The sequence below is a fragment of the Prunus mume genome, linkage group LG5 (genome assembly GCF_029339155.1).
Source record: "Prunus mume cultivar Tortuosa linkage group LG5, ASM2933915v1, whole genome shotgun sequence".
Classification (NCBI taxonomy): domain Eukaryota; kingdom Viridiplantae; phylum Streptophyta; class Magnoliopsida; order Rosales; family Rosaceae; genus Prunus; species Prunus mume.
The window spans coordinates 19,688,664-19,793,944 of record NC_142702.1 but is presented as its reverse complement, the minus strand read 5'-3'; the positions used below and the strand labels follow the sequence as shown (position 1 = coordinate 19,793,944).

Genomic DNA, 105,281 nt, shown 5'->3' with positions numbered 1-105,281 from the left:
CTCTAATTGTACTTTCTTTTGTGCAGAACTCCTAACTGGTTTAAAAGTTCTAACTCCCTGTTCTTGACCACTCTAATATAATTAGAATTTTCTTGCCCTAGATTCTATGCACAAAAGCCAATGGAACACAAATGCCTGTGAGTTTTTATGGTAGTGGAAGACATTGCATTGTTTGCCAAATGTTTGGGTTGATCAATTATTGAATTAGTGGACAAGAGATTTTTTCAACAGCAAATACAAGATCTGTTTTATGGATTTCTAAAAAAGCCACAAATCTTTCAACAAGGATTTACTGAGTAATGTGATTTTATGTGATGTGCTCCACCAAGTTGTGTTGGGGGAGAAAGAGAAAGAGAGAGAGAGATGTAAGAACCCCACTGCTGAGTAGTAATGGATTCTTAAGGGAAGTTCAAACTTTGATAATGATATCATGATTCCATATTAGTTTGTTGAGTAAGGCATACAAATGTCTTTGTCCTTTTACTTTTATTTATTTTTATATTATTCCATTTACTTAAGTTTATAATGTAAATAAGGAAGTACCCCCCATTTGGATTCAAATAAAAATACTAGAAAATTAAATTCCCACCAAATCAAAATATGAAAAATCAGTTTTAGTGCAAAATACAATTTAGGCTAAAAATGATGGCTCATTAAGTCAATATACACTTCATACTAAAATACCATAAAATCAAGTTTTCTTATTTGATGTGTCAGGAATAAAAGCCGCCAAAAATTTTCTTGAGAAAATGATTATTCCCCAAAACCATTGTTCATACTTAGTTAATATTTTTACATAAAACAAATTTTCATTTATGATATGAATGCATGAAGGGACCTAAGGTCAATCTAGGTAAAAAAAACTTTAGCCTCTGTTGGGATGAGGGAAAATAACTCGGAACTCAGCTAAAAGTTTGGAATTTAAGAGGAGAAATTGACAATTCCCTTGTTTGGCAACTTAAACGCGAAATTTATTAAATGACGCACGGAAAAAATCATGGAAATTGAGGCATCAAATTCCCGAGTTTAATTTCCACCAAAATAGGCGTCATTTAGCAATTTCCATAGTGCGGGAATTCATATTTTCCAATGTGCCAAAACTTACATTAAAAAAACCGCCAAACTTTTCATTTAAAAAAAAAAAAAAAAGTACACGTCTCCGTGGATCAAATTTGAAGGTTAGTCTTCAAGCCTTTCTCTCCTTCAATTTATGTTTTTCTATTTTAGGGTTACCATAGTTTTTGAATGGCTATCAAAATTGGGTGTTTCTGACAAAATTTATAAATATGTGTTGAATGGGTTTTGTGATCTTTGTGGCATTATGGCTGGATTTTGGGAAGTTTTAACAAAATACTCTATGCCCATGGATATTGGTGTGTGATTTGTGTTTATGGTACAATTTTGTAGTTGTTTGCTAGCTTTATCGCTTTGTATTATCGCCTTGTTCAAGTTTTACCCTTCGTTTCTTTACTCTGAAGAAAAAGCCTATGATGCTGAAAAGCTTTTTATATACTCTATAAGGAAACGAAAAGCTTTATTGATTGTTATATGCTGCTGAAAATCGATTTTGGTCTTCTCTCTTTCTTATTTGACTTTGATTATTTGTTTGGTAGTCTCATGACGATGCTAGAGGTTTTCGATTTAATGCTAGAGGTCTCATGCCACTGGAGAGGGTGTTGAAATAGGTGTAGATGCAACTGAGGTTATGACTCCTACTAATGAAGTTGATCATGTTGATTTGGATGGTGATACACAAGATTTAGAAGATATTCATGTTATTGATGATATTTCACCAACCTCAGCAAATGGCCAAAAGAGAAGAAATCGTGCATCAAATTCTTCTGATATTCTTCCTACAAAGAAAAGAGGTTCTATCAAAGACGTTATTGTTGATTCGATTGCTAGAATGGCTTTATCATTTGAAGAGTTTATCCTTGCTGATACTAAGAACCTTGATCCAGTATAGGTATATGTTGAAGTACAAGTAGTACCAGGTCTTAGTGAAATGAACAACTCAAAGCATGTGCTTGGTTGATAGAAAATGACAAACAATTTCATATGCTGAAGGCACTCCCAATTGAGAAAAAAAGAGAGTACGTTGTTGATGTTTATTGCACGTGGGGAGTGATTTGGTTTGCTAATATGCTATGTTTGTTTAAGTTGAGTTATTTAGTTCATCAAACGATGTGTTATTTTATACTTCAAGGAATACCTTCTATGTTGGTAATCATTTTTTTTTAAATATTTAATTTATATCATTTACAAAATTCGACATACATAAATCCAAACACTGAAATCTTCAATTGCCAGAAATTGAAATGACAGAAATCTAAATTCTGTCATTTTAGAATTCTATGTAATTTGCATTTTCTTCATCCAAACGGAGATGTTCAATCCACAAGGAGTTTTTACCCTTTTAAAATTGCACCTCCGCTAAAAAATTCATGGGTCCGCTAGTGTCCACAAGTAATCTAACCTATTAAAACAATTATAAAAAAGAAATGATATGCGGAAAATCAACTTATGCACAACTTCTTGACCAATAATTTCTTTGGAGAATGCTAATTAATAACTTCTTGACCACCCTTCTATATTATTCGTTCTCATTCTTATTATACAATGTCGTATGATAATTAAATTGTTAATTATTTAAGTCATCCTTAAAGAATCATTACTGAATAAACTCAACCAAATTAGAAGTCATTTAAAGTTCCTTTGGAATGCTTTTTTTTTTTTAAATGACTTCTATTCATAAGTGCTTTGACTAGAAGCACTTTTATTAGAAGCACGTCAAAATTTTTAATAAAAATCCAAGTGCATCTCGGAAGTGCATTTCTGAAGAACATGTGCTTCCTCCATAATGCACTCCCAAGTGCTTTTATAACCTAGAGGTCTTTAACTTTTTTAACTAAACATTGTTAGAGACGCCTTTAATTATCTAAAAATGCCTTTAATACCCATTTATAAATTAAACAATTTCAAATATCAAATTAAATTGCAAGATCACAACAAGATGAAAGAAGATAAAAGTAAAAGTAACCATCACTCCCGAATTCTTGCTTGTTCTTCCTCTAACTACCAAAAGCAAAAGGTATTCAAAACCATATTTGGGCAGACATTAAAAAAGTGCTTTTGAAAAAGTAAAAGTAAAATATTGACCTTTTTCATTTTCTTTTATTTTTAAAATCTCCCACACAAAACCCGATCGTTCTCTCTCAAGTTTGACATCCATTCCACCCCTTAAGCTCACAAGCTTGACCTCCACACTCTGCTTCGCTACGCCTTGGCCTATCTTTGGTCCTTCACGCATTGGCTTCAATTTGATCGTTTTCAGTTGGGCAACTGAGGAATTGCTTCAACCTTTTCACTTTGTTGTTGTCTGAGGCTTCAAGCTCTTGGGTTTTCGTGGGTACTCAGCAGCTGACATTTGGGTGAGCTCTTCTCAATTATTGGTGTTTCAGCCATGGACGTTCTGGTAATGCCTTGCTTTCCAATTGTTGTTGTTGTTGTTTTTTTTTTTTTTTTTTCGCTGTTGGTGTTTTCTTTTTACCAAAGAAAATTATGGCTAAAATTAGGCTACTAAAAATATGGCTTAATTACATTTGTGTAGTCTTCTAACAGTTTTATTTAACAAAGGGTCTTTGGAATGTTTACTTATCAGGAATGAGTATTGGAATGAATCCAATATATGCTTCTCCTGTGTTTACTAATGCATGGTATTGGGATGATTCCAATTCCTGATTTTCCGCGTTTACTAACAAATAAGGAATAAAATATTATGCGAATTCCACCGTAAAATCCGTAATTAAATACCCTCAAAATCGGGAATGGTATCAACTAGGGGAAGTAGTTTATCCGATTCCAATACCTTGATTCTTTTATCTAAATTTCCTGATTCATGGCTTCCTCCATTTCCGGTAAGTAAACATGTACAATAGTAATAAGATTATAGTCAGGATTTAGCACACTTTAGTAAACTTTCATGTTACCAACAAATGGTAGTTCTTTCAATTGATTTGACAAAGAATTGATTTTGTGCTCCACTGCAATGTTGCTGAACTACACAGATATAATAGATAATATTAAAACTAGAAAAACCTAATATAAAATAGTTATGGTGCTTGGTTGTGAATCTAATTCTAAGCCATATGTTCTCTTTACAAGTATTTGTTTAATGTTTACCTAAAAACTATTCTTCACTTTTGGTTGAAGTAGTAAAAAGCAAAGATGCACACCAATTTATATATATTAAAACTTTGTGCATCTTAAGCAAAGGACATTACCCTACTTGTTAAAACTCACGTCACTGTCGATACTTGTGAGGATGAAATGAGAAAAACCTCACCCTGCATATAAGTTCTCATAGTAATTAAGATATACTAAAGTATACATTGTTCTAGATTAACAATTCTGTTTATCTGTTCCTTTACTTTGATATCATGCTGAGAGGCATAATTTCTTTGGAAGTTGACGGCTGTACATGCAGATATTAAATAGAATAGTTTATGGAAGTCCAATAACAACACAGCTTGGTGGTCAACAAAGTATATATTATAATTACAATGATTCATTGTTGAATTGACAGAAAAGTAAAATTAAGAAGAAGTTATGGAGCCCCTTAACTTATTTATGCCTCCAAATTGACATGATTCTCTCCGACGATGACACACTAGTTAACAGCCTAGTTCCCTCTCCTCCCTTCTTGGTGTTTCTGTCATCTTTTCCCATGAACACCCACCAAAGCTTTACGTACACCTACTTTTCCTGGTGCTTCTTTCATGGTTAGTTGTTTTTATTTATAATCCAGTCCGAGAAGGCATCCAGCGTCTTCATGTCAGCCCGGTAGTGTTTCTGTGTAAACTCTAGCAAAGTAGGCCAGGTAAAGTCCGGGTACATCCTTGGGCTCTTGGTATCAACCAAACCTCTTGGTGGGGTCACCACCCTGTCCTTTTTGGGACAAAGGAAGAAAGTAAGAGATTTCCTCACAGTTCTGTTGTTTACCACTGCTCTATGCAAGCAGCTCTTGTAAATCCCATTGGATAGAGCCTGAAAAATCACATCAGAGAAAGCACATATTCAAATTCATAAAGAGTGCTTCATATTTTGCGTAGAAAGTCTTCTGAAGGTCCTGTTTTTGTCCCACATGTTGGAGTCTTGTAGACTTTTCGTAGGGGGAAAAACGAAAAAGATTTTCTTTCTAAACAAACTGAGCCTAATTCATAAATGAAATAACTTACCATAAATGTATCACCAATGTTGACAACAAAAGCATCAGGCTTAGGAGTAACAGAGCGCCACTTTTCATCTACAAACACTTGAAGGCCGCCGACTTGATCTTGATGAAGAATTGTTAAGGAAGTGGGATCACAGTGAGGCCCAGTTCCTAGTGTTAAATCTGGTTTTTGGCATCTGGGATAGTAGTTCAACCTCATTATTGAATCGTTTCCTTCGAAGAATTCTCTGAAATACTCTTGGCCAACTCCTAAGCTCATTCCCAGCAGCTCCATTATCCCATTGGAGAGATTGCTCACGGCTTCACAGTATTCTTGGTACACCTTCCTAGCAGGGAAAAAAATATGCTGCATAAGTAAAGGGCTATTGGTAATGTATGAGATCATGATGATTATTTTTTTGGTTTAGTGATTGGTGATGACATAATCCACTTATCTATCATGAAATTAATTTGAGTAGATATATTTCTTTTATTGCAGAATCACAACATTATACTCTTGATTATGTGTTCTTACCCGAATTCTTTGAAATCTTCACCCATTACATTCACAAAATAGTCATTGACTGTGCAGTGGCTGTCGGCACTATATCTGAAAGAAAGTGTTTCTTTCCATGGAAGTTTGGAGGAGAACCTGCCAATGAAGCTACTGGCATATCCGCAGTGGTCACCAGTCTTTCTCTGAGCCCTTTGCTTCTGTGAGAGTTGCATGCCAAAGAACAAGTCCATGTATTCATGAGCTTTTGCTATGAGCTGCGAATCAACTCCATGATTAACAACGAGGAAAAATCCATGCTTCCTGCATGCCTCATCGACTAAACGAGTCGCGTTTGAGACCTCCCTAGTGTCCCCTGTGAGAAAGCCTTTCATGTCAATGTGAGGAACTGGAAGCTCTGGCGGCTCAGGGCATGGCTTCTCGTGGTCGGGCCATATGAATTTGGAGGGTATGCTGGATTGGTACTGAGCAACTGAAGCATCAAAAACCGAAGGGTTTTCTTCATTTTCATTCTTTGCTTCATTTGTTGGTGGGAGATGTTGAGGAGGCGGCATTGGCATGCTTAGCATATAATGCAGCCTTCTTAGTTTTGGAACTGGGAAGCGCACTATTTGTTGGTTGTTGGGTTGGTACTTGTAGTAGAGAGAGAGAGAGAGAGAGAGAGAGAGAGAGAGAGAGAGAGAATAGAGAGAAAGAGAGAGAGAGAGTTGGTTATTGAGGAAGAGTTAGCAAGGAGGACAGAGTTTAAAAGGAAGGTGAGAGGGAGTGGAGAGAAACAGCCAAGACTGTTCATTGGGGAGGTCGGTAAACAAATATTAGAATCTTATTATTTTTACTGTTGCGTCATTCCTCTCTCACTCTGTGTCTCTTATCCCATAGCTATAATACTTTCATTCTAACTTTAACATCCCCCAAAAACCAAACCAACCCACACACATGCATACATACTGTATGAGTTCTAGGTCTAGATCATCCCAAGTCTTTCCCAAAATTTTTCTAGGCCTCTCAGAAATATAAGATAGGTTCTCCCCCGATGCTAATGCCACCAACCAGACATTCTGGAAAGATATGTTAGCTATTTTCCATAGTTAGCTTTCTTTGCAATTGGGTTTGAACTTGGAAACTTTTACCTGCCTATTTGACCCACCAAAAAAAAAAAAAAACTTGCATTTGTTAGAGCTTCTCAAGGATTTTACCTGTGTGATACACTAATTAAAGGTGGAAGGGAGATGAGACAGGACAACTCCTTCTGGTCTTTTGCTCCAAAGAACCCCATTTTGGGCAAGTTGTGATGGGATAGATTCTGTCATTCTAGAGGTCTGAACGTGCAAAAGGGTTTTTTATTTGGGCACAGAATGATGTATGGCCCGTAATCAGATGTGTTGTTTCATTTCATCTTCACACAATATAGCATCTTATATATTATCCTTTGTAATCTGTCTCATTAACAATTAAGCTAACCTGGCAAATGATTTGGATGCAATTAATGGGTAAGTTACTAAGTACTAATAAAGTGTTTTGGGGCAGAAAGAAAAAGCCTAACTTCCAGTGAATACCAGCAGCATTCACACACACACACACGCGCACATATATATATATATATATATATATATATATTCCAATCTGGATTGAACGTGTCCTCAAGGTCACCAAGTTTGTGCTTGTCTTCATCACAAACAGAGAAAAGGGCGAAACAAGCTCCAGCAAAGAGCGTGATCTCCATGACATGACAACTTACCAAAGATTTCAGTGTATGCATGTACTGTCAACGTTTGCAGAAAAGTGGGATCTCTAGTATTCTTCAAGTAGAATGAACTAGAGTTGAGCAATTTTTGATCATGGGTTTGATGGAAGGTGGGCCACATTTGTTTTTTTTCTTGACTCCAAAGCAGTTGAGGGAGGAAAATAAAAAAGTTGGACCAATTAACTCTTGATCTGATGATATTTTTCTTTTCAATGTTGATGAAAATTCGAAGCACGATATCTGTTTATCCGAAAACTCATTCTCTTAATTGATTACGAGGCAGCTAACCTACCTTATCAACATAAAAAATAAAATAAAAAGGTTATAAAGTGTGTCTTAAGTTATCCTTTTTCAAATAATTGCATGGCGGCTTACTTGATTTCATTAAAATATGTTCAAATCTTTCCAATATTGTATTTGTTTATCTATTTATTTCTTATATTAATTTGTAATTTGAAGTAAGAACCAGATGATAAGCCAATTAACATTGTTGTGCTGGAGTGTACGTCCAGCAATAAGTACTGCACGCAAGACAACCTTCTACATCAATTGCTGCAGAAACTGAAATTTGCATGGCTCTGGTTCACCATGACAATATTTTTGTTTGTTTGTTCGTTTTGATTCATTGGAAAGCTGAAAATGTAATCGACAAAGCAATACACAGCTACTCCTCTATTTGATTACGTACATGATTTTCATGTATATCTTCCCTCCCTTTTAAAAATGACATGTTATTAGATTGGTGAAAATGACTGTATATACATCAGTTAAATATAATTTTTTTCGCAATAGACATGTTGGTCCAAATCTCTTATTGATAACTTTTCTTACAATATATAAATACACATAAGTTTTACTGTTATGTGATGAGTCTCACATGTGTATATCACTTTTATAACGAATATTTCTTGTTTATAAGTATTGTAAAACTTTTTTCACGATGTAGCAGATCTCACATACTTATCGTGAGAATGTAATTATGACAATTTCAACTATATATAACTTTTTTCTGCAACATTCATGTCAATTTTGTTGTTATGATAGGTTATGCATGCGTGTTATATTTTGAACTTCACATATTTATTGTGAAAACGATTATTCACCCAAAAAAAAAACACAAACAAAAATAAAAACAAAAACAAAAACAAAAATAAAAACAAAAAGTTATCGCATGCATGTATTGTGAAAAAGTAATTATGTCATGTTTATAAGTTAAAAATAACTTTTTCACAACATGCATTTATTATAACATGCATGTCATGTAGCAGGTTCTCCATGCTTGTCATGTAAAAGGTTCTCCATGCATGTCATGTGTTGAATTTAACATGTTCATTTGATAAAGAGGTTGAACGTTTTAATTTAAGATAAACAGATAGCTGTATATACACACACACATATATATATATATATAGAAAAAAACCAAAATGACTTTTATGTACGACAGGAGTTGCTTGAAATGTTGTATCACATCAATCAACATCCCAAAACAAAAATACCCTGACAGATGGATGAAAAGGAAACACTTGCTTATTGCCTTTATCTTTTTTATATCAATTGTTTTCTAGTCCCCATTAGTGGAAGGGAGAATTACTCAGTTGCAATAAAGATATCATTTGTTATCCGTAGCTAATAATATTATGCTATAAAAAAATATTATCACTTGTGTCATCATAATGTTATTGGCCGGAGATTTCATGGAAGTCTTTCTTAATGGAAGGGATGCAATCCATTTGATAATCATTTCAATTTTAGTTTTTAGTTTTCATTTTTTATGATAGACTAGTATAGAGAAACATGAGAGTGAGAATGAGAGTGATGATGAGATTCAGAGAGAAGATGGGAGAAAAAAGTAATAAAAGTGAAAACAATTTAAAATATATTTCAGTTTTTAGTTTTCGTTTTCACTTTTGTTACTCATTCCTCTCTCATCCCCTCTCATCTTATCTCTTAACCTCATCTTTATTCTTATTCTTACTTCCATTCTCCCTCTTTTTCCTTTATATTTTAGCACAACAAATGAAAACTAGAAACTAAAATTCAAATGGTTACCAAACGGACATTTATATTTTATTTTTTCAATTAATCCATTCAGGATTGGACCAACATATATAGTAAATATTCTAGTAATTCCACATCCTACTCTATATATTCAAGATTATTATAGACTTTTGGACGGTTGAGAGTGATCTTAATAGAGTTTTCATTAGTATGTGACTGTATTAAATTATTTTTCTTATTTTTTATGCTAGGTAATTTATTTTGTTAAAGTAGAAGGTGAACTGAATCGGAGTGGTAATTTCTTTTGTTTGATTAATTTTCAATTCATAACATGCTTTTCGTAAGATCCTTGGATGCAAATTTTTGTTAACAAAAGCCAAAAGGTATGATTATTTATGAGAGGAAAGGAAGTGTAGTTACGACAAAATTCGAGACCAAAAGACAATATTGACCTTAAATTATTGTCGTTTGCTAAATAAAATAAGATAAATTGGCCGGCTATAAGCATGAGACATGAGTCAGGGCAATAGCTAAAAAAAAAAAAAAAAAGGAAAAGCCTAAATTTGTTCTTTAATGGTTTGCATGATTTGCATTGTAAACTGTTTTTGTATAATTTCTTTTAAAAATAGGCAAGCGTGCCTTAACCTTCTCTTTCCTCAGGAAATGTTGTTTTGGAAATTTTCTAGCTTGGTTACAATTACAATGTAAATTTGTGTCTATTTCTCTTATCGCGTAATATAATATTTTTTTCTATAATCACGTAAGACAATTAGTATGATCCGTAATCTATGTAGATAATAATTATTCATTTCTTTGAAGCCTTATTACTCACATGAGCCACCAAATCTCTAAATTTTTCATGTTTGATTTTCATCTGATCACATGGCAAATATTCTCTTTAAAAAAGAAGAAGATTTTTTTCGTCCATTTCCATAACTAGGGGGCTTATAAATTTTCCATTGTCTTATCAGATACTTATATTGATTTGGACCCAAGACAGAAAAAGCTAACAAAGAGACGTATAGAGGTTTCAAGGTGCCAATAATATCCTAGAAAAGGGGCTACATGCAACATGTATCATAACCACCAAAAATTCTTTAATGTATATTAATTTATCCATGTTTAACATAGATGCTTATAAGCTTCTAATTTTGGGGTTTCTAATTTATGCTAAAGTCAAAACTAGAGTTGAGATTCATAACCTCAAAATATACAATAATTAATTGCACATTTTTTTACAAGTGTCACAAAAATTTCTTCGAATAGCAGACATGGGTTTAGCCAAGATATGTTCCTCACTCTGCATCCGAGTTCGAATCCCCATTCCCAAAATTTAGATTAGATTAAAATAAAATTTTGTTTGTATCAACAAAAATTTATTGGAAGCATCTTTGTCATAATAAGAAACGGCATGCACATACATGCAAGTAATTAAAGAATGAAAGAAAAAACAAAAATAGCATCACTAGCGATTTCCACGAAGTAATTGAATCCATAATTTTGGATTAAGAATCATTTAGAAGAAGCATTGTCGTTTCAATGGCTCTAGCTAGCTTAGCTAATCACTTCATCTACAAGCACATTAGTTTATGTCGTGCCTTGTGATTTGTTTAACGTAGACAATGATTGGAAAAACAAAAACAAGTGCCGCAGTTTCATGATTTCTGTTCTCATCTGTGTATGGCATTTAACCCCTTTTCATCAAAATTGATTGGTTCCATATATTTTTGTTATTGCGGTACTCTATATAGAGCTCTTGTTTTATGTTTTAGATCAAGTGTAGGGGTGTTCAAGATTCAATCCGATTTGAAGAAAATTTATATATAAGCATTTTCATTGAGTGGTTTCGAAACGCGACGGACACCCCATATGAATAAAAAATCTCACATTTTATCGATTCATTAGTGCCCTTTTTATGCATTGGGCAATCTATCTTAATTGAAATTAGGCCTTTATTTAAGTCCAACCCAACCCAAGGTTAATTCCCCATGGCATGGCATTCCTAGCCATTGAATATTGAGGATTAGTTTGACCCAACCCTAAAGCCGACCTATAAGTCTTTGTGCCTTCTGATAGAAGACATAAGGGGGCAGAGCCCAACCACAACAGAGCCTACCTAACAACCCAGCCCAAACCCGGGTCAATTCCAAATGAGATCATATCATATGTAATTATTCATTGTCACCAATGTTCATAACTTCTGTAAATGAATCACTTCTACAAGAACGCATGGTTTACTAATACGTAATGGACAAAAAAGAGAGTCAAATATTGTTGTTCTAGTAGTTAAGAGTACTTACTCACACTAGACTCGAGGTACAAGTTCGAATTCCTCTCCCTCAGTGTGTGGAGTAAGCAGAGGTACATTTGAAAAGAAAGCTTCCAAGTTGGCAAGCATGAATTCATTTGAACTTTGGAAAGATTCTGTAGTGTGAACAGCCTTATGGGGGGACAGAACAACATTGTCCAAAGCAAAGAGCTCTTTAGGAACATGAGGCTCATTCTCAAACACATCCAAACCAGCACCTCCAATCTCTCCATGCACCAAAAACCTCACCAATTCCTTCTCATCAACAATAGCCCCTCATCCCACGTTTACGATCACTCCCTCTCTTCCCAGTGCAGATAAGACTTCCTTGTTGATCATGTGGTGGGTTTGGTCTGTCAATGCACAACATATGATGAGGGCATCATTATTAGCTGCAAGTTCATGAACATTGGAATAGAAACGGTATGGCAAAGATGGCTTTTTGCTTTTTGAGTTGTATGAGACCCTGCAGCCAAAGGCCTCAAGTCACTTAGCAACTTCCAAGCCAATGCTTCCTAACTCCTAACTGAATTTCATTACCAGTATTAATTATAAAATGGCAAATAGAAAGTTAAGCAATAATTAGAGCAAGAGTTTTTGTAATTAAGTTAGAGACAATATCGATGCAACTAAAGATCGTGATCCCCTAACACAACTAACATATTCCAAAAAAAAAGAAACAAAACATCAGTCAATCCTTAAAAGAAAAAGAAAAACAATGTTGGTGAGAGACGTGTAGTGACCTTGGAACCAAGAGGGTAATTTCCTTTGCTAGTCCAAAGCCCTTGCCTCACATACCGATCTGCTGCTGAAATTTTTCTCTGCATATCAAGGAAAAAACCAACACCAATATCAGCAACATCTTCTGAGTACACACTTCTGGCAGTGGCTATGGCAATTCCACGCCGCCTGCACTCTACAACATCGATGTGGTTGACACCAGAAGTGCAAGTCAAAACAAGTTTCAGTGCCGGTAGCAGTTGGAGGAGGTCCTCATTGACCTGAGTGGCATGGTAGCAAAGCATGGCTTGGACTGAACCTGCATAGGTGGTCAAGTACTGGTCTAGAGGGAGTGGTGACTCCCCTGCATGGAGGATATGGAACTTTATGGTACAACTCAGATTGGAAATGAGTGAAGAATGCTGAAGGGTGAATAATCAGGAGTTGTGGGAGGTCTTGGGATTGGAATTGGGCCATTATAGTATGTTGGTTTTTTCCTCAAAATATCAACAAATAATGCAAGAGCCATCACATTTTCTAACTACATTAGTTTGATCACATGTCAGTTGATGTTCTAATTAATAATTGATGTCACAAGTCCACATCATAAGTGAATGCCCTCTGTGTACTCAATTTTGATTTCTGATGTAGGGTTGGTGGAGATTGGTTTGAGAGCCTCTTGTTTTCTGTGGTATTGATTTGATGTGTTGCCTTCAGATATTCTGTTTGGCTGACTTTTCTAAGTAAGGTCTGATCAAAAGGAATTTGAAAAAGGTCAAACAGAGATATTACAAGCTTAAGATAATGTTGGAAATAAGAAAACTCAAAACTGCCAATCAAATGAGATGATCATCAGACTCATTGTCACAAATACTAATTCATAGCGTCTTGCAAGCCAGGGAATCACTTCCACAAGAACAGAGTTCAGCCAAAAAATAAAAAAAAGCTACAAGAAACATAATGTCCCAAAAGAAAAAAAAAACCAGTACATAAAATCTTATTTAGTCACCCATTGAATGGAGTAACCAAAGGTTTATTTGAGAAGAAAGCTTCCAAATTGGCAATAACTATTCGATTTGATCTCTCGAAAGATTCTGGAGTAAGAGCAGCCTTATGCGGAGACAGAACAACATTGTCCAATGCAAAGAGCTCTTGAGGAACATGAGGCTCATTCTCAAACACATCCAAACCCGCACCTCCTATCTCTCCATGCACCAAACACCTTACCAATTCCTTCTCATCAATAATAGCCCCCTGTCCGACGTTAACAATCACTCCCTCTCTTCCCAATGCAGATAAGACTTCCTTCTTGATCATGTGGTGAGTTTGATCTGTCAATGCACAACAGATGATGAGGGCATTAGTATTGGCTGCAAGTTCATGAACATTGGAATAGAAGAGGTAAGGCAAAGCTTGCTGTTTTCTCCTTGAGTTGTACGAGACAATGCACCCACAGGCCTCAAGTCTTTTAGCAACTTCAGAGCCAATGTTTCCTAATCCAACAATCCCAATGCCTCCTAACTGAAATAAAAAATAAGAAAGTAGAAAGTCAAGCAATCATTCTATCCCCAGTGCTAAAGAACTAATCAGAAAGTAGCATTACCTTGAAACCAAGAGGATATTCTCCTTTGCTAGTCCAAAGCCTTTTTCTCACATACCGATCTGCTGCTGAGATTTTTCTATGCACATCAATGAGCAACCCTATGGCAATGTCAGCAACATCTTCTGAGAATGCACTCCCGGAAGGGGTCACTGAAATTCCACGCTGCCTGCACTCGACTAAGTCCACGTTGTTGACCCCAGCAGTGGGGGTCGCAACAAGTTTCAGTGCCGGTAGCAGCCGGAGGAGGTCTGCATTGACTCGAGTGATAGGGGGGGAAAGCATGGCTTGTACTGAGCGTGCATAGGTGGTCAAGAACTGGTCTAGAGGGATTTCTGACTCCCATGCTCTGAGGAGATGGAACTTTCGGGACAACTGAGATTCAATATGTGTCAAGGATAATGGAGGGTGAATAATCAGGAGCTGTGGGAGGTCTTGGGCCATCATTATAGTAGCATATGTTTTAGATGGAATTTCAAATGCAAAAGACCATTATAATATTTTCGTGATCCAGAGGTCTGCATATGGTGGAGGCACTCAGGCACCCCAAAAAATATTCTCAATGACCTCAACTATCAAGAAGTAGGGTACATCTTCACTGTAAATTCGCATTAAACACGAACACGATTTAATGGGTGGATGAATCCATGACTTAATAGAGAAGTGTGAATCGTATAAATTTAATGGTTACCATGGACTTGCATTTAACGCGAATCGTTGTTGTAGAAAAATCTAACAAATAGCACTAAATCATCGCATTTTTTAACCACATTAAATGTATTATTGAATAATTGATGTAACGAGAATGCATCATCATTTATAAGTCATGTAATACTTTAGCAATTTCCCTCAATTACGATAAATTATATAGACTACCTTTCATTTGAAGGCCCAGATGAATATTTCACTTTCCATCCTCCTCATTTTAGTAACATGTGGAAAATATAGATGGAATTAGTGAAGTACTGAAAATGATAGGTGAACACGGTGTGATTTGCAATGAATGCCCTATGTGTGATCAACCTTTATTGCTACTGATGTAGGGTTGGTGGAGGAGATGGGATGTGTGGGAGCCTCTTGTTTTTCTGTGGTATAATTCATTTGATGTTATGTTCTGTATTTTTTATTTTTTATTTTCCATTTCGTGGGAGCAAAAATTATAATTGATTGTCGTTTCATTGGCCTCAAGTCTTTTTGCAACTTCAAAGCAAATCTTGAGCGGCATGACAAATCATGAAGTTTGAAAAATTAAGATGTCATTTTTCTTAATTTTTTTTTTAATGTGATAAATTGAAACTGATGTATACGTTTAGGTGACATTTCTATGAAGAAAAAGTGAAAGTGCAATAGAAGCTCTTTACGTTGTAGAAACAGTCATGATTTCTTTACTATTTTATTAAATTTCGTTTTATTTATTTATTTCACTATTGTTGTGCTTATTTAACTATTAGAATTAAATAATTGTATAACTGATTGTTGTTACACCAACAAGAAAAAACAATATCTGACACAAAGACCCATTTCGTTTCTAGTCTCACCTTCAAGTCTTCTGGGTTTTCAGGGTACAAGTTTCGTGCATCAACCAAGATTGATAAATATTTGTGTTTGTCTGTTCTTATTTTGTAGGCCACGAAGTAAAGATCTGATAAACTAGCGTTAATTTCTTCATTTTCCTCCCTGAAGCTTCCTTCTAGTCCTCCCCTATGGCAGCCTTGTCATTATGAGAATCCTCCATAGTGTAGTATGATCGCTAGGAATTGTCTGGTCCTTAGGATATGGCATATAGGAATTGTCAGGCCCCTCAAAATGACTGTAAGAAAAGTCACAGCACGAACTCCCCTCTGTAAGAAGAGAAATGCGACAGTTGCTATAAAGAAATTATCGAAATTATATGGCCACAAAATATTCAAAACCAACAATGGAAGAAAGCACCTCAAAATTCATCAATTTTATTTCCTCCAATATTTTCACTCAATATAGAAAATAATATCATAATGTAGATTTAAAAAACTAATGAACCGTGTCAAATATAGACATAATGCATCTTTTCAACTCATCTTTATATATGACTTAATTTTAATTTTCAAGTGAGCAAAAATTGAAATGACACAAAATATTCATTTCCAGTGTCAGCAAAATAATTGTGATTGTCAAACTGATTGTATTTCATAACAAAAGTGTCTAAGAAAATCCTACAAATAATTTTGCACCTCACATGTCCCCCTTATCTCTTCCTATCTCTCTCCTCACGTGACTCACATGAGGAAATAGATAGAAAGAAAGCGAAGACGTGCAACGGGAGCATAGAACTTATATTCCAAATGCTCAAGGAAGCTGGACAAAAAAGCATTTTATACAAACAAGCATCCTCTTGAGTTAAAATTCAACAATCATTATATTTGGCAAGCAAATCCACACCGTCTGCTGCATGCAAATCATATAACTCTCAAATATATACCAGTAACGATAACACCTCAGTTATTCATCCTTGTATTCTCTAATAGCCCCATTCATCGCATCAATATTTGGTCCCCTGCATCGATAAGTGCACGAACCTTACTAGCAGAAAGATTAGAACAGAAATGGCTGAAGCTCCATTGCAAGTGGTTTCTGTATGAACAATTCCCAAGGGAAACAAAACAAAATGGCATGCAAGATGATGCAAAAAGTCACGGAGACACTAACCTACAAATAGAAATCGATTTAATTATCCACAGCGGGTGAAAGCAACGGTTTATTTGAGAAGAATGCTTCGAAATTCCCTGCTACTAGTTCACACAAAGCCATGAAACACATTCTGGTGTGTAGGTAGCATAATGTGGCGACAGTACAACATTGTCCAATGCAAAGAGCTCTTCAGGAACTTCAGGCTCATCCTCAAACACATCCAAACCAGCACCTCCAATCTCTCCTTTCACCAAACACCGCACCATTTCCTTCTCATCGATTATAGCTCCGCGTCCTATGTTTACAATCACGCCATCTCTTCCCAGAGCAAACAAGACTTTCTTGATCATGTGGTGGGTTTCAGCAGTCAATGCACAACAAATGACAAGGGCGTCACTGTTAGCAGCAAGTTCACAGATATCAGAATTGAAAGGGTACGAAAAGAATGGCTTTTCTGTCCTTGAGTTGTACAATATGTTGCAGCCAAAGGCCTCAAGTCTTTCGGCAACTTCTAAGCCAATGTTTCCCAATCCGACAATCCCGACTCGTTTGCCTCCTATTTGGCATTTCCAATCATAAAAACCACTTTAATTTACTTTAAACAAAAGAGGATTTCAATTATCTGTTGACAAATTTCAACGCGTAACATAATCACGTAAGACAATTAGGATGCTCCGTAATCCATGTAGATAATAATTATTCATTTCTTTGAAGCCAACTCACATGGGCCACCGAATCACTAAATTTTTCATGTTTGGTTTTCATCTGATCACATGGCAAACATTGTCTTTAAAAAAAGAAGAAGATGTTTTTCGTCCATTTCCATAACTTTTGTTGGGGAGGAGGGGAGGGGGGCGTGTTTATATATTTGCCATTGTCTTATCAGATACTTGTATTGATTTGGACCCGAGACAGATAAAACTAACATAGAATAGAGGTTTCAGACAAAACTAGAGTTGAGATTCATAACCTAAAAATATATAATAATTAATTGCACATATTTTTACAAGTGTCACAAAACTTTCTTTGAAGCGCAGACTGGCAGACCCAAGAATTTTTCAGGAAAGGGGCAATATTTAAAAGGCTAAAAGTATGTGAGGGAAATCCAAGTGCAAGGAGTCCATGAACTCATCTACATTAGTCGACAGAGAAGAGAGTAACTTTGAATAAAGAAATGTGAAATCTGCATAAAACAAAATTAAATTATAAGTTGAGAAACTAAGAAAGGACTGATGCCAAAAAGGGAGATTAAAGCTCATGGATATTTATTAAATAGAGATATATCATTACGAGAATTTTGGGAGACAACAAGTTTATGTGAAGCAGAAATTAAATTGAATATTATAAAGTCTCTTTTAGACATTTAATCGGACACATGGTGGGCACCATCAAAAGGGCAAATTCCGGTCACCCCAAAGGATTTTCCGGCAAGGGGAGGTGCAGCTGCACCACCTTGCTCATGTATAGGTCTGCTAGTGAGCGCAGACATGGGTTTAGCCAAAATGTGCTCCATACTCTGCAATTGAGTTTGAATCTCCCCTCCCCATAATTTGAATTAGATTAAATAAAATTTTGTTTGTATCAACAAAAATTTCTTTGAAGCATCTTTGTCATAATAAGAAACGGCATGTGCATACATGCAAGTAATTAAAGAATGAAAGAAAAAACAAAATTAGCATCACCAGCGATTTCCACCAAGTAATTGAATTCATAATCTTGGTTTAAGAATCATTTAGAAGAAGCATTGTCGTTTCAATGGCTCTGGCTAGCTGAGCTGATCACTTCATCTACAAACACATTAGTTTATGTCGTGCTTTGTGATTTGTTTAATGTAGACAATGATTGGAAAAACAAAAACAAGTACCGCAGTTTCATGATTTCTGTTCTGATCAAAATTGATTGGTTCCATATATTTTTGTTATTGCGGTACTCTATATAGAGCTCTTGTTTTATATTTTAGATCAAGTGTAGGGGTGTTCAAGATCCAATCGATTTAATGATAATTTATATATATATATATATATGTGGTTTGAAGTGACGAACAACCCCCATGAATAAAAAATCTCACATTTTATTGATTCGTTAGTGCCCTTTTTATGCATTGGGCAATCTATCAAATAGCACTGAATTATCACATTTTTTTAACCACATTAATCAGGATTCGAATCCTCTAAGTAAATGTGTTATTGAATAATTGATGTAACAAATATGCATCATCATTTATAAGTCATCTAATACTTTAGCAATTTCCCTCAGTTATGAGAAATTATTGAGACTACCTTTCATTTGAAGGCCCAGATGAATATTTCACTTTCCATCCTCCTCATTTTAGTAACATGTAGAAAATAGAGATGGAACACGCTGTGTGATCAACCCTATTGCTGCTGATGTAGGGTTGGTGGAGGAGATGGGGTTGTTGTGCGCAGTGGAAGCGGGTTGCACTAGGTGGACAATACGGAACCGTTGAAACACCAAGACAAATATGAAAATAGCAAAATCCAAGAGACATAAGAATTTATACTGGTTCAGCTAGCCGTGTGTAGCCTACATCTAGTTCAAAGATGACAAGAACTTCCACTGGTATCCCAAAAGAGATTAAACACTCTCTCATAGTCTAGGAATTACAGAGTTTAACTCTCACAATCCAAATCCCAAATACACCCAAGTCACTCACACACATACACCAAAAGAGAAATAGAGGCTACAAAGATATGAAGAATGCTTATAAACAAAGAAGTTCTTCACATCACCATCTCTTCCTCACGCAAAAGGTGTAGCAGCAAAGACACCATGGTGCATACAGCTTGCTCCATGACGAGAACTCTCTCACCTATTATGCTCACCAAAACTACCCACGCCTTTCGCTCTGCCAAGCCTTCATTTTATAACCAAGAACTTGGCCCAATAGCTGCATGAGCACCTTCAAAGTCCTCCACAAAACAAGGGAAGTTAATGCACCGAAACAACTTAACCACCAGCATTGAAAAGAAACCAACCGTTCTTCTTTGGTGCCGCACAGTGCAGCACACCTGCACACACCTCTCTTGCTGCCAACGAAGTCCCTGATTATGCATAGCTCTAGTTGGCTTCTCAAAGAACCCAAGAGCCAAAAGTAGTAGCAATAATACAAAGATTATTCTACTTCTCTCTTCTCTCTTTCTAAAGCTCAAGGCTGCCACTCCTAATCTTGCAATCAATATGATTGCCACATAGCCCAAGTGGCTTAATAAATATAGCAGCCAATCCGTGAATCAAGGGATAAACAATCACATGCAAATAGTGATATGCAGTTAGTCAAACTTGCTTCCCATTTTCCAGCTTGCTTCACATAGCTTTTTTTCCCTTTTTATTTATTTTTTTTTTTACGAAGGCTGACTTCAGCCATCATTCCCTTCCTTTGATAGCTTGCCCATGTGTTGCATGCATGTCTTCTTTTTGTACTTTTGTTAATATAAAATTCTATCAACAAAAAACACTCTTTTTTAATTTTTTTCCTTTGCTTTTGGCAAATGCATGAGAAAGGAAAGAATAACCTCTTCCTTTTTCCAGTAGATGACATGCAACACAACAGAAATAGTAAGCAAAACAATATTTGAGCCAATATTCAACAGGGGTGTGTGGGAGCCTCTTGTTCTTCTGTGGTATTCATTTGATGTTGTGTTCTGGGTTTTTTTTTTTTTTTGTTGTTGCATTTTTGCGTTTTTGCATTTCGTGTCGGTTAACTGTCGTTTGGCTATTGGCCAAAACTAAGGGAGCAAAAATTATAATTGATTGTCTTTTTATTGGCCAATAATATACTAAATCATCCATTGGAATAGAAGGCCTCGAGTCTTTTTGCAACTTCAAAGCAAATCCTGAGTTGGTGGAGAGGGTCTGAGAGCCTCTCTTTTTTCTGTGGTATTCATTTCATGTGTTGTCTTGGCTGACTTTTATAATTAAGGTTTGATCAAAAGGAATTTGACAGAGATATTACAAGCTTAAGAAAAATGTTGGAAATAAGAACAAGGAAAACTGCCAGTCATGAGATAATCAGAGTCATTGTAATTCATAGCTTCTTGCAAAGCCAAGCAATCACTTCCGCAAGAACAGAGTTCAGCCAAAAAAAAATGTCTGAAAAAATTAAAGGAAACAACACATAAAATCAAATTTAGTCATCCATGAATGGAGTAACCAAAGGCTCATTTGAGAAGAAAGCTTCCAAATTGGCAATAACTATTCGACTCGAACTCTCTACAGATTCGGGAGTAAAAGCAGCGTTATGTGGAGACAGAACAACATTGTCCAAAGCAAAGAGTTCTTCAGGAACATGAGGCTCATTCTCAAACACATCCAAACCAGCGCCTCCAATCTCTTCATGCACCAGAAACCTCACCAATTCCTTCTCATCAATAATAGCCCCCCGTCCAACGTTAACGATCACTCCCTCTCTTCCCAGTGCAGATAAGACTTCCTTGTTGATCATGTGGTGGGTTTGGTCTGTCAATGGACAACATATGATGAGGGCATCATTATTGGCTGCAAGTTCATGAACACTGGAATAGAAGGGGCATGTTAAAGACGGATTTTTGCTCCTTGAGTTGTATGAGACAATGCAATTGCAGAGCCAATGCTTCCTAATCCAACAATCCCAACTCGCTTGCCTCCTGACTGAAATCAATTATCAGTTGACAATTAACATTACATAAATTAGCCTCTTCACACGCACTTCGCAAGACTTTTTTCAGAAAATTTTAAATTTATTTTAGAATAAAAAATATAATGGGTAGTTGTATTCCTTAAAAATAGAATTTATTATTTGATTTTTCTTTTAATTAATAATTTATCATATTATCCTCATTTAATTAATAATTTCAATTCTTAATGTTTGAATTAACCAATGACATTTCTGGTATTTTGAATGTTTCACTGCATTTTTCTTTATATATATAAATTATAATAAAATATATAGAGAGTCAATCAATCATTTAATATCAAAGGATCAACTAGGGTGTTTGTGTACTACAACAAGAAATAAAGAACATATTCAATCCCCAATGCTAAAGAACTAATCAGTTTTCGTGAGTTATGGATGTGTACATATTACATAAATTATTATCGTTAATTGTTAATTAACAAATCAACTGCCATCAACTAATGTACATATGTGGTTTAGAAACTTAGTAAATGAGATCTCTCTAGCTAGCATTACCTTGGAACCAAGAGGATAATCTCCTTTGCTAGTCCAAAGCCCTTTCACAAACCGATCTGCTGCTGAGATTCTTCTATGCACATCAATGAGCAACCCTACGGCAGTATCAGCAACATCTTCTGAGAATGCACTCCCGGAAGTGGTCACTGATATTCCACGCCGCCGGCACTCGACCAAGTCGATGTTGTTGACCCCAGCGGTGGGACTGACAACAAGTTTGAGTGCCGGAAGCAGCCGGAGGAGGTCTGCATTGACCTGAGTGACAGGGTAGCAAAGCATGGCTTGGACTGAGCATGCATAGGTGGTCAAGAACTGGTCTAGAGGGAGTTCTGACTCCCATGCTTTGAGGAGATGGAATTTTTGAGACAACTGAGATTCAGCAATTGCCAAGGATAATGGAGGGTGAATAATCAGGAGTTGTGGGAGGTCTTGGGATTGGAATTGGACCATTATAGTATAGCATAAGCATATGTTTTAGATGGAATTTCAAATGTAAAAGTACATTAGATAATGTTTTCATGATCTAGAGGGCATCATATGGCCGAAGGACCCCACAAAAATAGTAGCCTCATTGCAATTTGCAGCAGAGAAACAGTAGAATCAGAAGAATGGTGTATGATTGAATTGAATTGAACATTTTTTTAATGCATAAATAGCACCCCCCTTCTTCTTCTTTTTGTCGACGGGCATAAATAACACTAGATCATTACTTTTTTTTTTTTAAATTTAAAAAAACCACATTAACTATCTGAATAAACGTCCGAATAATTTATCATAATAATTGATGCAACGAGTAAACATCATTATCAATTATCAAGCAATGTAATCACTTTAGCATTTTTCCTCATTTACGAGAAATTATAGATTACCTTACCCAAACAGAGAATGTGGAAAACATTTGAAGGCCTAGATGAATATTTCACTAAATCATGCTCATTTTTGGTACCATGTGGAAAATAGAGAAGGAATTAGTGAAGTGCTACAAATTGTACGTGAAGATGGTATGATATATGCAATAGATTATGAATGCCCACTGTGGCTGATGGATGGGTTGGTAGATGAGCCTCATGTTTTCTGTGGTCTTTTGATATTTCTTTGGATTTTGTCGGTTAAGTGTAATTGTATGGGTGGTGAATTTTCTTTTTCACTAAGTTTAAAATTTTCTTTAAGATGACAACGTGAAATTGAGGTATAAGTTCATGTGACATTTCTACAAAAACGAAAGAAAATATGAAAGTGCAATAGAAGCTCTTTACGTTGCAGAAACAGACGTGTTTTCTTTATTGTTTTATGGAATTTCATTTTATTTATTTATTTTACTATTGTTGTGCTTAGGCCTGGGCTTTGTCCGGGTTGGTTCGGTTTTGGGTTCAACTCGAAGCCGAACTGAAGGCTTCGGCTTAGCTATTTTTGAAACCGTACACCGAACCATAACCAGTGAAACTGACCATTCTGGCTAACCGGAGTTTGTGGTTTGGTTTGGTTCGGTTTTGGGTTTAGGCTGAAGAGAGAGAGCAAGAAGAAAGCTGGGGAAAAAATCGATAGAGGGAGAGATTGAGATAGGGGAGAAAGGAAGAAGAAGAAGGAAAAAAAATAGGAAAAGAAGAAGACAGACAGCAGGAGGAAGAAGGAGAAGAAGGAAGAGGAGAGAGAGAGCGATGGAAAACAATAGAAAGAAGAGAGAGCATGGAAAAAAAATAGAAAAAAGATAGAGATATGAGAGAAGAGGAAAAAATTGCAGAGACTGAGGAAGAAAAGAAAGAAATATGGAGAGAAGAAGGAAAAAGAAATAAAAAAGAGGAGAGATAGAGAGATGGACAGTGACGGAAAGAGTAAGAAGAAGATGGAAAAACAATAAAAAATAAAGAGGTTGGGAAAGGTGAGATATTAGGAGAAGAAAAAGAATAAAAAAATACAAAAGAAAGAAAAACAACATTAATTTCGGCATAGATGCAGCAGTGCATGATGGCCATGTCCACTTGTATGCTCTCATATTTTTTTATAATATTTATTATTCTGAGTAACTAATTATATATCATATTTTTGGAAAGATTACACATAAAGGTTGTTTGCTCCAGTGGAAAGCAAGACCGATTCTTACATGGAGGTGTGGGGTTCAAACCCATTTGTTGCAAAATATTTTTGTAATGTTTGGCTTGCCAACAATAACAGTCTGGTTTGGGTAAACCGGTTCATTTAAAATCTAAACTGTAAACCGGACCGGACTGACCAGTTCAGTTCGATTTGAACCTGATATTAAATAATTAATAAATAAATAACCGAACCAAACCAACCTGATCGGTTTAGTTCGGTTTGAACACTTTCCACTGTCTTCTAAAATCATATCCAACCCATCAATTTCAACCAATGGGTTTTCAAGGTTATTTGGAATGGGATTGAGGTCAACGTTCTTCTCACCTTCTCTTCTCTAAAACCCAGAGACCCATTTCGTTCTTCTCACCTTCTCTTCTCTGTAACCTAAATGAGGCATGGGTACATATTGGTAGTTCGCGCATGACCATCACTTTTGTTGGGCCAACATGAACACTACTCATCCCTACTGTCTAGACACGCCTATATAACCTGTATTTTTAAATGATCTCAAATAAATTTTTAGAATTTTTACAAGTTTTGCATCAACCAAAATTGATAAATATTTGTGTTTGTGTGTTCTTATTTTGTAGGCCAAGAAGTATAGATCTGATAAACTAGCATTAATTTCTTCGTTTTACTCTCTGAAGCTTTCCTTCTAGTCCTCCCCTATGGCAGCCTTATCATTATCAGAATCCTCCTCAGTGTAGTATGATCCCTAGGAATTGGCTAGTCCTTAGGATATGGCATATAGGAATTGTCATGCCCCTCAAAATGACTGTAAGAAAAGTCACAGCACGAACTCCCCTCTGTAAGAAGAGAAATGCGACAGTTGCTATAAAGAAATTATCAAAATTATATGGCCACAAAATAGTCAAAACCAACAATGGAAGAAAGAAAAACTTCCTCAAAATTCATGAATTTAATTTCCTCCAATATTTTCACTCAATATAGAAAATAATATCATAATGTAGATTTAGAAAACTAATGAACCGTGTCAAATATAGACAATACATCTTTTCAACTCATCTTTATATATGGCTTAATTTTAATTTTCAAGTGAGCAAAAATTGAAATGACACAAAATATTCATTTCCAGTGTCAGCAAAATAATTGTGATTGTCAAACTGATTGTATTTCATAACAAAAGTGTCTAAGAAAATCCTACAAATAATTTTGCACCTCACATGTCCCCCTTATCTCTTCCTATCTCTCTCCTCACGTGACTCACATGAGGAAATAGATAGAAAGAAAGCGGAGACGTGCAACGGGAGCATAGAACTTATATTCCAAATGCTCAAGGAAACTGGACAAAAAAGCATTTTATACAAACAAGCATCCTCTTGAGTTAAAATTCAACAATCATTATATTTGGCAAGCAAATCCACACCGTCTGCTGCATGCAAATCATATAACTCTCAAATATATACCAGTAACGATAACACCTCAGTTCTTCATCCTTGTATTCTCTAATAGCCCCATTCATCGCATCAATATTTGGTCCCCTGCATCGATTCATAAAAGTGCACGGACCTTACTAGAAGAAAGATTAGAACAGAAATGGCTGAAGCTCCATTGCAAGTGGTTTCTGTATGAACAATTCCCAAGGGAAACAAACCAAAATGGCATGCAAGATGATGCAAAAAGTCATGGAGACACTAACCTGCAAATAGAAATCGATTTAATTATCCACAGCGGGTGAAAGCAACGGTTTATTTGAGAAGAATGCTTCGAAATTCCCTGCTACTAGTTCACACAAAGCCATGAAACATTCTGATGTGTAGGTAGCATAATGTGGCGACAGTACAACATTGTCTAATGCGAAGAGCTCTTGAGGAACTTCAGGCTCATCCTCAAACACATCCAAACCAGCACCTCCAATCTCTCCTTTCACCAAACACCGCACCATTTCCTTCTCATCGATTACAGCTCCGCGTCCTATGTTTACAATCACGCCATCTCTTCCCAGCGCTAACAAGACTTTCTTGTTGATCATGTGGTGGGTTTCAGCAGTCAATGCACAACAAATGACAAGGGCGTCACTGTTAGCAGCAAGTTCACTGATATCAGAATAAAAGGGTATGAAACGAATGGCTTTTCCGTCCTTGAGTTGTACAATATGTTGCAGCCAAAGGCCTCAAGTCTTTTGGCAACTTCTAAGCCAATATTTCCCAATCCGACAATCCCAACTCGTTTGCCTCCTATCTGGCATTTCCAATCATAAAAACCACTTTAATTTACTTTAAACAAAAGAGGATTTCAATTATCTGTTGACAAATTTCAACGCATAACATGATCATTAAGTGGTAAAGAACTGACGTTGTTAAAATTAATTGAACACCAGAATAGCTCCCAAAAATCATTTTTGTTAAAAGATATTTAATCAAACACTACATTTGTGATTGTTTTCATCTAAACATTGAAAGGGAACGCATAATTAGGAACAACTGATTTCAACCATAACCAAAGAAAACAAGCAAAACCCAGAAAAGATTCAGGCATGTGAGCTAGAAATGAATGTTGCTGACCTTAGAACCGAGAGCATAGTCTCCTCTGGTAGCCCAAAGCCCGTCTCTGACATACCGATCCCCAGCCGAAATCTTTCTCATGACATCAAGAAGCAGCCCCACAGCCATATCAGCAACATCCTCAGTGAAGATTTTAGGGGTACTGGCAATGGCAACACCGCGGCTTCGACACTCGGCTAAGTCCACATGGTCAAGGCCAGCGCTGGTGGTGACAATGACCTTCAAGGAGGGCAGCATTTGTAGGATATTGGCAGTGATGGTTGGTCCATTGGCAGAGGACAACAAGGCCTGAACAGAGCCTGCATGTGTAGCCAAGAACTGGTCTTGAGGGAGAGGAGAGTCCCAAGCTTTGAGGAAGTTGAACTTGTGGGAGTAGTTGGACTCCAAGAAAGTGAAGCACCCAGGTGGGAGAAGTACCAGAACTTGTGGGAGTTCACTGTGATTTCCATTAAGTGCCATTGGATTGGCTTCTTGTTCTTGAGACTTGAGAATTGTTGAGGTGGAGATAGGTTTCAGAAGTGGCAATTGAGAAATTGAGAAATTGAGAAATTGAGAAATTGAGAAACAATTTTGATTATCTATGGAGTATGGACCCACAACTGTCAACTGGTAGATGCTTTACCTGCTTCCTTCGACAAAACGGCATCCAGATGTTTCGTATGTATATACGAGATTTTTCCTATCAATTCAGCCATACATACAGGCAACTCTCAGTATAGAGAACGGGTGAATTTGTACCCAGTTTTCAATTTGCCCTTGAATTTGTTGGTTGCTGGTTGGAGATGGCTTCTGGGGTGGTGGTTGCGTGGGTCAGGATGGATGTGTGGGTCGGAGTGGTGGCTTCATGGGTTGGGGTTAGGTGGCTGCTGCCTGAAACTTAGGAAGAGGAAGGGGAGAGATAAGGTTCAGGAATGAACAATTGCGTCCTCAAACTTGACGGAGAAGTGGATGAAATATTAGGAAATTTGCCGATAGGGGGACACTGGCTAAATAAAATAGTTTAGACTCTTTTGTTTTTTTTTTTCAAACATCCGTAGGGCACATTCAAAATTGAGTACAAGTTCAGAGAGTGCAACAGCTTACTCTCATCATTTTCTGTAGTAGCTTTAGAATAACATACCATTGCATCAAACCTCTTGGGATATCACGAGAACAAAATTTATATAAACAAAAATGTTTTTTTTTTTTACAATGAGCAACATTTAAATAAAGCCTAAGACATTAAACAAGCTATAAACATCACAGAAAGATGGAAAATGGGGCACTCCAGTACTTTACAATCTTAGTTTATTTCATTCACCATAGCTGCTTCACCAAAATTATACTCCACTAGAAAACAATTAAACACCAGGAACGTAGGGTTCAAAGAGCTTCACACAAGGATTTGCATCATATTGCATGATCTCGGCTGCACGTTCAAATTCCTCCCTTAAAACTTTTATGCTGTACTTGTCCACCACTCGACCCAGGTCATGGGATATCTCGAAAGGATCCTCTATGCATATCAAATGCCGATCATTCCCAATCCTCCTTGTCCAGTCTTTTTCCCGCTTGCTGAACAAATTAACATCATAGCTAAGTTCTTTTTCTTTGGGGGGTGTCAAATAATTTTCATGGTAAGATATGCAAATGTTCTCAAAATACTTAGAATATTCCAGTGATGACAATTTAACTGTCCTTCCATTCAATACACACTTAAAAGAAAGAAACTGAACTGGTTAAGTAATAATTATATAATGAATCAATATTTTAAGTTACTTATCTTAATAAAACATAACAGATTCCATATCTCACCTGAGTATGCTTCCTGTACGAACAGATATGACAGAATTTGCATAATCATGACCATATGCCCAGTAATTGAAAAATGCCCACACCAGTTTAGCAATAGGTTCCCTGTTATGGGATCCAAAATCTCGAAGTTTGTCTACTTGATCAAAGAAAGCACATTTGATGTTCTCAACAGTGACAGAGTATGTTGACTGCATTTCCTGAAAGAGAACAGAGGTAGTGCTTAAACACACAAATAGAACGACACTGAATATGACGTCCATATATGCCTTGCATGCCTCTCGTTGAAGCAAACTAGGAAGACATACCTGTAAGCAGGGAAGAACAGCAGGTCTACGCTGTTGTAAGAAATGAATGCACATCAAAACATACCTGAAAAAGAGAAGGCAAACATTTAGATTTTCATGGTAAAGGGAACAAAAGTATCTCCCAACCTTGTGTTGCTAGTGTTGGGAAGGTGAGATTCAAAAGTTAACTTACGCATAGCTGGATAGGGTTCCTTGGTAAGTTTCATTCACTCCTCTTGACTTGGCCCAATGTTTCACAATAAAAGCCAACTGCCGTAATCTTGCATCTATTTTTGCATAATCACGAAGAAGCTTTGTATTTATAACAGCCAAAACATTGTTGATGCATATGTCACAGGAGATACCAGTGACAGGATCCATAAGCTTTACTATGGGAACCCTAGCACGTGTCAACGCCTGAAACAAACAGGAATATGCATAAAGTGGTTATATAAAACTCTTAAGAGAATTAAATCACCAAAAATTGCGTTGCCCAGATAGAAAGGGTTATGCATAAGGTGGTATATATTCATACGTTGTTTCACAAGATCCCTAAAGTAAAACTTAGATGTATGATAACTGCATCGACATGAGGGATACAGAATTGCATTTCATGAACGCCTTGTTACTAATAAGCCAAAAAGCTACCTACACATTTCCTGGATTTAACATTCAAAGATAGAGAATGTCACTTAAAGATTGAAAAAAAAAAGGTGGGGAAGAAGGCTCAATCGTAAGCACACATGTGATAAAGATTTGAAGTCTTGGAGGTTTAAACAGCATTCCTTGAAATTCATGTGGACGAGATATGTGAATCCAACACATAATGCCAAGCAAAGCACGAAAAATTTATATTCCACACCCAGTTGACCAATCCCTAATAATCTTTTTCAACTCTTTATACAATTTTTATGGTAATAAGATATTCGTGAGAGTACACAATACCAATAAATTACTAAAGCAAAACCATAGAGCCCTGTTTAACAACGTAACCACTGGATTTTTATCTTCCTCTCCTCTAATATAATGTTTTACAGTTCATTGCACTCAACACTCAATGGGACATTATACAAAAGAATAATACTGCTTACAGAACCATAAGATAAATCTTAAATTGTAATATAACAGCCCTGATTCTTGCATGTAAGATATCAGAGTCTTGCATATTAAGGTCTAATACCATCATGAATATCAGAGTCTTGCATCTTAAAAAGATTCCATGATAAGAGATATAATTTTCTACCACTTCAATATATCAAATCAACCATCAAGTATAAGTGGCCAAACAATATTTTGCACAGGTAAAGCCCTAAGTAGGTAAAAATATTCCCCTTGTGTTTCCCTTATCAACCGAAAGAAGCACAGTTTCCCATATCATTTATGACTCGATGATATAATTCAGCTTTTGTTTTTCTGTGCTATCAGAGGGTAATTTTTTGTCAGAAAGTTAAAATTTATGCCGTTGAAGAATTTTTTATACCCAAAACTCTCATTGAGAAAAGCACATCAGTCAATACAATGACCAAAACATTGCAAGTAGCATCCATCAACATTTGCCAATGCCCAAATGTAAAGTTTTATCTATCACATAAATTCATGAGGAGAGGCACTCTGATTCACCTGCACATTCTGTAGATTGTCTGATTGCAAAAGATCTGCCAACCTTAATAAGATCTCAGACTTCTTGTCATCTGCCACATCAATTGCAAGACAAAGATCAATATCACTTTTAGAAACTCCAAATGAGTTGCCACACGACCCATAGACATACAGCTGAGCTTCAGGCCATTCCTTGGTTATTAATTTCTCTAATAATGTAAATAATTGATTCTGCTTAGCCTTCTCTTCCTCAGTTGGTATCAAGGAATCATAAATTGCAAGAAAAGGAGCATTTAGCCTGTCTATGTCAAAGCGACATTGCATCTGTCTTCTGAAGATTCTCATTCTTTGGTTAAGTGGGTGTTGTCCTCTGTTATCTGATCTTGAATCCTGATAATGAAAACTATAAGTAACTCATATCTAAACCATTTGTTGCTTTGAATAATGAACAACACAAACACACACAAATGATGGCTTCTTATAAGGACCTGACTTGAGAATTGGTGTCACACCATGTGGTTAGATATGGATAGCTAACATATAGTGTAGATGAGTGTGAGATGCTTCTCAAAAACGATAATCAAGTGAAGTCCCAACAAACTCTCCATTCATTACATAATTTTCTCTCGTGCGAAAGAGTTTGGTATAACCCAGACCGCATATTCAGACATGACTTCACTTTACCAATCGTTCTGATTAACAGTCTGACAACAAAAAATTACTCTGCTTGTGTATCTCCATGTATAACTATGCTTGCTATGGAATGATAGGTATCATTTGCAGAAATTTATTAACTTGCAGAGCAATTACAAATTCACCAAAACAAAAAAGCTTTGAAACAAGCGTCAAGCATAGATTTAACATAGGTAAGCATTAACTTGAATCCAAACAAACAAATTCACTTCATGAATTCTCATAGCATTCAAAACCGTTGTATGTATCGTAAATTCATAATAGAAAGGAAAATAAAAAAAGGTTCAACCTTTTCGCGCGAATTATGGTGTTGCTTCGCCTCATTCTTGTCATCCTCCTCATTCTTGTCATCCTTTTCATGCTGCAAATTCATCATCGACTTTTCAATCTCTGAAGCTGAAGCCGAATGAAGATTGGCGCCAGTGGGCGGACCAGGATCATCAAGCTGTGCACTGAACCCCAATCCACGAGCCCCATTGCCTCGAATTCGACTGTCTTCACTTGCCAATCTTCTCACTCTCTCATCCTCAAAAGAAGCATCCCGGTTCCTCACAAATTCACTTGAACTCTGCCTTTCCCGATCCACATTGTGCTCAAAGTCTCTCCTTCTACTCCCAGAATCCCAATTCCCTCCTCCTCTCGAATTGTTCCCAAACCCAGGCGGTGGAGCATTCCTCTGAAATTGCTTTCCCCTTCCACCTCCACCTCCACCTCCACCTCCACCTCCGCCCCGTCGTTCCTGCTCCCGAGAATTGAAAGTATCAGGATTTCCATGCCGAAACTCATTCGAAGTGGAAGAATTGTTCGGATTCAAATTGAGACTCCGGTCGAAGCCATTGCTGAGATTGGAAACCTCAGAGGATGTGTTGGCATTCACTGAAGGCTCGGGATTTCGGATAATATCGCTGGGCAAGTAACTAAACTTGAGCTTCTGCTGCTCTTGGTGCTGCTGTTTCAGCTGGGCAAGGTTTTGGCTTTGGAGGGCATTATTGCTCGGACTCTGAAACCCTACTAGATTTCTCAAATCGTCCGTAAGGGCGAGGTTTCCAGGGAACTGATTTCCACCAAATTGGGGAAAGGGATTGGGAGGAGAGGGAGAGGGATAGAGGTTTTGGGGAAACCCTAGAAAGTTGAAAGGAGAAGGAGGAGATTGGGTGGACCAGAGAGAAGAAGAAGAAGGGTTGGGGAGCTGAGAAAGATGATCCCGGCCGTTGGATGATGCCCACGGCGGTATCGGCGGGAAGGGGAGGGTGGGGCCCACGGCTGCCACCGCCGGATCAAGCACCGGAGATTGTTGTTGCTGCTGTTGATGTTGCTGTTGGTGGTGAAGGAGGTGAGGCTTCTGTTGGAGCAAGGACAGAAGGAACTCGCCGCCGTTAGACGCCGGCAGAGGCGGAGCGTCACCTCCACCGCCGGCCATTGGGCTGGGCTGGGCTGAGTATGGGCTTCTTCGAATTTTCTGTTTTTGAGCAGTCGCAGACTCCCAGTCTCTGAAGCGACTCCTCCAAAAAATAGTCTGGAAGTGGGGGAGAGAGAGAGAGAGTGCTTTAAGAAAGAATAATAAAAAGGAGCATGTAAGTGAGAGAGAGAGAGAGGACTGTCGTTTGATGTGTTGATACAGTTTAGTTTTTTTTTTTTTTTTTTTTTTGGGGCGAATAACAGGTGAATTCATTTAAAATGATGTAGTTAGGAGATGTTTGTTTTAGATTTGAATTTGGAGAATTTCATCTTCTGCATTTAGCATCGGTGCATGTATATACATTTAGAATAATATCAACTGTTTAATTGATCTAATGAAACTTTTTAAATATTCCACTTCAGCATAATTGTATTAGATTAACAAGTCTGCTTTTGCACTGTATTACTTATCCATCTCTCTCTTCCTCTCTCATGCGGCCTTTCCCCCTTCTCTCCTATAATTATATCATTTCATAATTATGAAAACTTGGAATTTGATTTCCCAAATCAATTCTCCATGTCTCTTACTAATAAATTAGCTTTTTAAATTTATTAATTTGACTTAAATATGATATGTGAATTGGTTCTCATAAAAAGAAAATCACACTAGGTATAGATTATGAATATTAAAATAGCTAATTTGGCTTGGTGTGATTTAATTTATGCTCCTGGGTTCGTCTTCATCTTCTCTTGGGCCCGTTTTAATTTCATCTTGAGTTTAATTTGATGTATTTTCTGTTTGTGGGTTTGATACGATTTGTTTTATTGGTTTCTGCAATTTGGTTGTGGGTTTCATATACGCAAAAGCAAATAAAAAGAATGGAAGAAAAGGGGTTTGATGGGGTGAGGAGGAAGACAGTGGTGTGGGTGGTGCAAAAAGAAGAAAAGAAAGTAACAAGCGAAGAGCAAAAGTGCAGGTGGGGTCGAAGAGGGGAGACTGAGATGAAAAAGTTACAATGATAGAAGGTGCAACGTGAGAGTTTTTGTCTAATACAATTATATTGACGCGGATTACTTAAAATTCGTTATATTAATCAAGTGGTTGATATTCTTTTAAATGCAGAAACTCGAGATCCTAAATTTGGACCAATTTACAAATATTTGTATTAACATTAACTACTACTTACTATTGTCACGTTTGTGCACTTACTGGTTAACTACGTGCATCATGATTCGTATTATATCAACCAACAATGCAATAACGTTATCTTTTTATCATCTCATTAGCGATGGCGTTATGGGTCTCTTCGGTTGCGGAGAAGATGTGGAGCGGCGATCCTGTTTCTTTGTTTGTTTTAGTATATTATTACTCTTTTGGAGTTTGCTTATTTTATTTTAATTCTCAGTAACTCTATAGGAGTTTGTTGTGTTTTGTATTTTAATTTTTGGCTGCGATAGGGATTTGCCGTTTCTGCCATTGCGCAGTGGATCTGTATTGCTAATTTGAGTACAGGAGGGGTTTGAACATTTATTGGTTTAGGCGTAATTCTCGCCAAATCAATTCAATATGTTGTTGTGTTTGGTCACTGAAGATATTGTACCCATTTCAGTACTTTTGTGACTTTGTACTTGTTTTGATCAATAAATATTATTGTTTTTTTCTCAAAAATAATAGCCCTTCAATATTTTATTTATTTATTTTTAGCATATTCTTTAAATATATTGGTTAGTTTAATTGAAGTACTACTTAGACCATATTCAAACTACATTTTAAATGAAGGGGGGGCCATTTTAGTATGAAAAAAGAGGAAGGATAATATGTAAAACATGAAAAAATTGTGGGAAATTTTGTAGAAGAATGAAAAGAGTAAGGATAATATGTAAAAGGAAGGATGAAAAAATGTGGGAAATTATGTAGAAATGCTATTGGTATTTGTAGAAAAAAATTATGAATTTTTTAAAACTTTTTCAAAAACAAAATCAACTTTTTGGATAATAATAATAATAATAATAATAATAATAATAATAACGATTAGTTGACAGCAACATGCTTAAAATAGTCCACCCATGAATCATGCCAAGTTTGGCCCATAACTTGGCCTATTTCAGCCAGTTGACTAGGTGTGACTCAATGATATGGCAGGTTTAGCCCATTTGTTAGAGATGACTTTTGGGTGTGAAAGGGCTAAATTTGTGAGTTAGCTTGCAACTGAAGATGACCTTATACACCTCATATTGTTAATGTGCTCACTTCAACATGCAAGTAAAACTTCACAGGATTTGTATTTAAGCTATTCTTGACTAAAGCTAAGTTAAATTGTCATTTTGGAAGCTTTTCATTGAAGCAATGTTAAAGTAAACATCGACATTTGTTGAGTTTTTTTAACTTTTTCATAAATTTTTGAACTAGTTGTCGTGGTTCTATTCAATAAACAAATATCGAATACACATGAATCTTTTCGTAGCTAGTTAATAAAACTATGTTTGAGGGTTTGACAGCTGATCATTAAAACATAATAGAGGGTTTAGTGACTTCCCATTAGGGTTGGGAAAAAAATTGGTCAACCTAATGAACCGAATTTGAAAAGAAACTGTATTAACAACAACAACAAAATCCAACTTAATCTCAAAAAACGAACCAGATCGTTTTAGATTGATTCCCTTTCCTATTCTTTCCTTGAAAAAATCAGCTAGGCTTAGCTGAATCGGTTGTGTTATTTTACTTATTTATTTATATCAAAATATACTAATAAACTCAATTAATATTCGACTCACATTTTTTTTGAGGATGTTTCCTATTGAGAGGGGCAATAATATACTAAACTTACACATATTATACATATCTAGGACCCGAACCCAGGGCATATACTCAAGAAGCAATTACCCAAAACCACTACATTAGTGGGGTCTTTACTCGAATCACATTCTTAACCTCAAGTAGTATTTATATGTTTTAGCCCAATTAATACTCAAATGTCTTAATCCAATTTTATAGTCAATTAATGACAACTATAACACTATTTTTTTTTCTTTTAGGTGAATTATGGTGATTTTCCTTTTCACACCTCCTTTTAGGTGAATTATGGTGATTTTCCTTTCTTTCTTTTCCACCTCTTTCTTTCTTTTTCTCTTCCTTTTTCTCTTTTGCTCACCTCTAGCTCGATTTGACAATTCAATGGCTCGCCGCCGTCACCTCCAAGGAGCTTCTCATATTCCTAAATTGAAAAATGGGTGAACCAAACTTAAATCGTATAGGTCTAGTTTGATTCGGGTCCTCTGAAAATTATGCATGAATATCGAATAATGTGTATATTTTCTTTTTTGGGTTCCAATTCGAATGGTAAACAGGGCCTGACTGGATTGTGCCCACATCAACTTCTCATCAAACAAATCCATGCTTAAAAAAACTTAGATAATTCGGTGAATAATTTCCGAACAGTCCTTTTTTTGGTGAACTAGGTCTGAGTGCATACTCGATAACTGAGCTCAATTTATTAGGAAAAAAAAAACTACGTATGAACCATAAAAACAACTTATCAAATAGGAAATAAAAACAACAAAAGCTTCCCATAAAATAAATAGCAAATCATTTAAAATACCTTGTCTCAAATGGGTTTGATTGTTTGATGAGATAAAATGTAGTTTCTGGTTCGCGTTTGGTATGACAGTGCCATAAATCATTAGTTTCAAAATTCAAGAGGTTTTCTTTAGCCCAAAGAAAACTGTATTTCCTACAAGTCAGGTATCACCTAATAACCCCATCCCATGGAAACATTCAACAAGTATAAACTTTGCTACCCAAATATCATGGTGACAATGCGACAAACCCTCCTACATTTCCGATAAAACAGAATACTCAAACTCACAAAATTTATCAACTCGGTTGCTGCATGCAAAATTCAATATCCCACTGAAAAACAACCCATCAATTTTTTATCAAAATGGAAGCCATTCTTTCTGCTTCTGGTTTCAGCTAGCTAACCACGTACATTACGTGTACCAATTTACCAAAATGTCCAAATTCGACCCGTACACCCACCTCAACATATCCCACGACCCCGCCACCGACACCCTGACCCGCCCCCCCACGACGCCCACCAACACGGACCCCACCCCGGGAGACCCGGTCGTTTCCAAGGACGTCACGCTCAACCCGGAAACCCGAACCTGGGCCCGAATCTTCCGACCCACCAAACTCCCGTCAAACGACAACACCGTGGCTCGGCTACCCATCATCATCTACTTCCACCACGGCGGCTGGATCCTCCTCTCCGCTGCCGAGGCCGCCGCCCACACCAACTGCTCTCAGATCACCTCCGAGGTTCCCGCCATCATCGTCTCCGTCAACTACCGCCTCGCGCCCGAGAGCCGGCTCCCGGCCCAGCACCACGACGCCCTCGACGCGATCCATTGGGTCCGGGCCCAGGCCCAGGACCCCAAGGGCGAGAACTGGATCCGAGACTACGCCGACGTGTCCAGGTGCTACTTGTACGGCTGCGGGTGCGGGGGCAATATCGTCTTTTTCTCCGGGTTGAAAGCGTACCAGCTCCAGCTCGAGCCTCTGAAGATCTCCGGGATTATTATGAACCAGCCCATGTTCGGTGGGGTGCAGAGGACTAATTCAGGAGCTGCGATTCGCTACGGACCAGTTGCTTCCGTTGCCTGTGCTGGATCTCATGTGGGACCTGGCTTTGCCGAAGGCGACGGACAGGAACCATCGGTATTGTAATCCGATGGCGGACGAAGTGCACAAAGATTTGATCAAACGGCTGGGACGGTGTTTGGTGATTGGGTTTAGTGGGGACCCCATGATCGATCGGCAGCAGGAGTTTGTGACGATGCTGGTGGCTTGTGGGGTCAGGGTTGATGCGCGGTTTGATGATCTTGGGTTCCATAACGTTGACTTTGTTGACTCCAGGCGGGCCGCTGCCGTTTTGAACATTGTTAAGGAGTTTATCATCTAATTTTTAGGTGATTATTTGTGAATGAGAATGTAGGCCGTTTGATAATCATTTTATTTTTTGTATTAGAGTAGAGTATAGAGACAAAAGAGAATGAAAATAAGAATGAGAGTGGAGACAAGATTAAGAGGGAAGATGAGAAATGAGGATAGGAAAGGAGTAACAAAAATGAAAACTGAAACTAAAAACTAAAATCTATTTGAAATTGTTTTCACTTTCAAGTTTTTGTTTTCACTTTTGTTTCTCCTCACCTCCTATCCTCACTCCATTCTCACTCTCATGGGCACTAAATTTCGAAATCTTTTTAGCATATCTTATTAGAAATATACTCACAACACAATCAATTTTCATTCGAATCTGTATTAAATTTAAATTTAATGTAATGTTTAGTAACTTTATTTTTTAGAAATCATCATATCATCACGTGGTGTTACAAATACAATCTATTTTATTTAATTCATTCTAACTTATGCTTTTTTAATATAAGAGATAGTCTAAACTACATGGAAGAGAGATTTCTCTCACACACACACATAACTATGATATTAAGGGGATTCGAACCTGAGACCTATGGTATGCAAATTAAGGCCTTTTCCACTAGGCTATACCCTGGTTATAGTCATTCTAACTTTTTACTTAGGATGGTGTATTCAATTAGGATTTTAATAGATTGTTTTGAAGCTTAAAAATCCAGTGGTATTCATTTAAGATTTTTAAGTAATGAATAAAAGTCTGGTGGTATTCAATTAGGATTTCAAAATAAATTGTTTTGAAACTTAAAAATCTAGTGGTATTCAATTAGGATTTTTAAGTACTGAATATAAGTTTGGTGGTATTCAAAAACTTATTGATTTTGAAGTATTTTATTAAATGGTGTATTGTGTGAGATTTTTGAGTAGGTGATATAAATAACAAGCCCCATGAAAAATCTCATCCTTCTATGCATGATTCTCACTTTTTCTATCTCTTCTCTGTTTTTCTTTTATGTGAGACCTTGCAACCTTTGCGTGGCTGTCACCCCCAGCAATCCATCGCCAAACCCTGTCAGAACCTTGTTTCTGAACAAATCAGGTGACCATTTCCAAACGAACGACCTGAGTTGTTGTGGAAGGAACCAACGAGATAGCGAATAACTGCAGTTTGTGCGAAAGATGAGCGATGGGTAGATGGTCCTTCCAAATTGATTACACTACTTGAATGAAAACAATAATAAGAAACAAGAATAATTTTTGAATTACTTTGTGGAGTATAGAGAAAAAAGCGAACCTCCTATGGAAGAAGATGAAAGAAAGCGATTTGGGTATATGAGAGTGGGTATCATGCCCACCAAATGTTCGATATAGTTCCCCAACCAAGATATCGACATTGGTTCAGTGAGCTTTATTAATGTTCTTGATTAATAATAGAAAACAAGATGGGCTCCCCATATTCAAGGCCTATTTCGATATTTCACTGTCAAATTTCTAATGCAGAGTAAATCCTTCATTTAAAATATATCATTTTTGTTTCCTCTCTTTTTTTTATTTATTTTAAATTTCCTCTCTTTGTTTAAATATTCCTTTTTCTTTTCTTAGTTGGTTATATTACATGATTTTGTTTCATATGAATCCTCCATATAGCAAATCTTTTGATTCGTTAGAGAATACAAAAAAGTCCTAAGTGAATTCAAAATCATTAGTAAAATTTGCAAATCCTACTGAAATCTATTACACTAAAATTTTGTAATTACAATCTATTAAAATCCTAATTGAATACACCCCCCTTAGTCATCACACGTACACCACGACTCACTTTAACCACCATTCCTCTCTCTCTCTCTCTCTCTTCCTTATGCTTTTCTCCCCATCCGAACTCCCTCGACGATTTTCCCCTTCCTAAACTAATGAAATTTTCATTAATATTAGAAGAGATTATAAAAGAATGTTTAAGCTCTCACAAACCCAAAATCTTGTATGCATCCGAATCGTTTTCACACCAAACGAGTCAAATGAACTTTAGATTCTTGCTCATATGGAATATAAAGTATCGTAAGAGTAACTCCATCCATTTGCCCTTAGCCATGGCAAGAGGGGGAGCTAGGGCAGCCACTATTCACGTGAATAGTGGTTGCCCTTGCAAATCAGAAATTTGTGTTTCCACCCGTTGCCCTTGCTAAGGGCAGTTACTATTCATTTTTTTGTTTTATTCACAACTTTTTTTACCACAATAATTAATTTGGATAATATTTTCGGATAAGATTTTCGGGTTCCTACGTGTCAATACTATTCATATCTCATAATCGGACAAAATTTTCAATTTCAAATTTCAGATAAATTAAAAAAATGCCTGGTATTTATAAAAAAAATTCATTAATTTTTGGGTATTTTTAAAAAATTTCAAATTTTTTCCAGTATTTTATTGCAAAAAAATTGGCTGCCGTTGGATTGGAGGAAAAATCAGATCGGAGAGCCCAGACAACACCACGTGGCAACAGGAAAAAAATCAAATCGAAGGTGAGCGACATCAGCGCTTCTGATCACCCCCTCGTTTTGGACCTCGGCGGTTGCCTTGGGCCAGAGTTGGTGGGTCCACACCTCCCATGGGCTGGGCTGTCCGCTGAACACCTTCCCCCACCTCGGGCTGGGCTTACCTGGAGAGGCTCTAAGAGGCCATTATTGTATAACAAAAATCAACTGTTGTGTATATGAAGGGCCTGTTTGGTGGGCCGGATAAATTAGTTGGAATAGGATTCTGAATCCAATCTGGTGTTGGGAGGCCCAAATTGAAGTTGGACCGGATTGTGTGTAATTCGGTCAAAGCCCAAATTAGGTGGATTGTTAATCCGGCTAAACTTGTGGAATTAATTATCCACACGAGCTCGTGCTTGACGCCTCTCACTCACGACTATCTTTTTGTGAGAATGTGAAGGTAAAAAGTCCTTATTTCATGGTACAAATCATGCAACCGATTAATACTTGGCGATGGACAATTGCAACCGATTAATACTTGCAGAAATATATTGTTGGTATGATGATTGAATTGAGTTTTTAGGAATGTCCAACCCACTAATCATACTCAGGAACAAGATAGAAACTGTGTCTGTAGAATTAATTGATGATTAAGGAGTTGTCATTGGGATTTAAAAAGAAACAGAAGATGTGCATAGCCGATTGTTTTTTCCAATCTTTTGCTATGCACCCCCAGATTTCTAATCTTATATCTTCTTCACAGATCCTCAGGGAAGCCAAGATCATGACCATCAACAAGTTTCTCATCAGAATCAGGAACTCAAAGCAAAGAAACTTTCATGCCAAAAGTTGCCGAGATATATGACTCCTTATGTTCCCACAAAGACTCTGCCCATATTACTTCTGAAGCTGTAATCAAACTAAGCCATGTATCCAGTTTCTTCTTTTCTAAAGCTCATAGATCATCCCCACTTTCAATATACGCTTGTAAGGAATATCTAACACTTTCTCACTCTGCGTCAAATTGCTCTTCAAGAAACTGTAAGCATAGTCAATCTCAATCACAATTCTTTTAACCATACCAGCTTCTTTCTCAGCTGCCACACTTTCCAAAATTAAGTGAACAACCCCACAACTGTATGCTTTGTTTATTACTTCAAGCTCTCTGTCTAATAGTTCTTGTTGTATCTCGATCGTCAACTTGCCCCACATCCTGATTGCCATTCTCATCCTTAACCAACCCGTCATCGGATTCCCCCTCCTTGATGTCAAATTACTTCTTCTCTCCACTAGTGCAGTGCTGTGCATAGTACTCCAAGATATCCAAATAAGCATGTGTGTAATTACCTATCCAACTCTTGTATTGGCGTAGTACACTGGACAAGCCTCGTTTCTTCACAAGCATCAACATCTTGTTACTGATACCTTCTACAAGTCCATACCAAGTAAGCTTCATGCACATGCATGAGAGTCGGATAGGTAATACGAGAGTCGGATAGGTAATTGTGCACATGCTGATTTGGATATCTCAGAGAACAATGCACATCATTGCACTAGTGGAGAGAAGAAGTAATTTGACATCAAGGAGGAGGAATCCGATGACGGATTGGTTAAGGATGAGAATGGCAATCAGGATGTGAGGCAAGTTGTTCACTTAATTGGGGAAACTGAAGTGGCAGCTGAGAAATGAGCTGGTATGGTTAAAACAATTGTGATTGAGATTGACTATGCTTACAGTTTCTTGAAGACTAATTTGAGGCAGAGTGAGAAAGTGTTGGATATTCCTCACAAGCGCATGTTGAAAGTGGGGATGATCTATGAACTTTAGGAAAAGAAGAAACTGGATGCATGACTTAGTTTTGAGTACAGCTTCAGAAGAACTAATATGGGCTTGTGTAGAGTCTGTTTTAGGAAAAGAAGAAACTGGATTCAAAGGAGCTTGCAGAGTCTTTGTGGGAACACAAGGAGTCATATCTTGGAGACAACGGAACTCTGATTTTTTTTTTTCCTTTCGCTTTTCTTATCGCACAACACAATAATGTTCAACTCAACTCTTGGAGACAATCAGAATAACAAAAGCAGGAAGAGAAATGATAAAGGAAAGAAATTAGAAAGAAACAACAAAAGCTCATCAACTAATTAATTAATTGTAAAGCTGGATGTGCATGATCGACAATTGCAACCTCGTGAATAGGGGTGGCATCAATCTGGGGGAATCAAATTGTAATTATCGGTTTGGTTTGGTTTTGATTAAAAAGAAAGTCGAACGGTTTAAAACCAACTTGGACTGTATTATAGTTTGGTTTGATTAAATTTTGATATAGAAAAAGTTAAACGGTTTAAAAACCAAACCGGACTGTATGTGGTTTGTTTGATTTGATTTGATTTTGAACTTTTATAAACCAACTTAAACCAAAACAGATCATTTATGCGTATATTTATTATTTATATTATATTTTACATGTGTAATACTCTAATTAGGTAATAACTATATATGAATATTTAAATTGAACTATATTAATAATTAAAATTTGAAATTTTATGACATGTTGAGCTTTAGGATGGTTTTGTACTCTAGAAAATGATTTAAGTATGAAAGCAAGTTGTGAATTTATTGGTTGAATTGAGCTAACAATATTGAAAAAATGCAAAAAAAAAAAAGAATTGGGTTTAATCCCAAATTGGCCGAATCAAAATGTCTTAACTTGGTTTAGTTTGATTCGATTTTCTTCTTGATTTTTATGAAAATCGAATCAAATTAAATTATTATATTGTAATTAATTCAGTCACATACGTGTAGAGATATTAATTGTTGGTATAATGAAGATTGCACGACTACCGCTTTAGGACCGTCCAACCCACAACCATCATCGGTGGATATCTTAATTTGGTAGATCTGCGAAACGGACACAATCAACTTCAACATCAATATCTATACAGTCTGCTCCAACATCAACATCAACTTCAACTTCAACTTAATATTATTAGGAAATACCTTTTTTATATCTATTTTATTTTTGTTCTTGTAGAATTGTTACTTTTCACCCGATGAATATTTGTGTTGTAAACCCCTTCTCCGAATTGCTTGTAGCTCAAGTCCTAAGCAACTCCACCCATTTGCCCTTAGTCATGGCAAGGAGTCATGTGAATAGTGATTGCCTTGCAAATCAATTTTGTGTTTCCAAATTTTGCAATAAAATTATTCATTTTTTTGTTTTATTCACAATTTTTTACTTCAATAATTAATTTGGATAATATTTTCGGATAAGATTTACGAGTTCCTACGTGTCAAGACTATTCATAATAGGATAAAATTTTGAGATAAGATTTTTTGGTTCAAATTTCGGATGAATTTCAAAATTCAAAATTCAAATAAATTTTTGGGTTCAAATTTCGAATGAATTTCAAAATTCAAATTTGGATGAATTTCAAAAATCAAATTTGATAAATTTGGGTTCAAATTTCAAATTCGATAAGATTTTCATCCAATCCAAATCAATAATAAATTAAAAAACAACACAGCAATACTAAACAACACAACCAAAACATAAGAAAACATTCTATGCTCCATCAATCTTCATTCCCTTTCTATAAAATCAAGTCAAGTTGCTTTCACGAAGATTGCTCATATCCTATCTCACACGATCACATCTTTCTCCAATGGGCCTTTCATTTTCATTTATTAGAGTTTAGAATTCATACTAATGCCATTCATCAAACATCTCAATGGAAGAATATAGGAGATGCTTGGAGATGCAAGAGAGAGAAAGAAAGAAGAGAAACCGTAGTGAAATCAATGAGTTGCAGAGGCAAGTCGATGAACAAGTTCTCATAGCAGTGGCAATGGAAGAGGAAGAGAACCAAGGTCGCCGTAGTTCACAAGTCGCCGTCAAGAATGTGTATAGGCATTCTAGGGGTAAGAATCTTTTGGAAGATTATTTTATCCCAACTGCTTTGTACTCTGATGTTGATTTTCGAACGATTTAGAATGCAACCCCATTTGTTCAATAAAGTCATGCATGATATTTGCAATTATGATGCATACTTTGTTCAAAAGTGTGATGCTACTGGGGTTTTGGGCCTTCTTCGAGCAAAAGCTTACAGTTATACGAATGTTGGCGTATGGAGCATCTCGATCAGTGGATGAGGTTGCCGAATGGGGAAGTCAATACGTTGGAGGCTTTGGTAAGATTTTGTGATGCGGTTGAAAATCTGTACACTAGGAATATCTGTAGACCTACTCGAGGACTTCAACGGCTTCTACAAAAAGCGGCTCGAGGATTTTCGAGAATGATTGGTAGCATTAACTGCATGCATTGGCAATGGAAGAATTGCCCAACTGCCTGGCAAGGTGATTACGGAAATAGAAAAGGCACAAAAGTATCATCCTGAAGCCGTTGCTACACATGGGTTTGGCATGCATTCTTGAGTTGCCGGGCCCAAAATGACCTCAACGTCTGGGTTAATCTCGGTCTTCAACGATGTTTTGAGCGGCCAAAGCCCCAATATTACCTATCAAGTTAACAATACAGATCTACGACGGGGTATTATCTAGTGACGGTATCTACCAGACGGGGTATTAAATAAAGAAATCCAATACAAGTCATTAAGAATTACTACTACTAAAATAAAATACATGAAGTACACCAACTTTAATAGAAAACATGAAAAATAAAAATACATAAAAGGTATGCCAACTAATTTAATGGTTTTGATCATTTAACCAATCCGTGTTGCTAGACCCATCATCCTGGAAAAGTCTTCTTCTCATAACATCCCTTCGTTCTAGCTTCCAATATTGTTTTGTATCAGGGGACATATGACTTGTATCCATCGCCATAGTTTCCCGATCCGTCTTCTCCATATCTTTTTTGCGCAAATACTCCTTTTCTCGTGCACACTCGGCTTGAATTGCCACCTCCATATCTTGGCGTTTCTGCTCCATTTCAATTCTTATGGCGTTTTGCCTTGCAATTTCCTCCAAAAATTTTGAATTATGATTGCTTGAATTACCCGCTTTCTTTGCCTTTGCAGCCTTTCGGCCAATGGGCCTCGGTTCCTTTTGGATGGGTGAGTCTTCACTCATAGGGGAATTGAGAGGTGAATCCGATGTCGTTGCATCACGAGAGGCGTCTCGTTTAACACAACGTCGGGACCCGTGGGAATAATTATGAAGCGTTTACAATATTTCACCACCTCCCAACATTCATGATGGGTGAATCTTTTGCCACCCAGGTTGCACCGAACCACATCTGTGCTTGAATGAGCTATTTAACAAAAAAATGGAAATGCAATAAATATTTAAAATATATTGGATATGCAAGTAACAAAATAAAAATAATGGAAATGCAATTAACCTTACAAAAAATTGGAAGTGCAAGAAATATGAAGAAACAATTGGAAATGCAATAAATATTAACAACATATTAAAAATGCAAGAAATATGAAGAAACAATTGGAAATACAAGAAATATTAACAACATATTGAAAATGCAAGAAATATTAAAAAAATATTTGAAATGCAAGAAATATTAACAAAATATTGAAAATGCAATAAATATTAACAACATATATATATTACAACATTAAACTTAATATAACGAAAATTACAAAATACTTATCTCGTTAGTACGATTTTCCCCACTTCTATACAAGTTCATCGCTTTTGTCAAGGCATCTCTCCATTTTGCCATCTCTTTGTTGAGAAGTTTCCACCTACTTGACAATACCATTTCCGTACGAGGCGAGTCCGAATTTTTATAAAATTCGGCATGAATTTTTTCCACATATGGAAAAATTTCATCTCATTGCTGTCACGGGACAATGACAAACTCGAGCCAAGCCTCACACAAAGAAACATCTTCCATGGTGCTCCACGCCCCTCCGGTTTCAATAGAAGAAGCCATAAAAATAAGAAATAAAATTATAAGGTGAAAGAGATGAAAATGTTGAGTGAAGAGTGAAGAAAATGTTAAGTGAAGAGTGAAAAAAATGTTGAGTAATTGTAGAAGTGGAATAAAATGTATGAGAATTGGTGTTGAAAGTGAATGGTATTTATAGGTATTTATAGGAAAAAAAATCAGAATTTTTTAGTATTTTTTTTTAAAAAATTTCAATTTTTTTTCATAATTTTATTGCTGGAAAATCGCCACCGTTGGATGAAGTGTGGAATTAAATCGGAGCGCTGGATGTGCCACGTGTCTTCCAGCCGTTGTGAGTCGCTGACGTCATGCGGTTCAAATTTTTACCGTTGGCGAGTGCATTGCAGCGCCAACGTAAAAATTGAAATCCGCGTGTCGGCGACGTCGGTGACGCGTCACCCCCTGCGTTTTGGACATGGGCGGAACTTTCCTTCGCCCCGGGTTGGTGGGTCCCACACCCCTCCGGCCTGGGCTGCTCCACTGGAACGCAATTTTTTTTTTTTCCCCTAGCCTCGGGGGGCTCATGGATGGACTTGGTCTAACAACCATTTTCTTTCAAGTTTTGGAAATCTTGCATTCACTCCATCTCCATTATTTCTAATAACATGCCCAAAATGCTTGAACTATGACATAAAAATTAGTGCTCATATAATTCACAGTATCAGAACAGGACAAAAGGGAATAAATTACACCCAATTAATTCATACAAATATTTATAATAAAATGTAAAATCCAACTCAGCTTCTTTCAGATAGCCGATTTCGAAACGCCAACAGCTTTACTGTCGTTTGCACCGCAAGACTGGATAAAATCCTTAATGATGTCGTACAGAGCCTTAGCCTTGCTGGGATCAAAGAGCTCCACGCCATGAAAACCATCCTCCTCAAACTTGCCCACCACATGCGCCCCACGTGACTCCAACAACTTCACAAACTCCTTCTGCCTATCCACCAGTGGGTCCCCACCGAACCCTCTCACTACACACTTTGGTAACCGTCCGATCCTCTCATCACCGCCCCCTACCGTCGGATTGCTATATTCATGATTCCGATCAGCTCCCTTCGGCAATGACAGGGCCCACATCAAATCATTAGAAACCAACGGTAAAATCCGATCGTTGATCAGCCTTAACTCGGACTGAGTCCTCTCGACCCCACCGAAATAAGGCTGGTTGAATATCAGCCCTCGGATCTTCACTGGAGAGAGATTAACGCCCGCGATGCGTAGACCCGCGTGGTAGACGATATTAGCCCCAGCGCTGCTGCCCATTAGGAAGCACTTGGAGAAATCAACGGTGTCCTTCAACCAGGGATCGCAGCCGTTGATGTTGGAGGCCTGGCTGCGGGCCCAGTCGACGGCCTCAACGGCGTCGTCGTAGGCGGAGGGGAGAGGGTGCTCGGGAGCCAGGCGGTACTCGACGGAGACGACGAGGGCCGGGAGAGAGAGCGCCATGCGAGAGGAGGAGTCGTGGAAAGGTTGTAAAGCCACGGAGAAGAGGATGAAGCCGCCGCCATGGAAGTAGAAGATGAGAGGGAGCTTAGAGTTTGGGGGAAGAGGGTGGGGCTTGAAGAGCCTTACGGAGTTTTTAGTTGTTGGGTTTATTTGGATGTCCTTGGAGAGAACGAGTTGGGGTGAGTTTGACTCGGTGGCTGCGGCGGTGGAGGAAATGGAATCAGTTGGAGTCGGAGATGGGGGGACCATGGGGAATGGGGGGTGGCGGGTGAGGGAGCCATCTGGGTTTTTGACGATGTTGAGGAGCTTGAAGGGGTCGTCGTTGGATGTTGGGGTTTGTGAAGGCTTATCCGCCATGGCTGTCTGTGTGGATGCCTGTGAAGTGTTTGTATTTATGTCTGTGAGAAAGAGAGTTACCTGTGGAAGAAAATGGGGGAGTTGAGTTAGCGGGCAGATGAGGGAATTAAAGGATATGACTATGACCAAAGCACGCCAGAAGGAAGAAGCACTTATTTTTGTTGCAGGAAATTCAATTATTGACAGAGACGGATACAACTAGATACCTGACCCAGAAAAGAAGGCATTGATTTAAATTTAATTACGAGTGTCTGTGTGTGCCGGGTCAAAATCAGAGAACCATTGTTTTGGGAGGATGATGTATTGAGAACCACTGGATGATCCTGAGAATCATGCAAGCATTGAGATTATTACGTGAGAGTGAACTTGAAATAAGAATTAGTGATTGATTGAGCCTTAAAACCAGTGATTAAGAACTAAATCAAACTTGGAGTTGTTACCAAATGAAATTTAGACATGGGTCAACAGCATTTAAAAATAAAAAAAATAATATTAAAAAAAACCCAGAAGACCAGTACAAAACCGAAGTAAAAGCAACAGATTTGGACTTTTGCCAAATTCAGATGATAACAGGTGATTTGGCAAATAGGAGATCTTATCTTTTGTCATGCAGCCCAAAAAACGATTGAGAAATTGGTGCCCTCCTTGCTAGGCCTGGCTTGTCTCAGCTAAGCGTTCTCTTCTTCTTTACGTTTCGGGGCTTGGACTACCAAAACAATACCATTGAGAAACATTTGACTAGATGGATGAAGCCCAAGGGTACCCGGCCACTCACCATACTACCTATCAACCAGCGGACTTCGAAAATGCTATAATGAAGAATTTAGAGTGAGGAGGTTATTTAAGGAGTTCAATTCCACCATCCACAAATGTGAGGAAATTAAACATTTTAAATGGTTTGATGGTGGTATTGAACCCTTCAAATAAGCACCTCACTCTGAACTCCTCATTGTAGAAGCTCTCGAAAATTAAAACCCATTATCAGATGCAAAAATATAATGAACCTCCTCATCCCAAGTCCAAAATATAATGGGAACATGCGCACAGCGGAAATAATTCTATAATTTTACCCAAGCGACTTGTAACTCAAGTGCTAAACTCATGCACCCGAGATCTTTGATTCGCTTCTCTCTCCCTTGATATCACTTGTATCATAAAAAGAAAAATTATATAATTTTACAAGGATTCATGCATTATTCTAAATAAGAAATGTGAAGAATACATTATTTCCTTTCATGTAATATTAATTAAACGGGTCTATTTATCGTGTTAAAATCCGGTTATTCTGTGTTTTGACACTAATTCGACCTATTTATTGTTCATGTTAATACCCAGCTACTAACCTTGTTCCAACTGGACAGGCCAAATAAGGGTTGAATTTTCTCGTGTCTACACAGAAACCATAATAACGGCAGGGCAGGGTCAACCGCTATGCATGAGAAGATGCAAATTCCCATTAATAATATTAACGGGTAATTGGAGCAACAACAACAGTTGAATTTCCAATTTATAGCATCACAACTGTTAACTGCACAAAACGGTAGGCAATGGGCAAAATTCATAAAGATCCCCCGATACAAGACCCAACGCCATGTCTCCACTCTCCACACAAGCTCACAAAAATGGTTATCATTTCAAACTTCTCGGTAGATAAAACCCAGTGCCAACATAAATCAACTTTTGAAGTCTCAGTCTCTCTCTCTCTCTCTCTCTCTATAGAAGTCACAGAAATGCCATAAAGTTAAGCTGTATTCGTCACCAAAGCTGTCATTGACACAGTGGAATCTCATTCTGTTCAGAAGTAAACAAGGGGCCATGTGGAAAGTTAAAACCCACTGTTGCCACTAGTTCAAAAGCGGGTTGCACTGTTTTGCTATCCCAAATCAATCACAAATTGCAATATGGAAAAGTTATGAAGCGTGGCATGTCGCGATTTGCGAGTGAGTTACGTTTCACACAAGTGTTTCTCGTTCAACAGGAACCAAAATTCGGAAACCACAAAATCATATTTTGATGTGAATATGTGCATAAACTATATAGACTTCAGCATCCCATCCAGGCTAAAAAAATTATCACTAGCTTTGCTAAACAGCTTTTGCCATGATCTAAAAGCAACAGAAGAGTGAAGGAAAAGATGGTCAACTAACCAAACTCAATGGCCCTGCCCTGCCTCAAACATTACACATACAATGATATATACACACACACACACACACACAGACTGAGTCAGAGAAGTATAATGGCTTTCGTAAATGGGACCAAGATTTGTCCCCTTGTTACTGAAACTGATGCTACTTTGGCACAAAATTCTGCCTCTTTTAAAAGGTAGCAGACAACTCAAAAGGGAAGCATCATCTCGGGCCCTGTTTCAGGTCCTAAAAGTCACATAAAGCAAGCTCTGCTCAATTGAGTCCCAGGAGGAAAAATTGCTGATTATGATGGCCTACTAGTACTACTACTGGCCTCAACGTTCAAAAGCAAAAGCAATGTTTCCATTTATTTACTTTTACTATGAATCATGGAATTCCTAAATGTCAACAGAGCAAAAAAACATACTTGGGTTGCCTTCTTTCTATAGCAAAACTTAGTAACATCCAAAGAGAGCCAAGTAAAAAAGAGCCTGAGTTTATGAATATTATGCAACTTTTCTTTCCTTTAAAGCATGAATTTCTACAAAACATGATAATTAGAAAGGACCTACAAAAGTACACTCTACAGTTAACAAAATCCCACAAACTCACCGGGCCTTTTTCCGGGACTTGAACGGAAAATTGGAAGGCGGGGAAGGTGAAAACTCGAAGGGCAAATGGGGTGGCTCTGCTTCACCCAAAAGCATCCCCACAATCTCCTTCATCGTTGGCCGCTTGCCCGGTGTTCTCTGCAGACATAGCAATGCAATTGTGATACAAAGCAATGCCTCTTCCTTATCTAAAGAATGTATAGACTGGTCGACAAGATCCAAAAGCTTCCCATTTCGAGCAAGCTGCCTAGCCCATGAAATTAGATTGGCCCTTTCGAATTCTGACATGGGGGAGGCCGTGACTTGAAGAGGCCTCCGACCTGAAATCAAGACCAAAACCAATACCCCAAAGCTATAGACATCACATTTCTCAGAGAGCTGCCCACCGCCACCATATTCAGGGGCAACATAACAAACTGTGCCTCTCATGCTTGGTGTGCTACTAATACCACCACTCTTTGGAACATCACCACCACAAGTACTACCCCAATCTTGGCTATTCCTCCTCCCACTTCTAATATCACCACCCAATCCATCCAACCACCAATCAATACTCCCTCTACTGCTCTTGTTTTTGCTCTTCCTCTTCTTCCTCTCTTGCCCCAAATCCTCTTCCATTTGCCACCACAACTCTCCACCACCACTAGCGGAATCGAGACCCCTCTTCTTCTTCTTTTTCTTTGTGAGCTCCTCACAAAACTCCTCCTTCCACCACTCCCTCGGCTTCCGATTCTTATCCTTCTTCTTCTTACCACTCTCTTCATCCAATGACGCCCACCAGTCCAATCCCTTCTTCTTCTTCTTCGGCTCGGCATTGACACCATTCGAGCTAGGAGACGCAATCCACTCACTTTTAGGCCTCTCCTTCTTAATCTCATTCCCAATCCACTCCATCACATAGTCCTTGACTCTCCCAGATTCAGACCCGAATCCACTTCCATTGTCCTGTTTCCACCACCAGTCCCTGCCTGAACTTCCCCTAACCCTCTTCCCAAAACCCAAATCCCTCTCACTCTCAACACTCACCTTATCAAAACCGCCTTCCGGCGAGGCGACCGCCGGCTCCGATTCCCCAATCCTCACCGCATAACACTCCGGGGATCGACCATCTTCAAGCCCAGTTGTCACAACACTCAAACTCACACTAACACTGACACTCTCCTCTTCCAAAATCGACCCATTATCGTCCCCGTCTCTCTTCTCCTTCCCCCCAATCTCTTTCTCCTCCTCCTCCTCCCCCTCTTCCTCCACCATCACAACTCCACCAAGCTCACCCTGATCTTCAGTCTCCGTCTTTAACCTCGCCAACCCAAAATCCCCAATCTTGGCGTTGAAATCCGAGTCCAGCAACACATTACTGGGCTTCACATCCCCGTGAATAACCGGCGGATCACAAACATGGTGCAAATATTCGAGCCCACGAGCCACATCGAGCACTGCACTGAACCTCTTCTTCCAAACCATAAGCTCCGGACACTTGCGATCTAATAGAGCCTCCTGCAGGCTCCTATTCGGCATGAGCTCGTACACCAACAAGAGCTTCCGTCCGCGTCGGTCGGTGGAGAAGCCGTGGAGAGAGAGTATGTGAGGATTAGTGAGGTTCAAAGCTATGGAGAGTTCATTGTGGAACTCCCGTTCGCCTTGCAGAGAGCCAGTGGAGTCCATGAGCTTCACGGCCAGGGATTGGCCGGAGGGGAGTGTGGCTTTGTAGACCGACCCAAACCCGCCATGGCCGAGACGGTTCGACGCCGAGAACGAACCGGTGGCTCGCCGGATAGCAGAGTAAGAGAACCGGTTGTTGTTATTCTTCTTGGTGTTGGTGGCGGTGGTGGGAGTGGCGGTGGGTGTGGCGGTGGCGCTGCTATTGTGGTGGTCGAACGGCGTCGTGCGGTTGTAGGAGAGCTTGCGGTAGAGGAAGATGAGGAAGGTGAGTAGGGAGATAAAGGCTAGGGTTAGGGTTACGGTCAGCAGAGGGAGGAGGAGGTGGCGGTGGTGGACGTGGTGGATGCGTGGGGAAGATGGTGGAGGACGCGATGGCATGGTTGTAAATAAGAGGGAAGTGGAGGGGCGTTTTAGTTAGTTAAACCAGTCATTTTGAGTGTGGAGTTTGTTCGAGAGTAGGCTTCAAGTATGGATAGTCCACTGAAAATGAAAGGTAAGAGAAATTAAGAACGGAAATGGCTGTGATTATATACGCTGACGGTCCAATAAGCTTGATACTTTTCCACGGGCTTGTTTTCTATTGGGTGGTCATTTTTCGTTTACAGCTGTCCGAGGGATGACTGTGATAGTCTGGAGGATAGGTAGTTTTCTGGTTGTTACTGTTATCTTACGCGCTACCTTTGGTCAGCCACGTGGGTTGTGGGCCACTAGTCGGAAGACGGATCTAACGCGCTGGGGGAAGCGAGTGGTTGGGGCAGTGTGCTCTGTTTTAGCTTCGTTTTGTTGTTATCTGAGTTTGAGAGGTCGGTACCTTTTAAGTTGGGTTACTTATTTTTTCACCCTAATTTTACTCACTTATTAAATTGGGTTCTGTCATTTTGATTTTGGTAAATTGAGTTTTATATTTCAATTTGTCTTGTAATCAAATTCAAATTGTAAATTTTATCATATTAATATATGTAAATTCGATACGATTATATGTAACCATCACATGTAAATTCAATACGATAGATAATACATTGCAAAATCGTTGCATTCAACCCAAAACGTAATCAATTTGTCTATATATTCTTTTCTTTTAACAATTTTACATTTTCGGAACTTGATTATGATATAAACAAAAGTATAAGATTAAATTGTCAAAATCGAAATGACGGAGACCAAAGTAAAAAATTGTCAAACAAAGAAGAAAAAAAATGTGTTGGGAATTTTTATTTCTATATTCAAGTATAGAGTAGAGTGTATGTCTGCTGTTGTTGTTTGTGTTCAGGTGGTCCTGTGAATATAGGCTTAGACTTTCTCTTGAAAAGGGTCTGCGAGCTGCATCTGCTTCAACTGCTGCCTTACCTTTTGTGATAGGCCCTTTTTGATCCTTTGAATTTGACAAAAAAAAAAAAAAAAAAAACAATCTTGAAACTCTAATTTTATAAGTGTAGTTAGTCCTCGTTACAATCTTCAAAGTCTAGAACAAGTAACTTAAAGAGTAGAAAAAGGTTAACCTAATTATTTTATTGGTTGATTACTTCGATTATAAGTTTACAAAATTAGTCAAAGGACATTGGAGTTTTCGTAAGTTGTTAAACATGTGTAAGACGCACTACACTCAAACACATTAGTAGATAATGACTCGTCACGCATATAATTATTATTTTCAATACTATTAGACTAAACAAGTTTTTTTGTTTTCCTTCCTTAATGCCCTCACATGAGAAATGCCAAAAAAAAAAGGAAAAAAAAGGAGGGGTTGGAAATGACTGGTTTTTCTTTGTAAATACTAGGGCTTCCTTTTTTTGGTTCTAGTTCTTAGTCTCTACGTTAACAAATATCAACGTTAGGCTATTTAAAAATATGGGCCAACGGGTATGATTAGTAGAAAAAGGCATTGACTTGTAGATCAGTAGTTTTATGTATGAATTTATAACACCTTAGGTAGCGTGTGTAAACCACTCTTTTTGTAGTTTAGAATATCGCATGTATTTAAAAAAAAAAATCTGGAAAATATCCGGGGGTAATTTAGTAATTATGATTTTGACTTTCGCAACTTCGTAAAGGGAATCTGACCGTAGACTTTGCAGCTTACGATATAGAGGAAGAGGTCAAAAGAAAAACAAAGCATAGAGTTGATGCAGGTAGTGACGAGCGAGAGACTGAGATCGAGTGAGCCCCACACATTTATTTATACGGTCAGATTATTCATTATTTTATATTTTCTCAGAAAAGTCGAACCCACGCTTGCCGGGGGTGCCTGACCCCCCCGTGAGAGAAAGACAGAGCGATATTTCCCAGACCTTCCGACGACGCCGTTTGTGGGGTGATGATGATCTCAAACAAAACAATATTATTATAAACTAATTATTAAATTTGTGGGGGTCTTTTGAGATTTTCATTATATTTTAGAATTTAGATTGTTGGCTTTTAAAACCGTTGTGTTCAAGAATTCGGGAAAGGAACTTGTGATATTTTTATTTCACACTTCAACGTGAATATATTCTCTTCAGGATTTTTCAAGATATGTACCACGTGTCACGTGTTTTCATCGCCAAGCTTCCACCTCTTTTACTTATTATTACTTTATTCTAATATTGTTTATTTATTTATTTTTTATAATGTTTTACAAATGTCGTTGAAAAGTTTTTAAGTGATTAAGAGTAGTTATTTCTGCATTAAAGTCCACGTGTTTGAATTACCTTAATTCTTGTGTAGGTATGTCGTAACTGTAGGCACACGAGTTTCTGCTATAAGACCACATTGTTGACGACAGAAAGGGATACATATGAGGCAGCCGCGCCCAAGAACTATTCCTGATTTTGGTAAGTAGACAGCTAAAAGCTTACTGGTCATTTGGGTACAAATGTTTGCCGAGTGTTTGTATTTTTATGTAATCCTGGTTAAAATTAAACAAATTCACGAGGACTTGAGAGTAGGGCTGTACAACAAGGTCACGAGGCTGGAGCAGCAGATTAAAGAAGGTGCAGCATAAATAATAAGAGCTAACCTTGTTTGCCACCTGTTGTGTGTGTGTGTGTGTGTATATATATATAGGACTGTACACTGCCATACACTTCACGCAAGTCATGGACTAGATGACCTGTACTCTGTACTGCCAGCCAGTCTGCCAATAATGTCCATGTGAATTTATGCCTATGGTGGTTAAAAACTAAAATAATTAATTAATTAATGCACCCTTTTACCTATTATTACTTTTGGCCATTCCTGTCCTGTGAGTATCACGTGAGAGGCACAGTACGTCAAAGTGCCAAAAGCTTTGCATTATTTTTTGACAGCAGCAAACAAGGCAAGCACCCTAGCTGGCCCTAAATTGCTCAAACAGCCAAATGATAAATTTGTACAAATATTCAAGATTTTATTACAAATTCCAGTAAGGTCGAAAGACAAACAAGAATACAGGATGGGGATGATACACAGAGGAAAGAGGTGGAAATAAACCAATACCTATTATCATTTTCAAAATTAGAACAAAGAAAAGAATTTTAGAAGAGTGTCGAAATAGAAGCAAGGCGAGTAAATCTATCCATTAAAGCCTACAATTCACAAGGCGCATTACCGTGGCTTTGCACCACCATTTTCTTGGACACTACCCACTGGAGTTGTAGACCCACTTCTTCTCCTTGAATGACTCGATTGCCCAGTGATGGTCCTACCCATGAACTTCCCGGCTTTGCTCAGGCCACTACCAACAGCTCCGAGGCCACTCCCGACCATTCCAACCCCAGAATTAACGCCAGTCCCCACAAGCCCAGCTCCAGCAGTAACGCCACTTCCCACAAGCCCAGCTCCAGCGGTAACGCCACTTCCCACGAGCCCAGCACCAGCACCAAGGCCAGTACCCACCAATCCAACACCAGATCCAACCACTGAAGCTGCTCCATCAAGTGCATCCATTGTGCTGCCTATAACTCCTGCTTCTTTCAGTTGCTTTCTTTCTTCTAAGATCCTCTTCTCTTCCTCCAAAGAAATCAACTGCTCTTCCTTGTTAAATTCATGGTAAAATACCTGAAAATATAACCCAAAATACTTCAAAACATCTTTAGAGGAAAAAGGAGTAATAACTGAAACCTCCTCTAACGGCATTATTAGAAAAAAGAACAACAAATGAAAGGCAAGTTAGGTTTAATGTATTTGAAGCACATCTGAAGGGTTCATGTTTTGAACCCTTACCTTGATTGTAATAGTTCCTCTATCCTTCTTTTCTTTTATTTTTAGCATGTTAAGTGATGGCTGCAATCTCAGTTCAAGCTCTTTCACAGTTTCTGCTTCCAGGTCAATCAAAGGTAATTTTGTCACTCCCAATCGCTTGTCTTGCCCGATGTCCTTATCAAAAACCTGTTAGAAAATCTGATAAACATTAGTCTGTGTTTTCATTTCCATGCTAAGAAAAGATTTATTCGAGTTTACTCATAACATATCCACAATACCACAGTCCTAAATAAAATGAAAAGTTCTGATTAGGGATCTTGGTTTCAAAAATTGGCCTGCAGTCCATTGTCGGGATTAATGATTCAGAACTTCTATGCTTTCAAGTACGCATGTACTCAAGAATTTCATATGTGGATCTATTAAGCATGTACACTATTAAAATCAGCAAGGATATTCAATTCCATGCATATGAAAATAGATAAGTATATATACACAAAGTATACCTCCAGTTACGAGAGCCAACACATGTTGGTTTTCTTAAATACACTTTCACAATTTTTTTATATATATATTTTTTGGTTTGCTAAAGCACACTTTCATGATTTATACAGTGAAATTGGGACAAATTTCATACAACCTAGTATTGCACTCTTCAACACAAGTCTAGCTGCATAAAATACCACCACTCCGATAACATTTTAAATTCATTATAAACATGCTAGATCCAAGAAGATCTATACAAGCCAATTACCATGTTCAGAAACAGTAAAGAAGCAAAAAAATCAAGGCACGAGCGATAAAGAAAGGATGAGTGATAGTGGTATAACCTCAAGAATAAGTGATTGAGTCTCCTTGTCTTCTGCAATCAACTCGAACGTTTGATCCCAAACAGGATTCAGATTGTTATCAATGACCTTAGTCTTAACCTTGAATAATGGACGAATGTAGACAACAACGTAAGGGTCGGATTTTCCAATCATTTCCATGTTCTTTAAGTCATTTGCTCTCACTACTGTCAAGGTGAGCTTTCCTTGAGGTTTAAGCTCCAATTCGCTGCATAGCCCCGAAAAAGAAGTGTTATAGATACAAACCCTTAAAGTAAAAAATAAAAGTGATTACCAAGATATTCTAAAACCAGATTGGCAATCAACCAGAGAGGAAAGCTTAAGGGTCAGAGGTTCAACAATGGTTGAACTGTGATGATGCCGTAAGCATACAAATATGTATATCTATATGTTTATTATCTTTTTAGTATTAAAGTAGACGATCAAATATAATTATAAACATTTATTGTGTTTTATAAATACTTGTAAAATAAAAGAAGATTTTGAAATATCATACTTTTATTGCCAAGTAAGCAATTTTGGATTAAAAAAATTTGTTTCTGCAATGTTAATTGGACTTTGTCTCCAAATATTAAATATTTAGGTTTCTCAAAAACAAATTATTACTTTTTTTTCACTGTTTCCATTATAGTAGAGAGAGAGAGAGAGAGAGAGAGAGAGAAATGTGCATTAAAATTAGAGAACAAATAAAGCCTGGGTTAAGACCTATGTGACCATAAACAAAAGTTTTTTAATGTAAAGGTAAACTCTAATTGAATTGGTCAAGTTCTTGATTAGGTCAATCGACTCACAAATAAATTGATTGGTTCTTGGCAACCCAGCCAATTTCTAGTTTAACCCAGTTTACTCAACCAGCCAAGTCCGGTTTTCAGAGCAGTGGTAATTCCTAACACTCTTGTATAACTAAAAGAGCTACTGAACAATCTCATGCATTCTATCTTGCAGTCAATAGGTGAAAGGGGAAAATCCCCCCATCAGTGTAAAACTAGATTTTATGAATTTTCTGAGATACGACAATATCAGGTTACACCAACGATTATACTAAGAAGAAGAGCACAACAACAAAAACAATTTCAAAATTACCTTGTGTCAACAGCCACACCACCAATTGGAACAACAATTCTATGCGGCCACTGGAGCATGTCTGTGACAATTGATTCCACAGTATCCTAGCAAATGTGTTGTGAACAGCATAATGAATCTAGAAATGTACAAACAACTCCAAAAGATAATAACTTTTAATAAAAATCATGAAACTTACATCAATCATATCTGAAATTCCAGGGAGGGCTGTCAAGCTTCCGCCAACAGCCTTCAGAGTATAATCAATTCTAGGCTTCGGCTGATTGGATGTAACAAGAATTAGTCAATTTACAAACGAATTGGAAACGTGTAAATATGTTCACTACATAATTATAAAACATTCCAGTCTCTCTCCAAGATATGATAACTTGAGGCTAAACTAGGATCAGCAGAAAAAAAAAAAGATGCTAGAGTATGAACTACGAGCCCACCTCACTCCACATTCTTCTTAACTGCCTTTTCATTTTATCTAACACGGGAGTGTAGGTATTGAAAAAAGAAAGATACTGAGATAACACTAGCTTGCTGTCTCTCATAAATGCATTGTTTTAGATAGGGGGCATACATTCACCAACATAACGATCCTTCATAAACTTGTATCACTGTTCAATATTTGTAATCAACCATATTATAAGATGATGAATGGACTTAAGACAACACAGATGAACCAAATTGGTAATTACAAATTACGCTTGGATGGATGGCTCAGATAGTATAAGACGAGTTCAAATGAACAGAAAATAAAATAAAATAAAATTTGATCAGAATGGTCTCTTAACCAAAACTTGTGCGAACTGATTTGCTTTACAACTAAAGGGTCAATGTGAAAAAGCTTTTTCTGAGTCTTAAAAAAGTTGTTAACCAAATTAATGAAAAGGTTTCAATATAAAATTTCCATATAGCATGACATCTATTAACAATGTTGCATCCACACATGTGCTTTGAGGCGGAATGACTAAACTCCAAGAAAATCACATTTCAGTGAACAAGGCATCAGAAAATAAACCAAAGAAAAACCAAAATTTAACTTTATAGAGAAACTCTCCATCCAACGTCTGATACTTTCAACAAATATCTCTAGATGAAGAGGAAAAAAGAAATCAATCACTTTTTATGCATAAAGACTTTACTAGAAAAGCACCAACTTGGTGCTACTGTACACAAGCCATACATAGAAAAATGAAGAGGGAAAAAAAAATCAATCATGGAAGAGAAAGAAATAAAGAAGTCTTTGTCCAGCAACAAGACCCCAAAAGTTAAGTTTTTATGGAATGGGCCAACACTTTATATCAAGCTAACATCAATGAGGTTCGCTTTTAACCACTTCGACAAATGTATGGACTTCACAAACTAATCATTAATTTACCTCTGCAAGTAGAGCAACAACAACTGCAGATACACAAGGGATCTCTTCAGCAAGTTGGAAAATTACACGAACAACAGTAAAAACTTGAAGATCCTTAAGCTGTAGCAGATATAACACAAAACTCATAAGACTAAAACTTATGCCAAGATTTGATATTGCAAAAAAGGGGGAAAACAAAGATTTATTGTTGAAAAAAAAAAAAGTCCAAAACCAAAGAAAAGTTTCTTCAGAAGTATGTCATCCAAATTGTTGATAAATCAGACCTGAATGGGAATTGAGGCAACAAGTGCAGCTTCAACACCTAATACGATGTTTGGATCACCACCCCAACGAAAATCAATGTCCATTGTAATTTGACCTTTCTTGAGGCTTTGAACACGAATACCTGTACAAGTTAATCACACAAGACTTGGAAGATATTCATAATGCTCATTTAGAAAGATTGGAAAATAAACGAATTTCCATATTATGCGTAATCACCATATAACTACGTACCTTCAATTTTGGGTGCCACAGTACCAAGAGATAGTTTGCTGAACTTCAATGAAGTAATTCCGGGAGGTCGGTATGCTTCCAATAGTGGCTCAACAGAATCTTTTATCACCATTTCTGCAGCCTGAATAAATACATGCAACAGCCGCAAGTGTTTTAAAAAATCGTGCAAATGCATTACCATTAATCTTATGCACGTGTATATGCAAATAAAATCTTACATCTGCAACATATGGCCACAATTTGGTCAGTTGCTTATTCAACCATTTCACCTGAAAGAGTGAACCAAAGTAATACAATTATAAATGATAACTGACGCGGTACTATTGGAAAACTGAATAATTAGTAAGAATAGTAACTTAATATAAATTACAAAAAGAAAACCTGTTCAAAGACGGGGAAAGATATCCATTCAGGAAAATTGTCCCCGCATATTTTCTTCAAATCATCTCTGTTTAGTGATCCAAGGAGTTTTATGTCAACTGCCTGCGAATGGAAAAAAAAGAGAGTAAATATTAAGACAAGGTAAAATATTTCATAAAAAAGACTGAAACACATCCAAATAGTCCAAAGTTTCTTATAAAACGTTTCAAGGATTACAACTACAAGACCTATACTACTATTGCCAATGCAGAAAAGAAAAAAGAAACGAAGAACTTTAGTAAGTGAATCCATGTGGGGTACAGTGCCAAAATTGCCATAACCAAATATGAATATAATAATTCTGAAAAAATTAAGAACTCAATCCAGATGTATGATGAATGTGAGAATAAAAAGAAGAGAAATATGACCGTGTGACCAGGTAAGCATAATAAGATGACTCTAGTTCCAACTACTAATGGCCCATTTCATGAAAATAGCAGTATAAAAAGATTATATATCAGGTTTATCACTGAAAAATGAGCAACCTATTCATCAGCTTATGCATCGGACTAAACAAGCAATTAGTTTTATGTACACAACACGCACGCATAAACATAAGAAAAATAAATTATTGGTCTCCAAATGCATCTTCATATTGAAGGTTAAAAGTGCAAAGCTTATTAGTGGCTTACGAGGAATGCGTGCATAGAAGGATCTATTTCAATTTCTTCATAACATTCTAAAATTGAACCATCCCAACTCCACCCCTACCCCTTTAAGACTAGGAAAGAAAGATGATGCCAAAGGTTAAAGGTTCAGTATGAAGTCCCCACAAAACTTACGTCTCTCAAGGATGACAGTCCAACTGAGTATTTTTCACTAGACACACAATTAGTTACCCACAAATCAAACTCCATTACCAAATATATGATTTGTTTTTCCTTCAATCCCCACGCTAAGTTGCCTACTGGTACTCCTTTATAAAATATAAAATATAAAATCTGTCTACTGGTACTCTGACAACTTGCTATTCTTCCCAAGAAATAATTCCACTTCCAAGCAACCATATGTGTTCAACTTATCCACTTGCAGGGAAAACTAGTGAACATGCCCACCCGACTTTGTGTGGTGGTCGTTCTTTAGACAATGATAAGCAAAGTGTTGAAGTCTCAGAAAAGCAGTTCAATCTTAATCAGTTTCTCAGTCAAATACGAACTTCACCGTCTAATACTTGTTTAACTTTTGCAACTCACTAGTCAGTTGTCCAACCATTTTTATTCCACTAATTAGCAAAATCATATACCAATCTCAAAGAAATTTCGTCAAAGATTGTTGTTCTTTTTCCTATGCATCTGACTTCCATATCCCAACAATTTCAGAGCAAAAGTGGACAATGCAAATCTCCAGAGCACCATACCACCCAAAAATTAACTCTACTTCAGCCATTTCCACCAGAGTTACAAGAAAATTACTCTCCCAGTTTTCACACAACAATTCAATTCTCCAACGTAAGCAACAACAAGAACAAAGAATGAATGCAATCAAATCGCCAACGAAAACAAAATAACCGTTAAAAAAAAATTAAGCAAAAACGATAACCATACCTTAGCGACTCGCTTGGTGCTTCGGTACCTCATCATGTGAAGCCACCCGGCCATCAATGCAATCCCGAAGACCATCCCCATCAGAATCCCCGAAATCAACCCCATTTTCCTGGATTCCAAACACAATCTCCCTAAAACCCAATCAAAAAGGAAAATTCAACAAAAAATGATCCAACAAAATTCGAAACGATCAAAGCGCGCGCGACAAAGGAAATAGCATTACCAGAGAAATTGGAGACGGAGAAGGTGGGCGAATTAGGGATCGGAGAGAAAAAGAAACGAAGAAAAGACGAAGAGTTGCAAAGACGAAACGAAGAAACCGAAGCTTGTGCGATCTTTATTTAAACGATTAAATTCGAATTATATTTTTCCCTTTTTCCTATTCTCTCCCACTCATAGTATGTAGGTGGGTGTGTTTGTTTGTGGCTTTAAATGTGGCTCTCTCGGGCTCATCACTCTGGCTAGCTAGCGTTGTGGTTTGTGGCTTTTGCCTCCACAAGATTTGCAGACTGAAAACGAAAGCCAGCGAGCATTCAAAGCCTTTGTAGGCCAGCGCACAGCGACCCTCTCTCTGCTTTCAATTTATCGTTATCGGCTTTTTTTTTTTTAAATTATTTTGGGATTTGGGCTTTTCTTTTCTTTTTCTTGTTTAATTACACGTCTTGGCCGTTTGGGGCCGTTGCTGAGCGCTCGAATTATCTTCCTGCAAACGCAACTGTTTCACAAAAGGTCATATTCCACTTTTTACCCCTTCACATTTTTTGTCTTCTTTTGGTTCTCTTTCTTCTTCTTCCCTTTTTTGGTCATTTAATCTGTTTTTTCTTTTGTCATTTTATACCGTCTTCTTATTTTGTTCATTTGATGCGTTTCGATTCCTTGTCATAAACGTTAATAAATAAATAAATAAATTAAATTAAATTAAATGCAAGGCGTTGTAGCTCAAGTGATTAAGAGTAATATATAATTAAGATTTTGTATTCGAATCAGCGTTTATCATTATCGCTTATATTAAACATATATAAATAAATAAATAAAATTATATCTCTTGGTTAGACGATTAAATAAATCCTTATTTATGTGTAGGTCAACGGGTAGTTAAAAAGGGCATTGATTTAAATCGAGTCTCAGTTGAATCCTCATAACATTATAGTTGTGTGTGTATAAGAAATCACCATTCCTTGTAGATTATAGTGTCTTTTTTAACTGAAAAAAAACACTCTTATATGTGTAGAAATGAATCATTTCAAATGATAAAGCTAAAAAAGATGCTTTATGCATTGATATTATCCAAAAGACGATATTCATATTGTCTTATTGATTACAATTGTTCCCCGTCCATCCGACACTTGTTCTATAGTCTTAAGCAAAAACAAGCAAAGTACAAACATATGTTGATCAAATCCTTGGATTTATAGACACTGTTCAGGATAGTAACCTTTTTTAGTGGACACCAACTAACAATTTTGAAAGAGGAGGAAAATGTCCATATGACGGAAGGTTTGGCACTTTGTGACATATATAAATGTTAAATAAAAACAACAAAGGACCTTCTTTTTAAGTACTAGCGTAATCATGATATTGCCCATCATGAGTTATGGTGATGGCACTTCAAGTAAAGCGTCATATGATGAGAAAGAAATGTGCATATACCCACTTTATGTTTATATATTTGTTGACATGTGGCTGGTTGGAGGTGGATCGATGGACATGTGGCATAAGTTGATTCATTTCAAATAAATTTGTATAAATATAAAGAGAGTGACATTGTGTGTAATTTTGATATTTTTTAACATTATTGTAAAATTACACCCTAATTTTTTGTCATTGAAAAAAGTATTATGCTAGGACGCAAAACCTTTCTTGGAGAGAGCATTGTTCTAAACCACTTGAAAAAAATATTATATCTTGATTGCAAGCAATACTGCTTTATTTTTAGGCTAAATTATTGAAATACTTTCTATAACTCAATTTCAGTCTTAATTTCCCCTATGAAACTCTAAATGTCTCACTTTCTCCTATGAAACTCCATATAGTGTTTCACTTTGCCTAGATTCCATCCAGCCCTAACAGAAGTCGTCAAACTTGCACACGTGGCTCCCATGTGCCATTTTTCTTGGTTCATTTGTCCATATAAAAATTTATGGGTATTAATTAACTCTGCAAAAATTGGTCCCATATTGCAAACAATTGTGAACCCTAAAGATCTCCTTTAACAATTGAATTGAAGTTGTGATGGAGGGTCAACAACGAAAGCATTGCCATTGTGGGAAGCTCTGCCGAGTTCAGACCTCGTGGACAGATTCACCTTAAACTTAAGCTCTCTACCAATTAGGACAGAATGCCTCCTCACAACTACCCTAAAGATTTCACGACTATAAAATCTTAAACTGAGCTCAAATTGAGGATTTTTCATATCAATGGATGGGATGAAGTCTTTAAAGTTAGGGAGCTTCCTCTTTCTCAAGCAGTTTCTAATCACAACCTCATACTCTAAAGAAGAGTGCTCTGGTGTACACATGCTAGGTGAGCTAGGGTTATTATTTGACTCATCATCCTCTTCACCTGCATTAGGGTCTCTGTCATTTGCATCATGGTCTACATATCCCTGAAGCTGATTATCATTATCCCTCAACAATCTCACATCCTCCTCACTTTGTGCATAGGCAATGTCTACAAAATCTGGGTCTTCGTCCAAATCCTCATCACTCTCACTCCTAGTTTGTTCTTCTTCCTCACTTGTCCAATCTAATTCCACATCTACAACACAAAATATAGCATAAAACCTGAATTTACTATGTCAACCAATCATTTGCAGCAGTAAAAAGCCATAAAGTCAATTAAAAGCATCATCTATGCCTAACTTAATAAAGCAATGTACTCATCACTACTTAGACAACACCCTTTTTAATATTCCTTAAAGTTTAAAGCCAAATACAATATGCCATAAATAAATAAAGAATCTGAAGGTCCACTTACCTGTGAAAGTGATCCTCCTGCTTCTGTCATTGTCAAATTCAGTTTACACCTTCACTGTTGAAGATTCTATTGCTTTACTCAAATTTTGAAATCGCCTAAAATATCCAAACTTGTGCGAAGATTTTACCCTAATTGAAGATATGGTCGATGTTGTACATCTATTGTGGGTCCTACCTTTTTGCAACTTCAACGTTGTAGGGGTCTTTTTGTCCAGCCTTGGATTTTTTTGAGCCTCAACAAACGTCTATAGGGACAGAAGAACCCAAAAAAATGGCAGATGGGCGTCACGTGTGCAAGTTTTGACGACTTCTATTAGGGCTAGATGGAATCCAGGCAAAGTGAGACACTATATAGGATTTCATAAAGGAAAGTGAGACACTTAGCCCCGTTTGGTTCACAGAACGAATTTGAGGGGAAATAATTTCCCAAATGATGGGAAATGGAAGATTCCTTTCCCACGTTTGGTAATGCTGGGAAAGTAACCAGGAAATATCACTTTATTTCATTTCCCATGTTTGTTTTGAGTAGGAATGGAAAACAAAGTTTGTATAAATTTTCAATTATACCCATACTAAATAAAAAAAGAAGAAGAAGAATGGATTTAATGATATATTATAATTCTAAATAGTTAATGAGGACAACATGGTCATGAAATATGTTTGTTTAATATTTGATCATTTTTCCAAACTTTCCCATGAGGAGGGAAAACAAAACTCAAGTTGGGAGGATAATTACACTTTCCCCCTACTTTCCCATGGGCAGGGAATGATTTCCCATGCCTGGACTTAGCAAACATGGGAAAACAATTGATTTCTCATCCCCAAGTCTCATTTTCCATGCACCAAATAGGGCCTAGAGTTTCAAGGGGAAACTGAGACTGAAATTGAATTACAGGGGGCATTTCAATAATTTAGCCTTATATTATATATATATATATATATATACATATAATATCATGTCAAAAGACCCTAAAAACAGAAAAGAAAAGAAAAAAAAACAATTAGACGCATTAAAGTATCTCTACAAATTGATGTTCTAAGCTATGATCAAGATTCATGTACAACATGCCTCATCCACTTCCAATCTAGTTGATAAGATGAATCATATATCAAAAAAAACCAACCCAGTGTGTTCTGAAAATAGCGTCCACCTTCTGGATATCTTCCATCTTCTCACTATATTGCCTATAATGTACATAGGTGTTTCGCAGGAACCTTAAAAGCTTTGACGGGCTATCACCATATGGTTTACCCTTACGAGAATAAAGTATTTTAAGCAAAAACGGCTCCAACTTATGTCTGAACTCTTGGAAATTAATTTGCTCAAGCCATGTAATTTTAGTTCGCATCAATATCTTCAGAGTGTCCCTGAACTCTTGGAAATTAGTACTCTCATTCAACTTCTCCTCCACCATATTATTGTCAGCCTCACTGGCACCCAATGATTCCTTTTGTTTGCGAAACGTATACATTGGGAGAATTCTTTTATTACATACCCTAATGTTCAACCTAAATTTTTTTTGGACACTTAATTTAGTTCTAGCAGCATCCATATTCATAAATGTCATAGGTATTCCACCGTGTTTATTTTCCTCCAAGAACAGCTGACCATCATAAAGTTGTTTCCCGCTAGCATAATCAACACGAAAATTGTAAAAGCTAATACGAGAACCCATTACAATGTATTTTAAATTATTGTCGCTCCATTGGTTTTTAATATAATCGATGTAATCGTAGTCAATTAAATCACGATCAACCTCCATCTCCTGAAAATTTAAGATTCAAAACTATTAGATTATTTGATTTTAATGCTCATAACAGGTGCAATAAAAAGAAAAATATTACCAAGATTACTTTCCTAACAAAAAAACTATGATACACAACTCTAACAAAAAAACAACACACGGACTTAATGAGCAACAAATTGACCAACCTATAACAACTGGTAAAAAAAGAGCAGTATCCTAAGAAAACTGAGAAGAAGAAGAAGGCCAATGATTACTTTCCTATTTCAGGCAAGATTAATTAGGTGATTATATAATTACATACGTTGCATTTTCTGCGAGTTGGAAACTCTGGTATCATACCCAAAACCCCTTCTGCCTCCCCAAACCCTAAAATTCATTTAAGCATTCCAATAGCATGGGGGATATATCTCAATTTTCCGTGGCAGCCGCTGATGAAATACTGTGCAAGCTTTCGCAGATACAGAAAACTCTGAGCCAACTGTTGGATTGGTCAAAATCAATAACGCAGGAGATTCGGTTACTACCCCCCGGTCCAGCCATAACGACGACTCGCTTCCACCTTCCGCAATGTTTGAGGACTGCAATTCTGACCATGAGGCTGATGATTTTGACCCAAGGTCAGTTCTGAATTCTCATTGTGTTGTTTTTCTTTTTTGTTTAGTTTCTCTCCCTGCATGCATTTTGAATAATTTGCTTGAAATATATAATAACCAGTTTCTACTAGATATTTTGACCCAAGAAAAAAAATTATACTAGATATATTCTCTCTAGGCAGGGTAGATCTTTGAAAAATGATTAACTAGACGTGTTCTATACATCTCTTTTCTCTCAGCTTGCCCGAGGATTGGGAGCGAACATCAATGACGAAAAATCAAGAGGAAGCTAGATCTGTATGTTTATTTGTGTCTTCTTGTGAGGACAGAGAATGCACTAATACAGTCTATGAAGTGAAATTCAAACACAAAGCAGAAGTCGCTCATGAAAACCCAGTAGTTAGACAAGTTGCCAAGTTCCACGAGGGTTCTTGCCTTGAGGCTGCACGGATTTTCAACCACTCCAAATTATACTGCATTGGACAAGATGGTGGATTTATTGTTGACACGAGGAGTTGGTCAAAATGTTCATCTATTCCTCCTATCCCATCCTCTAACTCAATAGAAACTATTGTGTGTGCGTATGGCAAGGTTTATTATCTTGCATGTCCGTCAACCTTCTCACCAGTTACAGGGCACTCCTTTGGGAGATATAATCCTGATCATAAGGTCTGGGAACAAATGCCTTCTTTTCCATTTTATGATGATTATGACCCCACTATGCAAATGATTGGTTATGCTGTTTGTTATGGAGTTATTTTGTTTTCATTGTCTGGCTCGAGGGACGAGAGTTTCAGTATCGTTGCTTTTCACGTGGATAGAAGGGACTGGAATCGAGTGAAAATTGACACTTCTACTCATAGTGCTCCTCTTTTCGAAGGGAGGGCCGTAGTTGTAGATGAGACTATCTATGCCTTATATGGGGATACAGTGATTAAAGCATTCTCCTTTATGAGGGAACAATGTGATGTTAATGGTATTTCATATTCCCTAAGGCAACTATTTACAGTGCAAGGCCTTGATATTGCACGTCCGCTGCTGCCATGCCTTCACGATAGGACACAATGTTTGGTTCATTTGGGAAACCATGACTTTTTCTATGTACAGACTGGTTGGTGCGATTCACATCCCAGGATTCAATATATTAGTATCACCACGTTTGAAATTGGTCTTGGAAAAGGAGGAAAACATATTATCAAGACCATAGATTCATTTGTTCATTCTGTGGATATCAAGGGCTCTGAATGGTTCGATCTTGTTTTTTGCTTCACACCGTAAGTTTCCTTCACGTTCTTGTGTTTTTTCAATAACATTTAATTTGTACATAGAAATTTTGGTGCATTTTGTATATAACAAGATGTCTTATTCTTATGACTCAGTGAGCGCGAGGATTACGAACCCATTGGACTATTATGAATCAACCAAAATAAGAAGAAATAAATGCCATGAAGCTCGAAAGAGAAGCCATGCATGCAGCTTGAAGAAGCCAATGATCTGCGAATCGAATATAAGGAATTGTGAAATATGGAAATTTAAAAGCCGTGGATGGCCACCAACTAGAATAATTCCTATTTCCTATAATTAACTTAGTTTGAGACATTTGAATTTGTCTTTGTAGACTTCCTTATTTTAATTTTATGTTTATTATAATTTTGGCTTAATTCTTCCGAAAGTGAGATGGAAACTGTGGTGCTGTGCTAATCTTTTATGGATTATTTTTGGTAAAGCTGTGACCTGGTTCTATTTTTGCTTCTCCTCTATTTGTTATCTGATGTTTGGATTATTCAGTTTCTAACAAGACCTGCTGGTCATTTTGATTGAATTGGTTTGTTTGCTGGACACTATAATGGTTTTGGGAATCTGTTTGGGACTAAGATGGGAACTGATATAGAAACCATCACGTTTGAAATTGCTGGACACTATAATGATTTTGGGAATTTGTTTGTAACCTACGTGAAAGAAAGAATTATGCCTTAGAATATTGATATGATGGATCTTCTCGGAAAAACAAAAATTGATGCATAATAAAATAAGTATAAGAGCACAATATCATCTATATCCTATCCAATGACAGCACAAATATGATGAACAAATAGGCCATAACAATTTATTTGTGCTATTTTGCTAATGCCTTATGGTCAATTTTGTAGAAGTGGTTGTGTTTGCATATGACAAACTATATTTTCTTATGCTGCAAGAGTCTTCGTACCAATGAAGGAGAAACTGGTGGTAGAGTTGAAGGAGGTACTTTATGGTTAATTTTAGAATTGCTTCTAGTTGCTTGGTCAAATATGGTATAAACAAGAGTCTCCCAAGTAAGGAGGTACTTCTTAGTTGCAAATAGAAAACGAAAGCCAGCGAGCATTCAAAGCCTTTGTATGCCAGCTCTTATCGGTTATTTCATTATTATTATTTTGGGATTTGGCCTTTTATTTTCTTGGGTTATCTATTGTAAACGTCTTTGAACTTGCCCGCAGTTGCAATTAGGTTCGTGAACTTTTTATTTTATAGGCAATTACATCCGTTAACTCAACAAACCGAAAAATCATAAAAAGGGGTAACAAACAAAAAGCTTCATTTAGTTTTCCTGTTTCTTGTAAGTCTCCCGTTTCTTCCTTCCAAAAAATTAAAAAAAAAAATAGAAAATTACGTACTAATAAATGTCCTATTTCAGTTCAGGAAAGATTAATTTCCTTGCCTCTTTTGGAGAATTCCTAGTAGGTATAGGATTAGTTTCCTGTTTCAGAACAAGATAAATTAGGTGATTATATAAATACATAGTTTGCATCATGGGGGAAATATCTCAATTTTCCGTGGCCGCCGTTGATGAGCATACCTCGGGTCAAATGGCTTTTTCATGCCAAGATGAGCTACTGGGCAAGATATCGCAGATCGAGAAAACTGTGGGCCAACTGTTGGATTGGTCGAAATTAATAATACAAATTTATAAATAAACTCAATCTTAAACATGTATTTATAAAAAAACCCAAGCACTATTTAAACATAGAAACACATCCAAAATCAACCCCAAAGTCAACTTTTTGGGTGTGTTTATAAATGGGTTTTGAGTGTGTGTAATGATGGGTTTTGGGTGTGTTTATATGTTTAAATAGTGCTTGGGTTTTTTTATAATTTCAACCCCCATTTTGGGTGTTTTAGTGAAACTCCCAATTAATAACGCAGGAGTTTGGCTTACCACGCCCCGGTCCAGCCATAACTACGACCACACCGCTTCCACCTTCCGCGGTGTTCGAGGACTGCAATTCTGACCATGAGGCTGATGATTTTTACCCAAGGTCAGATCTGAATTCTCATTGTTGTTGTTTTTCTTTTTTGTTTAGTTTCTCTCCCTGAATGCATTTTGAATAATTTGCTTGAAATATATAATAACCAGTTTCTACTAGATATTTTGACCCAAGAAAAAAAATTATACTAGATATATTCTCTCTAGGCAGGTTAGATCTTTGAAAAATGATTAACTAGACGTGTTCTATACATCTCTTTTCTCTCAGCTTGCCCGAGGATTGGGAGCAAACATCAATGACGGTAAATCAAGAGGAAGATAGATCTGTATGTTTATTTGTGTCTTCTTGTGAGGGCAGAGAATGCACTAATACAGTCTATGAAGTGAAATTCAAACACAGAGGAGAAGTCACTCATGAACCCCCAGAAGTCAGACGAGTTGCCAAGTTCCACGAGGGTTTTTGCCTTGACGCTGCACGAATTTTCAACCACTCCAAATTATACTGCATTGTACAAGATGGTGGATTTATTGTTGACACAAGGAGTTGGTCAAAATGTTCATCTATTCCTCCTATCCCATCCTCTAACTTACTAGAAAATATTGTGTGTGCGTATGGGAAGGTTTATTATTTTGCATGTTCGTCACCCTTCTCACCAGTTACGGGACACTTCTTCGGGAGATATAATCCTAATCATAAGGTTTGGGAACAAATGACTTCTTTTCCATTTTATGATGATTATGACCTCACTATGCAAATGACTGGTTATGCCGTTTGTTATGGAGTTATTTTGTTTTCACTATCTGGCTTGAGGGACGAGAGTTTCAGTGTTGTTGCTTTTCAAGTGGGTAGAAGGGATTGGAATCGAGTAAAAATTGACACTTCTGCTCATTATGCTCCTCTTTTCGAAGGAAGGGCCATGGTTGTAAACGAGACTATCTATGCCTTATATGAGGATGCACAGATTAAGGCATTCTCCTTTGTGGGGGAACAATGTGATGTTAATGGCATTTCATATTCCCTAAGGCAACTGTTTGTAGTGCAAGGCCTTGATATTGCGCGTCCGCTGCTGCCATGGCTTAACGATATGACACACTATTTGGTTCATTTGGGAAACCATGACTTTTTCTATGTCCAAACTGGCTGGTGCGATTCACATCCCAAGGTTCAATATCTTAGTATCACCACGTTTGAAATTGTTCGTGGAAAAGGAGGAAAACATATGATCAAGACCATAGATTCATTTGTTCATTCTGTGGATATCAAGGGCTCTGAATGGTTCGATCTTGTTTTTTGCTTCACACCGTAAGTTTCCTTCACGTTCTTGTGTTTTTTCAATAACATTTAATTTGTACCTAAGAATTTTGGTGCATTTTGAATATAACAAGATGTCTTATTCTTATGACTCAGTGAGCGCGAGGATTCCGAACCCATTGGACTATTATGAATCAACCAAAACAAGAAGAAATAAATGCCATGAAGCTCGAAATAGAAGCCATGCATGCAGCTTGAAGAAGCCAATGATCTGCGAATCGGATATCAGGAATTGTGAAATATGAAAATTTAAAAGCCTTGGATAGCCACCAACTAGAATAAAATATTTCCTATTTCCTATAATTAAATTAGCCTGAGACATTTGAATTTGTCTTTGTTGACTTCCTTATTTTAATTTTATGTTTATTATAATTTTGGCTTAATTCTTCCGAAAGTGTGATGGAAACTGTGGTGCTGTGCTAATCTTTTATGGATTATTTTTGGTAAAGCTGTGACCTGGTTCTATTTTTGCTTCTCCCCTATTTGTTGCTGAGCGGCCGAATTATCTTCCTCCAAACGCAACTGTTTCATAAAAGGTCATATTCCACTTTTTACTCCTCATTTTTTGTCTTCTTTTGGTTCTCTTTCCTCTTCTTCTTTTTTTTTTGGGGCGTTTAATCTGTTTTTTCTGTTGTCATTTTATACCAACTTCTTTTTTGTTCATTTGATGCGTTTTGATTTCCTTGTTATAAACGTTAATAAATAAATAAATTCATTAAATTAAATTAAATGCAAGGCGTTTGTAGCTCAAATGATTAAGAGCAATGTATAATTAAGGTTTTGTATTTGAATCCTCATTTATCATTATCATTTATATTAAAGAGTTAGACAGTTGAATAAACCGTTATATGTGTGTAGGCCAACGGGTAGCCCAGTGAAAAAGGACATTGAATATCAGGAGTCTCATATTCCAATACCTATGACATCATAGTTTTGTGTGTGTGTGTGAGAAATCCCCCTCTCTAGTAGATTATACTATCTTTTTTTACTTAAAAAAAAAAAAAAAGATGCTTGATCGCATTGCTATTACCCAAAAGACGATATTCATATTGCCTTATTTTGATTACAATTGTTCCCTGTCCATCCGACATTTGTTCTATATTCTTAGGGAAAAACAAGCAAAGTATGATCAAATCCTTGGATTTATATAGGCACTGTTCAGGATAGTAACTTTTTTAGCGGACAAACAACTAACAATTTTGAAAGAGGAGAAAAATGTCCATATGACGGAAGACGAATGTTTGGCACTTTGTGACATATATAAATGTAAAAGGAAAACAACGAAGGAACTTCTTTTTAAGTACTTGCGTAATTCTAGTATCGCCCATCATGAGTTATAGTGAATAGTGATGGCATGTAATTAGAGAGCTTGAGGGAAAGTGTGACATGATGAGAAAGACAGGAAGAAACGTGCATATGCCCGTTTTACGTTTAAAAAAAAAATATCCGTTGACATGTGTAAAGAAGTGTGCAAACCACTTCTTTAATTTAACAATTGTTGTTTAGAAGATTTAAACTCATGACATTTTTCAATGAAATGAAAATCGAGTGCCACGAATCTGAATAGTCAATTGATTTGTTCTTTCATTTTTATATTTTCCCAAGTTATTTGACTTGACTTTAAATGACAAGATCCGACCCAAATTCCATTTTGGAATTCGAGTCGAAACCTCTTCGTGTACGACACTGTGAATGCCGGACATACTTGACCAAAATGCCCTTTTAACCAAAATTCCATGAAATTCAGGTGCGACTTATGTCGAAAAGTCGGTAGAATCTCCCCCATAAATTGAACATTTCCCAAAAATTTTCACCTGTAAAACAGGCATAAACATGTATAACCCAACTGTTCAACAAGCAATAAATTATACCCAAGAAATCAAACATCATAACACTCTGGCCTTAGGCCCCGACCAATCAAATAAATCATTCTGTTCATAAAGTTCATCTCAACTTTCAGAGTATCAATAGTACATTAGAAATCTCAAAGACTCCAACTCGTGGCTGCACCTTGTAACATCAAGCTGCCTACGTACCCTTACTGAGGGATCAAGCCACACGTAGTTCTTCCTAATACTCGTATCAATCATATACTGAATATAAATATGTCATACACTGAACTCTCATTCTTATAGTTTAAGAACATCTAAAAACTAAAATTCTCTCAACTTAGGCGTACCCCCATTCTTGATTCGTCAATTCTATCCTTGCATGCCTCAGAGGTCGCAATTCTCGCAGGCATCAGCCACATTCCTCGCAGCCCGGAGATTGCAATCCTTGCAGGCATCAGCCGCATTCCTCCCAGCCTCAAAGACACCAAGTCAACCTGAGCAGCAATCCTCGCACTGCACGGTCCAGGCGTCCCAGAAACTCTTGGGGCATTATCAAAATAACCAAATTGTTTCAAGGCCACTAGGGGGTACTCCTACGGTGGGTTTGAAACTTATCTTCCAGAATTATCACAACTTTGCCCACAAAAGCTTTCCTCATCATTGGAACGGTCTAAAAGTGCTTCGGGACTCAAAAAGCGATAAAAGTCCCAAAAGTTAACTCGGGACCCTGTGGGGTCCACGAGCTCAAAATTCCAATCCGAGAGTTCCTAGGGGTTCCAATATGCCTAGAACACATGTCTCGAGAGTTTGGTTTCGATCGGACGATTACTGTAAACCTAGCCCTAGGGTTGACGTTTTTGGAGTATTCGGGACTCCGTTTTACGATATGTTGAATCCCATATGACCCTAGAAGTGCCTAGATCAATATATTTAAAAACCAAAACGATCCAACGGTATGAACCTATCAAACCCGAATATCGCCTAATATGTGATATCCGACTGACAATCAAACGATATCCAATTTTATATCCGAGAATATCTACGCGCTCGTGACAACTAGGAGATCATGTTGGAACACAATGCACCTCCGCTACAGTGCCCACACGCCGCCACACTCGCTGGCAACGCGTAGGCGTCCTAAGCCATACCGAGTCTGGAAGACTTCAAAATCAAGGGCCACCCTTCCGGCTATAAATGCTACTCGTCGAGTGGAGAATTTTATTCAACTATGGCGAAGTCCAATTTGGACGGCAACAGGCCGGAATTTCACTTTGAAATATGGCCAAAACCTAGGTTTCAAAATCAATTCCTAAAACGCTACAATCGTTCAATTCCTCTGAGCAGACAGCTAGGGCTAGCAGAGAGGGTTCGAAAACATACATGATTGAAGGAGGAGCCTGTCGGAATAGCCGTGGTGTCGTCGAGGAACAATCGAGAAAACCGGTCGATATCACCGACTGGTTTTAGGCTTCCGGCCAGAAATCGGTGAGTCGTGACGGCAAGCTCGAGCAAGTTTGAATGGGACCAGCGTCGTCGTCCAGGGTGGTCAGGCAGTGGAGTTATCCAGCCACACAATGGCTAGGTCTAGGTTTCACGGGAGGAGCCTCGGGGAGAGAGAGTGGTTTTAAAATCTAATCTGACAAATTATCATTTTGCCCGTCACTGTATATTGATCGTATTTTCTTCGTTATAACTCCGATTCAAACCCACTACGTGTCTACGATCTCGCATCGACGTGCTCTATGCAACAGTACAATTGAAATTCCCAAATTCCTTCCCCGTCAAAAAGTCAACTTTTAAACCATTAAATTATTTTCGGGGCACATTCATCTTTTACTTGAATAAATTAATAATTAAATATTAATTTAGGATCGGGTTGTTACATTAAAAGTTTTGTCTTCGATTTGAAGATATTTAAATTCTTAATTGTTTTATTTTAAGATTATGTTATACTATACCAATTTGAGCTGTGTGGTTTGGTTTTTATACTAAAAATGTATAATCTTACACTAATGATTCAGTTCATATGCCTATTTAAAAGTTACATAATCGAACCAAAATTGCATATATTAATTTTATTGTATTTTCGGCACTTTTGTTTTCTTATTGGTTATCACATTTTACTATTATGCTTCATTTCATCCATTTCATACCGAACTTATAATTCATCTTGACACACCCACAACCCCCCAACCCCGCTGCCCCCCCCAAAAAAAATTTCAAGTTTCATGTCACTTCTTTCTTGAAATTTCTCTATTTTCATGTGTATGAAGATTTCTCAACAATTGTTTAATGTACGGAATTCACTTCGTTCTCATCAAGAATATTTGTTTGCCAATGGGCCCTGCCCTAGTAGAAAAGGGCATTGAGTTGCATTTGAAACCCCACAACACCTGTGTGTGTGTGTAAGAGAGAAAAACCCCTTCCCCCTTCCTAACTTTGATATCAACATAAATCAAGAATATTTGTTTATTTTCTAATAATAAAAAATAGTATAACCAAACTAAAATGAAATCCGTAACCAACTGGATTGCATTGATTCGCTTTTTTTTTTGGTCTGAGCATTGATTCACTTATGCTATTAGTTTGAGACTTAAACCAAACAAATTTAAACTATGATGTTACATTGATTACTAAACCGAATCTTGCTGATCCCTAGTACTATATGTTGTAATTTCCAAATCCTAAACCTTATTTTTGAGAAAGCTACAATAACCTTGAAGGATGTTCTTGTAAATTATCTCTTCAAGGGAGTTTTGGTTTAAGCTCAATAATTATTTTACTATTGTGATAGATAATAATTATTTCACTAATACAATCTAATTTTACAATAAAAAGTCAAAATTTCAAACCTTGCCACTAACACGCATATGTGTATTTACACTACATGCCATGCAAAATCATATGTGATATACACTAACACATCTCGTATTTACAAGTTTGTGTGTATTGCGATATATGATTTGGCAAAATCATAAGCTTGCGATGCAGTTTCTTGTGATTGAGTGAGTGTGAAAGCCATGTATTTTTGTTGAAAGTCACAAAACCCAAAAAAAAAAAAAAAATTGTTATGAAGTTTATTTTTATTTTTACAGTTTCTGTTTTTGTTGTCTTTTTCTTATAATTGTAAACTAGCCTCTCCGCACATGCTTTTGCCCCTGCAAGAGGTTTAAAAAAAATTAAATTAAATTTATTTTAGAATTAAAAAAGATAATGGGTAGTTATGTTCCATAAAAATAGGATTCATTATCTGATTTTTCTTTTAAATTTAATTTTTTAAATATAAAAAAGTGTGAATTTACCATATTATCCTCATTTAATTAATAATTTTGATTCTTAATGTTTGGATTAACTAAGGGCATTTTCTGGTATTTTGAATGTTTCACCATTCTCTGCCTTTTGCTTTATATATATAGATGATTGATGAAACGACCTGACCCAATTTCCACTTTGGAATCCAGTGAAACACATTTAAAACGACACAGTAAACGTGGGTCGTAAATGACTAAAATATCCTGAAAACAATAACACAATCGAGGACTCGATTCGTGGCTGCACTGATAATCTGTAGGCTGCATCGTTACGCCTTTACGAGGATCAAGCCACACGTAGTTCTTTCCTCTGTTAGGACACATGGCTGGTTTGTTTTATTGTAAACCTCACTTTAGGGCTGACGTTTCTGGAGTATCCGGGACTCCGTTTTACGATCTGTCAAATACTATACGATCCTGGGAAAGTCTAGATTAACATACTTGGAATTAACTACGATCCAACGGTTCAAACGTATTAAACCCGGAAATCGCACAGTAGGCGAGATCCGTTCGGGGTTCAAGCGATGTCCGAATTAAGATCCGCAAAATCCCACGCGCTCGTGAGGACTAGGAGATCATTCTAGGACTGACTGTGGTCTCCACCCTACTGCTCACGTGCCGCCCACGCGCCGGCAGCGCGTGGTGCCTAAAGCGATAACGCTTCGCGGAAAATCTCAACATCTCGGCTCAAGACTCCTATCCTAGGTAAAACACCCTATTTGGAGCCACTTTAGTTTGGACCTACCCCAAAAACTGGCCGGAAGTGGCGGAATCTCAACCCGAAATTCGGCTAAACTTTGGATCCAAGATCGAGTTATCTACACTAGAAATTTTTGAAATCCTACCCAACCAGCAGCTAGGGCTCGAGAAATAGATGAGTTTCCATACCTGGATCACCGGAAATGGTGGCGGATGACGGAGAACGAGCCGGTGAAAGTTCTGAAAAAGCTGCCGAACACCGCTGTTTCGCGGCTGTTTCCGGCGACTATGGGGCAGATAGAGGCGGGAAGGGCTGAAGTTGGAAGAGGGAAGTTTGGTGGTTCGTCTGGCACTGGTCTTGCCTGAATCGGAGGTCGGAGTGAGAAAACAGCTCCCAAAGTCGGTGGTCCCCTCCGAAAACCAGAAAATCTGGGTTTATAAAATCTGAATTTCGAAATATTTACGGTTATGCCACTGAACTACTTTTGATCGTAACTCCTTCGTTACAATTCCGATTTGAGTCCACTAATGTCTACGAACTCGTTTAAATCGTCGCGCTCTATGCAACGGTACAACTAAAATCCCCAAATTCCTTCCTGGTCAAAAAGTCAACTTTTAAACTAATAAAATATTCTAGGGGTATTTTTGTCTTTTTCTCAAATAAATTAATAATTAAATATTAATTTTGGGTTTGGGTTATTACAATTGAAGTTTTTGTGTTTGTTTTTTGTTCATTGATATCTACATTGTTTTGTTCTAGAGTAGTAGTTGATTGCATTTTATGTATGCGCGACTCAATGTTGAAATGAATTTTTTTTAAACAAAAAATCTTTGATTGTTAATCTCTATATATAAAACAAAAGGTAGAGAATTGTGAAACATTCAAAATACCAAAAAATGCCCTTTGTTAATTCAAACATTAAGAATTAAAGTTATTAATTAAATGAGGATAATATGGTAAATTCATATTTTTTTCATATTTAAAAAAATTAAAATTAAAAACAAAATCAGATAATAGGTCCTACTTTTATGGAACATAACTACCCATATTATCTTTTCTTAATTCTAAAAAATTAAAATTAATATAAAATTAAAAAAAATTTACAAAAAAAGAAACCAATTAGCAAATACGTGAGTATGTGCCAAGGGGCTAGTATAAATATTATGTTACATAATAAATATTACAAAAATAAGGTTGGTGTAGTGGTTTATGTTTGAGGTTTTCTCCTTTTGAGGTTCAAGGTTTGAGTCAATAAGTGCACAAAATTTTCTTCTTTTTTAAAAGGGTGAATAAAGGCTTGTTTGGGAATGATTCTGGGTAGGCAAAACTTCTCTATATAATTACTTTAAATTTTAAGTGATTATGAGGAAAATAATCAATTAAAGTGATTATAGGGATAAGCACATGCAAGGAACCTTACGGCGGCAGGAGGCGGTGGCTCGCTGGACATGTGGCCTTGTGTGTAATTTGCTTTACTATGTATCACAATATTAAACTATATAATGACTATAAACCAAAGCTCCCAAAAAAATATTATATATATATATATATATATATATTTGGACATCTCCTATTGAGATGAGTGATAACATACTAAACTCACACAAACTACACGGATGCTAGGACTCGAACCCTTAGGGAGAGCATTTATTCAAACTATTGGGAAAAAAATATTATATCTTGATTGCAAGCAATACAGCTTAATTTATTTTTAACAACATATCATATATATATATATATATATATATATCATGTCAGAAGACCCCAAAAAAAGAAAGAAAAAAAAAATAGACGAATTAAAGTATCTTCTACAAATTGATGTTATAAGCTATGATCACGATTCACGAACAAGATGCCTCATCCACTTCCAATCTAGTTGATAAGATGAACCATATCAAAAAAACCAACCCAGCGTGTCCTGAAAAAAGTGTCCACGTTCAGGATATGTTCACCCTTCTTACTATATTGCCTATAATGTATATAGGTGTTTCGCAGGAACCTTAAAAGCTCTGACAGGCTATCACCATATGGTTTACCAGTACGAGTCTCAAGTACTTTAAGCAATAACGGCTTGAACTTATGTCTGTATTTGGGCCAATCTTGGAATTTGCTGAAATTAGTATCCTCATTCAACTTCGTCTCCACACCAAACTTATCATCATAATAAATACTGGTAATATATTTCAGCCTTTCAAGAGGACTCAATAAGAAGGGGTGGTTCTTCAATTTCTCAACATATTTTACATAGCTGAAAAGACAAAAAAAAAAACACTCATAAACACACAAATAACAACATGTATTTCACCAAAAAAATAAAGTTGAAAAGAACTCACCTGTCAATTTTTTCGTCAAAACATTTAAAAAATCCATCACGCTCAAACCATGTAATTTTAGTTCGCATCAATATCTTCAGAGTGTTCCTGAACTCTTGGAAATCTTGGATTTTCCTTGAATGTTGATCTTGAACTCTAAGGCTCTCCAAACGACCACCGATGTTAAATAGTTTCAGTTGGTCCCCAACAACAACATAATTATCATATACGTTCAACGAACCATGGAAGAGCCCACAATCATGGATGTGAACAATTGCCTCTATTAATTCCCTGTCAAAGCATGAATGAAATACATTAGTCAACTAAACCATAAGATAATAGCGCACTCGAACAAAAATACTATTACGTACGCTCACCGTATTGTACTCTGCCAGAAATCAGATAGGCAATTATTTGCAGCTTTGAGGTTGTACATTTCACGGTCACGAATTTGGTTGTTGTGTAATTTGATCAACCATTCAGCAAGTGTGTTATCAAACTTGTCATAACACAAGCTCCACCATCCCTTCACCATATTCTTTTCAGCCTCACTGGCACCCAATGATTTCTTCTGTTTGCAAAACCTATACATCCATCACTACTACAAAATAACCCTTGCGCGACCATATTTTGCGCGACGAAAAATAATTCGTCGCTCAAAGTGACTTTGTGCGACGACAATACGTCGTCGCTCAAAGTCTTCTTGCGACCAAATTTTGCGCGACGAAAAATAATTCGTCGCTCTAAGTAACTTTGCGCGACGAAAAACAGTTAATGGCGCAGCGACTTTACGATTTAAACAATTAACTTCGTCGCGCAAAGTCCTTATAAAAATAAATAATAAAAAAATTATTTTTTAAAATCTTTGTTAGAAAAATATATTATTGTTGTTTGGATTGAGTTTTTATTAGAAAATATATTTTTTAAATTGACGATCGAATTAGTTCATTGTATTCATATAGGGTCAAAGAGTGTAGCTATAAAAAATCATCAAAATCAGAGTTAAAATAACCGTTAAATCGTGATTTTTCATTTATAACCGTCGAAAAGTTTTGTCTCATTACTTGACCTCTGAATGTTTATTTTTTGCGATTTTTGGCTTATATGATCTCGAAGTATAAACAAACAAGTTTGATGGTTGGATCGTTCAAACTAGTTTCATAGAATGTGTATGCCATCAAAACAATATATTCACTAACAATTAAGAGTTTATTTATACTTTTGTTAAATATAATATAAGATTTTGTGGTATCCACTAGTGTAAAAATTTTAAATTGAAGATCAAATTCAGTCATTGTATTCATATAGGGTAAAGGAGTGTAGCGGTAAAAAATCATCAAAATCGGAGTTAAAATAACCGTTGAATCATGATTTTTCATTTATAACCGTCGAAAAGTTTTGTCCCGTTACTTGATCTCTGAATGTTTATTTTTTGTGATTTTTGGCGTATATGATCTCGAAGTATAAACAAATAAGTTTGACGGTTGGATCGTTCAAACTAGTTTTGTAGAATGCGTATGCCATCAAAACAATATATTCACTAACAATTAAGAGTTTATTTATACTTTTGTTAAATATAACATAAGATTTTGTGGTATCCACTAGTGTAAATATTTTAAATTGAAGATCAAATTCAGTTATTGTATTCATATAGGGTAAAGGAGTGTAGCGGTAAAAAATCATCAAAATCGGAGTTAAAATAACCGTTGAATCAAGATTTTTCATTTATAACCGTCGAAAAGTTTTGTTCCGTTACTTGATCTTTGAATGTTTATTTTTTGCGATTTTTGGCGTATATGATCTCGAAGTATAAACAAATAAGTTTGATGGTTGGATCGTTGAAACTAGTTTTGTTGAATGTGTATGCCATCAAAATAATATATTCACTAACAATTAAGAGTTTATTTATACTTTTGTTAAATATAACATAAGATTTTGTGGTATCCACTAGTGTAAATATTTTAAATTGACGATCGAATTAGTTCATTGTATTCATATAGGGTCAAGGAGTGTAGCTGTAAAAAATCATCAAAATCGGAGTTAAAATAACCGTTAAATCGTGATTTTTCATTAAGAACCGTTGAAATTTTGTCCCGTTACTAGGTCTCCGAATGTTTGTTTTTTACGATTTTTGGGGTATACGATGTTGAAGTATATACAAACAAGTCTGACGGTCGGATCGTTGAATGGTGTGTGTATATATATATATATATATATTTATTTACTTATTAAGTAGCTTTAAATTTATTTATTTTGTACGTATAACACTTAAGAAATTGATATATACATTTATTAAGTAGCTTTAACCTTATTTATATTTTAAATCGTAAAAAAAATAATTTTATTATTCATAACAATTATTTTTATAAATATCGTGCTACGAACCAATTTTTCGTCTCTCAAAAGTTTGCGCGACCAACAATTTGTCGCGCAAAACTCTAAAAATTTGGTCGGGTACTAAAAATGGGATGCGGGATGAAAAAAAATTTTTATAGACTTTGCGCGACCAATATATTTTTTCTTCGTGCAAAAATTTGGTACCAAAAATGGGACGCGGAATTTTTATATATATTTTTAGACTTTGCAACCAATATGTATTTTTCGTCGCGTAAAAATTTCAAAATTTGGGCGGTACCAAAAATGGGACGCGGGATTTTTTTTTTGTTGACTTTGCGCGACCAATATACTAATATTCGTCGCGCAAAACTTTGAGCGACCAATACTCTAATATTTTTCGTCGCGCAAAACTTTGCGCGACCAACAATGTCGTTCGTCGCGCAAAGTGATACGGTTTTTAAAATGAAAATAACTCCTCCACCATTTTCTCAATGCCTTGCTCTACTCTTTCCTCTCCTCTCTCTTTCCCTCTCCCCAAATCCCACCATTTCTCTCACACTCACTCCTCTCACTTAATCTCTCATCATCTCTCTCTTCACTATCTCTCACTCTCACTCACTCTCTCATCTCTCTTTTCACTATCTCTCACTCTCACTCACTCTCTCATCTCTCTATCACTATCTTCTCTAATTCTCTCACACTCATTTCTCTCTCTCATTCTCACTCACTCTCAATCTTGCCAAAAGGTAGATTCTCTCCAAATTTTAATTTTTTCATTAATATGTGTTTTTGGAGTTAGTTTTGAGTTTGTGTGGGGTTTGGGGTTGAGTAAAGGGGAGGGATTGGAGTTTGGGTTGGATTTGTGGTATAACAATTTTAGAGGAGATTATCCCTTTTTTTTTATTGTACTTTGTTAATTTATGTGTACATTTTGAATATTATATATATATATATATATATATTTATTGGATAATTTGATCACTATTTTTCATATGTAATTTTATTTTGAATATGTCAATTTAAATTAAAGTAATTAAATTAAAATTAAAAAGTAAAAATTTGAATAAATTAATATAATTAAATTAATATCAATTTAAATTAAAGTAATGAAAAAAATCATACAATTAAATTAAATTTAAAATTTAAAAATTTGAAATAATTAATATAATTAAATTAATATTAAAGAAATAATAAAACAAAAATTCAAAAACCAAAATATTTCGTCGCGCAAGGAGATTATCCCTTTTTTTTTATTGTACTTTGTTAATTTATGTGTACATTTTGAATATTATATATATATATTTATTGGATAATTTGATCACTATTTTTCATATGTAATTTTATTTTGAATATATCAATTTAAATTAAAGTAATTAAATTAAATTTAAAAAGTAAAAATTTGAATAAATTAATATAATTAAATTAATATCAATTTAAATTAAAGTAACGAAAAAAATCATACAATTAAATTAAATTTAAAAATTCAAAATTCAAAATAATTAATATAATTAAATTAATATTAAAGAAATAATAAAACAAAAAGTCAAAAACCAAAATATTTCGTCGCGCAAATATTTGCTCGACATTAATATTAAATCGCGCAAAACTCTAAAAATTTGGGCAGGTACAAAAAAAGGGACGCTGAATTTTTTTAAAAAATTTCGTCGCGCAAAGTTTTGTGCGACCAATATTTTTCGTCTCGCAAAGTCGCTTTGTGCAACAAATATTTTTTCGTCGCGCAAATATAACTTACTCAAAGTTACACTTTCTTGTCTCTTCTGGAGAATTCTTAGTAGGTTTAGGATTAGTTTCCTGTTTCAGGGCAAGAGTAATAAGGTGATTATATAAATACATACTTTGCATTCGGCATCCCCAAAACCCCTTCTGCCGCAGCATTCACAAACCCTAAATTCCCTCTTGCCTCAATTTAAGCATTCCAATAGCAAAGGACATATCATGGGGGAAATATCTCAATTTTCCGTGGCCGCCGTTGATGAGCATACCTCGGGTCAAATGGCTTTTTCATGCCAAGATGAGCTACTGCGCAAGATATCGCAGATCGAGAAAAGTGTGGGACAACTGTTGGATTGGTCGAAATCAATAACGCAGGAGTTTGGCTTACTACGCCCCGGTCCAGCCATAACTACGACCACGCGGCTTCCACCTTCCGCGGTGTTTGAGGACTGCAATTCTGACCATGAGGCTGATGATTTTTACCCAAAGTCAGTTCTGAATTCTCATTGTTGTTTTTCTTTTCTTTTTTGTTTAGTTTCTCTCCCTGCTGCATGCATTTTGAATAATTTGTTTGAAATATATAATAACCAGTTTCTACTAGATATTTTGACCCAAGAAAAAAAATCCTACTAGATATATTCTCTCTAGGCAGGGTAGATCTTTGAAAAATGATTAACTTGACTTGTTCTATACATCTATTTTCTCTCAGATTGCCCGAGGATTGGGAGCAAACATCAATGAAGTTAAATCAAGAGGAAGCTAAGCACCAATGATAGTAAATCAAGAGGAAGCTAAGCAAACACCAATGATAGTAAATCAAGAGGAAGCTAAGCAAACATCAATGACGATAAATCAAGAGGAAGCTAAATCTGTATGTTTATTCGTGTCTTCTTGTGAGGACAAAGAATACACTAATACAGTTTATGAAGTGAAATTCAAACACAGAAGAGAAGTCACTCATGAACCCCCAGTAGTTAGACAACTTGCCAAGTTCCGTGAGGGTTCTTGCCTTCACTCCGCACGGATTTTCAACCACTCAGAATTATACTGCATTGGACAAGATGGTGGATTTATTGTTGACACGAGGAGTTGGTCAAAATGTTCATCTATTCCTCCTATCCCATCCTCTAACTCAGTAGAAACTATTGTGTGTGCGTATGGCAAGGTTTATTATCTTGCATGTTCATCAACCATCTCACCAGTTACGGAGCACTCCTTCGGGAGATATAATCCTGATCATAAGGTTTGGGAACAAATGACTTCTTTTCCATTTTATGATGATTATGACCACACTATGCAAGTGACTGGTTATGCCGTTTGTTATGGAGTTATTTTGTTTTCATTGTCTGGCTTGAGGGACGGGGTTTTGGTGTCGTTGCTTTTCACCTGCGTAGAAGGGATTGGAATCGAGTGAAAATTGACACTTCTGCTCATTGTGCTCCTCCTTTCAAGGAGGGCCGTGGTTGTAGACGAGACTATCTATGCCTTATCTGGGGATGCAAAGATTAAAGCATTCTCCTTTATGGGGGAAAAATCTGATGTTAATGGTATTTCATATTCCCTTAGGCAACTGTTTATAGTGCAAGGCCTTGATATCGCGCATCCGCCGCTGCCACGGCTTAACGATAGGACACAATATTTGGTTCATTTGGGAAACCATGACTTTTTCTATGTCCAGACTGGCAAGTGCGATTCACATCCCAAGGTTCAATATCTTAGTATCACCACGTTTGAAATTGTTCTTGAAGAAGGAAAACATATGATCAAGACCATAGATTCAATTGTTCATTCTGTGGATATCAAGGGCTCTGAATGGTTCGATCTTGTTTTCTGCTTCACATCGTAAGTTTCCCTCGCGTTTCTTGTGTTTTTATCAATAACATTTAATTTGTACCTAGGAATTCTGGTGCATTTTGTATATAACATGGTTTCTCATTCTTATGACAGTGAGTGCAAGGATTATGAACCCATTGGGATTGGAATATGAATCAACCAAAACAAGAAGAAATAAATGCCATGAAGCTTGAAATAGAAGCCATGCATGCAGCTTGAAGAAGCCAATGATTTGCGAATCGGATATCAGGAATTGTGAAATATGAAAATTTAAAAGCCTTGGATAGCCACCACCTAGAATAAAAAAAATTCCTAATTCCTATAACTTGGTTTGAGACATTCGAATTTGTCTTTGCTGACTTCTGTTTATTTTTTATTTTTTATTTATTATAATTTTGGCATAATTCTTCCGAAAGTGAGATGGAAACTATGGTACTGTGCTAATATTTTATGCATTATTTTTGCTAAAGCTGTGACCTAGTTGTATTTTTGCTTCTCCCTTTTTCAGTCCTACGGACCAATATACTGGATCCTCTGTATGTTATCTGATGTTTGGATTATTCAGTTTCTAACAAGACCTACTGCTCATTTTGATTGAATTGGTTTGTTTGCTGGACACTATAATGGTTTTGGGAACTGTTTGGGACTAATATGGGAACTGATATAGAAATCACCCCGTTTCAAATTGCTGGACACTATAATGATTTTGGGAATTTGTTTGGATATATAGCCACCACCTAGGTGAAATTTGAAACCTATGGGAAAGAAAGAACCCTCAGAATATTGATATGATGGATCTTCTCGAAAAAACAAAAATTGATGCACTGCATAAATTATTAGCTTGCTCTAATAAAGGCATAAATAAAATAAGTATAAGAGCACAATCTCATCTCTATCCTATTCGAATATACACGATTGTAGTGTGGCTTTCTTAAAAACAGCACAAATATGACTCATTTGTGCTTACTGACGAACAATATGCCGTAAAAATTTATTTGTGCTATTTTGCTTGTGCCTTATGGTCAATTTTGTAGAAGTGGTTGTGTTCGCTTATGACAGACTATATTTTCTTGATGCTGCAACAGTCTTCGTACCAATGAAGGAGAACTTGGTGGGAGAGCTGAATGAGGTACTTCATGGTCAATTTTAGAGTTGTTTGGTCCTATATGGTATAAACAAGAGTCCCCCAAGTTCTCAAGTAAGGAGGTGCTTCTTAGTTGTGGACTTGTAATCTTCAGTGCACTGATCGAGCAACTCCTTAGTCTTCTTCTAATCAGTATAGTACACCATATCCAGTCCCCCATTAGTAGACTGGTGAAAATATCGGATAGCAGGATGTGGTGCCGAATGACATCACAGCACACTATAGGAGGTCGTGGTGCTGATGGTATCGCAATGTGCCATAGGGGTGGTGCCGACAATGCCATACGTCATAAAGGCGTGATACCATCAGCAACACTCGCCATTAGAGTGGTACCGTTCATCAGGCCCCCGCTGGTGAGACATTTGGTGTTGCACGAGTGCTAATAACATTGGTGTAGGTAGGTGTCGTTTGGCAATTGGAGAGGTAGCATTCGACAATTGGAGATATGTCGATGGTAAGTTGGGAAGGTGCCACCCAGCAATTGAGGAGGTGTCGCCTAGCAACTAAGGAGGTACCGTTGGACATTTGGAGTATTGAACATCAATTGGGCAGGTGTTGTTATTATTTGAAAGGCTTTTTAATTTTTAACGTTTTATTTTTTGTTTTAATATTTTGGCTATTTTCTTTTATTTATTATGGGAGTTACAATTGTTTAATTTTCAGTTTTTATTTTCTATTCATTGCCTTAATTTTTCTGGTTTAATGTTCTTGGAGGTTACAAGTGTTGGATGCCTATAAAAGGCCACTCCCCCTTCACATTTGAATACACCACAATCTGATTTCAATATTCTCCTACTTTCATATATTCTTTACTTTCCATATTTTTGGGCAACGGTTCTGTGGCTTGGAGATTCCTATCAGACTGTGAACGTGCTCATAGTGAACCTTGAGCCTGTGTATTGGGGTCGTATCTTGAAGTCTTGTATACCGTCACTATCTACACGTAAGGAGGCTACAAAGGCTTTAGTACAGCGTCTTTGACGTGCTTTCACTATACCAGGCTTGTTTTCTTACTCTTGATTTATTTTATTTATGATTTGTTTCTTTATTTTTATTTTACTGTTAAAGCTTTGCTTTATGTATTATTTATATCTAAAGGCTTGAATAAGAGTTTTACAGAAAAGGAAAAACACAATTTTTAACAACAGGTGTTGCCCAAAATTTTGGAGGTACCGTTTGGCAATTGGAGAGGCACAATTCGTCAATTGGGGAGGTGCTTATCATCAATTGGGGAGGTGTCGCCAACAATTTTGGAGATACAGTTCGACAATTGGAGACTGGAGATGCCAATTGTAGCTACTAGAGCCATAAAAAAGCATAATGATTAAACCACAAGTACCGAACAGGTATCCTGTTGTGGGTGGTCTGTTCCAGCAGCTCTAGGTGGACTTGGGCTGCTATAAAAAGAGAGTGAAATTGCTCCTTTGCCTGGGTTCAAGAACTAGGCCCCAAAATACCTCGAAAGAATGCTAGTTCTTAGGGAGTACTCAGGTTTTTCTCACCAAGTGGATAATGATTGTTTTGAACTGAGATTTTGGCTTGGCTTGAGTGGCTTGTGGCATGGTTTCGGTGGTGGAAAATAAGAAGTTGGGGGTTGTGTAATAAATGATGGCAGTTGGTAAGTGCTGGAAGAAGACACGCTTTCTGCTTTCCCAATCAATAGGCTCAATAGAAATGGGCTTGGGTTTTGGTGCTCCCAAGCAGCCCAAAGCATCCATTTCTTGAACCTTTTGATGGGCCTCATCGATCCTTGAATCATCCACGCCACAAACCGCTCAATAAGCCCTAGGCATGTATGTGGCTTGGGCCCACTTAAGCTTATCGGGTGGTTTAGCGTAGAAAAATGTATTATTGGGTTGACATGGCATGTACATTATTTTTATATTTATTAAATCAATTAATTCCTAAAATACAGCTAACGTATGACTAACATTATATGTTATATTGGGCTTTAAATATCTTTGGACTTCTCGTGATATTTTGGGCCTCAACACATGTTATCAATAATATAGTATATTGTTTAAATACTAGGAAAGACTATATGCCACTTATCTTGTGGAGACTTCAGTATGTGATGTGTTAGGCTCCAAGTTGGAGAAAGTTGCTCCCACGCAGTTTGGCTTCAAATTGGAAAGTTGCTCCCATCCAGGTGTCTAACGGTAATGCGCATCTTTTGCATGTCGTTATAGATCTAGGTGTCAAATGCCCAAGTACCGAATGCTTATTATAAGGGTGTCAAAGGGCACTGAAGAAGCGGAGAACGACATAACCTTTTGTGTCGATTCCCACATACTGCACTAAACTGTTAATGCTAAAAAATGGACGGCCAAAATTGAGCCCAACTTAGAGATGAGGTGTGATGAATGATGGATGAAAATGAGGACCTTCGATAGGTGTGTGAAGGCTTTCGCCTTCTGCAAGAGGCAAGTGATTGCCTTTGGCAGGTAATGATAGAGGGAAAGTAATTAAATATACCGAAGACAGATATACATGGTTCACCCTTAATGAATGGACTACGTCCACAAATAAGTATATTTTTATTATAATAATATGTATTTACATTTGTACAAAGGGTAGGACCCAAAGATAAGGGGAAGAAGGGAGAAGACCCTCTTCTAAGTGGAGAGTGGTCTCCTTTTATAGGTTAGGGAGAGTCCTCACTTCTTGTAATATTCTAATGTTGGACTCTTTGTTGTGCTTAGAGTTGCTTCTAGTTGCTTGGTCAAATATGGTATAAACATTCTACAAGAAGGGTTTAGCTATCATTTGAATTTATTAATTGTAACGTTTTTTTGGTTCAGTTGATTAAGGGTTTTTCTTTACTGAGCAATGAGGTAGAACAATTACTTGTTGGAAAGAAAGCTAGAGTTTCATTTCAAAATTCAATTATGTGCTTCAAACTTATGTTGAATACTGATATATAACGTGCAAAAATTCAGGTCCAATAACGATAAATATGGTTGCCTACTGTTCTTTGGACGATCATCTGACAAGATTCAAGAATGTCTGAATTTGGTGTTGCTTCTTATTATTGGGTATAAGGCCCTATTTAGTTGATAGAGACGATTATCAGATCATGGGTTCACAGGATCCTGTTATGGCGGATGACAAAGCTAATGTGATGGAGGCCTCAGTGCGCGGGTAAGTTGTTCAGATCTTTTGACATGAGCACACATAAGCATTGTTATGAGTGCTAGAAATTTTCTATTATCTATGTGAAGGAAAGAAAACCCACGATTGATAGACTTGCATTATCAGGGTTAATAATAGTGTTGAGAGGTGGCGTTTCTGACTGATTAGAAGATTCAAATAAGGTTGAAATCTTGACAAAAGTGTTCATATAGGCTCTCTTATCAGCAAAGAATTTGATTTCCTGTTGATACAGCTGATGTACTTCGGATAAGTCTCTCTCTGATGTGATAATACTGTTTTTTACCACTTGCATTATTTTGAACTTCATACTGCTCATGCTTTATAAGAAATTTTAGAATAATTTCCTCTGGCCATTATCGACTTGCATGAAGTCATTTAGAATAATTGATGTAACACATCCAAGTGGCTTAACATGACTATTTATTAGGAAGAAAAATCACTCAGATTTCGTGGCTGGATGTTTAGAAAGCTGTTTGATGTGGAGGGGTTGTTCTGCAAAAACGATTCAGGGGAATGTTTTTTCAAAGAGAACCACAAGGCTGAGAGGGAGAAACAGAAGTGTGAGCATTTTAACAATCTTTTTGTTGAGCTGGCTGATGCTCTTGGTATAACTAGTCTTTTATTTGTTAGAAGTTCAAGATGTTTGCTCTTAGTGTAATCGTTTTTTATATGATACTGGGTCATTCTTAATTTGAGATAACTCTTGCACAGAATTAAATCAGCAGAACAATGGAAAGGCCTCTATATTGTGTCAAGCTACTCGACTGTTAAAGAACTTGTTTGGTCAGATTGAGTACTTACAAAAGGAGAATGCATAAATTTGTTGTCTGAATCCAACTACGGTCGTGTATGTAGAAGATTGAAACAATGTTTATTTTATGCTTTAGCTGTCTAGCTAAATCCATACTGGTTTGTTTGAATCAATATTTACTCAATATTTGCTTACAAACATATACTACCCAATAAAGCAGGCATTATTACCACCATATCTGGTCACAAAGGCCGCAACTTCATGCGCTACCTTGTTGCACCGCCGTGAAGTGTGGAGAAACGCCACCTGCTGGAATTCGGTAGCCAGCACTTGCATATAAAAAATGATGGCTACCTCCTCCATATCGGCTCCTCTTTCACCCCGTATCATTTGAATAATTGCCATAGCATCCGATTCCACCTCCACTTTGTTTACGCCACTGCTAATACATGCCACCGTTGCCTTTCGAATGGCCTCCGCTTCCATTGCAGTAGCAGTCCCACCCCACAAACCTCCTTTTCCACCAGCTTGCAGCAGCAGCCCCACATCAGTTCTGACAACCCATCCCACCCTTTCATGCCTTGTCTGCTCATGCTTTATAAAAGATTTTAGAGGGTCTTCCAACAGAATTTCGTCTGGCCATTATGAACTTATGTGAAGTCATTTAGAATATTGGATGCAACACATCCTAGTGGCTTAACATGACTGTTTATTAGGATGAAAAATCAGTCAGATTTCTTGGATAGATGTTTAGAAAGCTGTTTTTTTGTGCAGGGCTTGTCCTAGGAAAAAGATTCACGGGAAAGTTCCTTGGAGAATCCACAAGTCTGAATCTGGCTATGTATAAGGCACTTCACAAATTTCTGTGCCCCAAAATATTTTGCTACTGTAATTTGTGTAGAAGATTCAAACAATATATATGCATACTTAATTCTGCAGATCATTCCTTATGCATCAGTAGGTTAGAGCTGATGAGAAGATACTTGTACATGTAATAGTGCATCTTTTTAATCAACGATTTTTTCATGCAAGTTCTTTGAAAATTGAACAGATGACCCATGAGCAGAATGAGCTTAGAGAGGATAATTCCGCGCGCTGACAGAGTCTCCTGATGACGATCGTCAATGGCTTACTTTAGGTGGTCTTCCAACAGAATTTCCTTGGGCCATTATCAACTTGTTTGAAATCATTTAGAATAATGTATGTAATACATACAAGTGGCTTAAACGAGTCCCCAGTTTTGGTTCTTTTTAGTTTAAGCACGTATTTGGGTTTTATAATAAAATTTGGGCTTTTATATGAGCAAGCGAATAATGTATGTAATACATCCAAGTGGCTTAAACGAGTCCCCAATTTTGGTTCTTTTTAGTTTAGGCACGAATTTGGGTTTTATAATAAAATTTGGGCTTTTATAATGAGCAATCAAACAATATTTAGCCACAGTGGTATGTGACCCTCCCGTTTATTTTGTAGATATTCATTCAAAGATCAACTCTACAAAAAATTTCATAGGAATATCTACAAAATAGACAGTTTGGATTTAGTGAAATATAGTTATTCTCACATTCGGATGTCCTCACGTTATTAACGTGCGGATGCCATTGTAAAGAGGAGGAAAGCAGGGAGGGCTAGTAGAAAATACATGGCATCCACATGGTAATAATGTTCGAACGTCAACATAGTAGAAAATTTGTATATATATTAATGATTGTTGTAATAGTCTATAAGACCAAAAGAAAAGAAAAAAAACAAGAACAACAACCACAAGCATTAAAAAAATCTTGTACAAATTTGATAATATATATATATATATATCTTGTACAAATTGAAATTAGTCGTAATTGTGTAAGAAAGTACTTAAAAGCTATGATCACGAACAACATGCCTCATTCACCTCCAATCTTAAATCAGATGAACCAGATCAAAAAACCCATGCCAGCGTGTCCTCAGAATATTGTCCACGTCCTCGATCGTTCTGTTACTATGTTTCCTATAATGTTCATAGGTGTTTCGCATAAACCTTAAAAGCTCCGATGGGCGATAACTATATGATTTACTCAGTGTAGACTCATATATATCAGACAAAAACTTCTCCCACTTTTCTCTGTCTGTGTCCCAACCAAAGAACGCTCGAAACATACTACCCTTGTTCATCTTCCTGTCTATATGAAATATATTGTCATGAAAAACACTAGTAACATGTTTTACCCTTTCATGAGGAGTCAATAAAAAGGGGTGCTTCTTCAATTTCTCAACATATTTTTTATAGCTAAAAAGACAAAAAAAAAAAAAAAAAAACACTCATAAACACACAAATAAGAACAAATATTTCACCAAAAAAATAACGTTCAAAAGAACTCACACCTGAACACTGTAGCTGCGTCAAAACAATTAAGAAATCCATCACGCTCAAGCCATTTAGTACTAGGTTCCAGCAGCTTCTTCAGAGTGTCCCTGAACTCTTGGAAATCTTGGATTTTCCTTGAATGTTGATCTTGTACTCCAAGGCCCTCCAAGCAACCATTGATGTTAAATAGTTTCAGTTGGTCTCCAACAACAACATAATTATCATATTCGTTCAACGAACCATGGAACAGTCGACAATCATGAATGTGAGCAATTGCCTCTATTAATTCCCTGTCATATCATGAAATACATTAGTTAACTAAACCATAAGATAATAGCACTAGAACAAAAATACTATTACGCTCACCGTATTGTATGCCGCCAGAAATCAGATAAGCAATTATTTCGAACTTTGGAGTTTAACTTTTCACAATCACTAATGTCGACGTTGCCTTGTAATTTGACCAACCATTCATTGAGGGTGTTATCAAACTTGTCAGAACACAAGCCCCACCATCCCTTCGCCATATTCTTTTCAGCCTCACTGGCACTGCATACATCACCCAATGATTTCTTCTGTTTGCAAAACGTATACATCCATGGACGGAGAATCCTTTCATTAGATACTTTAACGTTCAACCTAAAAATTTCTCCGACACTCAATTTAGTTCTAACAGCATCCATATTCATAAATGTAACGAACATTCCACCTTGATTATTTTCCTCCAAGAACAGCTCACCATCATAATGTTGTTTCTTGCTAGCATAATCGACACGAAAATTGTAAAAGCTAATACAAGAACCCATTACAATGTATGTTAAATTATTGTCGCTCCATTGTTTTTTAATGTAATCGATGTAATCGTAGTCAATTAAATCACGATCAACCTCCATTTCCTGAAAATTAAGATTCAAAACTATTAGATTATTTGATTTCAATTCTCATAACAGGTGCAATAACAAAAACATACGATATATGGAGAAAGCATAATAGGTAAAGCTATGTTGTAAACGAGAAAACATAATAGGTAACCTTAGATTGTCGTTGACGATGAAGCAAAAACGTACGATATAAGGAGTAGTCCTCCAATGGCACCTTTGATGAGTGAGAAGCAAAAAAAAAAAAAACAAAGATACTGAGTGAAAAAGAAATCCAAGAGGAGGGAGGGAGGGAGAGAAGACGGTACATTATATATGGTTTTGAACTAAACCACTTACTTAAATTGGCCCTAAAACCCAATCTCATAAAAAAAAGAGTAACAAACCAAAAAATCATAAAAAGGGGTAACAAACAAAAAGCTTCATATAGTTTTCCTGTTTCTTGTAAGTCTCCCGTTTCTTCCTTCCAAAAAAATAAATAGAAAGGTTTGGGTTTGCTGTTTGTTCCTTCCAAAAAATAAAAAGAAAATAGAAAATTACGTACTAATAAATGTCCTATTACGTACCAAAAAAATAAATGTCCTCTTTTGGAGAATTTCTAGTAGGTATAGGATTAGTTTCCTGTTTCAGGACAAGATTAATTAGGTGATTATATAAATACCTACTTTGCATTCGGCATACCCAAAACCCCTTCTGCCGCGGCATTCTCAACCCCTAAATTCCCTTTTGCCTCAATTTAAGCATTCCAATAGCAAAGGACATATCATGGGCGAAATATCTCAATTTTCCGTGGCCGCCGTTGATGAGCATACCTCGGGTCAAATGGATTTTTCATGTCAAGATGAGCTACTGGGCAAGATACTGCAGATCGAGAAAACTGTGGGCCAACTGTTGGATTGGTCGAAATCAATAACGCAGAAGTTTGGCTTACTACGCCCCGATCCAGCCATAACTACGACCACGCCGCTTCCACCTTCCGCGGTGCTTGAGGACTGCAATTCTGACCATGAGGCTGATGATTTTTACCCAAGGTCAGTTCTGAATTCTCATTGTTGTTTTTCTTTTCTTTTTTGTTTAGTTTCTCTCCCTGCTATGCATTTTGAATAATTTGCTTGAAATATATATATATATATATATATATATATATAATAACCAGTTTCTACTAGATATTTTGGCCCAAGAAAAAAAATTATACTAGATATATTCTCTCTAGGCAGGGTAGATCTTTGAAAAATGATTAACTTGACTTGTTCTATACATCTCTTTTCTCTCAGCTTGCCTGAGGATTGGGAGCAAACATCAATGACGGTATATCAAGAGGAAGCTAGATCTGTATGTTTATTCGTGTCTTCTTGTGAGGACAGAGAATGCACTAATTCAGTCTATGAAGTGAAATTCACACACAGAGGAGAAGTCAAGCATGAACCCCCAGTAGTTAGACAAGTTGCCAAGTTCCACGAGGGTTTTTGCCTTAACGCTGCACGGATTTTCAACCATTCCAAATTATACTGCATTGGACAAGATAGTGGATTTATTGTTGACACGAGGAGTTGGTCAAAATGTTCATCTCTTCCTCCTATCCCGTCCTCTAACTTACTAGAAAATATTGTGTGTGCGTATGGCAAGGTTTATTATTTAGCATGTTCGTCACCCTTCTCACCAATTACGGGACACTCGTTTGGGAGATATAATCCTGATCATAAGGTTTGGGAACAAATGACTTCTTTTCCATTTTATGATGATTATGACCTCACTATGGAAATGACTGGTTATGCCGTTTGTTATGGAGTTATTTTGTTTTCATTGTCTGGCTTGAAGGACGAGAGTTTCAGTGTCGTTGCTTTTCACGTGGGTAGAAGGGATTGGAATCGAGTGAAAATTGACACTTCTGCTCATTGTGCTCCTCTTTTCGAAGGGAAGGGCCATGGTTGTAAACGAGACTATATATGCCTTATATGGGGATGCAAAGATTAAAGCATTCTCCTTTATAGGGGAACAATGTGATGTTAATGGTATTTCATATTCCCTAAGGCAACTGTTTGTGGTGCAAGGCCTTGATATCGCGCGTCCACTGCTGCCATGGTTTAACGAAATGACACACTATTTGGTTCATTTGGGAAACCATGACTTTTTCTATGTCCAGACTGGCTGGTGCGATTCACATCCCAAGGTTCAATATCTTAGTATCACCACGTTTGAAATTGTTCTTGGAAAAGGAGGAAAACATATTATCAAGATCATAGATTCATTTGTTCATTCTGTGGATATCAAGGGCTCTGAATGGTTCAATCTTGTTTTTTGCTTCACACCGTAAGTTTCCTTCACGTTTCTTGTGTTTTTATCAATAACATTTAATTTGTACCTAGGAATTCTGGTGCATTTTGTATATAACAAGGTTTCTCATTCTTATGACTCAGTGAGTGCGAGGATTATGAACCCATTGAAGTATTATGAATCGGTCAAAACAAGAAGAAATAAATGCCATGAAGCTCGAAATAGAAGCCATGCATGCAACTTGAAGAAGCCAATGATATGCGAATCGAATATCAGGAATTGTGAAATATAAAACTTTAAAAGCCTTGGATAGCCAACACCTAGAATAAAAAGATTCCTATTTCCTATAATTTAGTTTGAGACATTCGAATTTGTCTTTGTTGACTTCCGCTTATTTTAATTTTATATTTATTATAATTTTGGCATAATTCTTCCGAAAGTGAGATTGAAAGTATGGTACTGTGCTAATCTTTTATGGATTATTTTTGCTAAAGCGTGACTGTTCCATTTTTGCTTCTCCTCTTTTGTTATATGATGTTTGGATTATTCAGTTTCTAACAAGACCTACTGGTCATTTTGATTGAATTGGTTTGTTTGCTGGACACTATAATGGTTTTGGGTATCTGTTTGTGACTAAGATGGGAACTCATATAAAAACCATCACGTTCAAATTGCTGGACACTGTAATGATTTTGGGAATTTGTTTGAAACACATACGTGAAAGAAAGAATTATGTCTCATTATATTGATACGATGGATCTTCATTGAAATATAATCTGCTCGCTGATTTACTCGCTCGCTGATTTACTTCAGATTCGCTCCGATTCGCCCGCTCGGCCGAGTATTCGATTCAAGTGTTGGGCTGATTTGTTAAAGTAATTTTCTATGTTCTTGTTCTGTCTATTTTAAATGATGTAACGAGAGCCATTAGATCATAGTCTAGGTGGATTCTCTAGCTTAGATCTGGTATGACACGTGTAAGCACCTAATAGGGTGATTGTAATATTGTTAGAAGAGAATCACATTTCTCTCTACGTCACACACTATGTAAGCTGCAGTTTTGCAAGAATTCAATAGAATGTTGATTGCATCATTTTTCTCTTCATTCTCTCTAGCTGAAATCTCCAGAAAATACATCTCTTCCAAAATCTGAAAATAAATCTCCAGAAAATACATCTCTTCCACACCGACGGATTGGGCGGGTGGTAAAGTGGACAGATATCGGTGTTGTTAGAGTGGGACCCAACGGGCAGATCCAAATTTTCAACATGGTATCGCGAGCCAGGTTCGATTGCTTGAGCTGGGCGTGAATCTGTGATTGAATCGGAGAAATTGGTTTTGTTTGAGCTAGAACTTGAGCTCATCCGAAGATCGCGATTTCTCAAATCCAATGTCTAATATGGCAGGATCGAGTACCTCTGAGCTGCGAACTCCAATTTTCAATGGAGAAAATTATGAGTTCAGTATCGAATGAAAACTATTCTCAAATCTCATGGTTTATGGGATCCGGTTGAGAATGGGTTAAGTGACCTAGATCCGAAGAAGGAGAAAGAGGAATGAGACACCGAGAAGTCTATGATGGTTCTGATGAAGGATGCTCGTGCACTTGGATTGATCCAAAGTGCGTTTCAGATCAGCTTGTTCCCAGATTGTGAATGAGGAGACCTCAAAGGGTGCCGGATATTTTGGAATTCAGGAGGAGATAAACAGGTACGAAATGTCAAATTGCAAGGGCTACGTAGGGAATTTGAATATACCCGCATGAAGGATAGTGAATCTTTATCTGTATATCTGGTTAAGTTGTTTGATATAGTAAATCATATGAAGAGTTATGGTGAGGAACTATCTAGAGAGAGAATTGTCCAGAAACTATTGTTTAGTTTACCTAAATCTTATGATTCTATCTGCTCTGTAATTGAACACTCTAAGGACCTTGAAACACTTGAGGTTCAAGAGGTTGTTGCTTCACCGAAGAGCTTTGAGCTCAGATGGATAGACATGAGAATTCTACAGAAAAGGCCTTCACTAGTCCGAATGTTGGTAGAAAAAACCTGACCCTAGTCTGAATGTTGGTAGAAAAAACCTTGAAAATGGAATTGCGTCTGCAGATCAAATATCTCAGAAATTGGAAATCCAACGATGGAAACAAAATGGCCTGCAAAAATTGTGACAGATTTCATTATGGAAAATGTTGGTATGAAGGAAAACCTAAATGCCATGGTTGTGGGAAGCCTGGACATATGATCAGAGATTGCTATGGACACAAGAATGTGCAGAAAGTGAATTATGCAAATCAGGAGGAAGATTGTGGCACTCTTTTATGTGTGTAATGCTGCAATCGATGTGAAGGTAAATCACTCTGGTATATTGACAGTGGTTGTAGTAACCACATGACAGGAGATGAGGGACTTTTGGTCAATATTCAAAGGAATTTGAGCTCTAAGGTAAAGATGGAACTGGAGAAGTGGTCCCAGCTTGGGAAAAGGAGTTTGGTGATAAAACTAAGTTAGGCAAGAAGCACATTCATGAAGTAATGCTTGTACCTGGCCTTGAAGAAAATCTGCTTAGTGTTGGGCAAATGATGGAACATGGCTATCACCTTGTGTTTGGAGGAAATGAGGTGAGTGTTTATGACAATCACACTAGAAAATCTGATTGTGAAGGTGCAGATGACAAATAATGATGCTTTCCATTGACGATGATGCCTGCGAGTGAGTTGGTTCTAAAAGCAAGTGTCACCCATTGCTTGCAGACATGGCATAAAAGGCTAGGCATTTAAATGAAAGAAGTATAAAATTGCTTGAGAATCAAGGGATGGTTCATGGCTTACCTCACTTGGAGCAGAAGTCAGTTGTATGTGATGGTTGTATGCTTGGAAAACAGATAGGATTCTTTCCTTTGGAATCCACTTGAGAGCTTCAAACCCCTTGGAATTGGTTCACACAGACATCTGTGGACCAATGAAAACAGAATCATTATCCGAAACAGTACTTTCTACTGTTTACAGATGATTTTACTAGAATGTCATGGGTGTACTTCATCAGAAATAAGTCAAGTGCATTGGAATGTTTTAGAAAATTCAAAGCTATGACTGAGCTGCAAAGTGGGTATAAGATAAAAGGCTTGAGAAGTGACAGGGGTGGAGAGTTTCTATCTGGAGAATTCAACAAGTTTTGTGAGGAATCTGGTATTCAAAGGCAGCTAACTATGGCATATTCTCCACAGCAAAATGGAGTGGCCGAGAGGAAGAACAGACAGTAGTGGAAATGGCCAAGTCCATGTTGCATGAGAAAGGTGTTCCCTATGAGTTTTGGGCAGAAGCTGTAAATACAGCAGTCTATTTGCTAAATAGATGTCCTACCAAGGCTCTTAACAAGATAACACCATTTGAAGCTTATACTGGCAGAAAACCAGAATTGCCCATTTAAAAATATTTGATCACCTTGTCATGTGCTTATTCCTTCAGATTGAGGCATAAGCTTGAAGAAAACAGTCACAAGTGTATTTTTGTAGGCTATGGTCTCTGTGAAAAGGGATATAGGCTGTTTGATCCAAGTACTAGTAAGATAATTCTGTCCAGAGATGTGCAATTTGATGAAAATGGCTTATGGAAGTGGGAAAATACAAATGAAGAAGAGATGGTAGTCCCTTTGCCTACTGAGAATCAAAGCTGTGAACCAAGTCAAAGCTTGGATACATCACTGCAAATGAATGAAGAAGTCACATTACGAGCTGAACCAAGTCAAAGCTTGGATACACAAATTCAAATAGTTGAAGATACCACTCTGCAAGATGAAGGCATGGGTGAAAGTTCTCATTTCTTTGATCACACACCAAAGAAATGGAGAAGTGTAAGTGAAATCATGGCTGAATGTAATGTGTGTATTGTGGAACCTGAAAATTATGAAGATGCAACTCAAGATGAGTCATGGAGAAAGGCAATGGAAGCTGAACTGGAAATGATAGAAAAAAATGACACTTGGAAACTTGTCGAGAGACCATTTGCTAAACCTGTGATTGGTGTTAAGTGGGTCTACAAGACTAAACTGAACTGGATGGTACTGCAGAAAACAAGGCTCGTTAGTGGCTAAAGGCTACTCACAAAAGCCCGGTATTGATTACAATGAGACTTTTGCCCCTGTGGCAAGGCTAGACACCATTAGGACTTTGATTGCTCTTGCAGCACAAAAGGAATGGTACCTATTTCAACTGGATGTGAAGTCTGCCTTTCTCAATGGCATTCTAAAGGAGGAAGTTTATGTTGAACAACCTCAAGGATATGTACAAGAGAGCAAGGAAACCAAGGTGTACAGGTTGAACAAGGCTCTATATGGATCAAACAAGCCCCAAGGGCCTGGTATGATGAAATAGATGCCTATTTCAACACTGCAGGTTTTAAGAAGAGCTTAAGTGAAGCTACTCTCTATATCAAAACAAGTGACACCTCAGGTATTATCATTGTCTCACTCTATGTAGATGACATTATATATACTGGAAGCTGTCCTAAAATGCTTGAAGAGTTTAAACAAGATATGATGCAACACTATGAGATGACAGACTTGGGTATGTTGCACCATTTTCTTGGCATGGGAGTGGAACAAACTGATAAGCATATTTTCATTCATCAAAAGAAATATGCCATGAAAATTCTTGAGAAGTTTGGAATGAGAGATTGCAAGTCAGTGGCAATTCCATTAGTGGTGAATGAGAAATTGTGTAGAGAAGATGGAAGTGAAGCAGCAGATGAAAATGAATTCAGACAGATTGTAGGGAGTCTGCTATCTGACCGCCACAAGACCAGATGTCATGTTTGCATCTAGCTTGCTTGCTAGGTTTATGCACAAACCCTCAAAGAAACACATGGGAACTGCTAAAAGGGTGCTGAGATACATACAAGGCACATTAGATTTTGGAATTGAGTTTGAAAAGGGGAAAACAGCTACTCTAATTGGGTACTGTGATAGTGACTGGGCTGGGAGTGAGGATGATATGAGGAGCACTCAGGATATGCCTTCACACTAGGCTGGCATGTTCTCTTGGGCTTCCATCAAGCAAAACACAGTTGCTTTATCTACAGCCGAAGCTGAGTATGTGAGCGCTGCAGAAGCAACTTCACAAGCTAAGTGGCTTAGATTTGTGCTTGAAGATTTTGGTGAAGAACAGGTAGAAGGGACTCCAATTCTATGTGACAACACCTCTGCAATTGCAATGGCAAGGAATCCAGTTCATCACCAAAAGACAAGGCACATCAGCAGGAAATTTCATTTCATAAGGGAAGCCATTCAAGCAAAAGAAATCGAACTGGTGTATCGCAAGACAAGATCGAGAAGCGTATATTTTGACTAAGGCTCTGCCTAAGGATCGGTTTGTGAGGTTGAGAAGCTTGCTTGGAGGAAATCAGCTAAAGGATTAGAAGGGAGTGTTGAAATATAATCCTGCTCGCTGATTTACTCGCTCGCTGATTTACTTCCGCTCGCTGATTCGTCCCGCCTGCTGATTCGCCGCCTGGCCGAGTATTCCATCGCTGTTCGGGCTGCTGATTTGTTAAAGCAGAAGTAATTTTCTATTTTCTTGTTCTGTCTATTTTAAATTATGTAACGAGAGCCATTAGATCATAGTCTAGGTGGATTCTCTAGCTTAGATCTGGTATGACACGTGTAAGCACCTAATAGGGTGACAGTTGTAATATTGTTAGAAGAGAATCACATTTCTCTCTACGTCAGTCACACTATGTAAGCTGCAGTTTTGCAAGAATTCAATAGAACAGTGATTGCATCATTTTTCTCTTCATTCTCTCTAGCTGAAATCTCCAGAAAATACATCTCTTCCAAAATCTGAAAATACATATATAAACTAAGAACTCTAACATCTTCTCGGAAAAACAAAAATTGATGCACTGCGTAAATTATTAGCTTGCTCTAATAAAGGCATAAATAAAATAAGTATAAGAGCACAAATATGATGGACAAATAGGCTATTTTGCTCATGCCTTATGGTCAATTTTGTAGAAGTGTTCGTGTTCGCATATGACAGACTATATTTTCTTATGCTGCAACAGTCTTTGTACCAATGAAGGAGAAACTAGTGGTTGAGTTGAAGGAGGTACTTTATGGTCAATTTTAGAATTGCTTCTAGTTGCTTGGTATGGTATAAACAATGAATTAGCCACCAACTTTGGGGACAGCAGATGTTTTGGTTAACTCTGTAAACAAAAATGACCCAAACTGGAAAAACCTAACTCAGGAAATCAGCATTGAACAAGAACGTATTAAACTGCAAATTGTCACAGCTTTCGTCATATCCGCCATTAAAGTAATGACATATTTGACTTAGTTGAGGTAATATCAAACCATGAATGTACCATAAAATAATATGCATCTACAGGCATAAATACAAATTTCAAACTTCAAACTTATAAATAAATACCCAGTTTTCCGTCCCTCTTTCCATCACAAATAGAAAGAACAGATGGTTTCTTTCTTGTACACAATATGGCTGCTGAAGCAAACCTTTCCTCTGTAAACAAGGCTTGGGTGTACGCGGAGTACGGAAAAACCTGCAGATGTGTTGAAACTTGATCCAAACATGCGTCTTCCTCAAGTAAAGGAAGACCAGGTGCTCATCGAGGTGGTTGCTGCAGCACTTAACCCCACTGATCACATGAGGTTTCTTGGGTATTTCAAGGACACTGACATTGCTCTACCTGTGAGCTTGCTGCCTTTCAGTTTCTCTTTTCCATTTCTTTAATGGCTGCATTTGTAACTTTCTTCGTCTTTTTCGAATATTTATTTTGCAGACAGTTCCAGGGTATGATGTTGCTGGTGTTGTGGTGAAGCTTGGAAGCCAAGCAAGGAAATTTAAGGCGGGGATGAAGTATGTAGGACTATCAATGAGCAAGGTCTAATAAACCTAAAGAAAGTTGGGTCGTTAGCAGAGTACAGGGCTGTGGAATAAACATCGTTGGCTGTGAAACCCAAAAATCTGAGTTTTGCTGAGGCTGCTAGCCTTCCTGTGGCTATTGAGACTGCCTATGAAGGGCTCGAACGAGCTCAAATTTCAGCTGGTAAATCCATTCTTGTTTTAGGAGGTGCTGGGGGTGTAGGAACCCCATGTTATTCAGGTATATAGTCAATACTTTTATTTCTAATATAATATGGAATTAGTCAAGAAGGGCATATATTCCATTAATTTAGGCTTCAATAATCTTGCTTGCTCTAATTAAGTACGACTGATTATCAAATACTTGATGTCTAGCAAAGCATGTTTTTGGTGCTTCCAGAGTGGCAGCTACAGCAACACTAAAAAACTGGATTGGTTGAGGAGCTTGGGTGCTGATCTTGCTATTGATTATACGAAGGACAACTTCGAAGACCTGCCAGAGAAATTTGATGTAGTCTATGATGCAGTTGGTAAATATTTGAACCTTCGTCATAATTTCTTCATTGCTGTTTCTTTCTCTGCTGATATATCAAAACAAAAAACTTCAATATGGATATAATTCATTCTTAGTTGCAGACAGAAAACGAAAGCCAGCGAGCATTCAAAGCCTTTGTAGGCCAGCTCAAATAAGGAGCCAAGTTTTTTTTTCGGGTTCATTTGATGCGTTTTGATTTCCTTGTCATAAACGTTAATAAATAAATAAATGAATTAAATTAAATTAAATGCAAGGGGTTTGTAACTCGAATGATTAAGAGTAATGTATAATTAAGGTTTTGTATTTGAATCCTCATTTATCATTATCGCTTATATTAAAGAGATAAATAAATAAATAAAATTATATCTCTTGGTTAGACGGTTGAATAAACCTTTATATACGTGTAGGCCAACAGGTAGCCCAGTAGAAAAGGGCATTGACTATTAGGAGTCTCATATTCGAATACCTATGACATCATAGTTGTGTGTGTGAGAAATCCCCTTCCCTTGTAGATTATACTATCTTTTTTTACTTTTAAAAAAACAAAAACCTCTCATATGTGTAGAAATGAATAATTTCAAATGATAAAGCTAAAAAGATGCTTGATCGCATTGCTATTATCCAAAGGACGATATTCGTATTGTCTTATGTTGATTACAGTTGTTCCCTGTCCATCCGACATTTGTTCTTTATTCTTAAGGAAAAACAAGCAAAGTAGGAACATATATTGTCAAATCCTTGGGTTTATATAGACACTGTTCAGGATAATAACTTTTTTAGTGGACAAACAACAAACAATTTTGAAAGAGGAGGAAAATGTCCATATGACGGAAGACGAATGTTTGGCACTTCGTGACACATATAAATGTAAAAGAAAAACAACGGAGGAACTTCTTTTTAAGTACTAGCGTAATTCTAATATTGCCCATCATGAGTTATAGTGATGGCATATAATTAGAGAGCTTGAGGGAAAGTGTGACATGATGATAAAGATAGAAAGAGACGTGAAAATTTAGTGCCACTAATCTGAATAGTCACGGGTGAGTGTAGTGCTAGTGCAGTGATTCGATTTGTTCTTTCATTTTTATATTTTCCCAAGTTATTTGACTTTACTTTCAAAGTTTTGTCTTGAATTAGAAGATATTTAAATTCTTAATTCTTTTATATCAAGAGTATGTTATACTAACCCAATTTGAGCTGTGTGGTTTGGTTTTTATACTAAAAATGTATAACCTTACATTGATGATTCGGTTCATATGCCTATTTAAAAGTTACATAGTCTAACCAAAATTGACAAGACCCGCCCCGAATTCCTTGGAACCTAGGACGAATTCTGTGGAAATTCCGACATCACACCGATGCCGGGCCCACTTCCTATACTATATCCTCTTTTCCAAAATTAAGAAAAAAGGGCACGAGACTTTCTGCCGAAATTTCGGCAAAATCTCCCCTGAAAAATGGACATTTCTCAAATTTTCTCAACCTGTTAAAACACATTTAATATCACCAACCAGCAGCATGCACAAGATAATTTCATGCAGTTTACGACTAAGAAGTGAGACTATATCCAAACGAGCTTAAGAAGTGAGACTATATCCAA

At 37.0% G+C, this 105,281-nt stretch overlaps 12 protein-coding genes, 1 long non-coding RNA gene and 4 pseudogenes across 15 annotated transcripts; 7 read left to right on the top strand and 10 right to left on the bottom strand.

Annotated features, from left to right (window-relative positions):
- Positions 1-3,333: 3,333 nt before the first annotated feature.
- Positions 3,334-6,003, top strand: LOC148917256 (uncharacterized). The gene is made up of 2 exons (XR_016127158.1): positions 3,334-3,475; positions 5,805-6,003. It is a non-coding gene; the product is annotated as an uncharacterized LOC148917256 (long non-coding RNA).
- On the bottom strand, positions 4,530-6,883 carry LOC103331934 (gibberellin 20 oxidase 1-like). Its single transcript, XM_008234605.3, has 3 exons — positions 5,748-6,883; positions 5,238-5,559; positions 4,530-5,046 (listed from the first exon to the last, which is right to left on the bottom strand). The coding sequence occupies exons 1-3, from the start codon at positions 6,293-6,295 to the stop codon at positions 4,783-4,785; spliced, it is 1,134 nt and encodes a 377-aa protein (XP_008232827.1). The 5' UTR covers positions 6,296-6,883; the 3' UTR covers positions 4,530-4,782.
- Positions 6,884-11,503: 4,620 nt separating this feature from the next.
- Positions 11,504-13,073, bottom strand: LOC103332009 (glyoxylate/hydroxypyruvate reductase HPR3-like; annotated as a pseudogene).
- A 253-nt stretch (positions 13,074-13,326) lies between these two features.
- LOC103332008 (phenylpyruvate reductase-like) lies at positions 13,327-14,988 on the bottom strand. The gene is made up of 2 exons (XM_016794531.2): positions 14,100-14,988; positions 13,327-14,017 (listed from the first exon to the last, which is right to left on the bottom strand). Exons 1-2 carry the CDS (start codon positions 14,541-14,543, stop codon positions 13,502-13,504), a joined length of 960 nt encoding a protein of 319 aa, XP_016650017.2. The 5' UTR covers positions 14,544-14,988; the 3' UTR covers positions 13,327-13,501.
- A 1,802-nt stretch (positions 14,989-16,790) lies between these two features.
- Positions 16,791-18,276, bottom strand: LOC103332007 (glyoxylate/hydroxypyruvate reductase HPR3 pseudogene; annotated as a pseudogene).
- Positions 18,277-20,759: 2,483 nt separating this feature from the next.
- LOC103331933 (glyoxylate/hydroxypyruvate reductase HPR3-like) lies at positions 20,760-22,623 on the bottom strand (annotated as a pseudogene). Its single transcript, XR_016126614.1, has 2 exons — positions 21,952-22,623; positions 20,760-21,410 (listed from the first exon to the last, which is right to left on the bottom strand). The product of XR_016126614.1 is annotated as a glyoxylate/hydroxypyruvate reductase HPR3-like (transcript).
- A 2,726-nt stretch (positions 22,624-25,349) lies between these two features.
- LOC103331932 (D-isomer specific 2-hydroxyacid dehydrogenase family protein) lies at positions 25,350-27,485 on the bottom strand. Its single transcript, XM_008234603.2, is given in 4 exon segments — positions 25,350-25,547; positions 25,706-26,118; positions 26,121-26,247; positions 26,571-27,485. Coding segments are annotated over 3 exon segments (981 nt in total). The 5' UTR covers positions 27,030-27,485; the 3' UTR covers positions 25,350-25,547; positions 25,706-25,723.
- Positions 27,486-27,620: 135 nt separating this feature from the next.
- LOC103331931 (Nucleotidyltransferase family protein) lies at positions 27,621-32,668 on the bottom strand. Its single transcript, XM_008234602.2, has 6 exons — positions 31,230-32,668; positions 30,269-30,637; positions 28,842-29,065; positions 28,670-28,733; positions 28,365-28,561; positions 27,621-28,124 (listed from the first exon to the last, which is right to left on the bottom strand). The coding sequence occupies exons 1-6, from the start codon at positions 32,610-32,612 to the stop codon at positions 27,911-27,913; spliced, it is 2,451 nt and encodes an 816-aa protein (XP_008232824.2). The 5' UTR covers positions 32,613-32,668; the 3' UTR covers positions 27,621-27,910.
- Positions 32,669-36,174: 3,506 nt separating this feature from the next.
- On the top strand, positions 36,175-37,324 carry LOC103332006 (alpha/beta-Hydrolases superfamily protein). Its single transcript, XM_008234697.3, is given in 2 exon segments — positions 36,175-36,962; positions 36,964-37,324. Coding segments are annotated over 2 exon segments (951 nt in total). The 5' UTR covers positions 36,175-36,350; the 3' UTR covers positions 37,303-37,324.
- An 8,969-nt stretch (positions 37,325-46,293) lies between these two features.
- LOC103331930 (alpha/beta-Hydrolases superfamily protein) lies at positions 46,294-47,851 on the bottom strand. The gene is made up of 2 exons (XM_089053443.1): positions 47,683-47,851; positions 46,294-47,536 (listed from the first exon to the last, which is right to left on the bottom strand). The coding sequence occupies exons 1-2, from the start codon at positions 47,701-47,703 to the stop codon at positions 46,415-46,417; spliced, it is 1,143 nt and encodes a 380-aa protein (XP_088909569.1). The 5' UTR covers positions 47,704-47,851; the 3' UTR covers positions 46,294-46,414.
- Positions 47,852-50,101: 2,250 nt separating this feature from the next.
- Positions 50,102-52,444, bottom strand: LOC103331929 (Protein kinase superfamily protein). Its single transcript, XM_008234599.3, has one exon. It carries the CDS (start codon positions 52,254-52,256, stop codon positions 50,214-50,216), a length of 2,043 nt encoding a protein of 680 aa, XP_008232821.2. The 5' UTR covers positions 52,257-52,444; the 3' UTR covers positions 50,102-50,213.
- Positions 52,445-55,197: 2,753 nt separating this feature from the next.
- Positions 55,198-62,368, bottom strand: NTMC2T4 (Calcium-dependent lipid-binding (CaLB domain) family protein). 2 transcript variants are annotated; one of them, XM_008234598.2, is made up of 12 exons: positions 62,013-62,368; positions 61,790-61,920; positions 60,207-60,308; positions 60,044-60,094; positions 59,826-59,946; positions 59,594-59,715; positions 59,331-59,429; positions 58,143-58,223; positions 57,965-58,050; positions 56,864-57,089; positions 56,058-56,222; positions 55,198-55,892 (listed from the first exon to the last, which is right to left on the bottom strand). In XM_008234598.2, the coding sequence occupies exons 2-12, from the start codon at positions 61,892-61,894 to the stop codon at positions 55,440-55,442; spliced, it is 1,611 nt and encodes a 536-aa protein (XP_008232820.2). In that variant the 5' UTR covers positions 61,895-61,920; positions 62,013-62,368; the 3' UTR covers positions 55,198-55,439. The 2 variants fall into 2 exon arrangements, with proteins under 2 accessions (XP_008232820.2, XP_088908255.1); XM_089052129.1 differs by having other exon boundaries at positions 61,790-61,898; positions 62,013-62,345.
- A 7,365-nt stretch (positions 62,369-69,733) lies between these two features.
- LOC107881154 (uncharacterized) lies at positions 69,734-96,688 on the top strand. The gene is made up of 4 exons (XM_089053021.1): positions 69,734-69,826; positions 94,599-95,024; positions 95,268-96,303; positions 96,411-96,688. The coding sequence occupies exons 2-3, from the start codon at positions 94,759-94,761 to the stop codon at positions 95,965-95,967; spliced, it is 966 nt and encodes a 321-aa protein (XP_088909147.1). The 5' UTR covers positions 69,734-69,826; positions 94,599-94,758; the 3' UTR covers positions 95,968-96,303; positions 96,411-96,688.
- LOC148917255 (uncharacterized) lies at positions 69,895-71,656 on the top strand. Its single transcript, XM_089052390.1, has 3 exons — positions 69,895-70,033; positions 70,275-70,401; positions 70,618-71,656. The coding sequence occupies exons 1-3, from the start codon at positions 69,895-69,897 to the stop codon at positions 71,654-71,656; spliced, it is 1,305 nt and encodes a 434-aa protein (XP_088908516.1).
- Positions 89,241-90,835, top strand: LOC148917254 (uncharacterized). Its single transcript, XM_089052389.1, has 4 exons — positions 89,241-89,308; positions 89,907-90,005; positions 90,483-90,622; positions 90,729-90,835. Exons 1-4 carry the CDS (start codon positions 89,241-89,243, stop codon positions 90,833-90,835), a joined length of 414 nt encoding a protein of 137 aa, XP_088908515.1.
- Positions 96,689-98,028: 1,340 nt separating the features above from the next.
- On the top strand, positions 98,029-101,087 carry LOC148917253 (uncharacterized). Its single transcript, XM_089052388.1, has 6 exons — positions 98,029-98,303; positions 98,376-98,461; positions 98,712-98,930; positions 99,275-99,524; positions 100,335-100,624; positions 100,744-101,087. Exons 1-6 carry the CDS (start codon positions 98,029-98,031, stop codon positions 101,085-101,087), a joined length of 1,464 nt encoding a protein of 487 aa, XP_088908514.1.
- Positions 101,088-102,852: 1,765 nt separating this feature from the next.
- On the top strand, positions 102,853-103,765 carry LOC103332005 (2-methylene-furan-3-one reductase pseudogene; annotated as a pseudogene).
- Positions 103,766-105,281: the final 1,516 nt, after the last annotated feature.

What these genes read in the sequence shown, in the direction of transcription:
- LOC148917254 (XM_089052389.1), top strand. Translation starts at nt 89,241, where the DNA reads ATGAGGACCTTCGATAGGTGTGTGAAGGCTTTCGCCTTCTGCAAGAGG. An exon ending in ATGGAGGCCTCAGTGCGCGG is followed by an intron (nt 90,006 to 90,482) that starts GTAAGTTGTTCA and finishes CTGGATGTTTAG; the next exon opens with AAAGCTGTTTGATGTGGAGG. An exon ending in TGAGCTGGCTGATGCTCTTG is followed by an intron (nt 90,623 to 90,728) that starts GTATAACTAGTC and finishes ACTCTTGCACAG; the next exon opens with AATTAAATCAGCAGAACAAT.
- NTMC2T4 (XM_008234598.2), bottom strand. Translation starts at nt 61,894, where the DNA reads ATGGGGTTGATTTCGGGGATTCTGATGGGGATGGTCTTCGGGATTGCA. An exon ending in CTTTCCCCGTCTTTGAACAG is followed by an intron (nt 60,095 to 60,206) that starts GTTTTCTTTTTG and finishes TCACTCTTTCAG; the next exon opens with GTGAAATGGTTGAATAAGCA. An exon ending in TGTGGCACCCAAAATTGAAG is followed by an intron (nt 59,716 to 59,825) that starts GTACGTAGTTAT and finishes TAACTTGTACAG; the next exon opens with GTATTCGTGTTCAAAGCCTC.
- LOC103332008 (XM_016794531.2), bottom strand. Translation starts at nt 14,543, where the DNA reads ATGATGGCCCAAGACCTCCCACAGCTCCTGATTATTCACCCTCCATTA. An exon ending in AATATCCTCTTGGTTTCAAG is followed by an intron (nt 14,018 to 14,099) that starts GTAATGCTACTT and finishes TTTTTATTTCAG; the next exon opens with TTAGGAGGCATTGGGATTGT.
- LOC148917255 (XM_089052390.1), top strand. Translation starts at nt 69,895, where the DNA reads ATGGGGGAAATATCTCAATTTTCCGTGGCCGCCGTTGATGAGCATACC. An exon ending in CCAACTGTTGGATTGGTCGA is followed by an intron (nt 70,034 to 70,274) that starts AATTAATAATAC and finishes AGTGAAACTCCC; the next exon opens with AATTAATAACGCAGGAGTTT. An exon ending in GCTGATGATTTTTACCCAAG is followed by an intron (nt 70,402 to 70,617) that starts GTCAGATCTGAA and finishes CTTTTCTCTCAG; the next exon opens with CTTGCCCGAGGATTGGGAGC.
- LOC103331929 (XM_008234599.3), bottom strand. Translation starts at nt 52,256, where the DNA reads ATGCCATCGCGTCCTCCACCATCTTCCCCACGCATCCACCACGTCCAC.
- LOC103331934 (XM_008234605.3), bottom strand. Translation starts at nt 6,295, where the DNA reads ATGCTAAGCATGCCAATGCCGCCTCCTCAACATCTCCCACCAACAAAT. An exon ending in GAAGATTTCAAAGAATTCGG is followed by an intron (nt 5,560 to 5,747) that starts GTAAGAACACAT and finishes TTTCCCTGCTAG; the next exon opens with GAAGGTGTACCAAGAATACT. An exon ending in ACATTGGTGATACATTTATG is followed by an intron (nt 5,047 to 5,237) that starts GTAAGTTATTTC and finishes GTGATTTTTCAG; the next exon opens with GCTCTATCCAATGGGATTTA.
- LOC107881154 (XM_089053021.1), top strand. Translation starts at nt 94,759, where the DNA reads ATGGGCGAAATATCTCAATTTTCCGTGGCCGCCGTTGATGAGCATACC. An exon ending in GCTGATGATTTTTACCCAAG is followed by an intron (nt 95,025 to 95,267) that starts GTCAGTTCTGAA and finishes CTTTTCTCTCAG; the next exon opens with CTTGCCTGAGGATTGGGAGC.
- LOC103331930 (XM_089053443.1), bottom strand. Translation starts at nt 47,703, where the DNA reads ATGCCTTCTTTTCTGGGTCAG. An exon ending in TGCCTTCTTTTCTGGGTCAG is followed by an intron (nt 47,537 to 47,682) that starts GTATCTAGTTGT and finishes TTTCTTCCACAG; the next exon opens with GTAACTCTCTTTCTCACAGA.
- LOC103331931 (XM_008234602.2), bottom strand. Translation starts at nt 32,612, where the DNA reads ATGAATTCACCTGTTATTCGCCCCAAAAAAAAAAAAAAAAAAAAAACT. An exon ending in ACCATAATTCGCGCGAAAAG is followed by an intron (nt 30,638 to 31,229) that starts GTTGAACCTTTT and finishes TTTCATTATCAG; the next exon opens with GATTCAAGATCAGATAACAG. An exon ending in ACAATCTACAGAATGTGCAG is followed by an intron (nt 29,066 to 30,268) that starts GTGAATCAGAGT and finishes TGTTTGTTTCAG; the next exon opens with GCGTTGACACGTGCTAGGGT.
- LOC148917253 (XM_089052388.1), top strand. Translation starts at nt 98,029, where the DNA reads ATGAAGGATAGTGAATCTTTATCTGTATATCTGGTTAAGTTGTTTGAT. An exon ending in AGGCCTTCACTAGTCCGAAT is followed by an intron (nt 98,304 to 98,375) that starts GTTGGTAGAAAA and finishes TTGCGTCTGCAG; the next exon opens with ATCAAATATCTCAGAAATTG. An exon ending in AAACAAGCCCCAAGGGCCTG is followed by an intron (nt 100,625 to 100,743) that starts GTATGATGAAAT and finishes CACTCTATGTAG; the next exon opens with ATGACATTATATATACTGGA.